Source organism: Candoia aspera, chromosome 3, assembly GCF_035149785.1.
Source record: "Candoia aspera isolate rCanAsp1 chromosome 3, rCanAsp1.hap2, whole genome shotgun sequence".
NCBI lineage: Eukaryota > Metazoa > Chordata > Lepidosauria > Squamata > Boidae > Candoia > Candoia aspera.
In genome coordinates this window covers 185,118,016-185,225,814 of record NC_086155.1, presented here as the reverse complement: position 1 = coordinate 185,225,814, position 107,799 = coordinate 185,118,016, and the positions used below count along the sequence as shown (strand labels likewise).

At 38.9% G+C, this 107,799-nt stretch overlaps 4 protein-coding genes across 7 annotated transcripts in view; 3 read left to right on the top strand and 1 right to left on the bottom strand.

The window, feature by feature from the left end:
• The first annotated feature begins 5,951 nt into the window (after window positions 1-5,951).
• Window positions 5,952-41,523, top strand: VIRMA (vir like m6A methyltransferase associated). Of its 2 annotated transcripts, none has more exons than XM_063299500.1 (24): window positions 5,952-6,028; window positions 9,573-9,688; window positions 11,030-11,116; window positions 11,545-11,593; window positions 12,556-12,724; window positions 13,125-13,247; window positions 13,703-14,011; window positions 15,366-16,515; window positions 17,657-18,148; window positions 18,765-18,919; window positions 23,690-23,772; window positions 24,599-24,692; window positions 25,090-25,634; window positions 26,608-26,843; window positions 27,508-27,760; window positions 29,673-29,890; window positions 32,089-32,221; window positions 33,271-33,423; window positions 35,266-35,426; window positions 36,254-36,350; window positions 37,661-37,827; window positions 39,173-39,504; window positions 39,933-40,076; window positions 41,183-41,523. In XM_063299500.1, the coding sequence occupies exons 1-24, from the start codon at window positions 5,966-5,968 to the stop codon at window positions 41,338-41,340; spliced, it is 5,487 nt and encodes a 1,828-aa protein (XP_063155570.1). In that variant the 5' UTR covers window positions 5,952-5,965; the 3' UTR covers window positions 41,341-41,523. The 2 variants fall into 2 exon arrangements, with proteins under 2 accessions (XP_063155570.1, XP_063155569.1); XM_063299499.1 differs by having other exon boundaries at window positions 39,915-40,076.
• A 4,709-nt stretch (window positions 41,524-46,232) lies between these two features.
• On the bottom strand, window positions 46,233-68,613 carry LOC134494366 (RING finger protein 151-like). Of its 3 annotated transcripts, none has more exons than XM_063299496.1 (7): window positions 68,466-68,613; window positions 67,570-67,668; window positions 62,011-62,235; window positions 60,305-60,444; window positions 59,603-59,765; window positions 53,098-53,218; window positions 46,233-47,896 (listed from the first exon to the last, which is right to left on the bottom strand). In XM_063299496.1, exons 3-7 carry the CDS (start codon window positions 62,214-62,216, stop codon window positions 47,663-47,665), a joined length of 864 nt encoding a protein of 287 aa, XP_063155566.1. In that variant the 5' UTR covers window positions 62,217-62,235; window positions 67,570-67,668; window positions 68,466-68,613; the 3' UTR covers window positions 46,233-47,662. The 3 variants fall into 3 exon arrangements, with proteins under 3 accessions (XP_063155566.1, XP_063155567.1, XP_063155565.1); XM_063299497.1 differs by lacking the exon at window positions 68,466-68,613 and adding an exon at window positions 68,398-68,417; XM_063299495.1 differs by lacking the exon at window positions 68,466-68,613 and adding an exon at window positions 68,287-68,380.
• Window positions 68,614-76,286: 7,673 nt separating this feature from the next.
• FSBP (fibrinogen silencer binding protein) lies at window positions 76,287-83,087 on the top strand. The gene is made up of 2 exons (XM_063299494.1): window positions 76,287-77,995; window positions 81,986-83,087. Exons 1-2 carry the CDS (start codon window positions 77,625-77,627, stop codon window positions 82,512-82,514), a joined length of 900 nt encoding a protein of 299 aa, XP_063155564.1. The 5' UTR covers window positions 76,287-77,624; the 3' UTR covers window positions 82,515-83,087.
• Window positions 83,088-93,407: 10,320 nt separating this feature from the next.
• RAD54B (RAD54 homolog B) overlaps window positions 93,408-107,799 on the top strand; it is a 19,370-nt gene continuing 4,978 nt past the window's right edge. Inside the window, exons 1-9 of the mRNA XM_063299493.1 lie at window positions 93,408-93,586; window positions 96,111-96,383; window positions 97,998-98,160; window positions 101,111-101,336; window positions 102,251-102,458; window positions 102,996-103,135; window positions 104,032-104,322; window positions 106,783-106,958; window positions 107,514-107,775. Of these exons, the coding sequence (XP_063155563.1) occupies window positions 93,550-93,586; window positions 96,111-96,383; window positions 97,998-98,160; window positions 101,111-101,336; window positions 102,251-102,458; window positions 102,996-103,135; window positions 104,032-104,322; window positions 106,783-106,958; window positions 107,514-107,775 (1,776 nt within the window). The 5' untranslated portion in view covers window positions 93,408-93,549. The remainder of the gene's footprint in view (window positions 93,587-96,110; window positions 96,384-97,997; window positions 98,161-101,110; window positions 101,337-102,250; window positions 102,459-102,995; window positions 103,136-104,031; window positions 104,323-106,782; window positions 106,959-107,513; window positions 107,776-107,799) is intronic.

Here is a 107,799-nt window from a genome sequence, read left to right as displayed (position 1 = left end):
ACAAATTTCCAACTAAGCAAGGTGATATATTTGCATTATATTGTATACAGGTATTATGTATACTACCTTGCTTAGCTGGAAATTGTAGATAATGATTTTCAAGGGAATGAAATGCAGAAGGTATAAACACTGAAAATCTCCCTGCGAAGGTCATTCACACACAAAACATGGTAGGTGTATCAAACATGTAGAAGATGTGATTAACAAATGCAGTGTGATGAAAAGCCTGGTCCCTATTTGGGTAATGATGATTTTATTTTATTTAATGCATAGGCTGCCTGACTCCCAAATGACTCTAGGCAGCTTACAACTAAAAACCAACTCATTAAAAGAAAAAATACAACAGACCAGAAGAGCAAAGTACATACTTTTTTTTTTTGGTGCCTTCAAGTCAGTGTTGACTCCTGGTGACTGTCTGGACAAGTCCCTGCAGTTTTCGTGGCAGGATTTTGGAAGTGGTTTGCCAGTGCCTGCTTCCTAGGGCTGAGAGAGGGTGACTGGCCCAAGGTCACCCAGCTGGCTTCGTGCCTGAGCCAGGACTAGAACTCACAGACTGATGCCTTAACCCAGTGCTTCTCAAGCTTGGCAACTTTAAGAAGTGTGGACTTCAACTTCAACATGGCTGGGGAATTCTGGGAGTTGAAGTCCACACATCGTAAAGCTGCCAAGGTTGAGAAACACTGCCTTAACCACTGCACCAAACTGGCTTCCTACAAACTGTATACAGCACAAATAAAACCAAACAAAAAAGAGGCTCCACAATCACCATGTCCCCAAGGCCTGGGAGAACAACCAGGTCTTCAGCAATTTCCTGAATGACATAAGGGTGGGACCCACACAAATCAAGATAATGATTGCTTATATTGTAAATGGGAGAAAGAAATTGGAGATCAGGAGATACTGATTAACTGTTGGAATCATGGCAGAAATAAGAGTTGAATAGGGTGTGGGCAATTCCTTGAGGCCAGTTATAAATGAGGCATATTCCTAAACTCACTCACTTGAAATTGAGTGTTTTTTTGAACCTGGCATGACTTAACCCCAAGCAAACATGCAGACTGTTACAAAGACCATGTGTGTTAAAGCGAGATTGAGGGATACCAGAAGGACATGGAATATAATGCTGCCTCAATCTAGGGCTCTTCATCTATGTTGGACTTCAGCTCCTGTAATTAACTGTAAATTAATTAAAAATTAATTATGAGAGCCAGTTTGGGGTAGTGGTTAAGGCATCAGGCTAGAAACCCGCAGACTGTGAGTTCTAGTCTTGCCTTTGGCACGAAGCCAACTGGGTGACTTTGAACCAGCCACTCCCTCTCAGCCCTAGGAAGGAGACAATGGCAAACTACTTCCAACAAAGTTGCTAAGAAAACTGTAGGAACTAGTCCAGGCAGTTGCCAGGAGTCAACGCTGACTTGAAATTCAACAAATCTGGACCTGTTGAGTTGGTTAGTTAAGCAGCAATGGATGAACAATTGTAACAGATATATTGTATCCATATTAGGAAAAAGGTAGAAAAGTTAGGCTGGCAACAGTCCAAGCTTATTTAGGAGAAAGCCCCTATGCCATTAGTGCAATTTATCTCTAAGTAAATATTCTTAATCTAAAAATTTGTTATCCTGATATATGACCGGATCAAGCTTGTACCATCCACTGGGTGAATGTAAATGCTGCCAGTGTAATCTCAAGTAGTAGTAAGATCTAGTTAAACACATCTAACATTAAACTCTATTGCTGACAGCAGTCTTACTTATGGGTCAATTTATATTGGAAGTGCTAGAGGGCATGAGCTATATGCAGGTACTTGAAACTGAACTCCATTTAATTTTAGATATTTTAAGAGGTAATCTCAGTCTGTTGCAGTAAAAACAGCAAAGAGGATGCTCCCCTTTGCAAACTTTTAATGCTGTGGTCCAAAAGCTTTAATGGAGTGGGTTATGAGAGAAAAGATGGTTAACTCACACTTGAAAGGGAGGGGTGCAAGATGGAGCAAAAAGGGGTACAGCACAGCCCCTCAAGGCATTTAAGATTGAGAAGTGGAGTGGACAGAAGTTGTATGCCAAGCAATAGCCCTGTATCCAGTAGTTTTAAGAAACTGCACATTTGATGCACAAGTCCCAGTGAATCTAGTAGGACTTACTTTGGAATAAACACACATTGGATTTGGCTGCAGTTTTAAAAACTCATCCTTCCAGAGGTAAAAGAGAGCCAGTTTGGTCTAGTGTTTAAGGCACCAGGCTAGAAACCAGGAGACCGCGAGTTCTAGTCCTGCCTTAGGCATGAAAGCCAGCTGGGTGACCTTGGGCCAGTCACTCTCTCTCAGCCCAACTCACCTCACAGGATTGTTGTTGTGGGGAAAAGAGGAAGATGAAGGAGTATTAGGTATGTTCGCCGCCTTGAGTTATTTATAAGAATAATAATGGTGGGATAGAAAATAAAAAAATAAATAAAATAAAAAAATAAGTGCCATTTAGCTGAGCAGGCTCCCTTCTGAGTAACCATGGATTGACTTTACCTGCAGTCTTCTGAATCTGCCTAGCTGAATCCTAAGCTAGCCAACCAAATTTTAGCCTTATGTGTTGTGTGAATACAGCCCGTGTGGTTAATATGCTTGTCAGTGAGCTTTATTTCAGCTGAGTTAATTGAATAAATCATGGCTCTGTTAGCCCATCTAAGATGCAGCACAGACTCCTACCAGGCAACCCTACTTGGGCCATACTTATCTTCAAATAAAATGTTAACAGAATCACCTCACAAAGCCAAATGAGAGCAGAGAACACCCTGGAGCACAGCAAGCTTGCCCGTAGTGAAGGTATGTACTGTTAAACATGGTTGTCTGAATCAGGTGGTTCAGACACCGAATTCCCAAAGGAACCTCATATCCGCCCAGACCTGCCCGGCTGGTGCTTCAAGGAAAACTTAGCCAAGGAGCGGGACGGCTGACAGTTCGGCCCTTTGGATGGGGTTAAACTTGGGAGGACGAGGGGAGACCCCTGCAAATGCGCGGGTTTGCGGAGGAAGCCGCCGAGAAGCAACAGAGCAACCAGCACAATCCGGGCAAGAAAAGGAAGCACTTGGAGGGCGCATCTTCGCGCGGCAGGTTCTGGGTTTGCCACCGGTTTCTTCGTTCTAGGCGCCGCCTTCTCCTTCCCTCCAGTTGCCGGGAAGGCGGCGTGATCCTTTTCCCCACAGGTGGATCCCGAGGTAGAAGCGGGGGGCGGGGCACGGGACAAAAACAGCGCGGCACCAGCCTTTCTCCAGCCAGCCGCCTGCAGAGGCCCCGCCCGCAACTTTGATCTTCTTCAGCGGTTGGAGAGGCTGGCGAGGATGTTGGGAATTGGACCCCAGCCCGTTTGGCCGGGGTTTTCGTTTGGCTGCAGCGTATGCGCAGAGGCTTCAGAGTGGGGGAATTAATAGTTTTTTAAGGAATCCCCAACAAGCGTCGGATTTAGGAGTTCTTTTTCGTTCAATCCACCCGAGTTGGTGCGGACTTTATCCAAGGAGAGACAAGGCACCCCGCCTGCCCTCCTCTCCCACCAGGTTACAATCCATCCAGAGTTATCTGCTCCATCTGTCCATCTGCCGAAACTTAGCGAGGAAGCGCTCAACCCGAGAGACGCTGCCAGAGCCAAAACAGGTGGCGGCGCCGCCGGCGGTCTGGGCGATCTGGTTTCGGAGGCTTGGTCCCGCCAATCGCCTCTTTCTTGGCAGGGCAAACAGTTGCGCCGCCAGCAATAAGCAGCCAATCGTTCCAGCGCCTCTGGCTTGGAAGGGGCGGAGACTCTCGCTTGCTCCGCCCTCCTGGGTTGAAAGAAGCGGTCCTCCCGGCGGACGGTCTGCCATTCATGAAAGGGATCAAAATATTTTCAATGGCACTGCTGGAGTCTGCGCACTGCCGAGGAAAACTCACCCGCTCGCTTAGAAAGCTGGGCGTTCGCTGCAGGTTCGAAGAGATTTGGATGCAAGCTTAGCGGCTAACAGGAGTAGCGTAAGAAACGAGTAGGTAGATAATAGGTCTGTCCCTTAAGATACTAAGCGCGTTGCCCAGATTGCAGGAGGCTGAACTGAGTAAAGCAGGAATCGCAGAAGGTATGAGTAGGTTTCTGGGGTGATTTTAATAAGTTAACAAGGGTTTCTGTCTCCCAGGCTAGTTTTATTTTTTTTAGCAGCACGTATTATTTTTCAGCAGCACGTATTATTACAGTGAATTAAAAAACTAGAAAAGGATGGTTTCCCCAAGCTGTTGCCCTGCGGATGCGCTGGTCTTCAACTTCCGCATCTCTCGCCAATACAGCCATTAGCAGTGGGCCTGGCTAGGAATTTTGAGAGCTGAAGTCCAACATCTGAAAGGTACCAGGTTGAGAAAGACTCGCATAGAGGATAATGCCGGCTGGCATATTGCATTTAAGGACAGAGCTCGGATTTGGTACGGGTTCGAAATTTCTAGGCACCACCTGTATTCAGGAGCATTTTAACGGCTGTTCTGTTTAGCCATGGTTGTTTGTTTGTTTGTTTGCAACAGGTTCCTGGTTCTAATAAAAAATAATCAAGTTTGCCAAGTTCTGCATGAGGGTGGAACGGGACAATCCAAATGCAGAAATCCTTTTTATATATTATATTTTTACCTAATTCTTTCTCCGAGGCGCTCCAGGTGACTTGGTTTACAACTTTCTATTCAGTTCTAAGAGTTTAGACATTGCACCCCACTTTTCTGTGTATGTTGAGTTCCTTACATGACATTTAGAGGTGTTGTGAACTTAGGTAAGACTTGATTTGGAAGGGATAAAATAAGTCAGAGTAGTTGCAATCATTTACTCTACTGAGAAGGAAGCCCCGCTTCGCATGTGTTCCAGGGAATATAGCTATCATCGAGACTCTCCAGTCATCCTAAATCGACTCGCGAAGAAGCCTGTCGGATCACCAACTTCTGCAAGCTAATATAAGGGGAAATATCTTCGACTTCCTTATTGCCATGGTTTACTGCGTAGATGTTACTACCGCTGGCGTTAGAAGTCCTGGGATCTAAATTAGTTTCCCAATTTTACGTAGTGAAATGGAATCTAGCTGTAATAATATATCCTATTCGGGGCAACACGGACTAAACACACGGCAACGGATCGGGGTTTACCGGCTGTTAAGTGCTCAGGGAACAGAAACACGTCACCAATCAAAATTCCCTGAGGGATACGGACGTACGGTCGTGTTCATAGTCCAGCTTCGGTTAAGCGTAGTGCCTGAGATTTATTTTCAACATCAACAGACTTCGGGACTGAAGTTTTAAACACTGTAGGAGGAGTGTCGTGTTAGTTAATGATGGGGAAAAAAAGGAAAGAAGTCTGGTAGCACCTTTTCCGACTAATGAATTTTATTAAAAAGTTACCCACTTTCGTGAGCTACAGCTCATTTCATCAGATGCAAACAGAAACCTTGTGCCTTTTCATAAAATGTGTTAGTCGGAAAAGATGCTACCAGATTCCTTCTGTAGATTTAAAGAAAGGCTTTTCTCGGTGCGACGCTCGTTTATTTAGGAATGGAGAGTCTGTCTCAGTGCTCATTTGGACATAATCCCAGTTAGGTGTACTGAATGAGGGCGACCTGATCGGGCGCCGGGTTTCTCGGAAGTCATTTTATTATATGGGCTTGTGCATCTCAAGTGCGTGTCCGACAAATTCAGCCCCACTCGTCGCAGGTTTACTATAAATTCTTAACCGAGAATCACACACGGAACCAATCCTACACAAGTAATTAAGATTATTCCTAAATAAAGGAAGATTCTGGTGCCTTAAAAATCAGAAAGATTTCCCTCTTCCTGATTTTTAACCTTCTCGTATGTGTGTCTCGCTTTTTATACAAACAAAAAGGCAGGGGGAAGACAAGCGAATGCAGATACTCAACCCACGTGCGCAGCCTTTTTTTACCCCGGAAGTACTTGTAATCAAAGGTTCGGTGCTTCCGCCGACGCAAGATGGCGGCGGATACAACAACGGAGCTTCTGTTTTTGGATACTTTCAAACATCAGAGCACCGAGGTAACGGAGGCAATGTGGGTCTCTGCCCCCAGCCCCATTTTTCCCCAGCCTTGCAGAAGTGATGGGATAGAGTTGTGAGAGTAGATGTTCGTTTTCAGTCGGGAATTAATGAGTCTTAATTGCAGGGCGGGGCGAAAGCTCCTTCTGCATCCCCCACAAAGGAAACCAGCTTCATGTAACGGTAGCGATAGTTCTTATTGCATTTTTTTATAAGGCGATCTGGCTGAGGTATGCATAAGTGTACGGCCGTGTATGGATGTGGAGGCGATATTTCAAATTTTTGCTGTTTTTGATACGTCCCCCCCACCCCCCGGTCTAACTGTGATTACCTATTCGCTGTCGTTTCATCCGGAATATATGCTTCCTGGTTGTAGTTCATAACAATATAACCTGCGTCCCTATCTATCCCCTAGTAAAGTTTTGAAGGGGAGAAATGCCTCTGAGTAGTCCATCTAAATAATGACAGCAGTAGAATCATTATGAGTTTACAAGCATTTTAAGCTATGTAGCTCTCTAGATCAGCCTTCTTGAGTCTCTTGTATCTTATTTCATAAACGTGAAAGAAATCATGGGATTCACTGAAAGACAGACAATAAGCAAGAATAAATTAAATATCTTTGAATATAGATTTCTCTGCATAAAATCATCAGATTTGTGTGCTGTTTGATTTCTGAGAATTGCAGGTGGTGGTATGTGAAATTACTATAGTGTGGATTATATACATGCATGTAGCTTCAGAGTTCTGTTCTCTTGATGTAAGAACTTCATTTAATGCACAATTTTCTTATGCTAGGAGATAGATAAAAGGAACTTTTTCTCTAATGCCATGTGGTTAGATTATTCTGGGTACTGTAGTTAAAACATATCGGGAGGATGCCAGGTCATGTGGTTTTTAATATGCTTTTTACCCATCAAGACGTGTATCCAACAAATGTAGGATATGTGGATTGATTTTTGGGGGGCTATGTTATTTCAGTATAAGCATGTAAAACATCATTAGATAGCTTATTTGATCTCAGTTTTAAAAAGAACATATGAAATATATTGAAATGGGGAAAAGCAATTATGTCAAATTTAAGAACGTTATTTCTCATCTTTGAAGAAGAAAAGCCTGATGTAGTATGCTTTCTGTATTTTATGCTGTGTCTACAATTCTAGGACAATTAGAACAGAATTACAAGATGTTCTGTCAAACATCTGGATTCACCTACTAAAACTAATTTGCTTTCTATGTATGGTGCTCTGTCAAATGTTCAGCTGCATTCTTTGAATGCTTCACTCTTGTCTCCAGTTCTGGGCAGCACAAATAAAAAAGTAATGCCAAATTTATTTTTGTCATTTGAGGAGTTAAGAGGAAGCTATAAAGACAGTGAGGGATCTGGAGAGCAAGGCAAATCAGGAATGGTTAAATGATCTGGGACCATTTAGCCTATAGAAAACATGACTGAGGGGCGATATGATACTGGTCTTCAGATACCAGAAAGTCACATGAAGAGGACCTATTCTCTGTTGGTAGGACCAGAACCAGTGGGTTAGTACTACAAAGAAATAGATTCAGGATAGGCATAAAAAGGCCTTCAAATAGAGGTGGGATGGTCATCTATCAAACATGCACTAGGGGGTCCTGTACTGAGCTAGGTTAGGCTAGATAACCTCTAAGGTCTTCCAAGTAAATGATTCTATCTGATGATTACTGTTTTATTGTTAAAATTGTATCCCATCTTTCCAATTGATACTCTAACACCAGTAGAATATCAATAATGTAATTGCATAAGAATTGATAGTTTAGTGAGTTTCCATAGGCTCTGTTTTTCTGGAAGATCACTTATTTGTTTAAATAAACAAATGGGTGTTTATGTCTATGCACCTTTTCATTAAAAGCTCTTAGAGTGTGTAGAATTTTAAAAATAGTGTTTAAAATTATAAAAATGGAAAGAAAAGTTGTGCTTCCTGTAATATTTTCATTTTAAGAATTACTTATTTCATTAATGTCAAAATAATTTGCTGAGAAATTATTGGAATTGAAATTCTCTGTTGAACATCAAATAAAACTAACCAGATATTTAAATCGTGTAAAGAGATGATTCACAAGTCAGCTTCAGTTTGTATTAACAGCAGTCCTATGAATGTATGCTCAGAAATAAGGCTGACTGTTCATGTGGGCTTACTGCCTATTAAGTACAGGCAAACTAAGAATCTGGCAATAGCAAAAGGCTTTGTATTCTCCTTAAGATGATAGAATATTATGTCTAATAACGTTGTATTCTTTATTTAAATTTTGATTGATTATGTGCCATCAAGTCGTACGACCACATAGATAGATCTTCTCCATTACGATCTATCCCCTAACCTTTTCTTTCAAGTCTCCCAATGGTGCACTCATTGCCACTGTAACTGAGCCCATCTACCTTGCTGCTGGTCGTCCTCTTCTCTTTTCTTCCACCTTTCCCAGAATTACAGTCTTTTCTGGAAAGCTGGATCTTCACATAATGTGTCCAAAGTAGTATAACTTGAGCGTGGTCATTTGTGCCTCAAGTGAGATTTCTAGGTTAATTTGTTCAGTGACCCACTGGTTTGTTTTCTTGGCTGTCCATGATATTCTTAGGAGCCTTCTCCAACTTAATTTAATTATTTTAATTAATTAATCAATTAAATTATTTAAATTAGGTGATTTTTAAATTGCTGCAGGCTGACCACAGAGTAACACATTAAGTAAAATACTGTTAGATTGTTTCAATAATTCTTATGAATATTTTTAAAAACATTTACATATTTTGGCTAAGTATTAAATCCTCAGTATGTACTTTTGCTGCTACCTCTTCTTTTTCTTTGCTTGTCACTCTGAAGATATGCTTTTCAGATCTTTATTTCTTGTCTGTTTGGCCTCTTCGTTCAAACCAACTCCTGGACCTGTCCCTGAACATCATCTGCCTTTGCACCTCATCCAGCTTGTTAACATGACATCAGTCTCTGGCCCTAATGAGTCCATTGGAGTTTTGTGGCTATAATGAATTTAAATTATATTAAATTTCTCCTCACCACAACTTGTGTAGCATATTAGTTGCATTACAGCAAACTTATGGTCATTGGTGTTATGATTAGATCTTCCCATTTAATAAGAATGTACTTGTGAGTATTCCACAGTATCACAAATTCATTCCGTGCTTGAGGACATGTTTGTGCATAAGAAAACAAGTAAAAACTAATTGCGAGCCAAGTATCTGAGTTCTGTTAAGTGTCTAGATATGTAGTACATAGGATTACAATGTTTATCATAGAAAAGTGGGGCACTTTTAAAATGACAAAAGCCAAAGTAAAATAAATTCTACAGTGTCATTTTTTAATGGTCTTGACTGCTGCAAATGGCATGGCGCATCTGGGCATGTCATGAAGAATGACTGTTTATAGCTGTTATACCACTTGTTGCCTTTTAGGTAATGTCTGGATTGTGTGAAATCCATATTTTGACAGATTTTTGAGTGCTTATGAAACAAAACAAAGATATTTTTCAACCTTCATGAATTTTGTTCACTTTGTTTTCTAGCAAAGCACCAATGTAGACGTGGTTCGCTTTCCATGTGTAGTTTACATCAATGAAGTGCGTGTGATTCCTCCAGGAGTAAGAGCTCACTCTAACTTACCTGAAAGTAGAGCTTATGGGTAAGTGAAAAATGCTGTAAGAGATTATCCAGTACTGTTTTCTACATTTTTTTTTTACTTGCAGAGTGTTTTTTCATGTTATATTATTCTTATGAGATAGCCTGTTCACTTCAGTAAAAAAGGGTAATGAATCAGAGAATCAATGTACATGCCTAAGTCCATAATAGAGAGACTTGAATTGAGACTTCCTGGGTTTCTAGTTTGGTCTAGTGGTTAAGGCAACAGGCTAGAAACCAGGAGACTGAGAGTTCTAGTCCTGCCTTAGGTATGAAAGCCGGCTGGGTGACCTTGGGCCAGTCACTCTCTCTCAGCCCAACTCACCTCACAGGGTTGTTATTGTGGGGAAAAGAGGAGGAGGAAGGAGTATTAGGTATGTTCACCACCTTGAGTTATTTATAAAAATAATAAAGGTGGGATAAAAATTAAATAAATAAACATTATCTACTGGAATATATTGCTGCTCTAACAAACCAAAGGTAAGAAAGAACTTGAAGAAGGATTTGTGTATTGATTGAGACAGGAGCTACAGCCAGAAATTTGGAATCTTTGAACCCTGAGGAAGTGATAGCAGGATTTATGAAATGCTGATAAAAGAATAGTGTAGGCTGTGAGTAAATAATGTTCTTTTGAGCTGGATTTGCAAGACATAGTTTGGAGTCAATTCTGGCTAATGTAATTTTTTGTTTGCCTGATTCAGATATTAAAAATGATGAGTCAAATAAGCTAGAAAAGGAGGAAGGAATAGATGTTTGCTTCTTACATCCTTGGCCTACCCTCCTTTCAAAAGCAACTTCCAATAATTGGAAGAGAGGATCCTTTATAGTTGCATTCAGTGTAGTGAAGTATAACTACAAAGACGATATTTTGAGACTTTAGATTTTATGTGGACACATTTGTGCTCGAGACTAGCTAGCAAGCTAGCAAAGTACCTGAGATTAAGGAGCAGCATCACACACATTGCCAAGTGTCATAGGAATTGTCCTACTGAAAGAAAAAAGGCCACAACCAAATTTTATACCATCATTTTATTGGGTTTTATTGAATGTTAGAAGCTTGAATTCAAAAATAAAAATATTGGTAATTTTTTATGTATTATACATAGACAAGTATGCACCTACAATTGAAATTCTGTTCATGTCATAATATCTGTGAAAAGTATTGGCCTTATTTTATAGAAAAAATGAAATAGTAGCCTAATAATGTAAATACTGAGTATTTTTTTTAACAGTTGGGAGCTGTTTATCTTCCTGCAGATTGATTATCATTCTTTCAAGGCTTGACTTGCTATTAATCAGACTTTGGTTAAAAAATGATTTTTTTTCACTTTGGCTCTATTCCCAGTGAGACATCTCCCCATACATTTCAGTTAGACCTGTTTTTCAACAATGTCAGCAAGCCAAGTGCTCCTGTATTTGACAGGCTGGGAAGGTAAGCGCTAAGAATATTCCTTCATAAAACACTGAATATACTTTAGCCCCAAAGCTGTAATATTATGGACTATAAAAAATAAAGTTGCTGGTTCTTTCTCGAGAAGATTCTGGTAATGCATACTTACCATTTCCTGTAACCATTAGTTTCTGTGGTTTCTTCTCAGGTGTCATACTGCCAAATTCTGTCCAACTGTGCTATTGCATAACATTAAACTTACAAGCAATCCTTAGGATGAGTAGTGAATAAAATGCGGGCACAGAGTTCCTCTATTCTGCCATTTAATGCAAAGATATATAATTGTCAAACCTAATCCTAAAAGCATAGGTTGGAAGGTGGTCCTATTGCATGACTGGCTAGTAACAGAAGCTGCTAGAGAAAAATATGGGTGTTTATTACTTAATAACTTATTTTCTTCTGCTTAACAGCCTGGAGTATGATGAAAACTCTTCAATTATTTTCAGGCCCAATGCAAAGGTAATTATTATGTACCTTATGCTGTCCCTCTTGTTAATTAGTGTCGTACTTTTTAACAACCCCTTCTGGGCAGAGGTAATCTTCAGATACTGGATTATTTGCAATGTGTCCTATCAAAGTTTTCTCAGAAGCATCAGTTTGTTCAAAGGATGCTGAAGGGTTCTAAGGGGAAATGGTTATAAACATCTTCTCTCACTGCTAGCTTGTTTCCAGGTGTAATTCAAAGTGCTGGCTATTGAGCTTTTGGAGTATTATTCTCAGAATAACTATATTCTACCACATGAAACTTAAAATTTTCATTGGAAGCCTTTCTAGGATATTGAATAGCTTAGGGATTGGTGTAGATTTTTTGTTTGTTTGTTTAAACAGTGTCTGAAATCTTACGTGGTGAGAACTCTAAAATATCATAGAATTTTGGCTGTGTGTGTGTGGGGGGGGGGTTGGCCCCCGGATACTGTCTGGGGCTATTATGGAAGGCAACAGAGATGTAACTGGGGGGTACTCTGGTGCAAGTGATTGCCGTATTGAACACTTCAGGAAAAGCTGTGTGTAATGACGATTTGTGATTTTCCTGTACTATATGAAGTTATTGAACTTCATTATATTACAAACATTCAGGAGAGAGGCAGATATTTTTCCCAAACCTCATTCTTTGTCCATACCATTATATTTAATAGAGAGAAATTTAATAGAGAGAAATTCCTGGCAAAAATGGACTTCGTGTTTTTAGACACATCACGGTTATGAAAGCTGAAAACAGTTGAAATAAAAAGCATATATTTTCAAAACTGCTGTAGAATTTTGGATATACAGGATTTTCAAAGCTCAAGTACTGGTTTAACAAGCAATACACATTAAACAGGACTGTGCCTTTTTGTTGCACGTTGATACTGTCACTAAATTAAAAATCCAAATGTAACAAGTCATGTTTTAAATTCTGTGGTTTATTTTAAATAAAACAGGTAAACACTGATGGCTTAGTTTTAAGAGGCTGGTACAACTGCCTGACACTGGCAATATATGGCTCTGTTGATAGAGTAGTAAGCCATGACAGAGACTCTCCACCACCACCACCACCACCACCTCCACCTCCTCAGCAGCAACCAGCTTTGAAAAGAACTCCAAAATTGGGTGAGCCATGCTATTCTAGTTTCAAATTCTCTTCAAAATGGTTCAGGTTAGGAAAGCAAATCTTTCGTAGCGGTCAAGCATATGTTGCTAAACATTTGTGTTTTTCAGTACTACGTTCAGTAGAATTCATTCTGTGAGTTCATGAATACAGCAGATGCATCAGAATTTTGCTGAATAATTCTCTTCCTGATTTCAAACCCTTAAAGGTTGGGTTAACCAGAGGCAGGATTTTGTTCCCTCATCAATTTTTATTTCACTTCTCCCATCCCACTCTATGCAGTCCATTTCCACTGCTTTGAAAACTGAAGGAAATTGCAAAAACAGTTTGGGCTTTTGTTTATTTTGCAGTGTGATTTTAAAAAAAATCAAAACTTTTCTTTGACTCAAACATCTTTTACAGCTGATGGAGAGAGAGAGGAGCAGTTTAATGGCAGCCCTCCACGGCCTCAACCTAGAGGACCAAGGACTCCACCAGGCCCCCCTCCTCCTGATGATGATGAAGATGAGCCAATGCCTGTATCAGGTAGCCAGAAGGAGATTCTGTTCCCATTTATTTAAACTCTGAGGGGAAAAGCTTTGGATCTGTGAAATAATTTCACTAATATATGTTTTGATATCTAAATTAGGGCACCAGGTATACCGTGTTGTCAGTGTTGTTTTCTTGACACAGTGTTTTGTATATTGCATTGGGTTAGGACTTTTCCTTCTCACGGAGAGTACTTTATAGTTTACATGGTTCAGTGTTTAATAAAGAGTTGACATTGATTTTTAAAATGAAAAAATAAAATCTTCCCCACATCCACATTATGTAAAACTAAATCTGGTGGTGCAGTATCTGATTGGTCAGTAGTAGTATTTCAATATAACCTTAAATCAGATATCTTTGTCACTTAATTAACTTACATTATAGGTGACTTTTCAGTATTGAAACCTCAAGCGTTCAGTATGTTCTTTTGCTATTAATGATATTTTTTTCAGTTGCTGGAGAAAAAGATGATGATGTTGATCACAGAGAGGATTATTTTGAGCCCATTTCTCCTGATCGGACTTCCATTCATCAAGAAGGTCCATATTCTGATGAGGCGGAAGTGGAAGAAGAACAACCAGAAGAAATGGAGGATGATGAAGAAGGTGTGGATGTTGAGGAGGAAGAGGATGAGGAAGAGGATGATGATGGTCAAACAGACAGCATTCAGGATGATGAAGAGGATGAGGATGAGGATGAAGATGAGGATGACGATGATGAGGAAGAAGAGGAAGAAGGTGATGAAGAGGAAGAAGGTGAAGGTAGGCTGGGGGTTGATTCATGCATGTATACGTTATGCTGTCCTTGTTCAATAAGAATTGACTCTCAGATAAATATCTGGCCTGGCTCTATTGGAAGAACACTGTACCTGAGGCAACACTGGGAGTGTGTGAACATTCCGTTTTGATTAGCCTGTGATGGCCAATGCATATAGCTGAATCCTCACTTGATGTTAACCGTGAATCATTGATTTACATGCAACCTGAGAATATGGAATTTAGGAAGCAATTTTGGCAGCAAAAAAAATTAAAAAGGAAGATTTAACTGTTAATACATTTTTTTCATTCTTTTCCAAAAACTAATTTTTACAAGAGGGGCTGCAAATATCTGTAGGTGAAAAGGGAGTAATTGGATACAGCCAATAACGTTGTGGAATAGTTCAGTCATTTATGTGAGTCATTGATGAACCCCAAGGTAGTGCTTCCCTTGAAAGCACATCTAAATTTTCCAAAGCTTAAATTGCAATATTTATTTGCTGTACTGATATCCTTCCTGCACTTCACCCAGTAGTGAGTGCTTTAGTTAATGTCACTCTATGAGGGCTAGTTAGCACTGTTTCTGACATTTAGTAATGAGATACACTGTTCTCATAATAGCAGTATTCCTGCATTCTTTTTTAATAAATATTTCCTTACAGTATGTGTTAAATTTTCTTTCCCTGTCCTGTTAAAAATACAACAGGAGTCAAGTAGCTCTATATACAAGCATCCCGTCTGAACAAGGGCCAGGAAGCAACGGGGCTGTTCAGTTTGCCTTGGTAACCTTTTCAGTATGACTGCAATAAATATTGTTTGCAATCTTTGTGAGAGCTGTTGGGATTGTAGGCCAGTAAATTCAAATAATTTTTGCAAAGACACTTGGAATTTGTCTCTGAATATTAATATGTATTTGAACATCTTTGTTCTATTTTGACATAGTTGCGTCAGCTATTATAAGTATGAGAAATCGTTGCTAGCCAAAATACTTCTCTTTGTTTTCTCTTCGAATGCTTGAAGCCTGATCTTGGCCTTGTTTTCTTGGTAATAGTTTTTCTGTGGTCCTTGCACCTTTTTAGATGTCAATATGATTGAAACCTATAGAAATTTTGGGAATGAAAAACACAAGAATCTTAGATGTGGGGAGAATATCATTATATAGCATTTTATAGCCTTCTGTTCTTAATGTGTGCTTTGGTTGATAACAGATAGATTATTTATTTCTTGGGCTATCTATGTGTATGAGGACACAGGAAGATTGGGAGACAATACATTATATTTTATCTAATCAACAGTTAAAACAATGAGTTCTATAGATTGTGTATGTTTTTAACAAGGTTATTTTAAACATTCATTTCAGGAGATGATGGTTATGAGCAAATTTCAAGTGACGAAGATGGAATTGCTGATTTGGAACGAGAGACATTTAAGTACCCAAGCTTTGACATTGAATATACTGCTGAAGATTTAGCCAGAGTGCCACCTGTAACCTACGATCCTTTTGATAGGGAGCTTGGGCCTCTTCTGTATTTCAGTTGCCCCTACAAGACCACTTTTGAGATGGAAGTTGCTAAGATGAGAGATCAAGATCTAGACAAGGAAAACTGCGGGGCAGTTGAGAGTTCTGTTAAATTGACTGAACTCCTTGAATTATATCAGGAGGAGAGAGGTGCAAAGTGGGTCACGGCTTTGGAAGAAATACCCAGTTTAATAGTCAGAGGGCTGAATTATTTGCAGTTAAAGGATACAAGCCAGGACTACATAAGCCAATTGGTTGACTGGACAATGCAGTCTTTAAATCTGCAAGTAGCCTTGAGACAACCAATTGCTTTGAATGTCCGTCAGCTGAAAGCTGGGACAAAACTTGTTTCCTCGCTGGCAGAATGTGGAACTCGAGGAATAGAAGCACTCTTGCAAGCGGGAGTAATTGATTCTTTATTTGAGTTGCTCTTTGCAGATCACGTGTCCTCCTCCCTTAAACTCAATGCTTTCAAAGCTTTGGATAGTGTTGTTAGCATGACTGAAGGAATGGAGATTTTTTTGAGGAGTGGTTTGGAGGCCAGTGAAAAAAGTGGCTATCAGAGACTATTGGAGCTTATTCTCCTGGATCAGACTGTAAGGGTAGTCACTGCAAGTTCTGCCATTTTACAGAAATGTCACTTCTATGAGATTCTGTCTGAGATAAAAAAAATTGCTGACCAGCTAGCAGAAAATTCTCCACCCCTTCCGAATCATTCTGAGTCTGAGCAGGATCCAGATGCTGGACCTGAAAGAGGCAACCAGGAATATGAAAATGATGTGGATGCTCCAATGGATATGGACAATCTTTTGGAGTCCTCCACTATGAATGAAGGAGAAATTGAAAAACTCATTAACCTTTTAGATGAAATTTTGCATTTGATGGAGACAGCCCCACACACCATGGTCCAGCCACCTGTGAAATCTTTTCCAACAACAGCACGCATTACAGGCCCCCCAGAAAGGGATGATCCTTTTCCAGTCCTGTTCAGGTATGTATGTATGTTTTTTGATTTTGGTAGGTGGCTTCAGTTATGCTTATTCTGGCCTTTTCTACTTGGGACCATCTAGATATGTCCATCACACTTCCATCGTTCCTGCACAGCATATTCAAAAGCCAAACTTTGGCTAATTGGTGTTGAAGCCTGACCCAGTTTGGGGAAGTCTGCTTTATATGTTCCAGAAGATTACCAGACTTCTTTTCCCAATTTTTAACACGTGCTTATAATGCATGTCCATTGCTTAATAAGGATTGTTTGTTTAATGGAGGAAATATTTTAATTGCTTTATTACTCTCATTTTCCATTTCTCTGTCATGTGTCATAACTCCTCTCCTTATCAAGTCAGCTCACTGTTCCCATTTAAATTAATAATATAAACTAGATAAGATCTGAGTTACTCAAATTTTACTTCAATTTACTAGTCTTCAATTCTGACTAATAAGTAGCTATGGGTAAGTCACAAGTTCTCAAACCAGCACACTTTGTAGGATGTTTGTAATGATAATACTGGTTAACTGGTGTGCTATTCTGAATTCTTCAGAAGAGTAGGCTATTTATGAGAAGATTCTGCCCTCTGAATTGTGCATAATCTACTCCCTGAAAATCCTTCAGTCTTTCCAACTTGTAGTCCTTGAAAATTGTAGTAATCTCCTTGTTACAATGGCAGTATTTTCTCCTTATGTTGATAAAATAGTAATAAATTAGCTACCTGCTTCATTAATTTCTTTAAGTTTTCAAGGACATTTGAGGTCATGTGATTTGCAAAATCCTTAATAATTAACTTTTAACAAATAGTTTTGATTACTTGAATTGGGGGAAGATATAGCAATCAATAAAAGTTTAAATAACTTTTACCTTGTTTTTTTTATGGGGCAATATACAAACTGGTAAAAAAAACTACTGAAATGTAAATCCCAGGCTTAGATGGATATCAGTTTTGCTTTTAATAGTTGTGATATTAATTAATGTATCTGCGGGATTTGTCTTCTATTCCAAACCACAATGGTGCCTTGTAATACAGATGTAGAATTGTAACCTTCCTGTGATGTTGCTGGTAAGCTAGCCATTGGGAAAAATTCAGTGGATAGACAATATTTCCAAATAGAATTATTTATCCTTTTCATTTCTCCAGGTATCTTCATAACCACAATTTTTTGGAGTCTGTCACTTTGCTGTTGTCAAATCCAATAACAAATGTGCATCCTGGGGTACTTCAATCTGCCAGAGATATTCTGAGGTTTTTAGCACAGTCACAGAAAGGTCTCCTTTTTTTCCTCTCTGAATATGAAGCCACAAATTTGCTGGTTCGAGCTTTTTGCCAGTTTTCTGATCCCGATCAAGAAGAAGGTCTACAAACAGATGGGGCAGGCGATGAAGCGTTTCCTTTATGGCTTCTTCATTCGACCCAGACACTGCAGTGCATTTCAGAACTATTCTGCCACTTCCAGCGTTGCACAGCCACTGATGAAACCGACCATTCAGATCTCCTGGGAACCCTTCATAATCTTTACTTGATCACTTTTAACCTTGTAGGAAGAGCTGCTGTGGCCCATGTCTTCAGCCTTGAGAAGAATCTCCAGAGCCTTATTACTTTAATGGAGTTCTATTCCAAAGAAGCATTAGGGTAATTATTATTAGTATATTTATATCCTGCCTTTATTTTGTGCGACTCAAGGTAGTGTACATATTGCTGCTGCTTCCTGTTTGTCCCACAACTGCGACCTCGTGAGGTGGGTTGGGCTGAGAGAGTGACTGGCCCTGCCATTAAGTCTTATACTTTAAGAGAGCTCTCTGTAGGCTCCTGTAACAGGATTGATAGACGCTGTCAACTGAGTTCAGAACAGTGCTGTTCTTCCTTAATTCTAAAGGTCATTGCTTGCTTCTAACCAACTTTCTCTTTAAATTCTGAGGACTGTGATATATTTTAAGAGTGGAAGGATTATGAAAGAATAGGATGGCTTGATAATATCTCTTTCAATTGGTACGATTTTGCTCTCCTGTGTTTAATATAAGGTAGAATCCAGTGTTGGACAGGTGGGAATCCTCTTGCAGAGTTGGCTTTCCTTGTGTAAGTTCTGTGTTTCCTCTGGAGGGTGGGAAGCCAGTGATGGAAACTTAAATTCTGGATTTTATGCTTGGTATGAAAATTAAATTAAATCATGAAATGTTCCTGAAGTAGATTAGTAAGAATGGATGGATATATGAAACTGGTTGCAGGTTTTTTTAAACGTATGTTTCAGTGACTCCAAATCAAAGAAGTCAGTTGCCTACAATTATGCCTGCATCCTTGTTCTACTGGTGGTACAGTCTTCCAGTGATGTCCAGATGCTTGAGCTGTACTCGGCACCCCTGCTGAAGCTTTGCAAAGCTGATGAAAATAACACCAAATTGCAAGGTACACTCTTCGTTATTATTGGACAATATATTTTTTTCCTTCCTAGCATTTTTCGCACATTTGCAGGACAATATTTTAGTTATATATTTATTTATCAAATGTTGCCACTGACCATCTCCCCCCTCTGGGCGGTTTACAAAAACAATAAAAACATTAAATATCATAAACATAAATACCTAATACAATATAACAATATAATATAAAACATAAGTATAATATAAAATCCAAATGATAGTTGATATAAAACCACTTGTGTATATCTAAAGGGCCATTTTAGGGGACCAGCCATCCCCAAGAGTGATTACCTCCCTCCCCCCAGGCAAGATGGCAGAACCAGGTTTTTAGTTGCTTTTAGAAAACCACCAGGGATGGAATTTGCCTTATCTCTGGGGGAAGGATGTTCCAGAGGGTGGGAGCCACTGCAGAGAAGGCCTGCTTCCTGGACCCTGCCAGATGAAATTCTCTTACAGACGGGGTCTGTAACATGCCCTCTTTGCATGATAGGGTAGGGTGGGCAGATGTAATGGGGACGAGACAGTCCCTCACGTATCCTGGACCCATGCCATGAAGGGCTTTAAAGGTAATAACCAACATCTTGAATTGCACCTGGAAGCAGACTGATACCCAATGCAGCTCGCGAAGCAATGGTGTAACATGTGCCGATCTAGGGACATCAAGAATTGCCTGCACAGCTGCATTTTGGACCAGCTGTAGCTTCCGGATACTCTTCAAGGGTAGCCCTATGTAGAACGCATTGCAGTAGTCCATATGGGAGATGACCAGGGTGTGAGTGACCGTGCGAAGGGCCTCCCGGTCCAGGAAAGGGTGTAACTGGCACACAACACGAAGTTGCACAAAGGCTCTCCTGGCCATGACTGCCACCTGCTGTTCGAGCAGGAGTCGTGAGTCCAGGAGGACCCCCAGATTGTGCACCGGGTCTGTCTGGGGCAGTGCGATCCCATCCAGCACTAAAGATTCCTGGATACCGAGGGGCCCCCCACTCAGCCACTCCATCTTACTAGGGTTTAGCTGAAGCCTGTTGTTCCAGACCCCAACAGCCCCCAGGCACCACGAAAAGGTGGTCACAGCATCACTTACTTCACCTGGGATGGAGATGTATAGTTGAGTATCATTGGTGTATTGATGGTACCTTATCCTGTGATGGTGGATGATCTTGCCCAGTGGCTTCATGTAGATGTTAAAAAGGAGTGGAGAGAGTACTAAGCCTGGCGGCACACCACAAAGGAGGGGCCGTGGGTCGGATCTCTTGCTCCCTATCAACGCTGATTGGGACCCGCCCTGGAGGAAGGAGGTGAACCAGCACCAAACTACGCCGCCCACCCCCAACTCCCTGAGCCAACCCAAAAGGATACCATGGTCGATGGTATCGAAAGCCGCTGAGAGGTCAAGAAGAGTCAGGATGGATGCACTGCCTCCATCCCGCCCCTGCCAGAGATCATCCATAAGAGTGGCCAATGCCATTTCCATTCCATATCCAGGCCTGAAATCTGACTGGAAGGGGTCTAGATAATCCATTTCATCCAGTAGCCTTTGGAGCTGCAGCGCCACCACTTTCTCAACCATCTTCCCCAAAAAGGGAGGTGGGAGACTGGATGAAAATTTTCCAGAACAGTGGGGTCCAGCAATGGTTTCTTGAGGAGGGGGAGCACCAGCGCCTCCTTAAAGGCCGCCGGAAACACCCCCTCTCTCAAGGATGCATTTACCATTGCTTGGACCCAACCACCTGTCACCTCCCGAGCTGCTTTCACTAGCCAGGAGGGGCAAGGGTCTAGTTGACAAGTGATGGCATTTACAGTTCGGAGGATCTTATCCACTTCCCCGGGCCCAACAGGATCAAACTGCTCCCAGATAACAGAGTAAGCCTGTCTCCTTGGCATCTCCACAGACCCTGTTCATGCTTGGAGTCCAACTCAGACTGGATCTTAGCGATATTATCCTGCAGATGCTCAGAAAACTCCTCAGCACGACCCTGAAGATTGGTCACCGAGCCCCCCTTTCCTAGGAGGGATCGAGTGACCCTAAACAGGGTCGCTGGGCGGCATTCTGCAGATGCAATAAGAGCGGAGAAATATTGACATTTTGCCACTCTTACCGCCACAAGGTAGGCCTTAATAGCGGCTCTAGCTTGTGTTCGGTCGGGTTTGGACTTTGTTTTCCTCCAGCGGTGCTCTAGACGTCTTTTCATCCTCTTCAGAACCCTTAATTCCTCCATAAACCATGGGTGGTGCCGGGTTCAATGGGACAAGAGAGGCCGCATAGGTACTATCCTGTCCAAGGCCCCGGCCGCCCCCTTATTCCAGGTAGTGGCCAGGGCCTCTGCTGGACTGTGCAGCAGGTCCTTGGGTATAACCCCCAGCTCCTTCTGAAACCCCTTCGGGTCCATCAGTCGCTGAAGGCGGACCAGTCGAATGGATCCTGCCTCCCTGTGGAGGGGTGTGCTATGGGAGAACCTCAAGGCCACCAGGGCGTGATCGGACCATGGCAAAGGTTTTGACCTTTGTGATTTGACCATGACTAGCATTTTTCCCACATGTGCAGGACAATATATTAAATGATGTAGGAAAAATATTTTTGTTTCATTATTGCTACTGTATATATTAAGATTACTAGTTTGAATCATTTAAAGGTCTTTAGCTTTCTTATAAAACTGGTTTTGAAACAAAAAATTCTCTGGTTTGTGTGATATGCTACTCACTGATGGATATCATAAAATGTTGGAAAGAAATACTTGGATTCATATTCTATAATGATGAACCACTTTGATTCTTTAAATCAACTCTTGTTTCCATTAGTACATCACTTGTTCCTGCACAGCTTTAAAGTGCAGTGGGCTGATCCTACATTCTACATTCCCAAACAGTGTTGGGATTTCTGTTCCTTGAATAGCATCACCTGCTGCCTCCCAAGATTGTAAATTAATTTTAATGTCAAAGGAGCTATAAAAAGCAGTATGCAGTGTGGTTGGAGGCCTGCTGCTGAGTGGAAAAGACAGTCCTGATAGACGCATCTGATTTCTTTCATGCGTGAAGTGTACTTCCAGGAATCTCAAGAATACTATTTAAAGTTTTGTTCCTAATTTTATTTATATAAATGATTTTTAGCTTGTTTTTCAATGCTGTCCAATTTCCATAGTTGCTTAGGGCCTTTCATTAAACATCTAGGTTGGTGGTTGAAATGGTTTGTGTGCATTCTTTGTCTTCACTGATGGCAAGACACTTTTGAATACAGTGTGAATAAGAAGGCTCAAACAGTTGTAAGGAATAGTTTTTCCTTCTGCTGTGAAGTCCAGCTAGATATTAAAAACAATATTATTTCTGTTTCATTATTTTGCTCTAAAGCCTTATGTATCAAGTTAAAAAAAACAGATATTGAATAAAACACTAAAGGAGACATCTGTTGGGAATAAATTGTGAGTGTGTGCCCACAATCCTGTCTGTCGGGGAACGGGTCCAGTCTTTTGAATGCAAAGTGGCTGAGCTGGAGATGTTTAGACAGCCATAGAAGTACACAGATGAGTCCTTCTGGGATGTGCTCCCCAGAATGACAGTGCCTTGCTGTTAGGGAGAACGGGAGTCTTGGGGAAGGAGGACATGATTTCAGTGATAGAAATTCCCATATTTGGGACTTAGTCCTTAGGTGATGAACCCATATGCTCTAGTGCTGAAAGTATTCCTCCAGGGAACAGAGGGCTTTCATTGTGGGTCATTCAATCTTTAGGGTTTGTGATGAGAAAATAGATCTGCCCGGTGTGAAGGTGAGAGGTGTTATCTGCAGTCTAGATAAGCTATAAATAGTGTTCAGAAAGAGGCAGTGCTTGTATTCCACGTTGGCATCTATGATATTGGGCAACATAGCCAGCCAATCTTGGAAGCCAAAGTTGGGCTGCTAGGTAGTGAAGTCCACAGCTTCCAAGGTAGCATTCTTAGAAATGGTATTTGGTTCACATGCAAGCAGAGCTCGAGGCCTCCGTGCATGGATAAGAAGTTGGTCCTTGGGAGAAAGCAAGAAAGGTGTGTATTTTTCAGCCTTTTGGTGTAGACAGATCAAGAAGCAAACACCACAAGAAATGCTGCCTCACCAATCTTGGAGTAGATGGCTTTCTCCTGACTAGCAGATTAACCAGTTTTTCAGAGTCTTTACTTAGAATAAACGAGCCAAAGTCATTCTTTAATAGTTTAATTAGTTTAATAGAACTTCTTTAACAGTGTTCTTGATGCTTTCCTTTGTATATGAAGAACAGGTAATCTTTAAGAAGGCTTAAAGACCTCACCCAGGCCTTTGGCAAGGATGACTGACACCCCTTTCTTCCTGCATGTTCCCCTCCGGGGTTTGTTGGGTTTGTTTTCTTTGCCATTGTTGTTTTTTTGTCTGGTGATGTTTTTGTGTTTTTTGTATTGTTCTTTGTTTTTAAATGTTTTTAACAATTGTAAACCACCCAGAGTTGCTGGGAGTTGGGCAGCATATACATTTAATTAATAATAATAATAATAATCTTAAATACAGAATTGTAAGAAAGAATAGCAGGAAATATTCAAACTAAACTGAATTAGTAAAATTGTATAAAAGTTTCTTAGTCTTTTGGTTAAGAATGAGTACTGTGTTCTTAGTGTGTGTATGTGTGAGACACAATGTGCCCCCATTTCTAAGATTCAATTAGTTTTAGTTCCAAAAGGCCTATCACTTTAATGCTTTTCACAATTTTTTGAATGTATCATATAACATTCATCAAGTCATCTTGCTTGTTTTTAGAACTTGGCAAATGGCTGGAGCCACTGAAAACACTCCGGTTTGAAATTAATTGTATCCCAAATCTCATTGAATATATTAAACAGGTCAGTAAAATAAATAAGTAAACACTTGCATTTATATATTTGGGGGGGAGTGTTTTTTTCAGCCCTTGTTCCTTTTTGCAGTACACATACATAGCACTGTTCAATCAGGTTTAAATCATAAAGCTCATTGTATTTTGGAATGCTATATTATAAACAAATTTTGTAGTTTTTCGATGGTTTCCTTTACTTAGGACCTATTAGAACAGCAAAATACCCATCTTTTTGAACAAATGTGCTTTGAAGTTAATTTTATTTCAAATTATGTTCAAAACAGGTGTGCTGATCAATTAAAATATTTTGAGAAGGGAAAAATTTGGATTGGCAGTCCTATGATTGCTGTTCACTTTGGGTTACTTAAATCTCTAGATTGGTCCTCCCACCCTATCCTCCTTTTCCTGTTTACTGTTTTACTTAAATATTCATGAAACAATACATCCACGCTAACAGTTTGGTATCCAAATATTTTAAATATTTGAATAGCGACCTTACAGAACATATACAATTGTTTTCTTTTTAAAACAAACCTGGGTGTATTGCATAGTAAGGAAGGACCAAATGTTGAACCAGATCCATTGCTAGACTGCTGAATTACCTAAGTCAGGCTTTCCTTATCCTAGTGCCTTCTATATATGTGAACTTCAAGTTCTAAAATCTACAGTACTAGTCAACATATGGGGAATTGTAGCTTTCATGTAACAATCTTGGTTACATGCAAAAATTAAATTGATCTGTCCATTGTTTCCACAGAAGCAGTATTTGTCTATTAAATCAGGTATATCCCTTTTGAATATTTTTTTAACCATTAGTCTATTTCTTTACTTTAAAGAACATTGATAGCTTGATGACTCAGGAAGGAGTTGGTCTTCCTACTGCACTTCGTGTCTTGTGTCATATTGCATGTCCTCCACCTCCTGTTGAAGGTACAATTTTTTATCTATCTATCTATCTATCTATCTATCTATCTATCTATCTATCTATCTATCTATCTATCTATCTATCAAATTTCTATTACCGCCCATCTCCCCCCAAAAAGGGGAACTCTGGGCAGTTTAGATTTAACTGCTTAGTTCTCATTCATTAGAATGGATTGTAATCAATCACACTATCACAAAGATTCTAAAATATATTGTTCTTGGGATACTGATCATGTAAATCCTGGAGTAATTGTCAGTTCATTCTGCTGAGTGAAAAAAAATATGTGAAAGTATTTATGTTTGGTCACCAGCAGAAGTCACTGCATCTATATTACTTAATAATAAAGTAGAAAATAAAATATAAAGACTTTTCTTCTTTTTATTTTTCCTATCATTCATAAAGGGCAGCAGAAGGACCTTAAGTGGAACCTTGCAGTTATTCAGCTCTTCTCTTCTGAAGGAATGGACACTTTTATTCGAGTTCTGCAAAAATTAAACAGCATTCTTATTCAGCCCTGGAGGCTCCATGTCAACATGGGAACAACTCTTCATAGAGTCACTACGATCTCCATGGCCCGATGCACTCTCACACTTTTGAAGACCATGTTAACTGAGTTGCTACGTGGAGGATCCTTTGAATTTAAAGATATGCGTGTTCCTTCAGCACTTATTTCTTTACATATGCTTTTGTGTTCTATAACACTCTCCGGACGTTTAGACAGTGATGAACAGAAAATCCAGAATGATATTGTTGATATCTTGTTGACTTTCACCCAGGGTGTTAACGAGAAGTTAACCATCTCAGAAGAAACTTTAGCCAATAATACTTGGTCACTTATGCTAAAGGAGGTTCTTTCTTCTGTTCTAAGAATCCCAGAAGGATTTTTCTCTGGCCTTATATTGCTTTCAGAACTACTGCCTCTTCCACTGCCTATGCAGACCACTCAGGTAAATAAAAATTACCAATTGATTTTAAAAATTAGCTGATCTGAAAGTTGAGGAGCTATGAAACATACTTGGGAGTTTGACATGTATTAATATATTGACATTTTATATACATGGAAATTCATTTTATTACTGGCTATAACCACTAAGCAAAATATAGTCTGGAGAACCAAGAAGAATATAGGACCAAGTACTACAGGCATCAGTATGGAGTGCCTGGTTATGTAAACTTTTCACTGAATATGTGTACCTACAGGGCTGTTTTGTGGAAAGAATTTTGAATATGAATTCAGCTGAATTGACATACTCCCCTTGGCAATTTTGCTGGGAGCTCCTGGTGGATGGCTTTCAATCAAAGATCATTGAAATGTAAAATAGATGCTGAAGCTGGCTAAGAGTAAAAGTAAATTGATTCAAATTCAGCTTAACCTCTGGCTTTTTATGTCCATAGAATTTAGGGATTCAACTGGTCTAGGTTCTTCTGGTGGCCAGAAATGTACTTTTCCTGAACTGGAGAGTCAAACCATTATTTACAAAGTGTTTGCTAATCTAAAGCAGGGAAGCCAATTTTTCTAAACTTTCTTTTGGCCAGAATTTCAAATGATCTTTCCATTTTATTTAATGTTTTTTCCCCTTGATTTTAGTTTTAAACAGTATAGTTGTAAAAATGAGGAGTTATTACAGGATGAGGATGAAAAGTTAAACCTCCTTTAAGTCAAGCTCAGTTCTTGGTTATTGAGCCTAGTTTGGTATTTATGTCAAAATATTGGTCCTGGTGTCTGGGGACTCTTTTCAATAGCAATCTGAATGAAAATCATCTGCCTATTGAATGCTGGGTAGCTTTCCTGTCTTTTCTTTGCTGGGGAAAATAGACCTTCATTATATGTACATTGTCTAGAAGATTCCAGAGTGAGAGTAGCAGAGCATGCTGCAAATGTTTATTGTGCATTTCAAAGGATTATTTTGTTTTCTATAGGTTATTGAACCACATGACATATCAGTAGCTCTCAATACTAGAAAACTTTGGAGCATGCATCTTCATGTCCAAGCAAAATTACTGCAAGAAATAGTACGATCGTTTTCTGGCTCCACTTGCCAGCCTATTCAGCATATGCTAAGGCGCATTTGTGTACAGTTGTGTGACTTGGCCTCACCAACGGCTCTCCTTATTATGCGAACTGTCTTAGATCTACTTGTAGAAGATCTGCAAAGGTACACATCAATATTTTGTCAAAAGATTAAGAAGTAGAAAAGTTGATCTCATTGGTCACAATTTTGCCTGCTCACAGTTGAATGTAGACTTAAGAGGTCCTGTATTTTGGAAAATGGGCTGTGCTGTCACTTCCTGTCTTATTCAACACTTAGTCATCTGCTCTGGACCCTAGGCCTTCTGTTTCGTCAGATACGTGATCGTCCATCCAGCTACTGAATGTGTCCTGTAGCAACTGTGTATTGTGCGGTGGGGGACAAGGACTAGGTTTGATCTTTGAATAGTGTGCCAGGTGCTAGGGAACTATACACCAAAAAGTAAATATTTCATTTCATTTCTTTATGGTCCCAGAATAATAACAAGTTAGTAAGATTAGTACAAAGAAGTGGGTGAAACAGGAAAAAACCCTCCAAAATTTGATTCTATTTCCTGAATATTTACTTTTCATTTAAGTCACTTAAAGACCACTGATAGTATTATTCCCTGTGTAGTTAGTAATCCCTAACCCCTGTAACTTTTCGGCTAGGTGGCAGTTTGACAGCTGTGCAAGAATGAACATTGTATATATAGATGAGTGAATGAAAATTTTCAAACTTGCATTGTTTGTTTTGATTTACATTTCTATCTAGTGTGATATCATCCTAATAAAGAAATTTCTCATTTCAGCAACACAGAAGATAAAGAGAAGCAATACACTGGTCAGACCACCCGCTTACTTGCTTTATTTGATGCACTGGCTTCGCACAAAGCTTGTAAATTGGCTATTTTGCACCTGATTAATGGAACTGCTAAAGGCGATGAAAAATATACTGAAGTTTTCGTAGAGCTTTTGTCTTTGATGCAAACTGCAGGGGAAAACATAATTCAGCAGCAGTGTGCAGAGTACTTAGCTTCTATTTTACAGTCCCTTTGTGACCAGGTATTTAAAATGGAAAATGTAAAGAAGAACTTAATTTTATTTTCTTTATTCTTTATATGTTGCCATAGTTACATTTACACACATTTAGATACATGAATGTCCTGTTATGCATTGGTAAGCTGTGAAGAAATGGAGTACAGGTAGTCCTCATTTAACAACTGCCCTGTTTACATTTATGACCATTACAGTATCCCCACAGTCACATGATCGAGATTCAGGCACTTCGCAACTGGCAGGTGTTTACGACCATTGCAGCATCCCGCAGTCACATGATCACCATTTGTATGCTTCACAGCTGGCTTCCAACAAGCAGAGTCAGTGGAGAAGCCAGCAGTAAAATCATCAGTCACATGATGTCTTGCTTAATGACTGGGGATGATTCACTTAATGACTGTGGCAGAAGTGAGGTTGAAAGCCTGTCGCAGTTACATGATATCTCGCTTAGCGATGGAGTTGCCAGTCCCAGTTGTTGTTAGGTGAGGACTACTTGTAAAGACATTCTTTTTCTTGGAAATAGTTGTGCCATATCAGAACAGATTCAGAATCTTGTCTGCTGTACTGTGGCAGTGCAACCAACCCATGTGTATTTACATTCTGGGGTTGTGTGTTTGTGATTTTTTTTTCGCCTTGGAAACCTCCCAAAAACTAAATGCTGACATTTACTACAGGCTCTCGTAATAATTGGGTTAATTTTGTTTATGTGTCTAAGATTTCTCCATTCCTAACATGCTACATTCATGGATATTAATAATTTGTGTTTTGATTTTCCTTAGAAGTTTTTCAGCAATTAGAATTTTGTATTCTCTTGTTCTCTATTATTTTGCATATTCTAGTGATGAAATGGCTTAGTTGTTGCTGGGCTTACTGAATTAAATCTCAGTTGAGTGGATTTCTGTTTCTGTGCAAATAACAGTAATTCTAAATGTGCATTCCCTTAGAAAAAGCCCCTAACATTGAATAGTGTAGTAATTCTTAAGTTCACTAGTCAACATTCAAAAGACTTTCTTCTTTAGAAGGCTTTGCATTTGAAATAATGCAGCAATTAGGCAACTGTTTTCCCCGGGGTCATTGTGCTTACAGATACTTCTGTTGATGCATGCTGGGCTTCCAACACCAGAGGTTTCAAGTCCCCAATACTGTAGATTTTAATATAGAATCTATATAGATTCTAATAATCTGTTATGTTTTTAAAGCAGCTACACAAGTTGGCTACTCTTAAGACTTCTGTAATAATTCATATTGTAAAAGAGCAGAATTATATTACCTACCCAGAAAATAAGCAATAGAGTAGATGTCAAAGAGGAACCTTTGTGGTATGCCATCTTTTAAATTGGCATTTTGTGACTGGCAGCTTCTGCTATGTTTCCATTTTGTAAGAGTGTATACAACATGCTCTCAAAATCTCCAGTGTGCCCACCAACCTAAAAGAGTTACCTACTAGTGAATTAATTATTGTGAGCACTAAATCTCCTTTCTATGGCAACAACCTTAAGACTGTGGGGAGTCTCAGAAATCTTTTGTAATACAGGTAGTCCTCGTTTAGCAACCACAATTGGGAGTGGCAACTTGGTTTTTAAGCAAAGCAGTCGCTAAGTGAAATCATGACTGTGCTTATGATATTCAGCTTTCCTTTGCTTTACAGACCTGCAAAGGTCATAAATGTGTGGATTGGTTGTAAAGTACCTTTTCATCACTGTTGTAACTGAACAGTTGCTAAATGAGGCAGTTGCTAAATGAGGAGTACCTGTATGTTGTGTTGGTCTATTGTTCAAAGAAGAGAAAGTCTTTTAGGCATTTCCCCTGGACCAAGGCACACTCTAAAATAGCTCTTTGAGTTCCAGCTATTGCTCACATTGCTGTGGCTATAAAATATACCCCCACCTTTCAGTAATGCATTGGCTTCTTTTTGCAGGACATTGCACTGATCTTGCCCAGTTCCTCAGAAAGCACTCTTTCTGAGCTGGAGCAGCTTTCCAATTCATTACCGGGCAAGGAGCTCATGGCTTCCATCTGTGACAGCCTGATAGAAACAATCACTAATGCTGAAAGCAGCTATACCTGCTTGCTGACTTGTATCAGGACAATGATGTTCCTTACAGAGCACGATTATGGATTCTATCATCTGAAAAGGTATAATTTCTCCCTTCCAAATCTTTCTAAAAGTACATGTATGTTTTGTGCAATTCCCATTCATTGTCAGTAAGATTACAAAACAGATAGTCATACCAGTCCAACACCCAAGGAGGAAGTTACAGAGAGAATCAGTAGTTGGAAAATCAGCTACCTAAAGCAAGCTTCGTATCTTTCAGTGCTGTTCATGTCCTGTTTCTTGCAAGAAATATTTAGAACTGATATTCCAATAAAATTCTTCACTTGTAAATTGTGAAAGTTGATCTTGGAAGAGTATGGTATATGAATTCTGTCCCAGAGGTATAATTAGGACTACAAATCTTAGTTGACTGCATGAGGTTTGTTCAGTGATGTCATCACATCTGCGTCAATTTGCAGATTTATCAAGAGAATGAAATATTCATTCCACATTCTTTTCTTCCAGGCATTGGGCCATGGTGGTAGATGAGCCCATCTGTCATGGTTGAAGACTGGGCTGGCCCCAATGATGTCATGCTTCTTTGGTTTTATTTTTGCTGGTGTTTATATTTGGTTTCAGTGTTCTGTTAACCACCCAGAGTTGCCTTTGCTGAGTTGGACAGTCATATAAATGATTATACAAATACATAAACAATTTTTTAAAAAAAATTAAAGTTACTTAAAGAATGAGAAAAGGAAAAAAAATAGAAATACTATAATAATTTACAAAAATATTAAAAATACACAAATCTACAAAATGTTAAAAGAAAAATAATCCCACCATTATTCTTAACAAGTAACATTTAATTAGAATAGAAATATATGTTTGGCACTAATTTTAGAGTCAAATGAAAGAGTGACAAAAACAACCAAAATGATAAGAAGTATCAGTCAAGATGAGAAGAATTTAAAAAATTTAACTAATCTGAAGCAGTCCATCCTTAACTTTATGACCAATCAGAGTCAAATGTTTTAGAAACTTGAACTTTAGATGCGTCAGAAGTCTATGTGCAGAATTATAGCTCATAAATGGTTTCCAGGTTAATATCAGCCTTATTTTTCTACATACAAATTTAATTTTAACATTGATGTAAACTCCCAAAGCTTAATTTGCCACTCTTCTAATGAAGAAATTGAATGTAATTTTCAGTGTGAGTTATAGAATATCCTAGCAGCTGTTATAATGTATAAAGCCAACTTACTATATTTAGTAGGAATATAAGGCTTCGTGATATTTAATAGAAAAACAAGGAAAGGAAAATCAGTATTTAAAATTAATTTCATCTTAGGATCAGTCATCTTCCAGAATTGCTGGGTTTTGTGACATTGCTACCAGATACCTTCCAACCCGATTACTACATTTCTAGCAATTTTTTGAATTGTGGTATATTACTCCAGTGTAGTATCCATGCTGGCAATCAACACTGGAGTAATATACCAACAAAAGAACATCCTATAGTTTTCTCTGAGTGTAGTATTACAATAAATTTAATATTTATTTCCCACTGTTGCTTATCAATTGTCCTGTTTAAATTTTGCATCCGTTATCCTGTAGTCTTTGTTCAGTTTCTGCATCTAAATGTTTTTAATTACAATGTGCATCAGTTCCCAGCATGAATAACGTTTTAATTATTAACAGTGATTCTATCTATCTACCATACCTTTCGGTAGCTATCACACAACTCCCAAGACTGTTTATAAGTAGCAGAAATAATAAATAAAAATAGTGTTTTCAAAAGCAAAACAAATTTCAGAGATCCTTCCCATAAAGTAGCAGGTGATGATGGCCCTGTGCTGGTGGTGTGCAGTTAGGGGAAAGGAGATAGGGGTATTCCTCAATACTAAGAATTGCAGTCAGGCATTTACAGAGTATCGACAGAGGCTGTTTTGGATAACAGTTGCTACGGTGATGATTTTAGAAGAGATCCTCTCTTGTGCCTACGAAGGAACAAGAATTGCCTCATAGGTGACAGCTTCTGTTTATCAGTTCTGCAAGCATTTCAGTTAGGAGTATTTTTCTTTTTAGTTTAATTTAGGCACCTGAGTTGGCGGCCTAATCAAAAAATATTGCAGCCGTCTATGAGTTTGCTACATCTAAGAAGAATAAGTATAATTAAATTATTTCACATTTAGCAATATTCATTTATGAAGACGTGAACTAGCTGCTTTTTAGTCTCTTGATCACTTATGTGCTACATTAAATTCAGTAGCTAAAATATTTCTTTCTGAAACAAATCTAGTTCTCTGGGAAAACACTATGGTGCTCTGCAAACTGTACTGAAGAGAATAGTGAGCAGCTTCAGTAAGGACACAGGAGAACTTGCCTCTTCCTTTCTGGATTTCATGAGACAGATACTAAATTCTGATACGTTGGTAAGTAAATGCAAGCTCACGTTTTCCAGCAATGTTCCTTTCTTGTTGCTCCTGCCTTGGCCTGCAATTTAGTAAAGTATCTTTGAAGTATAGGTAGTCCTTGCTTAATGACCACAATTGGGACTGGATTGCTAAGTGAAGTGGTCATTAAATGAATCCAACCTGATCTTACAACCTTTTTTTTGTGGCAGTCATTAAGCGAGCCACATGGTCGTTAAGTGAGGTTTTATATCTTGCTTTTCTGTTGCTATGGCACTCAAGGCATATCTCCTCAGTTTTTTTAAAAACCAACAAATAATAAAACATGTAAAACAATAGGAATAGCAGATGGTTTTCAGTAGGGGAAAACATTTGAGTCTTTTGGGTAGGGTGGTTGAAGCCCCTTCTGAGTGGTGTGTGTTTTTGTTGCCAGGTTTTGCTGTCTTTTTGCTCCTTTGTCTTTATTGTACTATGGTTCAATTGTTATTTTTTCCTTACTTTGTGTACCACCCAGAATTGCTGGGAGTTGGGTGGTATACAGATTTAATAAATAAATAAAAATGTATGCATCAAGTAATTCAAACCACTATTCCCAGCATGTTTAAAATGCTACCCAGAATTATAATGATTATAGAGAGATAAAAACTCTAGAAGCAATTACTTTATGATTTTGGAGTCAACAATTAATATGGTTTTGTAAAAAGACTTCATATGATAGATCTACAAGTTGCAATGTATTGAAAAGTATTTTCTAATGTATATTCTAAAAGCTTATTTCCATGTGGATATTGAAAGGGAAAGCCATCTCATATTGACCCATTTAGCATCCAGAGGGGATTTGTCTTAAAGAACAGAACAAGTGCATACTTCTTGATGAAAGCAAGTGTACACAAAGCTATTATTTTACAGCTGTTCTAGAGATTCTTATATAGCCTTTATTTACCCTGGAAGTTGTGTTGACTGCTGTTTACTTTATGTACCCTCCATTGGTAACATCATGTTGCATATAATATGGCTCTTTATACATTTTGCAGTACTTTCTTACTTAGCTATTTCTTCATGTTCTTCAGGGATGCTGTGGGGATGATGGAAGTCTTGTGGAAGTAGATGGAGGTCATCCCACTAGAACCCTGGGTCTTAGTACTGCAGAATTAAAATATCAGTTGCAGACCAAAGAAGAGACTCCTGAAAACCTGCTTCTTGAACTGGAGAAACTGGTTTTGGTAATGTAACTTTCCGTAGTTAAAACTTACGCAGTAGTAATATTGGATATTGTATGTACGTTATTCAGACTGAGTAACTACTGTAGCTAATGAGAGAAATATATGATTAATTTTATCACCTTTTTGGAGAGCATGCAAATATTTATATGATCAAAAAGACCATCCAACACACAAGCTTTAGATATGAATCAAATCTGCTAATGTCTGCCCGGGTCTAATGAAGCCATACGTAATCTCAGTGATTAAAACATAATAAGCTTTTGATTAAATTGGTGCTGCTGTATCTATCTATCCTTGTCTCATGTTTTAGAGTGTTTTCTGTTTTCAAGCATTTATACTTTTATAGTTCTACTGAATTTTATCATTGTTTTAAATGTAATTTTAATTTTATCCTCCTTTGGGATTGTTTTTCATTATGAAAAAGATAGCTATCATGAATTAATCTAACGCTTGCTATTCACCTGCTTAAAAAAAGAGTTGGATCATATGGCAAGATAAATACATGTAATTTGGTCTGTGTATGTGCTCTAAAATCCTTGGAGTAAACTTGCAGAGGCTGTTGTAGACATGCTGGTGATGTGCTTCTGCATCATATTTCACCTCGATCAGTTTGGAATACCTGATGTTACTTCGTTTAGAGCTACATGGTACAAAAAACCTTGGTGTTTCCACCAGGATGAATAGTCTGCTGCTGAGTGTAATTATTATGAAACTGAGAACAAACAATTCAAACTTTCTGTGTTCTAAGAAACACAGCCAACATTTTATTTGGGCATACCAATAAAGATGGCAATAGTGGCAAATCAGAAAGTATCAACATGGTATTCTAAAACTTTTACTCTAGGTTTTGTGATTCTACTAAAAACCTATTCTATTTCAAAATCTGGCTTCAGTTAGAAAGTTGTTAACTGGAGTATCAAGGAATAGAACTGGACAGAATTTTAAATTCGACTTCTAAAAATTTGACCATCCGTCTCCTACCCGAACTGATTATTGTTTTCCTGGAAAATTGCTGCTAATTGGAAAAACTGTATTTGAATTTACACAGTCGAAATGGTTAGCAAGAATTTGGAAATTGTACTTAAAAAAAATGAAAAAAGGACAGACTTAGAACAATTCAAAGTATGGCAGGGGACTTATTTACCAATGTTGCTTTGTTGAATGTTCAGATTGTCTCCAATTCTTGGCCTTCCTATTAATCAGCTGACATTTTGCAAAGAGGCACTCTAGTTGATGTAACTGTCCAGGACACACACAGGCTCTGTTTTACATGTATGTGTAACCTTTTGTGGACTGGAGTTAATTGCGCTATCCTTGGGTAAGAAGAAGGATGCTTGTATGAGTTTGTATAAACTTTCTTTCCCTCCCTCTCCCTCTCTGTGTTTAGAATAAAAAAGGCAAACACTGGGATCAAACTGCAGTGATTTATACAATTGTTAATGGATGATAACACAGTCATCCTGATTTTCTTGATTATGGTTGCCATCCTGTATTCAAATAACCATGAAATCTCTCAGATTTCATGGTTATTTGGCCCTGTTGTCTACACATCCTCTTGATCTTACATAACCTGCTGAAAGCATTTTGTACAGTAAATCAGATTAAATAGTTTCTACACAAATCAATTGTTAATAAAGCTGTTAGCCTTTAAAGTGCCACTTTTTGCTGCAGCATGTTAACACAACTGCTTCTGATAATTGTGCTGTTAGTAGATAGTCTCTAATGGGAATCTGAAATAAATATAGGGAGAATTTCTGGTGAAATGCTCTGTCTGTGTATCTTGTTAGCTGCCCAGAATGCTAGATTTTCTGTGATTGAGTGACTGTAGAATTTCTTACCCAGGAGGGTTCGAAGGAAGATGACAGCCTGGAATCATTATTGGATAATGTCGCTGGACTTAGGCAGATGCTGGAATCGGCTGGAGATTCTTGTCCTCTAAGTGATCAAGACGTGGAACCAATTTTGCCTGCTCCAGAATCTCTCCAACATCTTTTTAATAATAGGTAAAATAACAAAAGGACATTTGTGTGGACAAGAGAACTATAATATATGAAATTGGTGTATTTGGATCACGTTTAAATGAATGAGTTTATTTCAGGGGCACTGTGCAGTAGAAATTCCCCAGTACTATTGTATATTTCTTAGTACCGTTTCCAATTTTCCCAGAGGTTTTTATGGTTGATAGTCTAATGAAGTCTTTTATAATCATTTGGTTTTAAAACCCTTGAAGCCTGATGATTTGAATTTAGTTTGGATTCTTCAAATATTACCAGTGAGGTTCCTTGTTAATCTTAAACACTTCTCTGTTGTTAAATGGTTAATCAAATTAACTTCCTTTCGCTGTAAAGCATGGAGCCCAGCCTTTTCTTTCATCTGTTAATGTTTTCTTCCAGAATTATATATCAACCAAGTGTATTTGTGCTTCTAGCATTCTATCTGTTCCATTTTGCTTTTTATTTACATTTTTTTACTATTATCCATGTATTGTGCATATAACTCTTGGCAGGTAAAATGATGTGGTATATTTTTAAAATAATGAAATAGATAATAGTTGTTGCTGAATGAGAAAATGGCAACAGTTTGTGTTCCTAATGGGTTGTCATTTTGTCTCCAGTTAAGAACAGAACTTCATAAAGATGTAACAGTGTGGGCTACAGGATGAGTTTGGGCAGGATAGGTAGAGATTTGGTGAAACTATGGTCTTAGGAAAAGGTTTAGTAAATATGTGGTTTGAGGGAAGAAAGGGTTTTGATGAATTTTAGTAGAGTCAACTTATTCCAAAGTCTCAACAAATATTGACCAATAATGAAAGCTATGTATTACCTTACAGGACTATGTACATCTTGGCAGATGTCATGGATGACCAGCTGAAGTCTATGTGGTTCTCACCATTCCAGGCTGAAGAAATTGAAACTGACCTTGACATGGTAAATGATTAAAAAGTAATTAGAGTTGGTATCTCTGGGTGCTATTTCTCAATGGTATTTTTTGAACTCTGTGAGCAACACAATACAGGTAGTCCTTGACTTACAACCACAGTTGGGATTGTAATTTCCAAAGTAAGTCATTACAGTCATAAGTTGAGTCACCACATGACCGGACCCGATTTTACGACCATTTTTACAACAGTCATTGAGTGAATCACTGCAACTGTTAAGCGAATCATGGTGGTTGTTAAGTGAATCCAGCTTCCCCAATAGGTGTTTTATCCCAGAAAATGGCAAAAAAGTCGCAAAACATAATCAAGTGACTATGGGACGCTACACCAGTTTTCCAACACTCAGAAGTACTTTACAGGCACCCATTCCCAGGCTGTTGTAACTTCAGACTATTGTTAAATGAATGGTTGTAAGTAGAGAACTACCTGTACTGAATTCAAACTCCTATGTTAGGCTTGCTAGCATTTGGGGTTATCCAGTATAATTTTATTTTCTATTTCTATTTTTAATACCAACATCCTCTCCCCCATCCTGAATTGTATATTTCAGCATCTTTTTGGACATTCCCTTTGGTTTGAAAAATAATTTACTAGATGCCATAGAAAGCTGCTTTGAATACAATATATGTAATGAGTTGACTTTTTCTTTGACCCTAGCCTTAATATTTTATATTTTTTGTCAGCTTGGGGACAGAGTTGATACTAATAGCTGATCCCAGTATTATTTTGCAAAAATCTCTTTGATTAGATAAAGCTGACAAAGAGGGACTTATCTACAGAGATTTGCTATTATTCATGACTGAATTAGATTTGATTCACTCCTATGTCTCTCAGTTGATACTGTTGTTTCTACGTGGTTGTCATTCTTGTGGTCAATGATCAGCTTTGGAAATATGTCCATTCAGTGCCAGCTCTGAACAGTACATTCTACAAAGTGTTTTGAATTTGAAACATTTTGAGTTTGAAATGCTTTTATTTTAAAGAATGCCTCTAGTACAAATTCCTAAAGCTGTCAACTAATAATTCTGGAGAGATTGTATCCACAGATGATTTTCATCTAATCTGCATGTTACTGTAGTGTAGTTTCTAAAGGAGTAGATTGTGACCAGGAGATCTGGATTCAGATTGCCAATCTACTATGAGGTTTGGTGGGTAACTGTTATGTCAAGCAGGTGCTTCATTTAGTTTACTTTTTCCTCTTCTACTTTGCAGTGTAGAATATTTTCCATTCTAATAATATTGAATATTAGCATGTTACTTGTAGAGTTACTAAAATGGAATATTTTCTCATTCTTGCAGGTAAAAGTTGACTTAATTGAACTGTCAGAAAAAGCATGTAGTGACTTTGATCTGCAAGCAGAGTTGGAGAGGTCGTTTGTCACAGAGCCTTCTTCTCCTGGTCGGACCAAAACCACAAAAGGCTTTAAACTTGGCAAACACAAGCATGAGACATTTATAACTTCCAGGTAACCAGTGGCCTTGATTTTGGACTTTTTCTTTTTTTGGTGCCTTTTAGTTAGTGTTGACTGTTGATGACTGCCTGGACAAGTCCCTGCAGTTTTCTTGGCAAGATTTCAGAAGTGGTTTGCCATTGCCTCCTTCCTAGGGCTGAGAGAGAATGACTGGCCCAAGGTCACCCAGCTGGCTTCGTGCCTAAGGCAGGACTACAATTCACAGTCTCCCAGTTTCTAGCCTGATGCCTTTAATCACTACACCAAACTGGCTCTGCACATGTACAGGTAGACTTTGCTTAATGGCTGCCCTATTCAAAGATACGATGGCACTGAAAAAGTAACTTTACAACTGTCCTTGTGTTTACAACCATCGTAATGTCCTGGCAGTCGTATGATCGACATTCAAGTGCTTCACAACCAGCGGGCATTTATGACCATTGCAGTGTCCTGTGATCCTGTGATTGCCATTTGTGCGCTTCACGGCCAGCTTCCAAGAAGTAGAGTCAATAGAGAAGCCAGCAGTAAAATCGCAAGTGGTCACATGTCTCACTTAACAACCGTGGTGACTCACTTAACAACTGCAGCAGAAGTGAGGTCATAAGTCCATCGCAGTCACGTGATACTTCATTTACTGATGGAGTTGCTGGTCCCATTCATGGTCGTTAAGCAAGGACTACCTGAATATCCAGTTATATATGTGCATTATGTCTACCTAAAAATGGATTTAAATCATTTCACTGCAGAAATTGTAATTTTGTGAGCACAGCGCGGTGAGATTAACTGAACTGTGGTCACTTGAAGTATTCAGCACATTGTTTGCATTGCTGCAGCAAACTTCTCCTAAGCCTAATAGGTTATGTGAACTATAGTAAACCATTCAAATTCCGTGTGGATTATATCACATGATTTAGAAAAATGGACCCTGACATTTCCAGCTTCTTAGTTTGGGAAACAAAACAAAACAAAACAAGGAAGCAGAAAAGTAACAGTTCCTGAAAAGGATGCAACCAACCGGTGTGGGTAAGCTTCAGCCTGAGGATTATTTTGTCATTAAGAAGGTACAATGGGCTGCAATGGAAAAAGCACCTCCTTTTCTAAGATGTTGCAAATACATGTGCTAGAATAAAACAAGGATATTAACTATAGCAGATTGTTGACAGAGGGGGAGACTCCTTAAATTCCTTTTAGGCTTGGCTCTGAGATTTGGCAAATTCCATAGGATACAACAATAAGTTATAACAACGCTGTTTGTACTTAACTGGTGTGAAAATGTTTGCTTGAAGCTGCATACTTGATGTTATTTTAGCTGGCTCGTGATGAATTTGTAAAATTCTCGTTCTCTTTTGGGTCCCAATAGTGGAAAGTCAGAATACATTGAACCTGCCAAGAGGGCTCATATTGTGCCCCCACCTAGAGGAAGAGGCAGGGGAGCGTTTGGCCAAGGCATCCGCCCCCACGACATCTTTCGGCAGAGGAAACAGAACACGAGCAGGCCGCCTTCTATGCACGTTGATGACTTCGTGGCTGCAGAGAGCAAGGAGGTGGTTCCGCCGGATGGGATCCCGCCTCCCAAGAGGCCACCTAAAGTTTCACAGAAAATCTCTTCCCGTGGTGGCTTCTCAGGAAACCGTGGAGGGCGGGGAGCCTTCCACAGCCAGAATAGATTCTTCACACCACCTGCTTCAAAAGGTGAGTTCTGTGGTTCACTTGCAACATGGGAACTTTGTGCTCTCAGGAAAGCAGCTTGAGATTCAGTTATCTCATATATTCCTTAAAGTGAAATTCACTGTCACGTTGCTATGTTATTTATCCTTACAAGTAAAAATAAGCAGAATCTACAGCTGTTTCACATTCTTCCTCCTGCCCTCCCTGTTACTATTCTTATTTTATTAATGAGTAATCTAATACTTAATTACTCATTTATAAAACAGCAATAATAGACATGGCTTCAGGCTGTTCACTGAGTTCATGGTAAATGCAGGTCTTGCATCATAAATCAGAATTTTAATACTGCTCACTTGTCGTTTTTGTAAATATCATGCTGTTAAACTGAGATGTGAAGTTAAATCTAAATAAATTAAAATATGCATTTGGCTTAGGCTGCCCTTTTTATTTAGGAAATTACAGTCGCCGCGAGGGAGCAAGGGGATCCAGCTGGAGCGCCCAAAGCTCCCCTCGAGGGACTTACAATGAAAGTCGAGGAGGCCAGAGCAATTTCAACAGAGGCCCTCTTCCCCCTCTGAGGCCCTTAAGTTCTGTGGGTAAGTGATTGTCTTCCTCTGTAGTGTAATTAATGCCCTTACACATTTTGTATCTAATTGTTCTTTGCACAAAGCTCTCAAGATGCCATACAAAACAAGGGTAAAATCACAAAACCACCGTTGAATGAGAAGTTGAGAAGTGAATAGCAGGTGAAAGTTTCGTTCAAAATACTAGAAAGCAAGCACATACCAATGCTTGGCAGCCAGACTGTTTCCCTGAGATAGTGGGAAATCATCATCAAGAAGACAAGGGATTCCCTCCAGGCAGCACCTTTTGTAACAGGCAGAAGACAGCCATAAGGAACAACTGTTGGAGTGAGATCCCTGGTTTAGTTTTATTTGACTACATTTATGTCACAGCAGGTATTGGCACGTGACCAGCCTTGGCTGATCTCAGAGCAGGTTTGGACTTGGCTAGTACCTGGGTGGGAGGTCACAGTAAATGCCATGGCTGTAATCTAGGAAAAAAAGATCCCAGAAGATGGCAGTGGCCAATTCTTTCGGTATTGCTGCCACGAAAATGACATGGACATGTTTATGTCCTCTCCAGTACTTGAGCTTTATTTTATGGTTTACCTCTGCCAAGGCATCTTAGATAATTTAATATACTTTTTTAAAAGACAGTATAAAGAACCTAAAAACATAATGAAGGCAGATTTTCTCAGGCTGACACCCATTAGGAGTTAATGGCATGAGTTCCTTGCTACAGGCTTTCACCTTATCCACAGGACAGTGTGCGTGTTTTACCTATTAATTGTTAAAATACATAGCTTTTAATTAATTAGAATGGGACTTGTAGATATGTATTAGACAATATCAGAATTAACACATCTTTTTCAGCCTCAGTAATTCTCACATTTTACATATTTTCAGTCAGGTTAATTATTCTTGGTAGCAGGTCTTGATTTTAGGCAAACTTACCATCTTAATATATTTTTCCTCTGCCTGTTATATAACATCATCTTAATTCTTTAAATAGCATGGTAAGATTTCCTGTATATGCAGAAGCTAAGAAGGGGCTTGAGCAAAATCATAATGCACAGGTTGTAGATCCTACTAGATGTCACCATAGGTCCTGTTACCAATAACCTTTCCATTTGTTTAAGGCTACCGGCCAAGTCCTCGTGATCGTGCCTCCAGGGGCCGTGGTGGAATTACACCATCTTGGGCAAGTGCAAATAGCAGTGGCAGTGGTGGTTCAAGAGGAAAGTTTGTTAGTGGAAGCAGCGGAAGAGGACGTCATGTTCGTTCCTTTACTCGATAAATAGATCCCCGAGAACATTCTGACTGTGAACATTTCAAGATGATGATGAATTACTTAAATATTTGAGGACCAATGCTAGACCTTCTGGTATCTGGGGGCAGCAAGATATTATTTTTTTTAAAGATTCAATTTTGTTTCATACAAGTTCTTGAGATTTCAATAAAACTGTCTTTTTTGTGTGTGCATATATTTGCCTGTGTTTGGGGCACAACATGGCAGTGTGCCAGAAATAAAAGTTTGTTTCAGTAGGTTTGCAGTGTAGCTCTCACCTAGGATACGACGAGATGACTGCTGCTGTGCAGCAAACAGAGCAAACTTTTTGGTGCTCTGGGATAGCAGGATCTGTCAGCACTTCCCTAAAGCTCCAGCCGTTGCATTATTTATTTTATTTAACCTCTAAAGCTGCCCCACTTACCAAGCAACTCTTGGTGCAATGCCATTTCCAGGCGCAGTGAGGCTGTTTCAGAAGAAAGACGTCTTTTAGAAATTTTAGGCAACTGTACATGCTACATGTCCTAGCTAGCTTTTTTTGTAAAACAATTGGCTCTTTTCAGGTGTTTGAAAAGCCTAAGTTGAATGAAGAAGAGACAGGTATAGGGTCATGACCCACGGTCCCTAGGAATAGGGTACATCTGAAGTGAGATTATTGCTGCTTTTGAGAAGACAGAGTTACAGTGCTTCACAGAGTATTGGAAACTCTGCAGTCAGGGTTCCTGATGATATGGAGAACTACAGCTATATAGGCAGTCCTCGTTTAGTGACCAGAAGTGGTACCAGCAACTCAGTCATCAAGTGAAGCAGTCACTAAGTGAAACTGCAACTGTGCTTATAATCTTACATCTTTCCTGACCCTAACCGTAACCCTAACCCTAACCCCAGCAACTAAGGAAGTGGGTTTCCCTCCAGGGCTTAAGTCCCCAACATTGATACACAGTACTAGGTTTGGCCTATGACAATGCTGCCTTCAACTGTCACACAACAGTCCTGGTTAGCAGCCAGGGCAACTTATTTGTTCCCGTGACAGCACACTTGTACTCCAAGGCCATACCTGAGTGTCTTTCCCCATTTTTTTCCTTTCTCCTGCTGCTGTCTCACACCAGCACAAAAGCAGCCAGCCTGGCCACAAAACCCATATGCCACCGTATCACTATTGTTTTTTTTTTTTAGGATTGTATGAGGCAGTGTTAGAACTGTAATACTTTTACCTATCATTCACATGTTAAGTCATAATATAGTTTAGTATTGTTTTCATGTGCCAATTGTGATGGGTTAGCATAGTTTCACTTCACCAAATGGTATCAGTATTTATACACTGCATGCACAATTACTAGGCAAGTTGTATTTTTGAGGATGAATTTCATTATTGAACAACTACAGTGCTTTCGGTCAATCCAAAATGTTAATAAACCTCACAGCTGAATATTTAAGAAAGTAAAAGTGAGGTTTTGGCTTTCTTAGGAGCATATCTATGTGTGCACAATTATTGGGCAACTATTAGTGTGCAGAAGAATTATGCAACTAAATGAAAAATGAAAAGTCCCCCATCTCACTTGTTTATTTTCATCTGTTAAAGTGAGAATAATAAACAAACAACTCAAAATTTACAAATAAACATTTCTGACATTTCAAACAAAAAATCAGTGACCAATATAGCCACCCTTCTTTGCAATAACAGTCATAAGCCTTCCAGTCATGGAGTCTGTCAGTTTCTTGATCTGTTGACGATCAACTTTTTGTGCAGCAGCAACCACAGCCTCCCAAACACTGTTCAGAGAGGTGTACTGTTTTCCTTCACCGTAAATCTCCCGTTTGAGAAGGGCCCACAAGTTCTCAATAGGGTTTAGGTCAGGTGAGGAAGGGGGCCATGTCATCCTTCTTTCATCTTCGAGGCCTTTACTGGCTAGCCATGCAGTGGAGTACTTTGATGCATGCAATGAAGCATTGTCCTGCATAAACAACATGGTCGTCTTGAAAGATGCAGACTTTTTCCTGTACCACTGCTTGAAGAAAGTGTCTTCTAAAAACTGGCAGTAGGTTTGGGAGTCCATCTTCAACCCGAAAAGGTCCAACTATCTCATCTTTAATAATACCAGCCCATACCAGTACCCCACCTCCACCTTGCTGGCATCTGAGTCGAAGTGGGGCTCTGTGCCCGTTACTGATCCAGCCACGGGCCCATCCATCTGGTCCGTCAAGGGTCACTCTCATCAGTCCATAAAACCTTTGAAAAATCTGTCTTCAGATATTTCTTGGCCCAGTCTTACCATTTCAACTTACGTGTCTTGTTCAGTGGTGATCGAGTTTCAGCCTTCCTTACCTTGGCCATGTCTCTGAGCACTGAACACCTTGTACTTCTGGGCACTCCAGGTAGGTTGCAGTTCTGGAATATGACAGCACTGGAGGATAATGGGTTCCTGGTACCTTCACGTTTGATTCTTCTCAAATCTTTGGCAATTAATTTGCGTCTTTTTTTCTCAACACATTTCTTGCAACCCTGTTGACTATTTGCAACAAAACGTTTGATGGTTCTGTGGTCACGCCCCAATATCTTAGCAATTTCAAGAGTGCTGCATCCCTCTGAAAGACTTTTTACAATTTTTGACTTTTCAGAGTCAGTTAAATCTCTCTTTTGGCCCATTTTGCCTGAGGAAAATAAGCTGCCTAATAATTATGCACACCTTGATATAGGATGTTGATCTCCTTAGGCCACACCCTCCCTCATTACACAAATACACATCACCTGATATGCTTATATCTAATAAGCATTCAGGTTTATACAGCTTGGAGATGGAAAATATGCATAAAAATGATATGGTCAAAATACTCACTTGCCTAATAATTGTGCACACAGTGTAGCGCCGTGAGTACAACTGTTCAATTTCTTTTTGGTGCATGGGGTGATAGGGTCATTGCAAGAACAAGTTTTGCCTAGCTACTAAAACCAGCCAAGTCCTAATGAATTCTTCCCTTTATTTGTTACAGCAAAATGACAGTAAAATTAACCTGCAACGCTGCACATTTACAGGGTTATGACAGAAAAAGTCTTTGGTAAAATCTCTACTTTAGAGATCTTAGTAGCCAAATTCTTTGAAATCCAACTCATATCTATACTTGAAAAGGATCTATGTCTTTCTGAGAAGTAGGTACATTCTCTAGAATTACCATTTTTCTGTCTTCATGCATCCACTAACCCTAAATTGTCCATCAAATTAAAAAAAAAAGCATTTGGTAATTTACCTTGAGTGCCTTTAATATTTTTCTCTGATGTTCTGCTAGTTGTGGGGAAATCATTCCAATCCCCCATCAGACACCAATTTTCATAGGAAATACTTATTAATCTATCCATAAGTTGCATGTAAAAAGTTACTTTGTCCTCATTTGGAGCATTAAATTCCCAACACCATAGTCTTGACCCTGTACAGTTCAACTTCCACCTTAACAAATCTACCATGTTCATTACTCAATACAAGTTTTGGTTTTAGTTGGGGGTTAATATACAGAACAACTCCATTTCTTTTTAAAGGTCCTGCTAAAATGAATTCTTCACCCAAATTTTTATAAATCAAATATTTTATATCCTTGTTTCTAATATGAGTCTCTTGTAGGCAAATTATGTCTTGTCTTAATTTTTTTAAATAGTAAAAAAAAATTTCTTTTGGGGATCATTTGCTCCATTTATATTCCACATTAAACATTTGTAATCCATAATCAAGCCAAAAATTTAGAAGAGTCAATACCTGTAGCGCCTAATTCAGTATCATCTCATTCAGAGTCCTTTTGCATCTGTTGTGGTTTTTGTTTAGTCTCCTCCGCAACCTCCATTTGGACCGCTTCCAGTTCTCCTTTAATTCTGATAGGGATTTATTTCAGGAAAGTTATATCTGCATTATCAAACTTCAGCCTTGTATTAAAATGCTTTTGCAGAACCTGATCCCTTGTCTTTCTCTTCACAAAATGCACCAAGATATCACTTGGAACATTACTTGTTTTTGCAAATCTTGATTTTATTCTATAGACTTTATCAATCTCTGCCTCTGTCCTTCCCTCTTCCCAATCCAAAAAATTCGTCAGAGCTGGTATAATTCTTTCTCCAATATCTTCATCAGAGCTCTCTGGGCTAGCTCTAAATCTCAGACAAATTCTTTCTCTCTCAATTCCAACAGAACCAAATTGTCCAGTTCTGTCTCCAATTCTCTATCTATAACTTCTGTTTTACTCTCCTAAAATTTCCATCTTATCATTGCCTTGTTTTATATCTCCAGACATGTTTTACAGAATTTTCCATCTTACCAACTCTTTCTTCTATTTTTTTTTCAAAAGCTGTAAATTTATTTTCAGGTGATCCAGCTAGTTGATTATCAAGCTGATCAAATATATTCTGAAGTAAAACCAATGGAACTGATTTCTCTGCTGGCTGTTCTAAAGAGCCTCTTCTGCCCTCCAAATGTGCAGCCTTAAGTGTCGTCATGTTACAGTCCAGAAGTGAAAGTGTTAAACAAGGAAGAAGAAAAACAAACTTCCCCTCCTTTTGTGCCTTTGATGTTGTAATTGTAGGCACCCAGTCACATCTGCATCTCCATGGTTACAGTTGAATACTCAGTCTATTCAAGATACTTTTATCTTTTTTTTCCTGTGCCAGTTGTGACTTGGGTTAGCATAGTTTCACTTGTTATACTTCCATCAAACGTTATCAGTATTTATAGCATCATGAGTACCACTGTCGGATTTCTTTTTAGTGCATGGGGGTGACAGGGTCACTGCAAGAACAAGTTTTGCCTGGCTATTGAAACCAGCCAAGGCCTAATGAACGCCTCCCTTTATCTGTCATAGCAAAATGACAATAAAATTAACCTGCAACAGAGTTGCACTTTCAGAACAAACACATGGAATACTGGATACTGAAAGTATTTATTTCAAAGAAAGATGAACAAAGATGTACATTTTAGTAGTCTACAGTCACACCTCTTCTACTGTTCTTTCACCAAGCATTATTATACATGATCAAATTTGTGATAGTCTTGTTAATTTATTTTTGTGCAGATCCAGTTTCCCAAAGAGTAAATTCCTGTATGACCCTTCATCTTTTGTGTATTGACAATTTTTCATTAAACAGTCCTTGGCTCCAAAAATCCAGTTTTTGATCATACTTGCAAAAATATTCATTAGCTTTATTAGCTCTTGGATATGCTTTTCCTAGTAGCTATTTGTAATATTAATTTTTGTAGTAGCTGAGTATTTGTAATATTAAAAACTATTACAGTGTTTACAAATCTCTTGAAGTATTACAATACTGGAAAACATGTTAATCTAATGCTATTCTGCACTGTCTTCATTAAAACATAGCAGTCAGTATGGAAAAACTAGTTTATATTAGAAATGAGTTTTATGTTCTTATTATGGTAATGGAAAATTGATATGCTCATTAACATAAACAGATTTGATTCAAATGTAGTTATGGGAGAACTGCTCTGGTGTGAACTTAATTTTTTTATTAGGGTGATATCTTTATTCTGGGAGCTCAAGTTTAATATATAGTATTTCCTCCTCCAATTTTATTCCTGCAGCAACCATATGAGGTAGGTTGGGCTGTAAGGTTAACTTATAAATCATGTTAACTATATTGCACTTCTGCAGTAGCATCCCATATCTAACATAAGGGTTAGGGTTATAAAGGCACTGTAAAATCCTCTCTTTAGATCTTAACTGTGGGGAGTAGCTTTTTTAAAACTGAAAATAAAGGCTTAAATTTATTATTACTTTGTCTTCCACCTATTGGCTGAGAATTAGACTACTTTGGAGATTTGCAAATTACCTGAAACCCCCCTCCTCACTGATGTACAGTAATAATCATGATCCAATAATTTATCTTGCATAGTTTAGAATATTAACTACTGAAGAAAGGTTGTAGTTTTTTGCTGAAACTTCTATTCCTATAATTTTCATATTAAAACTAAGGTCTTGTGTCCCTTAATCTTCATGTCTCTTAAGATTTTTTGAATACCCTGTTCATAAATAGCAGAAAGAACATGTTACTCATTTGAGGAAAAAAAAAATAGACAAATGGATCTTCACATGGAACAAAATTTTCAAATCATTCCCCGGCTTTTAAATTCCTAACACTGACTCCTGAAATGGTTAACTCTTGAGGGTGCTCTCTTTTAAGCACAGTTCTTCCCAAACTCAGAGAGCTTTGAAAGGATCCCAAGGAATAAACAGGTCTATAAATGCATAGAACTGATATTTTTCAGAACAAGAAACTTAACAATTTTGCCCTCTAAAAATTAATTCAAAGTTCAGTGAAAGTGGTTTTAAAACTTTCAGCTTATATGGCTGTGGCCTCCCATGTCTTTCGTTTCATACTTTCCAGTCGTGATAGAGGTTGGAAATGTGTGGTTTTCTTGCTTCCATCTGTAGGCGAGGGGCCGTCTTTTTGGAAGTTCTTCATTAACTCCAGCAATTCGCGTTTTTCAAGTCCTGCCTGCTCCAAATCTTGGCGGTGTTGTCTTTCCGTTGCCATCAGAGTCTGTATTTTAGACATCATCTTGGACATTTGACTCTAAAAGGCATTTAAAGAGTTAATTTTATCATAAAGTATAGAACAATTGCCTATTGCTGAAAGAGACTGGCAAGTGTTGCATTTCCTGTCACACAATCATCTTCTTCCTTGTCCTGTAAGGACAGCAATGTGGTATTCTTAGGAACCACCTGCACAATCTTATCCAGGCATCAAATGTGAGGGAACAGTAAAGTTGAATGGTAGCAGCTAAGTTACCTTATCCTCTTCATTAAAGATCTGACCTGCCTACTTGATTAAGTTCAACAGAGGTTGGTTTTTTTGTTACTGTATTTTTGCTCCTTCAGAGTTTTGCCTCCTGGAATTAGATTTTCAAAAAAGTAGGTATTTAGGGACTAATAACTGGTAGCCAAAGTAAGTAAGGATATCTGAATAGTGCACATATGTTAGACCTGTGTAGCTTAGCAATTATCCAACTTGCCAGACAACTTTTAGAATGAGATTCATACTTCCCTGTTAAAGAAACTCACTTCAGGCTGTCATTCAGAGCCTTATCATGCCCAAATAGCTGCTGAGCAATCTGGATCCTGAGACTCAAGTTTTGACCTAGATAAGATGTGATATCATTCAATGTCAAGGCATTGTATCTTAGTTTTAAAACAGATCCAGCTATTCCCTTTCTCTATTTATCTCCACCTGCAATCAATTTTAATGGGGGGAAAAACTAAAAAAAAACATACTTGAAATCCTATATAGAAACTTATCCTTTTTGGCTTATTAGGCAATAAACCAAATCATTCTGACGATATCTTCACAATCCTATGAGAAACATAAATACTGAGCAAATTTTACTGCAATAAGTGACCTCTAGCAATGAAATGGAATCCAAGGAAGCACAGGTTTCAGGCACCTGGATTTCATGGATTCCTTTTTGAATCTATCCCCCTTTGTGAAATAAATTAGATCAATTTCCATGAACTATGCTTTCTCAAGTTCACAAAAAATGTAAGAAGGTAGGTAGCCCTAACATGTTTTAGGCTGAGTCCTTGATATTTTGAACACAGGAAGTATAATACCCATGCCAGAAGAAATTTGTTTTCAGTTTGTTTCTTTATTTCAAGCATTTATATAGCTGCCCAACTCAACCAACATGACTCTGGGTAGCATATAAAACAATTATGTGCCATCAAGTCATTGTCAACTCTCAGTGACATCATAAATGGATTTTCTCTATTCCTTCTTCAGATCTTCCAACAGTGCAACCTTCACCACTGTAACTGAGTCTATCTATCTTGCTGTTGATCATCCTCTTTCCTTCCACATTTCCCAGCATTACAGCCTTCTCCAAAGAGCTGGGTCTTTGCATAATATGTCTGAAGTATGATCATTTGAGTCTGGTCATTTGTGCCTCAAGTGAGAACTCTGGGTTGATTTGTTTGATGATCCAGTTGTTTGTTTTCTTGGTTGTCCATGGTATTCTCAGGAGTCTTCTCCAACACCAAAATTCAAGTGTCAGTACTCTTCCTATCCTGCTGAAAGTCCAACTTTCACTTCCATAGAATGTCACAGGAAATACAGTACTATTGCTTGCAGTATTCTGATTTTTGTAGGTGTAGATACATCATGGCATCTGAATATCTTCCAAAGCCTTAATGGCTGCTCTTCCAAATGCTAGTCTGTGGTGCGTTTCTTGACTACTCGTTCCAAGATGGTTGTTTCTAAAAGGCAGGAGCTATCTATCACTTTGGTATCTTCAGTGCCAATTCTACAGCTGGTACCTGTTGTCATAAATTTGGTCTTCAATTTTAGTCCCATTTCTTTCACTGTGCTCCTTGACTTTTATTATTACAGCTTGCAGACCCTTTGTTTTTTTGACTATCAGGACAGTATCATCAGCATAGTGCAGGTGATTGATATTTCTTCCCCCAGTTTTAAAACCACACTCATTTTCTTCCAATCCAGCTTCTCTTGCTATATATTCAGCATATAAATTGAATAAATAAGGAGAGAGTATACAGCCTTATCTTACTCCTTTGCCAGGTTTTGTCCATATTGCGATTTCCTGACCTGTATGCAGGTTCTGCACGAGGACGAGATGTTCTAGGATTCCCATTTTTTAAGCACATTCCGCAGCTTGACATGATTGACACAACTGAAGGGCTTTCTGTCACATACGGACTTCTTTTTCATATTCCTTAGTTCCTCAATTATCTAGTGTGCATCAACAATGTCTTGTGTTCTTTGGCCTTTTCCAAAGCCAGCCTGAATATCTGACATCTCTTTTTCCACATAAGGCTCTAATCTGCATTGGATGATCCTAAGCATTATTTTGCTAGCAGGTGAAATTAGGGATATTGAATGATAGTTCATACACTCTGTTAAGTTTCCTTTTTTCACTGCTGGAATATAGACTGACCTCTTCCAATCTCCTGCCTACTGTGTTGGTCTCCAGATTTATTGCCATAGGTTGGTTAGAACTTTTACTGATTCATCATCTGTTGTTGCTGTATTTCTCTGGGTATTCCATCAGTTCTATAGCCTTCTGACTTGGTAAGGAGTGCTGATCTAACTTCATCTTCCAATACTAGAGGTTCTTTTAAGTAGGGAATATCTTGTAAGGTATCTTGAATGTTCTGTATATTTCTTCCATCTTTGATTTTCTTTGAATCAGTTACTATCTGCCCATTGGCTCCTTTAGCATACCAATATGAGGTTGGAACCTCCTTCTGAGTTTAGAGATCTTTTGGAAGACTTTCCTTGTTTTTCTATGTTTGTTTCCATCTTTGATTTTCTTTACAGATGCTGTCGAAATACTGCTTCTTCTCTCTTCTAACAGCTCTAACTCTTTGATAAGTTCCTTTCTGAGATTTTTATCTTTCTTGGTTTTGGCTTCTCCTCTCTTTTTGGCAATTTTCATGGTTTGTTCTGACATTCAGTTTTTTATTCTGTTCCTTCATCTTTTGCAGTCTTTTCATATTCATCCTAAGTTCATTTCAGAGTTCCTCTAGTTCTGTCAATGAACTTCAAAGCAATTCCTGACGTTTTCCTTGAAAATGGTGGGTATATGCTTAAGATCATATTGTGGAAACTGGTTGGCTTTCTTCTTTTCCTTTAGCTTAACTTGGAAATGGCACATGAGCAGTACATTATCTGTTCCATAGTCAGCATCTGACCATGTCTTTGATACTATAACTGAGTTCCTCCACCTTTTAGTATTAATATAGTTAATTTGATTTCTAAGTACGCCATTTGGCGATGTCCATGAATACAGGCATTGTTTTGGTTGTTTGAAGACCCTATTAGCAATGAATCATTGGAGTGGCAGAAATTGATAAGTTAATCTCCTGCTTCATTCTGGTTTCCTAAGCCATACAGTCCAACTACATTTTCCTCTTTTGTGTTTCCAACTTTGGCATTCCAGTCTCCAATCACAAGCAGCACATCTTGCTTGCATGTTCTGTTAATTTCAAATTGAACTGGATCATAGAAGTGATCAACCTCCTCTTCTGCATTGGTGGCTAGAACATAAACTTAAATGATTGGCATATTAAAGGGTTGTACACAGAGTCTAATCGATATTATTCAGTCATTGACTGCATTGTAGCCAAGTACTATTCTTGCTATACCCTTCGTAAGTATAAAAGCAACAGCATTTCTTCTGTTTTTCACATCCTGAGTAATAAACGGTGTGATTTTCTGATCGAAAGTATCCGATCCCAGTCCATCTCATTTTGCTGATGCCTAAGATATCATTCTGTAGTTGTTTAATCTTTCACTGTGTTGAGCTTTCCCGTGTTCATGCGTCTTATGTTCTATGTTCCCATTGTAATTCTATTGTTGCAAGTTCAGATTTTCTCTTCTGTATGACGTCAGCAACAAGACATTCCAAAAGCTTTAATCTAGCCACATTATAAACACCATTAATACTCCAAAAGGTCCTCAGCTCTTCCTCAGTAGCATGTTGAGTACCATATGACCTGAGGGGTCTATCATCCAGCACTATGTTGTCAATCATATTTTCTACTTATGTGGGGTTTTTTTTTGGTAAAATACAGGAGTGGTTTACCATTACCTTTTCTTGTGTAGTATGAATTGATGCCTTTGCCATTGTCACTAAAGTGATCATCAGCCTTCAGCATCTTCCTATATTGCTGCTGCCTAATATAGATGCCTGCTGGCTTTAGCAGGGCAGCTGAAATGACCTTCACACCTTGGGCGACATTGTTGGGAATATATACCCTTAGCATAAATTCCTGGCATTCTTTGGTCATCTCTCAGAACGCCCTCCTCCCCCTGCCACAATGAGGCAGCACAATAGGTCTTGGAGGGAACAGCAAAATAAATATTAAAACAAAAAGAAAAAACAAAAAAACCCCACCCCACCCCTCCCCCCAAACCCAACCATATATTATTAAAAGATAAACCCAGATGTGCAAAATGGTGAATTGAACAGAATGTATTAAAACAGTGGTGGACCCTGCTCACCTGAACCCAAATGCCTAAGGAAAGAGTCGGGTCTTGATCACTTTTCTAATGGCCAGCACAGGTGGTGCCATTGTATGATGGAAGGAAGATCATTCCAGAGAGCAGGAGCAGCCACTGAAAAGTCACACTTCCTAGGCTCCATAAGATGAGAATTCTTAAATGAGGGGACCTGGAGCATGCTGTCCCAATGGGAAAGTATGGAGCAGGCAGATTTTTTGGGGAGCAGGCAGTCCCACAAGTCCTATGCCACGTAGGGCTTGGTCCTATGCCACATGGGGCTTTATAGGTGATAATCAGCACTTTGAATTGCAGCTGGAAGCCTATTGCCTACAGCATGCAGAGTAGCAATGACATATGGCGTCATTGCCATACCTGTGCCGCTGCATTCTGGACCAACTGAAGCTTCCTGGTGGCCTTAGAGGCCATGGCAGCTAGCATGACAATAGCTGAAAGTTATTACAAACAATAAGCATTCTATACTACTTAGTGAATGTTGCTCTCATCAGATCGAAGAGCCAAGGCAAAGCAAGCTTTACAGCAATTTGGAACCAACTTGATATTTCTTTTGTTTTTAAAAAATGGGGCATGCAATAAGCATTCTCCAAGTTACTTTTGGGGAGAATTCATAAATCAGCAGAAAAGAAAGTTATTTCATGCTTTTAAATGGTTGGACCTCAGCATAGAGTAAAGCAGTCAGAACACCAGACCACTAACAATAGTCTAAATTTGCTACTAGTAGCAAGAGACAATACAGTTACCTTAAGTTCTTCAATTTCATTTTGCAAAAAACTCTCTTTTTGCACCATGTGTCTCCTCTGAGAATCTAAGCGAGACTGCATCTCATGTTTTGCTTCTTCCATTTGGTAGATCATCTCTGATCTTAAAAAAAGAAAGTGCATTCTCTTTTATTAAGCCTGATAAATTTAACTTGCAGTTTGAAAATCTGAAATAATCCCTTATTAGCTATTTTGACAGTACTTCAACTGTCAAGAGTTTTATCAGCTTGTCAAATTTCTTCATGCTTAACGACCTTTAAGTAACTGTCTAATTCCCCTTTGACAAGTGGTGTTGTTTCCAGCAGACACTAAACAAAATATTACAGATTTTCCAGAACCAACAGTTTCTTTGTCTTTGGCAATAAGTCACTGACCCTTACGCAGAGCACTAGATTCAATGTTAGGGCCTAGTCTAAATTGGCAGTTTGCTAAGAATTTAACAATTGCTCCCCAAATATAGATGCACTGGGAAACAAGCAATAACATCAGATCAGGATGCAGGGATCTGATCAAAATCACAGCATTACTAATTGGAGGTTACCCCATATTTGCTCTTGTTTTATCATAGGCATCAAATCACCAATGCTGATTTTATCTTGTAGACAATTTGTAAAAAAATCAGTGATCCAAGGAAAATGGACAGTGTTTGTCTCTCCACAAACAAACATGATTTGTACTGTTTTGGTGTCACTTGGTTGGACAGGGGATTATATTACTTTACAAAACAGTGCTGGTTTACAAAAAACGTTTTTTTTAAATACTTTCCTCCTGACTATAGTCACATCGTCTTGAAACAATTAGTTCCAGGAGGAAAACTCTTATTGTTGGCACCAATGAGAACTTACAGATGCAGCCAAAAGTATTGGTATCCCTTCTCTTTCCCCCAAAGAATCCCCATTTGACATGAAGTAAGTTGAAACTGATATAGGTAATAGTACTATAACTGCATCCACCATTCTTTATTCCATAGTCCACCGAGCAGGCATTTTGCTTTTGACGTATGACTTAACATATTCTCATACAGTAAATAATAAAACAAATGAAAATGGCATGGACACAATTATTGGTATCCCTAACCTAGTATTCTGTAGCACACTCTTTTGAGGCAATAACTGCAGTCAAGGGCTTTCAATAGCTCTGAACAAGATTTCTACTCTTCTTAACTGGCAATTTGTCCCACTCTTTTTGAGCAAACTGCTTCGGTTCTGTTAGGTTTGATGGGTTCCTTCTCCCAACTGTTGAGTTTCAGCTCTTTCCATAGACGTTCTATTGGATTCAGATCAGGGCTCATAGCATGGCACTTCAGAACAGTCCAACATTTGCTCTTCAGCCTTTCTTGGGTTCTCTCAGATGTTATGTTTTGGGTCATTATACTGCTGTGTTTCACTCCATAATGCCTTGATAATCTTCTGATTTCATTGTGCCCTGCACAGATTTGAGGCACCTGGTGCTGGAGGCAGCAAAGGAACTCCATAACATTAAGGAGTCTCCTCCATGTTTCACAGTAGGGATGGTGTTCTTTTCTTTAAAAGCATCATTTTTTTCTTCCGTGAACACAGAGCTGCAGTGACTTACCAAAAAACTCTGCTTTTGTTTCATCTGTCCAAAGGACATTCTCCCAGGAGGACTGTGGCTTGTCAACATGCGTTTTAGCAAACCTCAGTCTGGAATTTTTGTGTCTGTCTTTCAGAAGTGGGATCTTCTACCCCGGAGGCCACTTTCAGTCAGTGATGGATGATGCGACTTGGTATTGTTCTACTTTGGTCTTAGCAATCGGCCAGAATCTGTTTTGAGGTTTTCCTTGGTTCTTTCTCCACCATTCAAACTATCCTTCTGTTCAATCTGGGACAATTTTCCTTTTGCGGCCATGTCTGGGGAGGTTGGCTATGGTCCCATGGCCCTTAAACGTCTTGATAATATTAACAACTGTAGTCCCAAGAACATGAAGCTCTTTTGAGATGATTTTGTAGCCTTTACCTTTACCATGCTTGGTATTAGTTTCTTCCTTTCTCCTCAGACAACTCTCTGCTTTTCTTTCTTTTGTCCATGTTCACTGTGCTGTACACAATGACACAAAACGTCTGAGGGAGTACTTTTTCTCCATTCAAATAGGCTCAGTGACTGATTAGGAGATTGAAGGTACCTGTGATACTAATTAAATAGTCTGCTTGAGAGATCACTAAAATCCAATAATGTCTTTTAACTTCTAAAGGGTACCAGTAATTATGTCCATGCCATTTTCATTTGTTTTATTCTTTACAAGAATATGTTAAATCATACATCAATAGCAAAGTGTCTGTACTGTGGAATAAAAAATGGTGGATGCCATTTACTTATGTCACTTTCAACTTTGAATTGAATTAGCCATTCAGTTGTATCTGACCCTTGGTGATTCCATAAGCCATCCCTCTCCATGATTTCCGATCTTGTACAGCTTCTTTCAGTTGCTTTATATTTTGGCCTGTGTCTGCTTTGATTACATTCAACCAGCACGTTCTTTGGCGTTGTCTTTTGCCACTGACCGTTCCAAGCATAACGTCTTTCTCCAACGATGTTGATCTCCTGACATGACCGAAGTAATTAAGTCTAAATTTTGTTATTTTTCCTTCTAGTGACATGACTGGTTTTATGTGCTTCAACACTTATTTGTTATCTTTGCAGTCCAAGGATGCGCAAGAGCCTCCTCCAACACCAGAGTTCAAACAAATCAATTTTCCTTCTATCCAACTTTTTTATCATCCAACTTTCACAGCCATATGTAGTTACGGGGAACACAATAGTGCGGACTAGTCTAAACTTAGTCATCAAGCTGACATCCTTGTTTTTCCAAATTTGATTCATACTCATCACTGTTGTGTGACCCAGCATGATTCAGCATTTAATTTCTTGGCTACATTCGCCATTTTGATTGACCAGTGATCCTAAAAAGGTGGATTCTTCCATGTATTCTACCTCCTCTCCATCAATTACTATTTTGATGTTTCCATTCCTTGCAGTTGTCATGAGTTTGGTTTTTTTGATATTCAGGAAGAGGCCAAACTTCTCACTTTCTTCTTTGAGTTTCATGATTAGGTGCTTTAGGCCTTCCTGGGTTTCTGAGAGGAGGGTTGTATCACCCGCATATCGAAGGTTATTGATGTTTCTTCCGCCAATTTTTACCCCAATTTTTGATTGGTCTAGCTCCAGTTTCCTGAACATCACTTTGGCATACAAGTTGAATAAGAAAGGTGACAGAATGCAACCTTGTTGCACCCCTTTCTTGATCTTGAACCAATCAAGTGTCTCCATATTGAGTTCGTACAGTGGCTTCTTGATGTACATACAGTGATTTTACCAACTTCATCAAAGATAGTGGCACCCCAAGATCCGCTAGGGCTCCCCATAGTTTGTCATGGTCAACACAATCAAAAGCTTTCCTGTAGTCGATGAAGCACATATAAATGTTCTTTTGAAATGTGTGACATTTTTCCATTATCCACTGTATGTTTGCAATGTGATCACGGGTGCCACAACCCTGTCTGAAACCAGCTTGGGCATCTGGCAGTTCCCTTTCGATGATTGGAGCCAGGCATTGTTGTATGATTTTCAGTAGAATTTTGCTAGCATAAGATATGAGAGCAAGAATGCGGTAGTTGGAACACTCCTTTGAGTGCCTGAATCTTTTTGATTAGTGCAAAAGCATTTCTAGTGTGTCCTTTTGTATAATCTTCCTCTAATTGTTTGCAACGCTTCTCCCAGTAAACTTCACTATCTTTCCTTGCTGCCCTTTGGAAATCAGCATTCAGTCTTCTTACTTCTTCATGATTGCCCACTGCTTTAGCTGCCTTTCTCCTCTCGGCTATTCAGATGGTATTCTCTGGCAGCCACCTACACCTTTTCTCTGCCTTCTTGCGTGGTATGTAATCATCTGCTGTGCCAATGATAAGCAATTTAACTTCCTGCCATCGTTCATCAGGCATTTTCTCAGCAGTGTCTAGAACTTCAAACCTATTTTTAACTTCAATTGCATACGTGGAAGGAATTTTGGTGACGTCAAACTTTTTTGGTGGTGGTGTCCTCTTGATGTTACAGAATTTGACTTTGATCTTGGCCACCGGCAGTTCAATTCTGATTGTCATTATGCAATCGTTTACCATGGAAAAGCTTTCTACTGCTTGGGCCATTTGTTTGCTTGCAATGCATGCCACTCCATTCCTATCCGTGTTGTCATGTCTTGAGTAATAGATGGTAAATTCTTCGGACTGAAAATAGCCGTTGTCTGTCCAGTGCAATTCACTAATGCCAAGGAGGTCAATTTTTAACCTGACCATTTCTCGTTTTACAATATCTAATTTACCTTGGCTCATTCCTCTGACATTCCAAGTTGCTATTCGTTGTATTTTCAAGCAGTGTTGACCCTTGTTTTCCCTATCGGTAGCATCAACACCTGAGGTTCCTACTGGATTTGCCTCGGGCGCGTCATAAAACCCAGAGCTACTTGCTAGAGGTCCTTGCTCTTCCCCAGTCATTTGTTGGGTACCTTTTGGCCTGAGGGTCTCACCATTGGGCACCATATCGAAATCATTTGAGAGCCTTTTCATGGAACTTTCTTGGCAAAATTTTTTACAAGGTAGGTTGCCAGGTCTTTCCTTAACCCTCCCCATTTGTCCAGGCTTGGGACCAGCATGTACACTTGGCTGAACAAGTGTACATGGCTCGGTTCAGTTTCAACTTACTTCATGGTAATTTGGGATTCTTTGGAAAAAAAGTGGAGGGGTACCAATACTTTTGGCTGCGTTTGTGTATCTTAAAGCCAAAAGCAATAGTTTTGGAAGAAAGAATTAAACCCACTTTCTCCATACAATATTTGTGGTGGGGAGCTCAATAAATACTATTTATAATAAAATATGATTTCTCAAGCTCCAAATGATTTGTGTAGTTTAGCCCTCTTCCCTAGGTATTCTACAAAAGCTCTATTAACATTATACACAATAAACATTTGATTAACATAGTATGAAAATGTCTTTGTCAATGGTGTACAATGATTCATTTGTTACATTTATATCCTGTCTTTCCTCCAAGTACTCAAAGCAGCTTATGTAGGAATCTTCTTTCATTTAACCCCTACAATAGCAAGCCATGAGATAGGCTGAGTTGAAGGAGAGTGACTTGTGCAGTCACCGAGTTTCCATGGCTGAAGATAGATTTGAACTGTGGTCCTAGCTAACACCTTAACTATTATATTTATTTTTTTAATTTTAATTTTATTTTTATTTTTATCCCACCTTTATTATTTTTATAAATAACTCAAGGTGGCGATAATACCTAATTCTCCTGCCTCCTCCTATTTTCCCCACAACAACCCTGTGAGGTGGGCTGGGCTGAGAGAGAGTGTCTGGCCCAAGGTCACCCAGCCGGCTTTCAGGCCTAAGGTGGGACTAGAACTTCCAGTCTCCTGGTTTCTAGCCCGTTGCCTTAAATAGAATAGAATAGAATAGAACAGAATAGAATACTTTATTGGCCAAGTATGATTAGACATACAAGGAATTTGACTTTGGTGCAAGAGCTCTCAATATATTTACATAACATCAAAAATAAACAATAGTAAAGCAATGTTATTTACTAAAACTATACAATCAAGAAAGAAAAAAAATTGAAGGAAAATAATACTACGGCTATTATCTAACACACACTCATATTTAAAGGGAGAATTAAGGGACAGTATATTGCATCTGTTAACCACTAGACCAAACTGGCTCTCGGTCTTCTTTTTTTTATACCCAGTCTTTTTTAAGGACAAACATTTCTGCTAAACAGAAACACATGAATGATTAGAATAGGTAGGTCTTTAATCCATGAGGCTCCAACCGTTGTTTAGATGAAACAGAAAAGAGAACCAATTCTTTTCTTCCATTTAGTTTAGTATCTGATTCCTGCTAGTTCAAAATAAACAAAGATACATAACTGCCATAAATACTGCCTGTATGTGGGGGTCTGCATGCACAGCCATATTATCCCATGTTGCATCCATGCATTTGCATGCAGAGACAACTTGGGACAATCTTCAAAGCAGCTCTGTAGGCCTTCCAAATTATATGCCTGCTTCAAAGCCTCAAGGAGCTTCAGCAGTGCTAACATTCTTTACAAAGTACTTCTTTCCAAAGAGGTAATATTTTCTATAAGATGGTAAACCAAAAAGACCATATAGCTTTGAGGTCAAATCTAGCTGTGAATAAGACCATATTCTACCAAGTAGTGGGCAGTAAATCTATTGTTTCAAGCAAAATACAACTGATTGGCAATAAACACTGTTCCAGCTATGAAACTGACTTTACTAGGAATTAGCACCTGGAGACTGAAATTGCTGTAGCCTTAGTTTCCTTTTGATGTCTTTTTGCTAATCAACTGATTCTCAGATATTCAGAAACACTTGCAGAATCATATAATGATTAAGTTAGGAACTAGGGCTTGCAACAGTTGACTATCAGGCAAGAGGGTACAAATTTACCTGAGTAACTCTAGTTCAGTTCTCAGCTCTGCCACACAGTTGTGCTGGGCATCTCCAGCACTGAGCATGGTATATCCACAGCCATTGGGGCATTCACGACTCCGAAATTCACACACTACCAAGTGGTTATCTAAGTTACGCCGTTCAACTTGGAGCGGACAACCTGAGTGAAAAGAAGATGGGTGGAAACAGAAGAAGCAATTTTATATCTAATATTGTAGACAACAGGAATAATTTCCTTATCAAGGCATTCTGACTCAGAGAAAATTTTGAGTGATAGTGAAAAAGGTGTTCAGTTCTTCAGCACAGTTAGGAAACCTATAGCCTCTAGAAGTAGTCCCAGCCACTATGGCCAATATTCAGTAATGAGAAGTTCTGTAATCCCATAACATCAGGAAAGCCCTTGGTTGCTCATCCCTGATCTAACACATGGAGAAGCAGCCTGTCTCTCAAACATTAAGTGACAAATGGGAAGAAAGACCCATTAGTTGCCCTCCAGTTTCATGAAGGCTGATGTCAGCTCCTCATGGATTCTGTTTGATTCAGCAAGGTGAAAAGAAATTAACTTGCCCAGAAAGAGAAAAATTGAACTCAAGAAAGGTCATGTAATAGTGAGCACCAAATTCTGGAGGTCCCATCTAGTTTAGGTAATAAAAATGGGGTTTACCATCTCTATATAAAACATCTCTGCCTTTTACCTACCACTATTTGAACAGGGTATCTGTCTGTATTCGCACTCGTGTTCATGTCGGCCAATAGATTCTAGGGAACAGACTATTTCACAGCCACTCTCTCTGTTTCTGCAGTGAAGCTGAAGTCGATTAAGATCATTCCTCATGTACCTGCATAAAGAAATTATTGTCACTCTTGCAGGACCATTAGATGCTTCACTTTCATAAAATATGTTTCCTTGGAATTTTCTTTGAGCAATAGGGGAAAAAATACTTTAAAAATGGAAAACTCACTTTTTCTTTTGTTGAATGACCAGGGGAAATAAACCAGGGAAAAAATTGGAAACGGATTATGAAATCTTTCCTAATACAGGTAGCCTTCATTATCTATGTTTCCATTACATGCAATTTTGAATAGCTACTAAAAAGAGGCCAAACCTCATTATACACAATAAAGATTTACACATATCCCGTTTTTAATTTGTTTTTTTTTAACATTTTATACATTTGCAAAATAGCAGACAGGCTTTTGCAGAGTATTAATTTTTTTATGGTCTCCTTATTTGCTATTTTGTTATCTGCAGTCTCAAGGCTGGAACAGAATCCTGCAGATAATCAGGGCCTCCTGTATTTTTATTGTAATTATACTGTATTATATCAATAGGTAGGAAGTTTAAAGATTCCAATATATTCTTGGAGGCAGAGGAGAGAGGTGAGTTTTTTTGGTCTAATCTTAATTTTTGACAGTGGGTTGTCTGAAATTCATAGTCATCTTCCTTTGGGGAATAAAATGATTAAGACATGACTCCATATGTGGAAATATTCACAACAAAAATAGCAAACATACAAAAGTTGTTGTGACCCCAATTCTGTACAGTTTGAAGTACTCTTGGACAGTGTCAGAAGAAGGGAGGAAAATCCACTTTAACACTGCTACAATTAAGGACAACTACAGAGTATCTTGTTAATAGATGTGGGATGAGATAAAGTCAATGGGAAGGAAGGAAGGGAGGGAGGGAGGGAGGGAGGAGTCCAAGACACGTTTGTGCTATGTTTAGATGCAAGCAGAGAAAGTCTATTGTTTCCCAGAATTGCTGCTTTTTAGTCTTTCCCTTATGCATCTTACATTAAATACCATCCCTTAACTGCATGTGTCCCCACTGTTAATTTTTTATTTCCAAATGTAACGATGACATCTGAATCAAGAAGTAACACTGAACCTCTGGCCATCCTGAGCCTGTCAATATAACATACCCACTTTATCAGGTTTAGTCCAACCACTGCTTTAACACAAGAATGAGAAAACCTTTATTGCTGGAATTATACCTATTCTCTCTCTCTCTCTTTCTGAGGTAGGAGGAGAAGCAAAAATTATTGGCCACGTTTTCCTTTTTTTGCAGTTTGAGAAGATTTAAGTAAAACATGTGCTTACCTAGCAAAGCTTAGTTTAAAAAAAAAGGGAGGGGGGAATTCCAGGAAGTAGTTGTGTGTGTATGGTCCTATTCAGGGCAACCAGGTGGCAATTTCCGAAAGCTCTAGAATGCCTGTCCAGAAATCTTCTTTTTCAAGGGAAAGTGACTCAGAAGTCCTCTCCAAGGATAGCTTTAAGGCACTTTCACAATCCCATTTTATGAGGAAAAGCAGCTGCAAATAGGAAAATGGCCCAAACCAAACCCCTGCCCTGTACAGCCACTAATGCTGGATCAGGACTAGGCGTTGTGGCCAGTGGCCCCACACCTGTAAAGTGGTCGAAGGACGGACAAATCAAGGAGCTGGCGATCCTCTGGGCAGCTGTTGTGTTGAACGAGCCATCCATGGATGCAGGAAGTGCAAAAGGCATGTTCGCAAGGAGCTTGCAGAGGCTCCTGAAGCACATCTCGGCAGATGCAACAAAGCAGCCCTTCATTAACATAACCAACGAAGCGCTCCACATCATATCCCATTTTCTCAAAGACGGTTAACCTACTACGGGAATGAAATGCAGCATTAGCCACAAGCAGAGAGTAGCCACTTCTCACGTTGCCTTCAAAAATCAAAGTGTTGTCTCGGGGACATCACCTCTGCATCTTTACAAAGCAACTTGCTTTCCAAGTTTTAAACAGCCCTTGCATACCAAAAGGACACTTAGCAGATTTGAAGGTAAGATACTTTTACTCATATAGAACCTCTTATGCATGAAAATCTCTTCAAGTCACTGAATAAACTTCGAAATTGCAGTATGTACTTAAGCCAACAGCATGGCTAAAAAATGGAATATGATAAAATGAATTACGTAAAGAATTTGAAGGAGAACACTGAAACAACATAGCTGGAAGGAGGAAACTGTCTTGTCTTCCTATCTGTCTTAAGGAGAAAGAAACAGGTTACTAAGAAAGCATCTATGATCTAATGAGCCAATCAACGAGATAAAGGGCCATCATATACTGCCTCACTGACTCATACACACACCTCTGGCCTAGGAAGAGGACAGAAGTAAGAGATACAGAATATATATTTATTTACATTTCAAGGCTGCCCAGCTCTTCAATGACTCTGGGCAGCTTACAATGTTTTTTAAAAAAGGAAACAATACATATAAAAAGGATACAGCTGACCAGAAGAACAAACACTCAGACTGAACTGACTTAACTAGAATGGAATACACAATCACCTTAAGCCAATGCCTGGGAGAACAAACAGGTTTTGAGTAATTTACAGAATGTCGTAAGGGTGGGAGCTGTACGAATCTCTGGGCAGATATCGTTCCAGAGGGCAGGAGCTGCAAGATGACAGTTTAATAAACAGGACCTGGAAGACACCCACTAATGTCTACAATACGTTTGCTCATTTTTATTCTTTCTATCCCAACAGACTGCTGAAAATATTATGTGAAGGAGCTCAAAACTATCTGCCTCTCTGTTCATCAGCAGGATAATTCTCCAAAAACTGAACAAAACAGGACTATATTTGGTGGTGGAGCTGCAAAAGAAAGACTGAAATGTAAAATGGGTTCTGGGTTGCAAAGATTAAAATTGGGGAGGGGGGAGGAATCCCTGAATGAAACCCTATGGGAGAATTGGGCAATGGCTCAGAATGGTCCTAACAACTCCCTCTAAGCCCCCTACCTCTTCCTTCCCAGTCATGTGACCCAGAGCAGCACTCTCAAGAGGCTGGGAAGAATTCCAGAAACCATGCTTTCTCCTAGGAGAGTGTTAGAGGCTCAAAATGTATGAATCTAAACCGATACTGCTTTAAATGACTTTGCCTGTATGTGAAAGTTGCAGTTATTTCCAGTTACAGTAATCAGAATTTTGACTGAAGGTCTCTAGTGCAAACAGAATGAAAAGCCAAATAAATCTAAGTGGAAATAAGAACTGTTATTTGTAGCATCTTACATACTGTATGTGGACTTTATTGGAGATCAACACATCACTGCTATGTCAGAAAACGGGTCTGTGCAGGGGAAAGTAAAATAATTGAAAAAAACTCCCACATTAAAGTGTAATAACCTACTTCCATATAATCTGATTCAGCAATATTCAGCTGTAAAATAAACATTCTGACTTATTAGCCTGAACAAATAAGCTCTCTCAGAATGATATATACAGTCCACCTTCCCTTAAGCATTCAGAGCAGGGAAATGCATATTATGTAATGCTTCCATGTACAGTGTTGTACATGACTTTCATCCTTTGTCTTGGAGGGGGCGGTTGTTGTTGTTTATTCGTTTAGTCGCTTCCGACTCTTCGTGACTTCATGGACCAGCCCACACCAGAGCTTCCTGTCGGTCGTCAACACCCCCAGCTCCCCCAGGGATGAGTCCGTCACCTCTAGAATATCATCCATCCATCTTTCCCTTGGTCGGTCCCTCTTCCTTTTGCCTTCCACTCTCCCTAGCATCAGCATCTTCTCCAGGGTGTCCTCTCTTCTCATTATGTGGCCAGAGTATTTCAGTTTGGCCTTTAATATCGTTCCCTCAAGTGAGCAGTCTGGTTTTATTTCCTGGAGGAGGGACTGGTTTGATCTTCTTGCAGTCCAAGGCACTCTCAGAATTTTCCTCCAACACCACAGTTCAAAAGCATCGATCTTCCTTCTCTCAGCCTTCCTTATGGTCCAGCTCTCGCAGCCGTATGTTACTACGGGGAACACCATTGCTTTAACTATGCGGACTTTTGTTGTCAGTGTGATGTCTCTGCTTTTAACTATTTGATTGAGATTTGTCATTGCTCTTCTCCCAAGGATTAAGCGTCTTCTGATTTCCTGACTTCAGTCAGCATCTGCAGTAATCTTCACACCTAGAAATACAAAGTCTTTCACTGCTTCTACATTTTCTCCCTCTATTTGCCAGTTATCAGTCAAGCTGGTTGCCATAATCTTGGTTTTTTGAGGTTTAGCTGCAAGCCAGCTTTTGCACTTTCTTATTTCACCTTCATCATAAGGCTCCTCAGTTCCTCTTCACTTTCAGCCATCAAAGTGGTATCATCTGCATATCTGAGATTGTTAATGTTTCTTCCAGAGATTTTAACTCCAGCCTTGGATTCCTCAAGCCCAGCTTGTTGCATGATGTGTTCTGCATACAAGTTGAATAGGTAGGGTGAGAGTATACAGCCCTGCCGTACTCCTTTCCCAATCTTAAACCAGTCCGTTGTTCCGTGGTCTGTTCTTACTGTCGCTGCCTGGTCGTTATACAGATTCTTCAGGAGGCAGACAAGATGACTTGGTATCCCCATACCACTAAGAACGTGCCACAATTTGTTATGGTCCACAGAGTCAAAGGCTTTAGAATAGTCAATAAAACAGAAATAGATGTTTTTCTGAAACTCCCTGGCTTTTTCCATTATCCAGCGGATATTGGCAATTTGGTCTCTAGTTCCTCTGCCTTTTCTAAACCCAGCTTGTACATCTGGCAATTCTTGCTCCATGAACTGCTGAAGTCTACCTTGCAGGATCTTGAGCATTACCTTACTGGCATGTGAAATGAGTGCCACTGTTCAATAGTTTGAACATTCTTTAGTGTTTCCCTTTTTTTGGTATGGGGATATAAGTTGATTTTTTCCAGTCTGATGGCCATTCTTGTGTTTTCCAAATTTGCTGGCATATAGCATGCATTACCTTGACAGCATCATCTTGCAAGATTTTGAACAGTTCAGCTGGGATGCCGTCATCTCCTGCTGCCTTGTTATTAGCAATGCTTCTTAAGGCCCAATCAACCTCACTCTTCAGGATGTCTGGCTCTAGCTCACTGACCACACCGTCAAAGCTATCCCCGATATTGTTATCCTTCCTATACAGGTCTTCTGTATATTCTTGCCACCTTTTCTTGATCTCTTCTTCTTCTGTTAGGTCCTTGCCATCTTTGTTTTTGATCATACCCATTTTGGCCTGGAATTTACCTCCAATGTTCCTAATTTTCTGGAAGAGGTCTCTTGTCCTTCCTATTCTATTGCCTTCTTCCACTTCCGTGCATTGCTTGTTTAAAAATAATTCCTTATCTCTTCTGGCTAACCTCTGGAATTTTGCATTTAATTGGGCATATCTCCCCCTATCACTGTTGCCTTTTGCTTTCCTTCTTTCTTGGGCTACTTCTAGTGTCTCAGCAGACAGCCATTTTGCCTTCTTGGTTTTCTCTTTCTTTGGGATGTATTTTGTTGCCGCCTCCTGAACAATGCTGCCAACTTCTGTCCAGAGTTCTTCCAGGACCCTATCTACTAAGTCCAGTCCCCTAAATCGATTCTTCACCTCCACTGCATATTCCTTAGGAATATTAGTGAGCTCATGTCTAGCTGATCTGTGGGTCTTCCCTAATCTCTTTAGTCTGATCCTAAATTGTGCAAGAAGAAGTTCGTGATCTGAGCTACAGTCAGCTCGAGGCCTTGTTTTTACCGACTGTACAGATGTCCGCCACGTTTGGCTGCAAAGGATGTAATCAATCTGATTTCGGTGTTGTCCATCTGGTGAAGTCCATGTATAAAGCCGTCTCTTAGGTTGTTGGAAGAGAGTGTTTATGCAGAGTGAATTGTCTTGGCAAAATTCTATCAGCCTACGTCCTGCTTCGTTTTGTTCTCCCAGGCCATACTTACCTGTAATTCGAGGTGTCATTTGACTGCCCACCTTAGCATTCCAGTCTCCTGTGATGAAAATAACATCTCTTTTAGGTGTGTTGTCCAGTAAGTGCTGGAGGTCTTCATAGAACTGCTCTACTTCAGCTTCTTCAGCATTTGTGGTCGGGGCGTATATTTGGATCACTGTGATGTTAGATGGCTTGCCCTGAATTCGAATTGAGATCATTCTGTCATTTTTTGGGTTGTATCCAAGCACTGCTTTAGCCATTTTACTATTAATTATGAAGGCTACTCCATTTCTTCTGTGGTCCTCTTGTCCACAGTAGTAGATCTGGTGGTCATTTGATGTGAAGTGGCCCATTCCAGTCCATTTCAGTTCACTGACGCCCAAAATGTCTTATCTTTAATCTTGACATCTCACCAATAACCACATCCAATTTGCCCTGGCTCATAGATCTTACATTCCAGGTTCCAATGGCGTGTTGATCCTTAGAACATCGGATTCGCCGTTCACCACCAGCACCGTCGGCCGCTAGCCGTCCTTTCGGCTTTGAGCTAGCTGCGTCATCACGTCTGGGGCTAGTTGAGCTCATCCTCTGTTCCTCCCCAGTAGCATTTTGACCATCTTCCGACCTGGGGGTCTCATCTTCCGATGGTATACCGACATATCTCTGGTTGTACTGATCCATTGAGTTTTCACGGCAAGAATACTGGGGTGGGTTGCCATTACCTTCCCCAGGGATCGCATTTAGTCTGACCTCTCTGTCATGACCTTCCCGTCTTGGGTGGCCCTTCACGGTTTAGCTCATGGCATCATTGAGGTGCTCAAGCTCCAGCACCACGACAAGGTAACGATCCTTTGCTGAAGGGAGGGGGTGGGGATTTCTCTATTTTTACACAATGTATATCGTTTATGATTTATCCTAATCAAGCATAAAGTCTTGGGGAGCTCAGCAGAGAAGTTTCTGCTTCATCCCCATCTTAGCTCCACCCCCTCCTACATTTTCTATTTACTGCTGACAAAGATCTTGAGATAAGAACACAGTCGAGGCCATACAGGAGATTTATTAATAGCATCTTTGCTAATGACATGTTTTAGGGGCAGCTGTGACATAGCAACAAGAAGCCTTATAGCTATTAATTTTACCGTGGCATATACATTCATGGACTGCAGCCTCCTTTTTCAGGTGCTGATATGTTATTTCAGTTAGCAATAATGAGCTCTATACAAAGATACAAAAGTAATACAGCTTACCTGAACCTGATAATCTCCAGATGTTTTGTGGCTACAATTTCAGTTCAGACAGAAACCCTGGCTGGAAGACTGGGAGTTCTTAAGACAACTGGAGGGCTGCTAGAATAGGAAAAATGAAATGAGACATGGAACCAAAAGCATAGGAAATAACGGAGGTACAGTTCATCTCTATAAAGTTCACTATTTAAAGTTACAGAAAGTATCTAAAATCTGTAGTTTCATTAAAAATGAAGTATTGGAGCACATTACAGATCAATAGAAGCATTGTGGCATTAACTTTTATGGACTGGGTACCACTGAACCAAATGCAGAAATATAATTCTCAAGTGAGAATTCTATACAGATATAGAAAAGAAATCCTCAAGGACAGAGACATAGAGCCATGAAAATGCAATTTGGTTTAAAAATAATCAATCTTATGACATCATTTGTATCTTAAAAGAGCACCACAGGCCTCTTATGGATTTGGCTGCAACAGAGCCCCCCTCCCCTGAGAGCTGCTAACTTCATGCATTCAACAATGTCAATCTAGTGCAGTGTTTTTCAAACTTGGCTGCTTAAGATGGGTAGACTTCAACTCCCAGAATTCCCCAAACAGCAGCAAGTCCACACATCTTCAAGCAGCCAAGTTTTAAAAACACTGATCTAGTGCCTGAAAATTTATGCCACAACCCACCTGTTCTTAAGATGTAAAACTCGTTTTTATTTGCCACTCACCAACATACCCAGTCCACTTTTGCAAATCTGCTTCATCCTTTTTTTACTGCATATAGAGAATACTACATTTCTTAAAAAGAGGAGAACTATGTTTCCCAGAAATTCCCCTACCCATGTAGTCAGCCTGCCCTGCCGTTCCTGTGCAAGGCTGCCCACCTCCCATCTACTCCGCGTCCCACCCCTTCGATCCAGGTCCAACTCCTGAGTATGTGACGTAGCACCCACCTCGCAGCCAGGAGGAGAAAAGCAGAGAAAGGTTCTACCGACCTCTATATACGTACCTTCTCATTGGTCCAGGTCTAGTAGAACATAGAGTGCCAACTATAGAGTCGTGTATAGAGTCGTGCAGATATTTACCTTCAGAGTTTGTCTTCGATGAAACAGCAGACAGAGGAACTAGATTCTGGCAACCTGCAGTACCATCGTAGGTTGCTTTTTTCCATCCTCCGGTTGTTTTCCACGTTTCTCCATGCACTCAAACGGGCGCAGATGGGGAAACTCATTCTTCATTTTGTCTTTACAACCACCCTGTGAGGTAGGCCGGGCTAAGACACCATGACTTCCCTAAACTCGTTCAGTTTAAACTTCATGAACTTCGTGGTCACGTGGATACCTTAACGAGGGTCTCAAAATACACACCTACACAGAGGAGAAAAAAAAAATAATTTAAGTTTTAATTCTGAATGGACTTGCTGAAGCCTATAGTAGTGGCTAAATCTTTTAAACTTTCGAGTCCAAACCGAGAGAATGAATAAGAGGAATAAAAGAAACCAGGAAGTTTCCCCTCTCAATGTTTTCTCTTCAACTGCATAGCTCTGTATTTTTTATGCAAATAACGTTTTTTAGCTCTCTCCCTGAGATCTTTCTCTGAGCTATTTCTTCGCCTTGATTCCATCGCTGCAGTAATTTCTGTGAAAGTAAACAAGGAGTAAACAGAGGCATTGTTCCGACAGTATGTTCGATGATTGTCTACAGTCCGACCCAGAACCTATGGGCGAAGATAGATCGCCATCTTGAAGGCGTCCGGGACACCAGCAGAGCATGCACAGTACAGATTCTCCCCCCCTGGTATCAGAACTGGGCTGAGGCGGCAAATGCCCGGCAGAGATTATTGCGCATGCGTATTAGAGCGAGACGAGGCCACGGGGAGGAATACGGAACTGAAAAGCTTATGACTATGTGCGCATGCGATGCAGAACGAGTGGCTAGTTGGAGGAGAGTCGTAAGCTGTATGGCGGGACAATTAAACTGCAGTGTAAGTCCGGTTTTCCGTTGGGCGCGGTAGAAAGCGGGTATCGTTAGGGATAAAGGAGCTGCTACAGGTCCTTCATTCTCGGGGTCTTATGATGTGGAATATTCTGTGCGTACTCTGACTATATCCAGGTTGGATTCTTTTTTCACATTTGTATTTTTGAAACTGCATTTGAAAAGCAGTCTGCATGTTCTCAGAAGCCTTTGGTTCTTTGATCTACCTTATTATGGCAGTTTCATATTTCATATTACGGCCACTTTAAAAAATAGTTAAAACCTTACAAGAATGAGGTCTATTAAACATTTCATTAGATAATTTTATTGGGCAGAATGTTACAAAAAGCAGGGCGTGGGCATGGAAAATGTTGATCTGAGCATAATCACGATTGCTTTGCTCATACCCAGAGGCATATTGTTGTTAAAAATGGGCAAGAAAGAGTATTGGACTGACCCAGACACCTTGAGCTTCCTTCAAGTAAATGCCAGGTTAATGGTGCCTGTATGAGAATCATATTTATGCCACACATTTTATTGTAGCACTGCACCCCAACCCTGCAGGATGCACATTCCAAGGATCATTAACACTAATGACTGCAATGAAATTTGCAACAAATAATTAAGCAAACATATAAACACAATGCAGAAACCAAACTGGATGATGGGAAAAAAACCCCACATCCACCTGGTTCCTGACATGATTTGCTTGGAATTCCAAAAGGATCTGAGAAAAGTTCTTTCTTCCTTACTGCTTACTTCAGAAAATATAGTCACTAGGGAAGGAGTAAGGGGAGTGATACTACTTAAGTCCTCAGCTTTTTACTTAATGTGTAGATGTAATGTAGCTAGAACCCTATATTGTGCAATGCTGTGAAGAGATTTTTGTATACTTGGTTACCATTAGTAGAAATTTCTTAATCATACTGTAGGTTTATTTGATGTGTAAGAATCTGTTTCAGGAAGTAGTGGACTTTCTTCTGTTGGAGACATAGGTAGAACCTGAATGGTGCTTTATCAGGAATGCTGCCATTGACTTCTAAATTATGGTTCCTGGATTGTATGTGCTACTTGGGTCCTTTCAAGATTCTTTCCAAGGCTCTGAATTTGCTGCACACTTCCTGATTGTTATTTTTCAAATCAACAGAACCAAAGATGAGACGATCAGCAGCTCCAAGTCAACTGTTGGGGAATTCAGCCAAAAAGCCAAGGTTTATACCTCCAGGAAAAATCCTAGCAAAAACATCTGAACATGTAGATCCAGAAATTAAAACTGATAAGGTAATATTAAAAGAGAAGACCACAAATACATTAACATTACTAATGTCAATAACTCATGGAAACTTAACTCTTAGCCAAGTGGGAGCTCAATCAAATTCTCCTCCATACAAAAAAGCTTCTCCACATAGAATATTAGATATCAGGAGCACAGATACTGTATCTTTTTCTTATGAAACATTTTGTTTGGTTTGGCAGTTGCATAAATCACCATGCAGCCTATCCACATTGCTTAATCACTGCAGTTGGCCACCCCTGAAATATCTTGGCCTATCAGAAATTTGCCCTCACATTTGGGGTTTAGGCAAACAAACTATTTGAAATATGGCATTCAACAAAAAAAGAGTTAGCTAATGACATCAGCAAAAACCAGTTTGGTTCATATGTTCTTTCAAAGGACAGATATGCAGTTTACCCAATCCTATTTCCTCAATCATGGATTCATTTGCACTCTTACACATTTTTCAGATGTTCTTCTTCTCTGTTAGATCAGGATGCATTGGGGAAAGACTATAAAAATGGGTCCTAGCTCCATCCCCCATTGATATCCTTTGCTGTCCAAAATTTGGAGGTATAACTTCTGAAAATCTTTTTTTTTTACTATGTAGACTTCCCACATAATTTAGATCCTCTGCTTTTTTTTTTTTTTTGGTTTCTAAATAAAATGGGGAGTGTACACAAAAGAGAAGTTATCAGTCCAGCACTTAGGGAGGAATAAATCACGAACTAGTGACTTTGTTCACATTTCCCTGTTGTAAATTGATCACCTATTGAAATGAGACACCTGAATAGAGCTCTAGATCCATGTATTTCTTGTGTCCCACTCCATATTGATGCCAAGAAAATTGTATATTCCAGTCCATGTAGTCACAGGGAATTGTGTTCAACTGTCTTGAGTCTCTTCCTTTTTATGTTTGTTGAACTAGTTCACTGTATCGCAACTGAGCCATCTGAGGAACTGCAGATAAGTTCATTACACTTGGATTTGCTGTTCATTTGATCAGTGTCAAGAACTACTCCTGGAGGTCTTCCTAGGATATCTAAATTTCCAACTTCTAAGTGTCCTTTTGTTTAGAATAACCAACTCAAGGACATGCACTCAGCCCTTTATGGCTTGGAAATTCTAGACAGAAAATTATTTAGGCTGGTCTGTCTGCATATGAGGTTCTCTTACTTTTGAGGATGCCCTCCTGCAGCACATGGCTTGGATATTTCGAGGGCCTCAGGCAGGAGAGGCACACATTTATTTTGAAGTTGTTTCATGAATACTCCAAAATAGATATATATTCTGTCTTGTAGGTGTGCAAGGAACAGTTGTGTAGCTCAACTTCTGTAAACATTTGTTCTACAACTTCTGGCTTCCATTCTTCTGTGGCTGTAGAATCTAAGGAAGAAGAATTTCCCTGTGAAAATGAGAATATGGAGATTGGGCGTTTGACAACTGGAATGAAACCACTACGGAGAACAAAAATAGGTAGGAATATGCATGGTTTAATGTAAGGCAGAATAGCTTTTTAAATACCTTCTGAAGGAAGGCCGGTAGAAACCGAGCAACATTTGCTTCAGACAGCTGCATCACGGGGTTGGGATGGCACCGTTTTGCCACTTCAAAATAAGGTAAGTTTACTTGGGCTATACCTATATAGAAACAAATAGCTGCCATTTCTAAAAATACCAGCAAGACTGTGTGATAAAATTATGTATGTGTGTGTGTGGCATGTTATGTATAAGTGTTTTCTTACTGCTAATAGCAGAGGCCTCCAAATCTGCTGAGGAAACAAGAATGGTTGCTATTGAAACAGAATATAGGTTAATAGGGATATCAGTAAATTGGGAGAACAGTGAGAATTGGTGGAATACTGTTATCCTGACATCTTTGTATTAAAGGGATCAGTAACATTTTCTGGCCTGAAGCACCATTGTGTGATGGCCAGAATGCTTCCCCTTGCAAAGCCACCCATCTTTTTGAGATTTTTTCATTTTATGTGCAAGATCTCAGCAATTTAGGGAAAGGTAAAAGAGGAGTGCTTTTGTAGATCTGGCCTATTGAAAAGATAAGGAAATAAGTACTGGGGTGATGACTGCCTTATATGTCAAAGAAAACATAGAGTCTATGACTGGAGGAAGAAAGCCCTCTGTATATATATTGGGCCAAAAATAGTGCAGTAATAAGGAATGCACAGTTCATATTGTGATCAAGGGACAGTATTTCTCATTACAATAGAAGACTGACTCAGAATAATTAGGTGCTTCAGTGACTTGGATTTAACCTAGACCAGGTTCTGTTGCAGACTCCATTTGATTTTTGGCCTATCATCATGATGCATATGGGAAGAAGAACAGGGAAATCCCTCAGCTAGCCCTTTCTCAGGTTCTCTCTTAGTTCAGTTATAATCCATGTAGGCTATGGGGAACCTAGCAACAACCTGAAAGGCCTACGGCTAGCTATATGTCAAGATTCATTCACTTTTTAAATAATTTTCAAGTTCCTGGAGTGGAAGTCTCCTCTTTAGTATTGGTTGTGTTTCATAGAATTCTTCTAGGAATATCTTTTATCATTAGAGTGCAGCTCAGATTTCTCCTGTGATGAATTTATTTATTAGAGATATAAAACAGCCACTTTTCAAACCAAGGCATTTATATTTTGCTGAAGGCTGCAAGCCTAGAGTCACTTAAGCCCTCTTCAGATATTCAGGATCTAAAAGACTTGGTAATGAATATTCTGGGTAACAAATCCGCCCCTACCCCATCCCATCCCTTTTCAGGAAGCATTGCTTCCATGATGTCTGCAGAATAAAAGCCTGAAGACATACAGTATGCAAATACACTTTCTGTCTGCAGAGGATCATGCTGAATGTGTGATTGCCTGCGAGTAGTTGACAATGTCTGTGATGTTGGTGAGCCTTAATTGAAGCATTCACATGGTGAGTATCCTTACTTAAGTAACCCCTAATTGGGGCTTTACACTGAAGGGATTTCCATTGATTAAAAACAATCAGATTTACTTATTAATAGATGTGCTTTGCATTTTCTGAATAATAAAACATTTCATATATCCCAGTTCTTTGTCATACTACTAAAAGATTATTCAGGCATTTAATCTACAGGTTTTTATGTATGAATTAGAGGCTGCACTGCTAGGGTAAATTGTTAGAATGGGGAAATTCTGTACTGGAGCTTTTTACAGACAAGAAGCAAAACTTCTAAGATCTTTATTTTGGAGGAGAAACGACAGACATCCATTGAAAGAATAACTTAAGATATATTATTTTCATCCAGTGGCTATGGTACAGAGAAAGTATTTTCTGTTTTGCATTGTTTCATGATCGCGCGGGAGCCTTTTCCCTAATCATAAAATGGATTCTTGTTGGCTTGCTTTTTGCACTGTCCATTCAGAATTGTTCTGTCCTCCATGTTTGCAGTAAGGGTTGCATTTGAGAAGTTGTACTTTAAAGGAGACATTTGATTGGTGGGATAGTTAATTTTGCTGATTTCCTTTGTTTTGATAATTCAGTTCATTGATATTTAATCTGCTGAATTTTCAGGTGCATTTTCAGATTTGCTTTTGCGAACTTGTTCTTTAAAGGTCAGTATTTGTCATCCTCTTTGTGGTGGCAAGAGATGGTGCCGCAGTCTTACCTTTATTTATCTGTGAGAAAGCTTACATTGAATTCACCTGGTTTCATTCTGATAGACATTATTCAGTTTTAACCTAGTAAGACAAAATATACTTATTATTATGAAGAATAACAACAATATAGATAATCTGATTAGACTGGTTGGAGGTAACGATAAATGCCATAATGTAAAGTTTGTCCCTAATATATAACAGGTACTTCAATAATAAAAACCAGTAAGAATGGAATATCTTGTTCACTAACAGACATACTTCGTTATTTATTGTCATTTATTTATTGTCATTAATATAACCATTTATTTCACATCATTACATCATTTTACCCTTTCTTCAAAACAGCTTAGGACTTGCATCATTATATGATATCATTTCAATAATTCAGTGACTTAAGATGAATGATAGCAATTGATCCAGGTTTTATTTAGTACATTCGTAAACTGCCTTTTCTCTAAGGAGCTCTACAGTATATATCTCCTTCCTTTGCTTCCTCTCATTTTATCCCCAGGCTTTGTCATACTCTGTAATAGTAAGATCATTGGATAAGATGGGTCTTGAACTAAGGTGTCTCACCTGAAGTCCAGGTTCTAACTACAGCTTTATGTTCAATGATTCTGATTATATTCCAAAAAATGTGTTTCAGAGACAGCAGGTGTATGAATGTATAATTTGATTATAGCTCTTTAAAGCAGTTGCATCTTTTCCTAGAATTGTACAGTAGTTGTGGAGGGCAGCCATATGTTTCTGGGAGAAGACACAGCAGCTTTAAAGAGTTGCAGATAAATGCTGTGGTATGCAACATGATAGTGACTCTATTAAAATGCAAATAGATGTGTAACTGCTACCCGTGAATAATAATAAATGAATACATAGTTTTCTAAATATTTTGCTTATATAGTTATTAATTGTTCTTCACATTTACAGAGTTGTATTTCACTGTATTTCAAGATTCTGCTTTCATTTGCTTGAACTTAAGTATAAATAATAACATTCCTCATAAAAGAGAAATAACATTCATATTGATAAAATGAAGGGAAGATCCTTCCATAAAGGTGACTGTGGCTAATAATATTTTTTAAACTGTTTATGGATTGTACACCCTCAATATAAAGAAAACTACCACATCTAAAGTAGTGGTGGGTTAGAGATTTTTAGGCTTCAATTCAAGCTAGAACATTCCAAGAAATACTTTTTAGCTATAGTCCTTAAATTTAAAAAGCCAGAAAAAAACAAGAAAAAACATTATTGATCTGTAAGAAAACTGTTCTAAAAACTATATTTGAATAATATATCTATTAGGGAGCAGATTTCTGACTTTTCCAGGTCTGATTCTCAGATCTGTTGTGGGAAGAAATTTTATTTGATGTTACTTATCATGGGGTTTGCGTTTGATCATGAAGTCTTAAAAAGGAAGACTGAGGGGAGACCGGCAATTTAATTGTATTCCATTATACACTGGGGAGATTTTATGTTGCGCCTTAATTTTTGAACATTGCAATAAGCTATAATGTAATTTATTTGATTTTGATTTACCATATTGTGTGAGTGTAGCCATTGGATTAGGAAACTTGAAAACATTGCAGAAAGTGTTTATAGGTTACTTTGGCTGAACCCAGCCAGCTGTGACTTAGTAAACTGTGATTAAACAAACCATGATTTACGTTGTGTGATCCCAGTGAATGCTTTTCTTACAGGTAAGTAAGAATATTTGTTTGTTTATCACAACAACTCAGTGAGGTAGCTTAGGCCAGGCAGCAATGTTATGACCTTAATGGAGTCGGTCCATCAGAGTCTCCAGTTCCTCTTCTTTATATAACTTTCCTGAGAAGGAGAGAGTGTTGTGTGATTTGGAGATAAAAGCAATGATGGACCTGAGGTGAAGTTGACTCCTATGTCCCTGAAGGGTTACAAAAATAGTTTGAAGTCATGCGTAAGCATAATACTCCTCAGGACTGTGCTCTATGCATAAGGTAGAACTGTGATCAATGACAGGTTATGTGGTAATAGTTTGGCTAATTGTTAAAGTGCCACACTACTCCTGTTAGTTTACAAGCTGGTAGGTTGACAGAATGATTGGATTTCTTATCATAGGACTACTGTGGCAGCCTTTCTCAAGCTAGCATCCCCCAAGTGTGCAGCAACTCCCATCAATCCCAGCTACTTGCTGCTTGGAGGTGATAGGTAATTTTTAGTCTAACTCATTTGGAGGTCATCAGAAGGGCAACCAGAATCTGGACTGATGATGTCCTCAACCTGCACCTCTGGAGAGGTGTTCCTCTGCCACGTGATGGTTGCCTGTAATGATTGGCACATTTTGGACAAGCTGCCGCTGTAAGGAGGGGACCCCATTTTCCACCCATTCGTACCCTCGCTCTGTTGAGCATCTGCCTCTTTAAAAAGTGTGCACGCGCATCTAGCCAAAGCCACACTGCAAAGTGCTGAGGAAGCTTAGCTTTGCTGCGAAGCCCGACCCTGAGTGAAACCTAACTAGCTAGGCAATCTGCAATTCCTGATTGACAGCAGGACTAGCATTATGCAAATGGAGCCAGAGAGAAGAGCCGCTGGGGAACAGAACCGTGATCCGGGGGCTCTGTTAGGGATCTCTCTACACACGCCTCCTCTGAATCCAGTCCCCTTGCTCGTCGTTGTCTTTTCTCTTTCTCCGTCTTGCAGTGGTGGTGCAGCTTAATAACCAATAAATCCTCCCTTCCCCCTAAAAAAGTTGTTCTTTTCTTGAGCATGAATAAATCCAGTCTTTGCAGTTCCTTTTTTTCTATCAGCAAAAGAGATTGTGTGTGTGTGTGTAGAAGCTCGTAAACTCAGGATGAATTGGGTAATATTTGGCAGGGTAATGTGCTAATCTTTCAACCTTTCTGTTTTCAATCCTGTTTAAATGTAGGGGTTTCTTGGCACAAAAGTGTCTGTGCTTGCGCACTCCTCCTCTTCTGCTCTCTTTCAGTCTGAAGCCTTATGTAGGTCAGGCTTGGCTTAACCAGATTTCACGAACGTGCGTCAGCTTAAGCTGAAGGAATTTTAATAAACCCTCCCCTGTAGGCGTGGGCCTAAATGAGACAAGCCTAGTTAAGCCTGATCTTTTTTCTGTTTGTGAAAAAGAGCTGAGCAGAGCTAGGATCTGTGTGGTGGTTTCAGGAACTGCTGCTTCTTCAGGCTGGAGAGGACGATGGTTGGGAAGGCCAGATCCTCGAATTTCACTTTGTCTGAAAAGCTCGATTTGCTGAAACTTGTCAAGCCATACGTTAACATTCTCGAGGAACACACCAACAAACATTCAGTCATAGTGGAAAAAAACAAGTGCTGGGACATCATAGCTGATAACTACAATGCCATTGGAGTTGACCGCCCTCCTCGCACTGCCCAGGGCCTGCGCACACTATACAAAAGGCTCAAGGAATATGCCAAGCAAGAGCTCCTGCAGCAAAAGGAGACCCTTTGTGACTACAAAAGCTACATCTCTGAACCGACTAAGAAAGTTGTGGAAATGATCCCCCAGATTTCCACTGTGTGTTTGAGAGAGAGGAATAATCTGCCATGGTAAGTTGCCTTTTCTGTTGGGCTCGAATGGCCAACGCGAGCATCTCCTGCCTTGTTTTCCAGTCCTTGTTTGAGCTGAACGCTTTAGCTTAGGAGAACTAAAAACGCTGTTAATTCAAGTCAGTTTTTCAAAGCAACCTTCTGTGCTGCAAAACAGGGGTCGACTGGTCGGTTTAGCTCGCAGCTGCTTTTCAGGGATCTTATTGTCAGACCCCTGGCAAGTGAGGGTTAAGAAAAAATCCAAGTGAAATAGGAGCTCCAACTTTTACCCCTCCCCTTTTAATAGGCATAGCCTTCAAACATTGACCAAGCGAACCAACGGCTGTTCTGCATTTAAGGTAGTAGGGTACTGCAGTCGTCTGCCTGCATACGGAAGCTGTTGCCTGTTTTGGATAAAATCTACATAAAGTCGAGTTGGAGAACAAAGGAGCTCACTCCTGCATGTGCCCAGACAAGGATTATGTTAATCTCCCAGAGCAGAATACATTTTAAACTGCATTTGGACTTTTTAGATGATTTTACTTGGTATTCTACTCTGCTTTTTAACAATTCAAGTGGATTAAAAAAACCCTTTTTTTTTTTTGCCTTGTCTGAAGACAGAATAAAGATAAAGCTGTAATTAAACTTACCAAGAGAATGTTCACAGGTTTACAAAGCTCAAGTCCAGGCAGATACGGATGCTGCAGTTGCACAAAATCTTTTATTTTTAGAGCAGGCTTTTTTGTGTTTAATCAAACTGAAGCTTGTCTAGATTTGAGCCAGACATAGAACAGGCAAGCTCTGTTCAACCTTTCTTGCAGGGCCTTTGCTATTACTCTTTTCCCTGCTGCAAGCTTCTCACATCTACCCTGTGCCCTTAGGTTTTTTTTAAAAAAAAGCCTTAAGGCAAAGTGAACATCTCTTTCTCTGACTCGTATTGCTACTATTTAAATTTATGTCATTTACTGTGCTAAACAAATATAATAATCTTAAATAGAACGTCTAGGGAGGCCGGCATGTATGGGCAAGCTAGTCAGCCCTTGATTTACCCTGCCTCTGGTTACATTAAACAGTACTGTTCTCTAAATCACAGCCATGGAAGATGCTGTGAAATAAAGATATGCCAACAGTAGGTTCTTTTGATATAAAAATTTTGCATCAGCTATGTTTATATGGCACAATAAATGACATAATAAAATTATTATTATTATTATTATATTTTTATCCCAGCTTTTTTATATATAACTCAAGATGGCAAACATACCTAATACTCTTACAAAAATGGTGTTTTGCAGTCCAACACATAGTCAAAGGCATATTAAGTTCAAACGGGACTGTAGTCTAAAAACTGCAGCAGTATCCTTGAGATATGGGATTTTCACAGTGGTTGTTCAGGCTGAAATGTTCAAAATTGATTGGGCCACAATCACCAACTTTGGTTGAAAGATGTTAACCTATTGGACCAGTAGAGCAGGTATTATCTTGGTAACAGATTTGGGGTTGAATAATAATGGCTAGAGTACCATTATTGTTAAGTAATCTGGTTTAGACACTGTGTGGCACCCAAATATTTATTTAAAAAAAACCCACAATGATGAATTGCTTAAACATTTCTCTTGAAATATAAATGATTATTGCCGTGGGTTAGTGTTACAGAATAATTTATCTGGAATATTGTGAATCGTAAAATGAATATCTAGGTTCTAAACATGTTTTGTGGGGATAATTTTCATTAATATAAATTATTCTATTGTCCCTCTGTGTAGATCTTTAAGGGGAAAATGCAAACGCTTTTTGTTTAAAAGAGAATCAAAGATCTAGCTGGCCACAAAGAGTTTGCCTGCCCAACCAGCCTGGTTTTATCTGTTTACCTTCCCGTCTCTTTCCATGGCTATTGCTCTTACATTGCTCTCATTTTCCTTGCAGCCATAATTTGTGCATTGCCAGATACCACATTTGTTTATGAGAAATACAGCTGCTAGAACGAATGAATCAGGAGATGAGCTAGCCATTAAAATGAAAAAGGGACTTATCCTTTTCCCAGTTGACAATTGTGTGGAAGTTGCACAGGGGTCTTGTCTATCCAAGATATTTTACTTTGCTTGGCAATGTTTACTGATGAATATTAGTGGTTCAATTCGATACCAGCTGCTTTCATCATTAATTAGGTGTGACTCCAGTTTTTTTTCTGTGAGTTGCCCGCTACACAAGGTCATAAGCAATGCTTCATTGCTCTCAGCTGCTGATTTGCTGTGACCTGAAACGTCTGCTTGGATCTTTTCATTTTGAATGCCCTGATGTGCACTTAAACTTAGCAAGTACTATTGAAATTATTGTAGCTTGCTTCCAAGAAAATGTAGACAAATGTTCCTTTCTTTAGTGTTAGAAAGTTTATAGTAGCCTTTTTGTGGAGGAATTGAGCACATTGGCTTGCATCGTAAGATCGATCTGAAGGAACAACTATGGCTTCACTTGCAATAATAATAGAGGATTTCTGAATATTCAATTATTCAATAATTTTTTTGAAAAAAAATCTTTCAAAGGGAAGAGTTTGAATGGAGTAGCAGTGACAGGAGATGAAAATATCTGTCCTTTTAGATCTTTTCCTTGTCCAGGAAATCCTTATTGCTCTTTCATCCAACTTGGATCACAATGAGGTTCTGATAACATCTCTGTATATAATCTGAACTTTGGGTGGGAACAGGAAGATCCAGGAGATCCTTTAGAGCTGACAAATAATAAGTAGACTTAGATTAAGTTATGTTATTCCAAAATTGCTTTTATTTCAAAAATATTGGTGCAGTGTTTACAGTATACTAGGGGCAAACATGCTGTGACTTAAGGGCTACATAGATACCTAGCCCCATGTATGCTTCTTCTCAAATTGCACCAGTGGCCAAGAGTGTTTTTAGAGGCATTTTAAACCTATCTGTTGCTTAAAATAAATTGATTAACTCCCTGGAAAGCTTAATATTCTTGTTTTGTCTTTAACAAAGAGCAATTCCCCAAAACATGGGAAGGAAAAGGGCTGGAAATATAATGGCACCCATTCCAGTGAATTCAGTATTTCACTGCTGCTATTTGCCTCTCTCCCTTCCTTTCACTATCTTCTGGAAAGGGCAGGATCATTCACTGACTTACTGCTAGATTAGAAGACACTTGAAAGCTGCCCAGTGCTCTTCTCAGTTCAGTTCCAGGTGAGCAACTGACCCTGACATTCCCTGAAGTCCTCTGCAGGGTTCACAGCATTGAGAGAAGGGAAGAATTGGAATGAGTCCAAATAATAGCAACCTATGTGGACTCTTTCTGGTTAATGATATTCAGGACCCTTCTGACTGGTAAGCAATTTTGGAGTATATGTGCAGTGCAGATATGGAAATAAATACTTCAAGACAGAGGGAAGGAACCTGTGGCTCTCCCAAACTCGCAGAACTACAACTTGCAGCATCCTTCGCTCTTGGCTGGGAGCTGTAATTCTGCAGCTTCTCAAGAGGCTTCTTGTCTGTGCTTCCATGAAAAACAGTCTTCAGGCAAGAAAGTCATCTTGAGCAAAGAGAATTATACAGACAAGAAGTATTCAAGGTTTAATTGCCCCATGATATTGCTTCTCTTTTTCTCTTGTCTCTCATGGCGGCAGGTTTGCGCATAAACAAATATGATGACTCTCTTTTTATCAAAGCACAAATAGCTCAGAAGTTGATTAAAAATGTTCAGCTCCCTTGATTTGAGCTCGATTTGTGGTGATTATATGGACACATTTATGTCGTTTTCTTAGCCACAATATAAGTTACAGTATTTGTCATTGCCTTCTTATGGAAAGCTTTTTCAATTGCCCAGTCTAGCCTACAGCCTGGCCTTTCCTGGTAGCCTTTTGCCCAATTACTAATCAGGTCTGCCCTGTTTAGCTTCTATGGGCTCAGTAATGTCAGTTATGTGCTGCTTTGTGTCCACTCTCTTTTGTGGATAGCGAAGACTCTGTTCTCTAATGCCTAAAATATTATTCTGTTTTAGTGCTACCCTGGTGAAAGAAACAGTTGCTACTACAAGCTCTCCACAGCTAGTGTTGGAGCCCCATCCTGCTGCTATCACACTGGAGCTGGATCCAGAAGAAGAGGATGTCAAGCCACCACCTTCACTGATAGTTGAATTGCAAACACAGGAGAACTTGGAACAAAGAGAACAGCAACATATGGTCCATGTCATGGAGAGATCCCCATCAACTTCCCTGTCTTCTGTGGATATAAGAATGTTATCTCCCTCGCCTATCCCCAGACGAGATGAGTTTTTTAGGCTCGAAAGTGGAGAACGATTTAGGCCAGCATGTGGAGGGTATGATCCACAAATGTTGCAAATGCTAAAAGAAGAACATCACATAATTTTGGAAAATCAGAGGAAAATTGGGCTCTATATCCAAGAAAAACGGGATGGGTTGAAAAGGAGGCAACAGCTGGAAGAAGAGCTTTTGAGAGCAAAAATTAAAGTGGAAAAATTAAAGGCAATACGATTACGTCGTGATCTTCCTGAATTCAACAGTCTTTGAATATAAAGCAATTCTGCATAAAACCATGTTTATTCTATATTTGATTAGAAAAGATCACTTACTTTGTTTATTTGGATGGATTGGAAGTGGAAGGGCAAAAGAATTTATGTTTTTTCATTTTGGACTTCATGTTTGCAAGAAATTCAAAGACATTTTTCACTGGTTTTTCCAGGTTTTCAGACTTAAAAATAATCCTTTTTGAAATCTTGTGATCTTAATGCTGTTAGTAAAAGCCAATATTGATTTATGAAGCTACTGTAAAAGATTCTGGTTTAATTTTTTATTTCATTTTTTTTTCTGGGAACAATTCTTACTTACCCGTTTAAAATATTTATTTGTGGGTAAATAAATATTGCAAAGTGGAGAAAAAGACTGCTCCTTTTTCCTTCTTTCATAAGACAAATGGTAACTAGTATTCCAGTATGGCCTTATGCTGTCAAGATGAACATAGATAGGAATATCTAGTGTGCATTTTCATGTTGAGCTGAACAGTTGGAATATGATTCTACAATGTTTTATAGTGTTACAATTCTGAAACCGGTAAACAGTTCAGAATAAAAATAATATCCCTGACACTTTCTCCTTGTTGTTGTCAAACATTCTACAGTCTAGTTAAGAATTATGGGAGTCCAACAGAGCAAGTTGAAGAATGCTGTATTAGTCTCTTTAAATAAATCTAGACAGTGCTCAGTATTTTCAGGATCGGTTTATACATGGTTTCTATGCACAGCCACCAGTGCATAACCATCTGAATTCTAGAGGGAGCTGTAGTGTATCATAAAATGTCTTAAGAAGAATAAAGATTACTACCATTTTGCTTGGATGGTCAGCTGGTGTAATATGGGACTGGTACACACAATTTCTGGCTAGAAATTTTGCATATATATAGAGGTATTAATGGATCCTTATCCATATGTGTAGGGGACGCGGTGGCGCTGCAGGTTAAAACGCTGAGCTTGCCGATCGGAAGGTCAGTGGTTTGAATCCGCGTGATGGGGTGAGCTCCCGTTGCTAGTCCCAGCTCCTGCCAACCTAGCAGTTCGAAAACATGCAAATGTGAGTAGATTAATAGGTACCGCTTCGGTGGGCAGGTAACAGCATTCCATATAGTCATGCCGGCCACATGACCACAGAAGTGTCTATGGACAAACGCCGGCTCTTCGGCTTTGAAACGGAGATGAGCACCGCCCCCTAGAGTCGGACACGACTGGACTTAATGTCAAGGGAAACCTTTACCTTTACCTATCCATATGTGTAACAATGTAACATGTAGGGTTCATCTGAATGTTTATATATATAAGCATATATGTTTATATATCTTTATGCAATCAAGTAGATACTTCAGGGAGAGAACAGAGTATTCCATTAATTTTTCAAAGGTTGCAATTGATGTACTATTCAGAACTCCACCTTTTCTATTTTGTTGCATAGAGCTTTCCATTTTTTACTCAAGAGATAATTAGAATTCTGTGCTCGTTTAGCATATTTAATCATTATTGCCCCTTTCTGTCTTTTGTTAGGAACACCTTTTCTTCCTCATATCATCTTATGCATCTGCAAAACTGTTTTTTCCCCAAGCTTGATGATACTAGTACCTCTCTTTTGGATGAATTTTGTAATTTGGCTACATAAGAAGCAATGAGATCAGTATCAGTATACATACATAAACCCCATTGTGCTATTCCCTTGCAGGGTAAGCAGCATTATGTAGAGTGCAGAAAAGGAGTAGTACATAGATAAAGAAAGTAAATGCATGAAGTAAGAAAAAGAAAAGGAAATATTACACTAGCTCTATTCACTGTACCTCTCCTTATCTCTTGACCTGTGAAAACCATCCTTGTTTCTCCCGTGTCCATCCCCTGCTTACATATTGCCTTTGTTTCTTAAACTTCTTGTCCCTGTCTTACTGAGGATCTCATCAGTTCCATCCAATCATGGCTTTCTCATGCTTCTCCTTTCTTTCAACCCATTCTCTCTTCCTTCATGTATTTTTCTACAATTTGACCTTATTAATTTTCTGTTTGTGACCAACCATCTCAGAGTACTTATTTTTGTAATGATCACTCACTGTACTTATTCAATTCACATTTTATCAATTGTTTTTCTCCATTTAAATACCCCGTGCCTGATGCATTCAACCTTTTTCTTTCTCTTGACACACTCGACTCTCACTTTCATATAATAAAGGAGTTAGAAGCATACTTTAATACACAGCTATTTTTGTTTCTTTTGATAAATATTCCTTGCAGTAAACTACATAGTACTCATTACATTTCTTTTTGTTTTTGCCATTTATAATTTGCAATCATTCATTCCATTTCTATTTCTCTAAGTTAAGCTAACTTAATCTTTGCTGAATTAATTTTCAGATCCAAAGTACTTATTGCATCATACAATCCATATAACTTTCATTACAAATCACATAGGATCTCAGCTAACAATATCACAACATAAAAAAGTGCAGTTATTTATATGTATTTATCTTTCCAAACCAGTTCACCACAAAACATGCCTTATAGATTTATCTATAAATACATTAAACTTGCTAGGGAATATCACATCCTTTTCTTACTTCCATACTTTATATTTCTCCAGTTATACCAACTGTATCACACAGTTACAGAATCTTTAACTTACTTTTCATCAATTTTTTTTCTTGGACACTAACATTTCTAGCACTAGTTTCAATTCTGCCCTTCAACATATCACTTGCATTCCCTTACAGATCTCTAAATACTGCTTCCAATAATTGCTCACTTTAATTTCATCCGAAATATTTTCATCACTTATACTTTTAATTCCATTCATTCCGTCAGAGGTTCCACCTCCAGAACATTTTTTTCTGTTTCCATCAATATTGTTCTGCATTTTCTCTGCCTTTTTTAATTGTAGCTATTCTTTACCTTGTATTTGGTGATACCTCCCATTTGTCCCTGGTTGTTGCTGTTATGGGCATGCAGGTAATGAAACAGAGAATTGAAGCAGAATTAAAAAATAATGTTTTCTAATCAATCATGATAAAAATGTATTACTGTATGTGTGTATTAGCTGTTAAGGACTTTGGATTCTATCTCCAAAACTTCTGATTGGAATGTAGTACTTGCCTACAATACCTTAAAGCAGCTGCTCCTTTTCCCAGAATTGTTATGGTCATAGTTGCTTTAAAATGCTGCAAACAGGTGCCACACTCATGCTCCACATGCTCTGTACCATCTTTGGGAGACTGAACCCAAACTGCTGCATAGCCCTGTTACATAAACTACTCTTCGGCACATATTTGAAAGTTAAAATGACCCAACCTGGGGCATTTAAGAAAGATAGGAATATATTGCATGTAAGGGGTTGTCCATAATGATGTATTGCATCCTATTCCAACCAGCAGCCATCTCTCTGTGTTGGACAGTTCCAATATCCAGTGTTGGAATGTGCATACTGGCTGAGGATGATGGGAATTTACAGTTCAATACAGCTGGAAACCACCAGTTTACAGGAAGGCTGAATGATTGCTTTAGGGTCCTTGCTTCTCAGAGCGATTTGGCTGGCTACTGTGAAATCAGGATGATGGATTAGACCAGTGTTTCTCAACCTCAGCAACTTTAAGATGTGTGGATTTCAACTCAGAGTACAGTTACCAAGGTTGAGAAACACTGGGCTAGACTGAGTAATCTCTTAGTCTCTTTCAACTGGTACAGGACATCAGCTGTTTTATTTAGCCATCTTGTAGCTAATGTGTGATGTAGTTGCCACAAAGTGACAGATTCTCTATTTGGTAGAGATGATTGATTCTCTATTTGGTTGAGTATTTTTGGGGTGGGGATAGGGCATATGATTTAGAGGGGAAAAAAATAGCTATTAACATTTGGCCAAATGTAATAAGGCAGGGGAGAACAACATAAGTTCTGAAGGCAATATACCTCTGACCCCCAGAGTTCCTCCCCAGGTTTGCGCCTAAATGTGATTTTTAATGTGAAAGAAAAGAAAAAAGATTAAATATTTTCATCCATCCATCCATTCATGAGACTTACATTCTGACTTTCTTTTAGGGCTTCAAACATAGCAATCCTTCCACCATTTTACCCCAAGAAAAACAAGGTGTAAGACAGGTTCAGCTGAGAGGGCCATTAACCAAAGTCACCTACTGAGTTTTCATAGCTGAAGATGATCTTGAACATGAGTTTCCCTGCTCCTCTTCTTTAACTAGCACATTTTTTCAAAGGCATTCACCTCTCCAAGTTGCCTTTTGGCAACTGGATTGTTGGTATCTAGCCACTCCTATCACAACAGCCATGTTGTGAGAACACTCCAGACCAATGTTTCTCAATCTTGGGAACTTTAGTGTGGACTTCAACTCCCAGAATCCTCCAGCCAGCATTCTCAACCTTCCAAATGAGGCCTCCGGCCTCAAATGTGTTCTGTGAAGATGCACATGAGCCCCAAGGAAAAGCACTGGTTCAAACATGTAATAAATTATAGCTCATCTTTTCCCCAGCCTGGTCTTCCAGATATAGTGGGCTACAGTTCCTGTCACCCTCAGCCAACCTGGGGGCACTCCATGGGACTGGTGATGATGGGAATTATAACTGTTCAACCTATCCAGAGTGTGATTTGCTGGGGAAATCTGAGGTAAATAAGATGCCTTATAATGCAGTTAAATTCTGAAATTAGATTGTGATTCTTTTTTAATGCATCAAAAATATAAACAAAGAAAGTAAAAAAGTAACAAACTAGAATTTGCAACTAATAATATTAATTTATTTTATATCCTTTTAAATATATCTTTCCAAAACAGAAATTTAAGTACAGTAATGATACTACCCACTTTTTACTGGTATATTGAATAAAAGGAAACCAGGTGGTTTCAGAACAGTCTTGTTGAGTGTTGCATGGCTCTGTACTCTTGAGCTGGTATTTCTATTAATTCCAAGCCCCCAGTTTTGAAATGCCAGTCAGTTATGAATGGCTCCTCTACTGATTTTCACTGTTTTACAATAACAACTTTGCTAGTAATAGAAAAGGAATCATTTATGAACAGTGCCTCCTCCTCCTAGATAAGACAGATAGAATGACTTCCTTATATATAAAGTAGCTAGCTGGTAGGTGACTCTTGAATTTGGCTTCTGCTCAGGGAACCCCTATTTTTCTATAATTCTTCTGTGTCTTATGTCTGCAGAAGCTCTTGCTATACTGTATATATAAGAGAGGAAAAGAGATTGCTTTCGGTCTTTCATCCTTGATTCCTCTTACCTTCACTTAGGGAGGATTCTTGATTTTTTTTATTCACCTGTCTTTCTGTTGTTGTTATCTTAATCTGTGAAAAAAATTGGCTTTTAAGAAAGTTTGTAATCAGTTTAGGAACACTTAGTGTTTCCTGTTTTGTGACAGACTCCTGTACAGATTTTAAACATTTTGGAACAATTTTGTCTCAATTAGGAGCATAAATAAATAAAGCCAAATCCATCTGTGTGCAAATGTAGCCTCATCCTCCTACAAGCTCTAAAATCCTTTAGAGTACATACATTTCTAAATTTGAAATATTTGTGCTGTGCCTCTCTTGCCCTCATGCCCAGTTGCAGCAGTTCCTGAATCTATATAATATCGTAAGAACTGCATAGCATAAAATGTCATATAAACTGACAGCCCAGAGTTTGACTCATCTAATAACTCATCTAATAACTCCCAATGTCAGTGACTACCCACAGCTTTCCTAAAGTGAAATATCTTTCACTCATTTCAGAAAGCCAGAAGAAAAATGCTTTATCCCAATTCCTCCAGAAAATTATTTCATAAGTTCGGGTCCTCTATCAAAAAAGCCATTTTTTTTTTTTCCAGGACAGACCAAGCTAACGCCACATAACAACAGTCCACAGCAATTCTTGTTGGAAAATAAAATGCCAATATCCACATGTTTCTCTCCTCTCTTCCCTTCAAATTATTGAACTATTTCTGCAATTAGAATCAAACAATTCATGTGGATAGCAACAGTGCAGACCTTTTCCAGCTGCAGGATGGGGTTAGGCCACTTATAAATTTAATAAATAAATAATAAACTTACTTTAATGCATGATATTTAACCAAGTTGCATGTTAAATAGTTAAGTAAGATTTGCATATATAATGTTTCATTTACTTAACTCTGGAGATGTTCTCTGTTAAAATGCACTGAAGTAATCATGATCGTAAAGAAGTCTCTCTGCTGGGGCATAATATGTATGTATATGTATTTAATACGTACAATTGCAGTTGCACAGTCCCTATTAAATTTGATCTCTCATGTATTTGTCCTCTTGAATTATTGAACAGATTGCATTTATGTAAATTGGGTTTATGTAACATGGCTTGAAAGGATTACATCTTTTCCTTCCAAGAATGTCTTCAGCTTGTCTAAAAGTAATCATTCCTGTGTAGCACATAACAAGGCTCAAATCTTTCTAATGCTCATGGATTTTAAGCAACAATATTTCAGTAATATAAATGGCTTTTTGCAGCATTGCCTATTTTAGATCTACAGCAGAGATCATGCATGATGTGTGTGTGTGTGGTGTGTTTTGAGGTGTCTCCTTTGGTAATTATTTTCTTTGTAATGAATAAGAAAATATATTTGCTGTAAATGATAAATCAGTGAAAGCTCTGGGCAGTGAGCTTGATCTAAAGTAGGTTGCCAGCCGTGTGCTAAAATTAAATGCTAATATTAATTATTCATAATGCCTTTTTTTCCTACTTACTGTTTGCAACCTCTTCATGGGCATATTTGCTGTTGTGAGTGCAACAAACTTTGGGTCATTTCATTGGATTTGAAAAAGCTCACATTTGAATAATGAAAATAAAAGAAAGCTATTTTATGCCTTGTCTTTACATATACAGTACAGATCTTTCTAAGGCGGTTTACCAATTGCAATAAAAATGCAATAATAGAATTACAATAAAGAGTGAAAGTAGCAATGAAAAACCTACATTATTAGGCTCCTTCTTAAATAACCAGTTGCCTGAAAGGGAAGGGGAAAGTCCAGCCTGAGCTGGCTCTGAAATTTTTCTTTCCCTCCCGTGTTTGTCTTTTCAGTGTATAGATAATGTTTAGAAAATGCCTGAAAAAGACATACAGGGTTTAGCTCAGCTGCATGATTCTCTTTTGTATTGATGCTCATTCCCTGCCAAAATCCCCATGAACTGCCTTGGGAATTTATCTTTGATTAAGTCTGACTGTGAAAGGGAAGCTGATAAGCAAGAAATCAAATTACATCCATTTTATGATAATATGTTATACACAAGGCTTGTTCCAAAGTTGCAGCTGTTGGTTCAACTTCTTTTTGAAATGTTCAGAAGAAAAGAATGATGCTGTCTGGTACAAATGGTCAAGCTGGAGGATTTATTTATTTAATATAGATTGTTAGCCTTCCTATTAAATCCCAAAGCATGACACAATAAAACAAACCAAAAATCCATACTAAGAAAGTTAAAGTTATAACATAGGATCATGACAACAACTACAGAACCATGCAAATTACTTTACAGGACATGTTTCATGAAAAGCCTGGGCAACAGTGAACAAGCAAACAATTAGAACAAACAGGAGTTTGCCAGTGCAATTTAGCAGGGGAATTTAAGGGTGATTTTCTAACCATCGTTCCCTTTAAATTGATAGCTTTAGCTAAAAGTCTGAGAAGGGAGCAAGAAATAATAAAAAATCTTCTACTGATGGAACCTTAAAAGAATGAAGATGGACAAAAGTTTGCAGCTGGGACCTGCAATACTTGTGGCATATTTCTGTTCCTGCCGGAGAAGAATCCAGCCTATATTTTCAGCTGGTGGCAAACAAACGATTGGAACAGTGAAAGATTGATGAAAGAAGATGAAGATTTGTTAGATCATAGAAAGTAGGAGGCAATTCTTCATTTAAGGCAGAGAATCATACAAAGTGCACTGTTTGACAAAAGTAAGGATTAGGGATGTGACTGAACACTTTCCAAGACTTATCAGGTCCACTGCTAGTTATTCCTTTCTGCTAATCCATATGGGGCAAGGGGACAATGCTTATAACCAGATCCCCATGGATATTGAAGGAAGCTCAACATCTTTGGGCTCAGGTGGGGTTGTCGTTATTCCTTCTACTCCGTAGAAGTGGATTGAAAAAGGAAAGAAGAATAGTGTACATGAATGACTGGCTATCAAAGAGTTGATGGAAGAGATTTGGTTGACTGGCACAGGAAGGATATACTTCACAAGGGCTGGGGAAAATGTCCTTGGCTGGAGTATGGGGAACTTGATTGGAAGGGGTTTAATGGAGATTGGAGATGAAAGATAAAGACATCAGGAAAAAAATGTGTGCACTATAGAAAGAAATGGGAGTGTTTCTATAATTGGGCCCTTAAACTCCTCAATGAAAAAATATTGCTTCATAAAGCTCACAGCTTTTGTTATCTATAGACTAATGTTCTGATGTAGGATATAAAAAAATGAGATTGCACTCTTAGGCAATTATGATTTAATAGTTATGAGATCTGGTGGTATGAACTAGGGACACAGCTAAATGATCTAATTTGTTCCAAAGAAACAGAAGCAATAGAATGGGTGGAGGATGATATCAACATAAAAGGAAGAGAAAAGGATCACTATACTAGTATCTCAGGAAAGAAGGTAAACAGCCAACTAGAACAGAAGGCAAAGCTATTCAACTCCTGTTCTAATTCTGTCTTCTGCAGCGAAAAGGCAATTGGGCAGAGCAGGATGAAAGGACAGGGCAGAAGATATAAAGACAGTCAAGAAATAACTATTTAGCTAACTGAATTTAAATCTCAGGGCAAATGCATTGGAATGTAAGATATTAAATCTGAGAATCTGGCTGAACATTTCTATATAATCTTTGAAAAACCTTGAAGAACTGATGAAGTGCCAGATGGCTGGAGAACAAATGTCATCCCTGTTTTCAAAAAGGGGAGAAATGACCAGTCCGTATAATACCTGGGAAAATGCTACAGCAAGTCATAAAGAGATTGATCTGTATGCAATAATTATTAGATACCAACATGGACTTGTCAAAAACAAGTCTTGTCAAATTGGCCTTATACATTATCTATTGTTTTTTAAATTGAGGATCTTCCTTGATAGATTGTAGAAATTCTACAGATGTAATATAACTTGATTATAGCAAAATAATTGACAGAATGTCCTACAACATGATTAGTAAATCAATTAAACATGAGTTGAGTGGAATGCCAGTTAAGGGGCTAGAGAGCTGGCTATGAATTGGTACTCAAAGAGTGCTCATCAATAGTTCCTCATCAGATTGGAGAAAGAAATTGAGTGGAGCCACAAGGCTCAGTCTTGGAGCCTCTAATCCTCAGTGTTTTTATCAAGTATGAAGAGGTGGAGAGAATACTTACGAAATTTGCACATGATATACAACTTGGCGGGATGACTAATAAATTAGAAAATAATAAACTTTAAAACAATATTGATAGTTAGAAAAATTGGCTGAAAATAGTGACATTTAATAGAGAGTTTACTTAGGAATCAAAACCAAACACACAGGTACAGGATGTGGAGAATACTTGGCTTAGATTTTGGAACAGTATTATACTGCATACTGAATATGGGTCAGCAGTGTGATGTGGCTCTAAAAAGAAAAATGAAGTTTGAGGCTGAATCAACAAAAACATAGTTTCCAAATAATTGGAAGTAATAGTTCCTCTTTATTATGTGTTGGTCAGACCTCACCTCAAGTATTACATTCAGTTCTGGGTGTTTTAGAAAGACAAAGTGAAACAGGTTGAGAGAATAGTAATAAGGATGATTGCAGGATTAAAAATTCTGATAAGAAGACCTGAAGGAATAATTAACCTTGAGAAGAGAAGGTTGAGAGCTTTTTTGAAGTACCAAAATGAAGTCATCCAAGAAAAAGTCATGAACTGCTTTTTAAAGTATAGGACCTAGAATAATGGATTTAAGTTTCAGGAAAGCAGATTCCAACTGAATGTCACTGTGGGGTGGCGATGTGGGGGACATTTTACATACAGTTTGGCAGTGAAACCCATGCCAGAGAGGCAGTCAGATTTCTTTCATTGGGACATGCTGAAGTAGAGGCTAGACAACCATCTGGCAGAGATGCTTCAATTTAGATTCCTGCACCGGGTGGGGGTGGCTCCTTCCTAATCCACAATTCTGTTTTAACTTTTTAAACTCTTTTAACAAAATACCTTTGACTGAGGTATTTGCACCATTTGGATTTATTCAGCTTAGTGAGATGGAGCGCTGCAGTAAAATAAATGAGAACACTGAAACATTTCTAGTAAACTGAACTGCACACAAGGTCACATTTTGTGAGCACTTTGCCCCATCTTTGTCCCTGAAATATTTCAGCTGCTCCTTCTCTGCCATTATGTATGTAAAAAGCTTCCCATCCAGAAGTACCTTTTGCCTATGCATCAAGGCTGCTTCCCTACGGCAGGAAAAGGCCACATGATGCCCTTCAAATGTTTTGCGCTACAACCCAGACATTGCTCTGTACATACGTTCTGCTATAGATGCGTTGATTCCCTGCCTATCTCTCTCTCCTCTCCCCCCATACATATGCCTACATGTATATGCAGAAATAGATTTATGTACACACATAATGGATATGAATTAAGAAATAGAAACAATGTGTAATCCTATCATTCTGGATTTATATAGCTGTTTACTTGGGAGCCTCTGTTACTGATGCTTTCAGACAAGTTCCTTGGCAACTTCCTTTTTTCTTTTTAAAGATATCCTGCCCTCCTGATGCATGCAGGAAAGAATAGACTTAAAAAGCTGAACTAGTATTCAGCTTCATGGTCTGCACAGCTGTCTTTCAGTTTGCACTGAAAGGGTGCGCCCTGCAATTCAGAGACTTCCTGTGTGTCTTCGTTCTTACAGGTCCAGTGGCAGCAGAGAAAGCAGGGCACCCAGAGGAGCCCCTCTGCCTTACCAAATATTTCAGCATTGTATGGTGCAAGGCCTCAAAGAAAAAGCATAAGAAGTGGGAAGGTGATGCTGTTCTTATAGTGAAAGGAAAGTCAGTGATGCTCAAGGATATGGAAGGCAAAGACATTGGAAGAGGTAAGACAAATTAGAATGAAATGAAAATAATTGTTTAAACATATATTGGAAGAAATATTGCTGTGCAACTTTTGACCAAAGGAAGAAAAGGGTACCTTTTGATGACTGGGGGCTACACTTTGAAGGGAGGAAGGGTAATATAAAAGAGCCTCCTGTGGCGCAGAGTGGTTGGCGGAAGTATTGCAACGGAAACTCTCCCCATGACCCAAGTTTGATCCCAGCGGAAGCTGGATTCCCAGGTAGCCGGCTCAGGTCGACTCAGCCTTCCATCCTTCCGAGGTCGGTAAAATGAGCATCCAGCTTGCTGGGGAAGGTGATGGCTGGAGAAGGCAATGGCAAACCGCCCCGCTATCCTCTGCCAAGAAAACATTGCAAAAGTGGTGCCCCCCCAGAGGATCAGACATGACCCGGTGCTTGCACCTTTCACACACAGGGTAATATAAAGGAGGTGAAGCTGCCAGAGAGTGGGCTCAGAGGTCCAAATGGCACCTTCCAGTGCTTAAGTTTCTGTGAATGTCTAAAGGAATTATCTATCTCTTGTTAGATAGTTAGAATATTATATAGCCATGTAAGGTAATTGGAATTTGTGTCCTCTAGATGTTTGGACTACAACCCCAATTATTATCAGCTCCAACTATTACAACTATTCTCTGTGCTAGCTGGGGTGGTGGAAATAGTATTTCAGCACATCTGGTGATTGCCAAAGTGGAGTTGGAATGGTCAAGGGGGGGTGGGGAATGGCAATGGTTAGATCTTTGCATAAGTGGGTTGGGGACTCAGGCTTAGGGACTGAGATTGCAAATTCAGATGAAAGATTTAAATAATAGTGAATGAAAAATGCCCTCAACTCGCTCTGAAATTCCTTGTGCATGAGTAGACTATATTTACTGTACTATCCCCTAAAAAGGAAGGAATAAACAGAAATCTCCCAATAAAAAGAGGATTTTGAAAATATTATTATGAGCCACCTATCCTGAAACATGTCTTCTGACTCAAATCTAAAGTACTGCCCTACCTTTAGTTATGTCTTGAACGCTCCCATATTCAGAACATCATTCCATACCCAGAATATTACTCCACCACTTCTCTCTCTCTCTCTCACATGCACACCCCTCCCAAACTACATTCTGTTTCAGCCTCGTTATATTTTTTCTTATTGCTAGCCTTTTAAGAATGTTTCTGATAAATGATGGAATTTGATATCTGTCATAGCCACAACACACCTCCCTACTTTTATGTATTTGCAAGTTAATCCCAGTTCCGAGGAAACGGAGTCTGCGTGTGCTCAGTGAAATTGCAAAGGATTTATATGTTTAAAAGTTTTTATAAAGATCCCCCGCACAGCAGTGTGCAAGAAAACAGTATGTAAGAAGGCCTACCGTGAAGCCATTTCTTTATAACACCAGAGTCTTTTGACATAGTCTTTTGTCTAGTAAAGTCCACTTCATCCAGATGCATTAAGTTCAATTCTCAGTTGACAAGCGTTTGTTTATTTACTTTCAACTGTCAATATTCCCAACTGCATGCTAGTTTGGAGTCAAGAGTATCCAAGGCTATTACATCTGAATAGCATTATTCTAGGGAAGGGTGATAGATTACACTGGTGAGGAGAGGTGGGTGGGAGGTGATCTGTAGCTAGCACTGAATTGCCAAATAAAGGGCCGTCTCTAACATTTCAATCAAAACTTACGTATCTATGCAATAAGCACAGTGTCCCATTCACCACAACTATTTCCATAAATGTGTTTGTCTTTAAAGTACAAACAAGTTCTTTGTTTTCAGAAAAATAATAACTGGTGCTGCTAACACAATCATAAATAAAAGAGAGATCAACTGTTTCCTGCCCTGCATTGCCTAGCAACAAGTGCTAGCTTTCAAGCATTACCCATTAACTTGTTAATCAAGCTTTTGGGCCTTTTTTGCTTCTTTTGCCTGGTAGGATTGGATAAGTTAGGAATTCATTTAGTGAACTAAAGGAGGGTATCAGGTATTTTCAGGAATGTGTCTGTTCAAATTATGGGCTATTCTTTGTGAATTTTGGGTTAGAGTCTTTGTTTTTCCCAGCCCTCATGAGTGCTAGACCCCTGGAAGGCTTTTAGTATGCAATCTGTATTTTGGAGCAGTGGGTCTTGGAGCAGTGATGCCCAAAGGGGCATCAAAAGTGTATTGTCATATAATGGTATCTCAAGTCACTAATTTTGATTCCTCATATTCTCAAAGTGCAGGGTTAATGTTTGCCTTTTTTTTAATGGTACTGTACCATAAAAATAAAGGTGCCATGTTGAGGATGTTCTTGATGTTTTTCAAAAACTTATGGAACTATTTTTTTTAAGGGGTGGCAGTCATAGATATTCACAATCATCAGTATTCAGCTTTTTAGTTGAAAAAATTGGCCTTCGTTCTTGCGCAGTATGGCCATAATGTCTTCTTTGTTAAAATTGTAAGATTTACTTGGCCAAATTTCTTCTTTATTCATTTACTGTATGTCCATACATCTTAACATAGCCTTTGCAATCTCTTTTAGGCGCCGGATATCAAATGAGAGACTTAGAAAATCTCACTGAAGGTCAAAGTCTGATGATTGGAAGCAAGGAAATTGAAGTGATAGGTGTGATACTGGAAGAGGACTTTAAAAGTGGCAAGTGCTTTCAGTCTGGTCTGGAGGCCACAGAGGATGTTTGGAATTCCCCAGTTGCTTCTGCAAAGCGATTTTGTAACCCTTTCAAAAATGTTTGCAAATCCAATACTAAAGAAAATTGCCCTAACTATAAACCACGTCATGATCCATTTGCTCCGAGTAAGGATTTATTTTTGAGTTTATCTGCTTTAATCTGTCTTTACCTTTGTTTTATCCTCTTCTCAAGGAGGTGAATTAGTAATCCAAATCAAATTCAGGCTCCCTCAAACTGTTGCACTCAGAATATTGGAATTCATTCCAGTCATAGCCTCAACATATAAAGAGGAAATTCAGTTGGGGAAGGCTGAGCTAGTTGAATGGGTAACTTAGGTAATCAAAATCTAACTTTTTTCTCCAGTTTTCAGAATCTTAGTATAAAACAAAACTAGGCACTGTGGATATGATGAAATCTGGAGGGGCTGAAAAACTACATATCTTAAAATAGAAATCTTATCAAAACTGAACAAGTAGAGGATATTCCCTGCCCCCCCCCCGAAGAATTGGATGCCATCTCATTGGCAGCAAAGATAAGAAACTTGCCAATAACTCATGAGTAGGCAACCTGTTGTCCTCCAGATATAAATTCCAGACACAAAGCCAGTGAACAAGAATTATGGGAAATGTAGTTGCTTCTTCAAACAAGTGTCATTCCTGGTCAGTTGTGAACTCATTTTGCTTTGGGTTGCTACTCAGTTTAGGCCTGAGATCCCTCATAATTATTTCAGAGCAACACGCTTAGCCTCTGGAAAGTGGGGTCAAAAGTGAACATTTGAGAACTCAAGCCATAGTACAGTAGAATGTTGAACTATTTGTTCAGTAAAATGGATCTTGGAACAAGAGGTCTTTCAGTGTCTTCAGCCTATACCTAGTTAGGATATCCATGTATCTGCAAGTATTATTTCTTTTAACTGAATGGAATAGTCAGTAGAAATCAGGGGGGCATTTGGGGGCATCCTGTTTCAATTTAAGAATGACCATTCCAAGGTCAGAACAACCAGAAAGGTTTTCTTACTTTTCCAACTTTGCCCAAACATTCTACCTGTCTAAAAACAGAGTTCTGAGCAGCCCATTTCAAGGTCAGAATACTTCCAGGAAGATTGGAAGAGTCCATTTCTCATTCAAAATGTTTGATGCATTTCTAAAAGTTGGATTACTTGGGGTGTCAATTATGGTTGGAATAAAATTTCCTATTAACTCAGGATATATTTATTTATTTATTATTTTTCAATATCTATTACCACCCATCTCTCCCAAAAGGGGGACTCTGGGCGGTTTACAATAAAATCAAAATTAAAAGCATATAAATTATAATATAACAAACCAATCTATAACCAGCCAGATCTATAAATGCTATTTTGCCATGAATGGGACTTGCTTCATAGGTCTTATATATCTTCTATTCATTATACAATGGAGCAAATGAAGGTTTTGTGGATTTCATCTTAAGAAATTATTGAACTAATTTCATGACGTATTTCAGAATACCTGCTATAAACATTTTTCCTTTGTTTAATATTAAATTAAACACCTCAGCAAAGGCTGTTTACATAATGCTGCAAATTATCTATTAACTAACTATTCTCCATGTGAGGATTAAAAGGGTAGGCTTATTTGCATGTTTTGGTTTGAATTTGGCAAATAAGTGGGGGGGGTTGTCTTTCACCTAGAAAACACGTTGGTTTTGCTTAAAAAGCAATACTTTTGCACTGACACCACCTACGTTTGAAATTTAAGATTCCTTAGTTATGCCATATCCGTGCCCAAGTCACCAGCGATTGTTCAACAAGTCAGATTTGCCTGTTGTGGATGTGGTTGTAGATCCTTACATCACAAGCCATCTTCGCCCACATCAGCGAGAAGGAATTCCCTTTCTTTATGAATGTGTGATGGGAATGAGGTAAGAAAAGGATGATCTTCTGTTTTTTTATTTACATCTCCCATCTTTCAGAACCTTGAAAGATTTTGGGAAAGGTCGGTGAGTTTGCCATTGGAATACAGAGAACATGTAAAAACCTGCAGATGCTAAAGCTGAGGAGGGAAGGACATGCCATCTTGGTGCCATTTTCAGCAACATTTTTTGTGATGATCGTATTGATATAGTTTTAGTCTGTAGAGAGCCTGGGAGATGACTTTGGGGAAGCTAGGCAGAGGTGGCAACAGTTACAAAAACCAAAGCAAACTTTAAGCCTGGGCAACAGTGAAAGCGTGAGAAAGAAGCTTAGATTGACTCCTCCCTAATTCACTACAGTTTAAGAGGGAGGGAGAGGGCGACTCAGTCAGGCTTTCAAGGTTCAGTTATTACCACCTACATCATAAAGTATAGTTTCAGTCAGATTTTATGGAGTCTGTTTCCTGACCTGTCCTATGTCAGAGGGCTGATGTATTATTTTAGTCTTAGCTTAAATATGGGTTTACAATGCTTCCTCCCATAGTGCTGGAAAACACCATTTGTGCAAAACTTGTCCTAGATGTTCCTGATTCCTCAAAAATTTCTGCAGGATATCAACTGTGCAGATTGCAAATAGGAGGAGGAGGAGGAGAGACTGCAAATAGGCCAAAAGAGGAGAGTGATATGTGAGGATGATGTGGGCTTTTTTTATGGAGCCTAATACATTTTGGAGAAAGTCTTCCTTTAGGGACTCCCGCATCTTCAAATGCTCCTCTTGGAGAGAAAAGCTGTCTATAGCAATTGCCATATCTGAAGGCAAACCAGTAGTGCACTTTTATAGTATTGAAAACAGTTGCCCCTGCCCAGTTTTAATCACATCTTTGCTAAGTGTCCCTTGGCAAGCTACCTTTTTCTCAGCATCATCCTATCTACAGTTTACAGTTAACAACAGTGGCCTATTCCTATAGCATATTTATGAGAGCTATGGTGGTTTCTTAGTTTGTATAAAATCTGCAAACCATCTTTCCCAAACAAGAAAACTCAAGCCAAATGAGCAAAGATGTACAATGCAGCTAAATATAGTCAAGGGAGAACATTTGCTTCAGCATGTACTTGTCAGCTTTGGTCTGTCTGACCTATGGAAACAGCAGATTTTGCCTCCTTCACCAGCTGATAAGTCATCTTTCTGAGTTGGTAGGCACATTGGCATTTCCAGAGTATCTTGTGGGCAGTGTCACCCTAACTGCTGGAGGCCTTTCCATTTACAAAATGGCAGCTATGAGGGAACACTAGGATTGTTGGATATAAAAAATGATATTGGAAGCTGGTACTTTGCTTTCCAGCATTCCAACTTCCAGTGTTTTTTTAATTAAAAGACCTTCTGAATGATTAAAAAAAAGTTGCATAAGCACATTGGAGCTCAGGGGGTCATACTTAGCTAATCTTGGCTGATTTCAAAAAGGCTAAGTGAGCTCAGACTTGGTTAGTATTTGGATGACAGACCAGCAGGAAATGCCAGAGTTGTAACTGGATGAGCCAAAAAACTTTGTAGAAGAAGGCAGTGGCAAATTGTTTCCTTATTGTTGCCAAGAAAACTGTCATCTTCTCCATGTTGTCACCTGATGTTGGACTTGACTTGATGGAGTCTATCTTTTTTACCTTATTTATGCAGCTTTGCTAAAGCTTTTCTACAAGGGCTTTTTCTGCCTCTCTTGGACAGAAAGCAAGGAGATCAAGGCTGGGGAGAAGTTATTTGTTATCTAATTTGGTTGAAAACTCCAGATCCTATAATTATAGTGTTTTTACACTTTTGATTCTACCTATGATTTTGACAGAGATAATTATCTCTCCCATCTCCATCCCTGCATATTACAAGCAAGCTTTAAATATATTGCAAAAAGCCTTTAAAAGTGAGAGGATACAAGGAACAAGCCAGAGGAGCCCTGGAAGATCTTTCATTGAATTGTCTTGGGACCATTTGCAGAGTGAAGGTTCTATTCATGAATAATGCAACAGCTTCTCCACTGGAAAATTTTGCCTTCAGAGAAATAATTAGCAATATTATTTAACATGTTGTATATTAACAAGGAAGCTGGTGAGACCACTCTATAGCAAAATTAAAAGCATGATGTGAAAGTGACCTAATAATCCCGCTCAGTTCTGCAACCAAATTAGGGACTTTGTCCACCACAGGGAAGGGCACAAAACTGTTCTATTGGTTCAAGTTTACCCAACAATAGTTTGGTTATTCTTTCTCCAAAAGATGGGAGAGATTTTGCCAAATTTGGTGGCAGTTTTGGAAGATAATGCAGATAATAATGAAAGGAGGAGTATAGTTTCATGAAGGAAACATTTATGTTTATTTTGGGTTTTCTGGATCACCTATCAGCCCACCTCAGATTTTCATATTCTCTGCCCTCTTCAAACTTCATTTATCAAGCAGAATACTCTATTGTAGAAAAATCCCTCAGCTAAAATATAATATAATTAATTCAAGTGGATGAGTTTGGCATATTTTCTCAAGGATACAGTTTGAGTGAAGGGAGGCTGTAACCTGCAGCCTCTTTCTCTAACCCTTCGGAGTTCATGTCTGAGTATATATGTCTATTTATTTATTTTACTACAAGTACTTTTATGCCACTTCAATCCCATCCATTTAACCAGTGTACAGGCACAGCAAAATATAACCTATAACAAAAATGAATTACATTACTTAAATACATAACCATCAACAATCATCTTTAATTTTCTCTCTCTGTTTGTTGTACGGACATGGTGCAGTAAAAAAACAAGAAATCTAAATGAAAAAGCTAATCCATCCTCAGTGAACATAAAAACTCTTTTGCTATATTGCCAAACAATATAGATGCCTATGATGTTCCATTAAATGACCATGGCTTTTAAAAAAAATATATAGCAACAATATAATCTTTCTTTTTGTTTGTTCTCTGTTTTTTAGAGTGAGCAATAGATTTGGTGCCATTCTTGCAGATGAAATGGGCTTAGGAAAAACACTGCAGTGTATTTCACTCATCTGGACACTCCTGCGTCAAGGACCTTATGGATGCAAGCCTGTAATAAAACGAGCCCTGATAGTAACTCCTGGAAGTCTGGTGAAGAACTGGGGAAAGGAATTTCAAAAATGGTTGGGAAACGAGAGAATCAAAGTGTTCTTAGTTGATCAGGTGAACCAAGGAAGGAATTACACACATGTCCATAATAACTATTTTAGATACTTCCCAGATATTTTAGATACTTCCCAGATATTTAGATGAAGTTCAGCTCATCTTTTATTTATTTATTGTGCAAATAAATATTTATATGGAACCCTTTTAATTTAATTTCATTGTTGTGAGCCCTGTCTTCACTCTGTGGGACAATATAATCTAAATGTAACTTTACATTCTCTCTCTTCATCCATTTCCTCAGCTCACATGAAGCACTGAGCCAGAATGTGTCTTACTTGTTTGGGCTTAATGCAGTTTGTCAACCTGGAGACTGTAGCTTAGCACTATGAGCAGCCATTGGGGCTAATTTAAAAACTGTGGTTAAGTCCTTAACTCAGTGTATGAGTGATCTATTGGCAGTCAAATGAATGGAGCCACTCCAGGCTTGCAATTCAACTGGTTGAAAATACCTGATTGTTTTCAGTGTTTGTGATAGTATAGACATTTTCCTTCTTTCATTTTTCCTAGATGCAGTGGCATGGGAATACTGAGGTGCTGAAATGTCCAGTTGTTATTAGTAGATTGTTAACATTGGTAGGAAAGTGGACAGGAAAGAAATGAACCTAATGGTGTCCCCAAGTTGAATATTGGAGCAGAAGTCTTTTCCACTGATTTTCAGAAGTAGAAACGAGTAATTGGAGGCATGCAGCAGAAAAATAACCATGTGTAGTCTAAACTAAGCTAGTCATCCCATCTTATTGTCAATGAACATTCATAAATTCTCTAATTTATCAATGAATGTTCATAAACTAACTCTGAGTAATACATGCATTTAAGTGTATATGTATGACCAATATTTAGGCATGGATTTTTATTTAGAATGCCAGCCTTCCCATTCCCACAAAACATTCAATTCTCTTTATGATCTTCAGGATCACAAAGTGGAAGAATTCATGAATTCCCCCCTTTATTCAGTCCTGATCCTTAGTTATGAGATGTTTCTACGGTCTGTGGACCAAATTCAGAAGACAGAATTCAGCCTTGTCATCTGTGATGAAGGTCATCGTTTGAAAAACAGTTCTATTAAGACAACTGCTGCTCTTCTCAGCCTCTCCTGTGAAAGAAGAATTATTCTTACTGGTGTGTATATCATTTTTTACTTGCCAAGAGCTTTTGGGAATACAAAAAGTGCCTGTTACAATGAAGAATATAGCTAGAAACAAAGCAAAACATTCTCAGGATTCTATCTGGAAATGGGCTATGTGCTTGGGTATATAAATACAAAGTTGAGGTGTGACCTGAAAATGTTGTTCAAGCTACAGTACATAAGAATTTTAGATTTGCTGATCCCTTATATTGTGGTATTTAAAAAGTGAATAAAAATCTAGTTAGGGAAGGAGGTCCTTGTGTGTGTGCGCATGTGTGTGCCTTCGAGTCATTGTTGACTCCTGGTGACTGCCTGGACTAGTCCCTGCAGTTTTCTTGGCAAGATTTTGAAAGTGGTTTGCCATTGCCTGCTTCCTAGGGCTGAGAGAATGACTGGCCCTAGGAAGTGACTGGCTTTGTGCCTAAGGCGGGACTAGGACTCCAGTCTCCCAGTTTCTAGTCTGGTGCCTTTACCACTGCACCAAACTGGCTCTCTTGTGTTATTTACTGAGTTATATTTTGCCTCCCAAGGTACTCCAGTACAAAACGATCTGCAAGAGTTTTATGCTTTAATAGAATATGTAAATCCTGGAATACTTGGTCCCTTGTCTGCATACAAAAAACTGTATGAGGAGCCTATTCTCAGATCACGAGAACCTTCAGCAGCTAAGGTCTGTTGCACTACAATTGGAATTTGAGATTACTGATTGATTGCATAAAATTAAGAGACGTACAGGGTTTTTTTACTATTGGAGGAATAAGTAATTGATTGTTGTGAGAGGCAGTGCATACCTTATGCTTGCATTACTATATGTAACTCCAGTTACAAGGTGTAACCATTGAAGGGTTTCTTAAAAAGGGGAGAGAAAGCTCTCTGCTACCCAAACCTTGATCATCTAGTACATAGAAGAGGACCTTTTCATCTATGGCTCCCAAATTATGAAGTACTCTTCTCAGGGAAGGGAGTTTGGCCCTACCCTCCCAGAATTTTGGAAAATGGCAAAATAGAATTTCACCAAGCTTTTTAGGTGTTAATTGGTTTTAATTATAGTGATTTTAATAAATGTATTGGTTTTGCAGTCAAGGTTTATATTTTGTACTTAGTTTTATTCTAAGCTGCCTTGATTGCTTAGGAAAGCAGGGTACAAATTTAAGAATAAATCACATTAACACACTGAGGAGATGCTGAATTTATGGCAGAATTGTTTAGTGCAAATCTGAGGATCAAGGGAATATAACATTTAAAAAACAGTAATTTGGACTGCCATCCTATTCCCAATAATTTAGGCATAAAAACTTTATTTACTTCATTGGGATTTCTGATTAGAAGTTCATGTTCTGTCCGAACTCCAGAGAAAGGGAAAATGACACAAGAGTGCAAGGGCAAACACCAGGAGGAGAATTCATGAACTTTGGGAAGAGGGAGGAGAGTCATGGAGAGGGTTCCAGACTCCAAGGAGGCTTATGTGAAGGAAGAGATCTTTTGATGGTAAGCAAGAACGAATAGAGGGCCATAGCAGGAAATTTACTCATATGAACTAATTTGATAGTCCATTTTATTTCCTAGGAAGAAATTGACCTAGGTGAGAGAAGGGCAGCAGAGCTCACGCATCTAACGGGATTCTTCATTCTTAGAAGAACGCAAGAGGTCATCAACAAATTCCTCCCCCCCAAAAAGGAGAGTATACTTTTCTGTCGTCCAGCAGTGTTGCAGATTTCTCTTTATCGAGCTCTGTTAAACTCTCAGGTTGTTAGATCTTGCCTACAAGGAAGTCTGGAGAGTAGCTCACATTTAATATGCATTGGGGCTTTGAAAAAACTTTGCAACCATCCCTGCCTTCTCTTGAAAGCAATACAGGTATGCATATTGAATTCTGTTTGAACATAGATTCTTAGACAATCTGTTTGGTGGGGTTTAAGTCTACAATCATTACAGATTTTGATCTGATTTATAATATGTATTGCTTTCTCCGACCAGCTCCTTCCAGAAGGACTCAAGGGACAATAACAGTTCCATGAAAAAGTAATATATAACCTTTCAATCAATAAAGAACTCGAACATCACTATCCAACATCACAGTGATATGCCAATAAATAGTTCATCATTAAAATCAATAAACAGTATAAATATTCCTAATTGTCACTAAAACTGAAAACAATAATGCTGTAGCAAGATGATGTTATCAAAATTTGATTAAAAAACAAAATACAAAAGAAGATTCAGATGAATCATCTGGCAGTAGAAGCCTATCTGCAAAGTAAGAAATAAATACGAACTTGCAAGGTCAACTGCAAGATCAATATGATATAAATTATGTGCATCCATTGAAAGATGGCCCCATTTTACCATGGCAACCTCTCTTTTATTTTGGCCTTTCAGCCCTTTTCTTAGCTGTTACTGAGGGTTCAAATTTTTTCCCTTTATCCGAATAGTAGCCCTCTTGCCCTGAGACCACCTCCAGGGGAGAATTCTCTTTGGTATCATTCTGCGTTAAAGTCTGATCTTCCTAGAAGGGGGCTTGAATAGCTTTACCATTTCCCTGCTTCCTTGAAGCCAAATCCCAGTCAGCATCTTAGTTTCAGACAGACTGACAGGATTGCCATTTCATAGCCTGTTCTCACTTGCACAAATGAATTCTTGTGCAATCATGATGCTATTGATAGTCCTCTTCCTTCAAGTGCTATTGCTTATTTATCCAAAAAAAGGATGACTATCATCAACACCATCCAAATAAACAGCATAAAATCTGGAGAAATGCCTTTTCTTCCTAAAAGTTGACTCTGTCTGGCTGACTATGTACCAGTTAAGAATAAATGAAGTGTTGTTCAACTGGCAACCTTGCATAAGCATACTTGGCTGACCATATTTGGTATACAGTGGATATAAAAAGTCTACACACCCCTGTTAAAATGCCAGGATTTTGAGATGTAAAAAAATCAGACCAAGATAAATCACTTCAGAATTTTTTCCCACCTTTAATATAACATACAAGCTATACAATTCAATGGAAAAACAAACAGAGATCTTTTAGGGTGAAAAAATAAAAATAATCGTCTGCCTGCACTCCTCAAGGATGGCTTAATTTGTGCTTGATTTGACTTCAGAGTAAAAAAGGTAGCTAGACTTTGTGTGACTTTTTCCGAAACAGTTCCTTGAAAAATGTGCATGTGTGTATATGTGTGTACTGAAAAGTGTGGGACTATCTTCCCGCAATACGGCATGGCAGTCTGTGCTGTTTCTCTCCCATACTGCTCTTAGCGTTTTCTGAAGCCAACTCTGAAAATTCCAGTCCGTGTTTCAGTGGTTTAGTGGTGGGCTGGGCTGGTGCTCAGTCCGAACCATGACCACTGCAGGCCCTGATTAGTTATTCCCCTGATTCTTGCCCTGTCCATGCAGAGAAATCAAGTCGCACTGGCTGGCTCTTGTATGGTCTACCTTTTCCTTTTCCTTTTCGGAATTGCTTCCTTCTCACTATCCCCATTATTTTTTGTTGCTTTTCCAGAGGTTTGTGCCCATGGATGCTTTCATGCGCCCTTCCCACATCCTCTGCTTTGGCCCTAACAGCCCCCTTCTTCCCTCCCTGACCCCCTCCCAATTGTACCATCATTGCTTGAATGCTACAATGATTAAAGCAAACAGAACAGGATGTTCTTTGTCCCTTCATTCCACTGTGGGTCTATAGAAACTGTGTGGCAACAAAGAATGGATGGTTCAGTTTACGGAAGCCAAGAAACTGTATTCGTTGAAACGCTACAGCTTTGTTCCAATGTGCCACATCGCAACTTAAAGAGTACCCAGTGGGAGATGTAAGGTTAGAACCCTTTTCTCCCACTGGTAGGAGAAGTGGGGAAAACACGATGGTTAGGAGACTTTGCCAGACTTCATGATCTTTATGGGAGATTATTAGAGCAACTGGAAGAGAAAAAAAGGAAGCTGCTGACCAGCTGAGAACATAGTAGCCCAGGATGAAAGAGCCATACAGGGCAGTGACCAGCTACTGGAGGGGAGGGGTGAGCCAGGCGCTGTAGGTGATCAGAGCTGGGGATATCATTAGACTGGAATGAATATGGTAGACTAACTTCTTGGAAGGGCTTAAGATACATCAGGATGGAAAACCGAACTTTTGAAGTGAAGTTTCAAAACATAGGAGACACATTTGCAATGGGCTCAGAGTAGGCGGAGGATGATGTCCATTCTTGCATTCAGGAAATAGGTGGTGTGTCCTGACAACAGAGCAAGCAGAAAGGGTGGACCTGGCTTTAGTTGGAATGTCATTAGAACAGCCAGCAAACTTTTCCAAAATTCTCTTTTCCATAGAAGAAAGAATCTGAATCTTCTTGTGATAACCGAGATCAACCAAACCATTATGATGGTTTACGTGATATTTTTTCTCAAGAAAGTGCTCAAACAAATTTCTCTGAGAATGACTCAGGAAAGTTGAAGGTGCTGACACAGATGCTGGTAGCAATTCGTGAACTCGGACCTTCAGAAAGGTAGGAAGGAGATTTAATTGGATGTACTTTTTGAGTGTAGTTGAATCTTATAGTTTAGGCCTTTTTTCAGCTGTTTTGATTCCAACTTCTGGGTGGATTCAAAATGCTCACAAGTGGCTTGTCGAAGACCATTTGAAGAATTAATGACAGATACTAGATTAAACAAGAGACTTCACGGCTTATAATTTAGTTCTTCGCTATTGTACTTTTTATCCTCTAAGGCACCAGTGCTATATCTTGGTTTAATGACATCTTCTCTTGCTTAAAACTTCCAGTGTTCAGTTCAGTCCTATGAATAAATAACAAGTACTCAAAACTTGTGTGGTTCATTTTCCCTTCAGCACAATCTCCTGTATAATAATTGACTTTTACACAATAAATGTTGGTCCATAATTCAGCTGGTATTTCCTGTCACAGAACTGAAAGATTTTGTTTATTGTACTGTAAACATAAGTTCCAAACAAAACTGATATGGGAATAATATCAGTTCAGTTTTGTTCAGTCAACATAGATGAGGTTTGTTAATAACAAATTTTCCATATTCCATGCTTACAGAGTCGTCGTGGTATCACACTATACACAGACGTTGAATATATTACAAGAAGTGTGCAAACGTTGTGGATATTCCTATACTAGACTTGATGGCAGCACCCCTGTCTCCCAGAGGCAACAGATAGTTGATAGTTTCAATAGTAAATTTTGCCCAGCCTTCATCTTTCTGTTAAGTTCAAAGGCTGGCGGTGTAGGTTTGAACCTTGTTGGAGCATCTCATTTAATCCTGTATGATATTGACTGGAATCCAGCAACTGATGTTCAGGTTTGTTACATGCTTTAATATTGG

What these genes read in the sequence shown, in the direction of transcription:
- VIRMA (XM_063299499.1), top strand. Translation starts at nt 5,966, where the DNA reads ATGGCGGCGGATACAACAACGGAGCTTCTGTTTTTGGATACTTTCAAA. An exon ending in TGAGCCAATGCCTGTATCAG is followed by an intron (nt 13,248 to 13,702) that starts GTAGCCAGAAGG and finishes TATTTTTTTCAG; the next exon opens with TTGCTGGAGAAAAAGATGAT. An exon ending in AACTGGAGAAACTGGTTTTG is followed by an intron (nt 33,424 to 35,265) that starts GTAATGTAACTT and finishes TTTCTTACCCAG; the next exon opens with GAGGGTTCGAAGGAAGATGA.
- LOC134494366 (XM_063299496.1), bottom strand. Translation starts at nt 62,216, where the DNA reads ATGGGATATGATGTGGAGCGCTTCGTTGGTTATGTTAATGAAGGGCTG. An exon ending in ACTGAACTAGAGTTACTCAG is followed by an intron (nt 53,219 to 59,602) that starts GTAAATTTGTAC and finishes TCTTTTTTTAAG; the next exon opens with ATCAGAGATGATCTACCAAA. An exon ending in ATGAAATTGAAGAACTTAAG is followed by an intron (nt 47,897 to 53,097) that starts GTAACTGTATTG and finishes AATGCCTTTTAG; the next exon opens with AGTCAAATGTCCAAGATGAT.
- FSBP (XM_063299494.1), top strand. Translation starts at nt 77,625, where the DNA reads ATGGTTGGGAAGGCCAGATCCTCGAATTTCACTTTGTCTGAAAAGCTC. An exon ending in GAGAGGAATAATCTGCCATG is followed by an intron (nt 77,996 to 81,985) that starts GTAAGTTGCCTT and finishes ATTCTGTTTTAG; the next exon opens with TGCTACCCTGGTGAAAGAAA.